Raw genomic sequence first — 144179 nt, forward strand, 5'->3', positions numbered from 1 at the left:
GACCAAAGTGGAACATATTTACCGTGAAGCCAATGAAGCAGCTGATTTCCTAGCTTCGTATAGTTTTTCTTTTCCGTTAGGATTACATTGTTTTCCATCTATTCCTCCAAATATGCTTAGCATATTGATAAATGATGTTCATGGGGTTGCACAATCCCGTTTAGTGTTGCCTTAGCTCTCTTAAGAGCCCTTTAATCATAAAAAAAAATATATATATTTATTTTATCATGTCAATGCCACTTGGAGCCTTGTGCATACAAACTTTGGGAAAGTATAACATGATTTACAGTACGGACGACTAAAAATATTGCCATGTATGCATAAAAAGAGGAAATTAATTGAAAAAAAAAAGAAAAAGAAAAAGAAAAAGAAAAAAGAGCAAAAACGTGAAGCAGTGCGTTTTAGCTGGGTTGCTTGCGGCTTGACATTATTTCCCAGAAGGGAGAAAACGAATAGCGGAGTTTCTAGAGGGACGACAGCGAAAGTGAAAGAGAGAGATGAGCGGAGCGATATCAACAGCGGCGTACGTAGCAAGGAGAGCGGCACAGAAGGAGAGGGTTCAGATCCTCTATCGCCGTGCTCTCAAAGACACCCTCAACTGGGCCGTCCATCGCCACCTCTTCTACAAAGATGTATGTAGGCCCCACCACCACTTACATTTCCGATCTCCGATTATACTAATTGTAAAAACATCATCAAAATTCTAACCATTTGATTCTCTGAATTTTCCTGCTCCTAGGCCGATGACCTCCGCCTCAGATTCGAAGCCAACAAACACGTGGTACATTCCCATTCGCTCTTCTTAAAAAATTCATTTTTAATTTCGGATTTTTTTTTTAATGTTGAAATATCTTGCTTGCTAGCGTTTTATTTCTGAATTATAACAGTTTAGTGGAATTTCCATGTGGACTAGAATGCATTTTATTAAATTTATGGGTGCGTGTGAAGGAAATTAATTATGGTAAAAACTAATTACGAGAAAAGTAGTAATAGTTAAAGTGTCTGATTGGTATAGCTGATCTAATGGGCATAAGTGCTTATTTAATTTTATTTAAATTTTTGTTGTTTTTTTAGTAGAGTTTTTGAAGATTAAATTATTTTATTTCTACTAGGAAAAGTTCAAATTTAGACTTTGGGAGTAGAGGTTGAATTTTTTTTTTAAATGTTAAAATGTCTAAAATATCTTGTACTTATTTGATAATGCTATCTAATTATTTTTATACCATAACTTTAAAAAACTTGTCTATTAATGTAATTTTGTAGTCTTTAGTAAAAGCGCTTCTTGACAATCAAATAACTAGAATTATTTTGGTAAAAACTTTACTTATAAAAGCTCTACTAGCAAAAGCTCTACTTAAATAAATTTTATTTGAAGAAAACGGAGCCAAAGTATTATGAAGTGCTGTCTTGCTACCATGAGGTTTTGCAAATTATTTATGGGTGGTATCATTAGTTACTATTAAGTGGAATGCAGTCTTCCTCCTGTTTAGTTATCATCTCAGATGTAGTAAATCTGGCTAAAGTCTCTTTGTGTAAGCTTGCTGAAGTTCGGGCATTGAACTTTCCGAACTATGTTGTAAATTGGTTCTTGTGGTTGTGCTTGCATTACTTGTGAGTGACGGCTCAGTTTTTGTGCTAATATTTTTCTTTCTATTAATAGGGTATCTGGTGATGTTTTGTTTGGTTGATATGCAGACGGACCTTGATGCAATTGATAGAATGATAGATGAGGCTGAAGCAACCTATAACAAGTGGCGGCACCCTGATCCTTACATTGGTAAGTGCTTTTGTACAGGCTCAAAGCATAGAATTCTTTTATGAGAATAAAGGCTTTATGTTTGGGAAGTTTTGCCAGATTACCTCTGTGGTAAATCTATGAAATATTTTTGCGTATAAAGGAGTATAGTTTTTGAAAATGAGACTCTTCTTATAAAAAACTGCTTGAGAAATTTATAATCTTACATGGGCTCTTTGTTTCCTTTATTTTCTTTTTGAACTTGTGAAGTTTGTGGGAGTGAGAGCTTAAGTGTAAAAATTATTCCCATATGGAGACAATCTCCTCCCCCCACAACAACAACCCTCCCCCCCCCACCCGGGGCAGGCGACTTGATGGTTTGGTCTATGAGCTTAAAGTTGTTCATTTTCTTCAACTTTTTCTTTTAAGTAAATTTATGTACATCATTCAGCTTTTACCTTCAAAGGGGATTTAAGATTGTTTAGGAATTAGATAGTTCTGTTGTAGGTTGTTGCCCTAGGAAGATGAATGTTGGAAGGTAAGTAAAGCAAAGCGTTTCCTTAATCCTTATCATTAAAGTTAGTGATGGTTTCTGGATATTGTTTGACAGTGCCCTGAGCTTCAAAATCCATCCTTTTGCATACTCTAGTCCATTTTCTGAAATTTTATGATGCCCAAAGGTTTGGATCAAGTACTAAAAGAGTGGGGTGGGTCAAAAGTATACCAATACAAAAAGAGAAAGTCTTGTGTAATGACAGTGTCATTGATTGATGCCACTTGTCTGGATGTCTTGTATTTCAAATTTCTCTGCAGTTCAAATCTGAAACTTTCCTACACTGTTAGGAACTATAGTTTGCTGTCAAGCTGTCCCACCATTGTGCTGTTCACTTTCTCCTGTAATTCATAAACAAATTAGGGTTCCTATGTTGTTTTTTTTTTCCGTCAAAACGAATTAGAGTTCATGTTGGTTTATAAAATTAATTTTTGTAGATGTGATGTTTCATAGATTGTGCTTGTACTTGACCATGTTGGATTTTATTAATGTCTATGGACTTAATTTATTTATGTGATTGTAATAACGTGCAATGCTTTCTGTCGTGGTGCTTCCCCGAGCTCTGGATCTCCTCTGTGGTTTTGAAGCTTAAGTATGTTTTCTTTGTGCAGTTCCTTGGGCTCCTGGTGGTTCCAAGTTTTGCAGAAACCCAACTCCACCTGAAGGGGTAAATTTGTCGTGATTCTCTGCCTTTTGTTCCACATGTTCATTTAGTCATTCTAATGGGCGTGGGTTGTAATATTCTGCTGTCTATCACATTTTATGCTCTTTCACTCATTGCATTCACACAAACTTCTTTCGAAATTGAAATAGATTATGTATGCTTCAGTTCTATTGCAGTTAAACTTCTCTCAAACATAAACTAAGGACAGGGTTAATCCTCTACTTATGCCACAGTTCTGCCAATTGCTTCGTACCTCATTCAGATTTTGTTCTTTGCAGATTGAGATAGCATATGACTTTGGTAAAGAAGATAATGACTAAATTCTGCATCTTTACCTTGACAAAAAATAAAAGGTGAGTACTGATTAGACAAATTGCAGTGATGGGCATTCTTAGTCAAATTAGTCATAGCTTCTTTTGTCCCTCATTGGCTGCCTGTTTGCAACCAAAAGAATGTATGTTTGCAAGGTTTTTGGTCATTTTTGTTGCGGGTTTTTGGTCATTTTTGTTGCGAGTTTTTGACCTAGTAGTAGTACCAATGTGTGCCTTTGAACTGTCATGATCACGACCTGTCGGTACTATGCCTCTTGAGCATATTTGGCTCATATATGATGAGGTGCTCTCAGTGCGCTTGCGTGTTTGCTGTTACCTTACATATTAAATTCCTAACTTTCTTACCATCGCAGGTTGACATGATCCACGACTTTGATGCTGAAGATGATCACGACCATCATCCTTTTCCCGTTATTCAAGTGAATGCAATTGCTGTAGTTTTAGTAACTTCCTAAGATGTTCAGTTGCTCCTTTCCCTGTGTATCTGGTCTTTGAAGATGAACATTTTTTCTTAGAATTACCAATGTTTGGTTTTGTGGCACAAAATCGTGAATCCTTTGAGAGGAAAACTGTATTTTTCCTGAAAATAAGTTGCATCTTTGCATAATTGCATGCTTGTCTTCTGTCTTGCTACAATTAATGAAGGATTATTGATTAGGAACTAATGGGATTGTACTGACATCTCACAGAGACCCGAAAAACCTGTCTCGAGCCACACTGAGTGTGCTTATGCTGAAGCCAGGTTGCAAAAGAAATCTCTTTGGAAAATTACTGAACAAAACAATTAGAAGATGGCTTGCTAAATCACTTGTAAGTTGTAAGAAGCGGATTTTTTTTTTCTCTTTTCATTGCAGTAATAGCTGGTATGGCGGGTGGTTTTGATTCTTTAAAGAAGGTTTAAATTATATGATTCATTCAAAAGCAGAGAAAAAAATTGGTTTAGACGTAATTAATTTATTCTTCTGGTTAATATTATTCGATATATTTATCAGTAGTACAAAATACGAATAATTTTACACACTTTTTAGTTTTTACGTCTAGTCACTTGCACTAATGTTGACCTGCAAATTTTTTCGCAAATAATTTTTACAAGAATTAATTTAGAGATGCACTATTAAACTTTAATTTTGTGTTATTAACTTAAACTTTAATACGGGTCATCCTCCACTAAAGAAATTTAATTGGAATTTATTTCCTCTAGTGGCCAATGACCGTAGAAAAGTTAAGTTACATCTTATTAATGAAGTAATAATGGCGTTAATCGGGCAGGAAGAGAGTTTATCCAGCACTATAAAATGTAGGAAAGTACTGAGAATGTTCTTATTAAACGATGTCGGACAAAAAGCAAAGCTTCAAATTTCAGTACTTAATGCTAAGTATTTGATCGCTAAAATTCAATCTTGGCAATCAAGTTAATCGCAAGCCAAAATTTTACAATTTATTACATACTCATCAGGAATAAGAACTGTTTCAACCATTTAAGCCATGATTGATAGCAAAAACGACTTTGAATTGGACATACATTTGCTGAAGGATCATTGCCCGAGAAAAGGTCCCCATCTTCACTCATAATCACACATTGAGCTCCTCCATCAAATTCAAGCAAGACTTCTTTTGAATATTAGTACTGTTTTCTCAAATTTACTTGCTACCAATTTGGCTAATATGGATAATGATTCAGCAAAAGCAATGGCTAGGGAGATGAACCACAGAAAGGCTTCATCCACACTTGCGATGTCATTGTTACTGGTTATTGTATTAGTCTTCTTATGCACTGGCAACAGAACCCAGAAATTTTGCTGCATTTGCTGCCTGGAATTTTCAGATTGGAGCTTGCTTGGCTTTCCATTTCAGACCTGTATTGATGCATTTTGGTTTCTTGGCTTTTGATTCTGGGGTTTCCCATAGTCGCACACTTCTGCTTAAACTTGCTAGACCAGGTGCAAGAGGAAACCCGCGCAACTAAAGGTAAAAAGCATGGATGTATCACAGTGCTCTTTTGGGTATTCCTTCAGAGCATTGTTTTGAACTGTTACTTGGCTTAGTTTTTGCATCTCTACTTCTATTTTTCTTTTTCAGAATTACTATCTAAATTCCGCATCAAATTGGAAGATGAAGCAGCAAAGGCAAATGCAACTATGTTCAAAGTTGTTGCTCGAGTTGCTACTTCACAACATTCATGATCTTAAAGCCAATTCACACAGTACACAGACTGGCAACTGAACCTAGAAGAGATGGCAAGTATTACTTCCAGACAAACTCATCAGTCTTCTCAGTATCATCTTTGGTTTAACTTATTTCATCAATGGACTACCCATAATTTTGGAGCTAGCGTTGGAATTGTAGCAAAGATAGCAGCAAAATGAGAAAAAGGGCACTGTCAGTCATCTATACTCTTCACCAACATGCGCTAACACTGTAGATTCTAAGAACAACGCTAGTTCTCAATTTCTCATCTCATGTATGATTCTTTAGCTGAAATGTGAACTGGCAAACTTATAAGACACTCGTATCAGGGTCCTCAGCAGCCCATATAATAAAAAGCATCAATCAAAATAACTAACTTGAACTTCATCATTCTTCAAATGATTCCCATTCGATGCTAACACAAAACCCGAATAAGTAATCATGACAAAACTGAAATCAACTCTAAAACAATTATCAAAAGTTCGTATGATGCAAACTCAATTTCCCCAAAAAAAAAAAAAAATACAACACGTACAAAAATTAATCATAATTGCCACATATTACTTCAATCAATCCATGAGCATTTAAAAAAAAAAATTAAAACCCTAGCTGCACTAATAACTTAAAAAGCTATTACTACATATAGAGAGAAAGAAACCAACTGAAAGTTTTTTTTTTTTTTTTTTTGGTTTAACTTAAAAAGTAAAAAGAAGAAAATTCTTAAATGAGCTTGAAAGGGAGAGGCCAGGGAGTGGACCTGGGGACCTCGACTTTGTCCTTGATACGCTCTATCATCTTCTCTTTCTTAGGCCTTACCTTTCCGTACGACCCTTTGAATCTCTTCCCTTTCTTCGTCTTCTTGTCGCCTCGCCCGCACACGATCGGCGCCGCAGATGGCAGAGCTTCCGCTGCTGCTGCTGGTCGCGGTGACGCCAGCACCCGCCTTGCTACTGCGCCGCACCACTGCATCGTCACCATTTTCTGCTCTTTTTCTCTTCTCTTTCGCTGAAGTGATGATGAGCGAGCGAACGTGGCTATACTAACCAAGCCCATGAGTTTTGCGTTTTGGGCTCGTTCTACGGGCCGCCCTACTTATAGGCCCAATGTACTAATTACCATTTTAAAATTCATTAAAGAAGTTGAAAAATATAGGTATAATAAATAAAGTAATGATCCAGCCACAAACTCTTGTATAAACTTATTTTGTACAAACTGACGTGTCATTAATTTATTGGTTGAATGAAAATATAAATTAATAAAAACAAATCATGTGGGTCAAGTGATATTTAATTCAACCAATCTTATCATGCCACATCAGTTTGTACAAAATAAATTTGTACAAAAATTTATACCTGTATCATTACTCTAATAAATATAGGTATAATAAATCATTAGATGAAAGTTTGAAAAATAATATATAATTTGTTATAAATAATACCAAGCTTAGTACCCGTCGCACGTTTACAAAAGCCCATATAACCTAGCTAATTATCCATGTAGTAAAGCCAAAATAGACGCAAGTTGTATGTATTGGGCTAGAAGAGCCCACACGAGTTTAAAGCGAGGAGGGATTATTGTTGATGCCTCCAAGACTTGACGGATTGGTTTCAAACAATTTCTTTAGTCACCTGAGATCGAATGTTAGGAAATTAAAGAGATAAAAATTATTTTGGACGTGTAATTATAATATTATTGTAGAAATAATACAATTAACAATGTTTTTTTTTTGTAAAATAACTCAAATAGTCATGTGATCTTGATTCTGATACAAATTTTGCATTCTAATGAGATATATTGACTTAATTTTACACAAGATAAATATAATATTATTTTTTTGGTTGATATCCAAGCTAGTGCAATCTAATTTAATTCAATCTACTAAAATGGCCGTAGTAGTAAATGTTGACATAAATTATTCCTTATTGATTTTGATGATAACAAACATGATTAAGATTGATTAATTGTTTTAAAAGCTCAACATAATTTTCATCTATTTTGACAAGTTTCATAAAGTATTTTTATAAAGATTTGGAGACAAAACAGTCATCTTGCAAAATAGTTCACTGCAGCAGTTTTTGTGGAAAACGGCGATCCGACATTTGTAGTAAACGGCTCGCCGATTTCAAGCAGAAATGGAGATTAGCCTCTGGACGAAAACGGCACACCGACATTTGTGATAAACGGCTCGCCGATATCAACCAGTAGCCTCTGGACCTAAACGGCGATCCGATATGTTGATAAAACGGCTCGCCGATATCAACCAGAACTGAAGGGTAGTCTCTGGACATTAACGGCGAACCGACATGTGTGATAAACGGCTCACCGATATCAACCAGTAGCCTCTGGACCTAAACGGCGATCCGACAATTTGAAAAATCAGCCCAACGGTCATATTGACCAGTCAAACGGCGATCCGACATCTAGCTAACGGTGATCCGACAGTGTGCAGAAAGTCAATAACGGCTAGTTTTCAGCTGCATCTATAAATAAGCTCATTCAAATTCAAACGAAGATTGAACACAACACGACCATTGAGCAAATATTTGAGAATACAATCTTCATAGAGCTTAAAACACATTCTCTCTTCATCTATTCACAAATTGGGCATTGATTTGTAATCTTAAATATTGTGTGAGAGAAAAACAATTTGTAATCTTTTACTTTGAGTAATTGTAAGTGTTGGGATACACTTGGGTTAAGAGATTGGAGATAATCTCTTGTTGTAAAGGTCCATTGACACCTTGGAAGTCAAGTGTAAGCATTTGAAGCCTTGGAGGCTTGCTTAGTGGAATCCTCAAGCCCGGAAAGCTTGGAGGCGTGGACGTAGGCGAGGTTGGCCGAACCACGTAAAAATCTCGGTGTTCGAATCCCTCTTCCCTTATCTTTTTAAATTGTGATCATCTTAATTGTTATTGCTTTGAATTTGATTTATAATTGCATTAAGATTTTCTTTAATAAATTGAATAATTTTTTAGAATCTCAATTCACCCCCCCCTCTTGGGTTGCATACTTGTATTTCAGTAAACTATTCAATTGTTGAATAGTGGGCTCTTCTCTTAATCTTAAGTGGGGTGATAATAACCCGAGTCAGTTGGGGTACGACAATACTCATATTTGGGCCCGAACACATTTTTTGAATACTTGGATTGAATCAAGTTACTTTTACTTGAATTATAAAAGATATTTTGTGTTTTGTAATTATATATATATAAATTTATTTTATAATTTTATGATTTTATGTAAATGAAATCGAGCATGAAATATAAACTTTAAATATTTAAAAATTTAAATATATGTAATGAGTGAGTTAGATAGATAGATATAATTACTTAAAATAATATATATTTTTATTTTTATTTTTTTATTAAATCTAAATTCTATGCCGGACTCCAAGCATATCAAGTGAAGCTGACTTCTGTACACAGTATTCTCAAATTGGATAATATCTGACTAGCATCATTTGAGTCCCGTCCGGGCCGACCGAGTATGTTTAACATTCCTAAATTTTTCTCATTTTTCAAGCTAACATTCTAAGTTAGACTTAAATATTTCTGATCTGGACTTTTGTACCAGTTTCTGATGCAGGTATCACTCCAATATTTAAAAATATGAACTGACTATGTTGTCGTACAGACCCCTAGTTTTTAGTAGTTGTTGATTTGGTTCAAAGACAGTTGAAGCCTTGAAGGATTGGAGTGGAATCATTCATCACAATTCAAACGGTCATATTTTAAAGCACCTTCAGATCCAACGGATGATATTATATCATACAAAATACTGCTGACCTTGTACGTACCAATGGGTGATGGATAATTGGATATGGCAAGTTGGTTGGTGTGGCTCTGATTCAGACACACAACAAAATGAGTATAAAATCTTCAACACAATCGACATGCACTACTTCATAATCTTTGCTTCATTATCTTCATCACCGTCATTACCAAACGCACAGAGACAACAGAGAGAGTGAACACGCCACTTGAAAGCAGAATAATGGATGTGTTGTTGTGCCGAGCTAGTACATTGACATGGTCACAGTCCATATCTCCTTGTCTTCACAGTTCTGCTAAACCCTTTTCAGTCAGTACCAACTTGTTAATTTTACTGCAACTCAATTTCTCGCTAATGTTTTGAGCTTTATTGTTCTTAAGTTGTCTTCGTTTGCGTATTTTCATGCTAATGTGCGTTTGTTCTTCTTGTTTATGCAGAGGTGTGAAGCTAAGAAATTCAGAGTTTTTTGTACTTCTGATCATACCCAGAAGGTAAAATATTGTTGCTTTTGGAGCTAACAGTTTGTAATTGTTAATTACTCTAATTTAAAAGTTTGTAACTGTTAAATGTAGTCTCTACTTTTCTTCTTTTATTATCAATGCCATTCTCTTGTAATGTGTTGGCTGTGATGCCCACTAATCAAGATCATTATTATTGGGCAAGTCAAGTATGAGCATTAAATCTCATAAAAGTTTCTGTATTCTTCTTTGGGTCCTGTTTCGATTAATTGGAATATTTAATGAGGTAAATTGGCAATAAATATGAGTATGCATGCGATATAGCGTTGACGGTGAGGGATTTTATTTTCTTTCGCCAAGAAGGTTCCTGTTATTATTATCTCATACTTGAAGTCGAAAGTAGGATGGATCTTGCTGCCTCGGAGATTTTGTTGACATTTTGCAGGTTGTTGCAGGCGAGTCAGATGACTGTATCAGTAACTGGAGCTACAGGTTTCATAGGTAGAAGATTGGTGCAAAGATTGCAAGCAGGTTACGTGCTCTCCATCGACCTATAATTATAGAGAAATAAGTTTTATATGTTATGTCGTTGATCGCCCACCTGATGAAGCAAGTATAAACTGGATGCACTAACGTAGATTTTCTTAATCCAATCTGGATTACAGATAATCATCAAGTTCGTGTCCTGACACGCTCAAGATCTAAAGCCGAGTTAATATTTCCCGGTAAGAAGGTAATGAATTCCCTCAATTTTCTTCAACAATCAATAAAACTGCTAATTATGAACGCTAATCTTTTAGAACCTTCTTCTTCTTCTTCTTCATTTTTTTTCCCCTTATGTTCAGGAAAATAGAGTTCATCGGCTTGCATCTTTTAATAAAAGGTTGAGTTAACTTGATTTGGGCGAAATACCGACTTTTTCTAATTGTATTTTCTGCAGAACTCATAAATGGTTGGATTTCTGAAGTCATTTTCAACATGTTATCCATTAGTAATAGGATTTTAAACTTCTATTTTTTCTGGTGACTCTGGAACCAGTTTTCTGTATTCGTTTTGTTAGAATTTTTGCTTACCTTGTTCTGTGCACTGATATTCATAGACAAGGTTTTTTCCTGGAGTTATGATTGCGGAGGAGCCACAGTGGAGAGACTGCATTCAAGGTTCAACTGCTGTTGTAAATTTGGCTGGAACGCCCATAGGTACAAGATGGTCCTCTGAGGTAAACATTGCAAACTGATTGAAGTTCATAGCTTCCACTGATCTATTCTTCATTTGTCAAATTTCAAAGTAGTTGTTGCTCTGAGAAAGAGGATGGCTTATATGCTCTCATCTGAGTTTAGCCACTACTGGTTTGTATGATCTTTTGTCCAGACATATCTTGCTTAAGAGTAATTCATAGAAATTTTAAACTACATTCATTTCCAACCAATAAATTTCTTTAGGATTTGTTCATTGTTGCCTGCATAAACCTTTTTTAGGTAAATTTGACCTTGATTTAGTTCTAGAACGCTGTTAGAAAAGTTAGAACCCAGTCACTTGACAAATCAGTGCCTATGCTTGACATTCCTTCATAGTTTATGTGGACTTCTATCGATTACGTATGATGTACAACATATTCCTATTTCTATCTAAGGTATGAAAATGTGATGATTGTTGCTGGCCTTTCCATTGAAGAATTGAGCCTCACAAGGCACAAGCCAATTGCTCTGCCTTTCATTTTTCATGGTTCTCTTCTGATCTTTTTGACCTAGAGAAAGAGGCACATACGTCACCATCTTCTCAAGTAGATTATATATTTGTATTTTATCTCTAAAGCTGCAGTTTGCTAATCTCCTACTGTAATGCAGATCAAGAAAGAGATCAAGGAAAGCAGGATCAGAGTCACCTCAAAGGTTAGAATTTTTTTCCTTGTTTGCCTATCTCTACATATGCAAGCATTTGAAATATTTTTGTTTTGGCAAAAAAATAATATCTCTAGATATGTTTAATGTTATCCCGTCTGTTCACTCAACATTTGACTGATTTTGAAGGTTGTAGATTTAATTAATGAGTCACCAGAAGGAGTTCGACCCTCTGTATTGGTCAGTGCAACAGCTCTTGGTTACTATGGTTTGTTTCTAACACAAAATTTTCAACTTTTGAACCTTGGATCTACTAAAACTGTATTATTGAAACTCAAATCAAATTTTAAACTGAGAGATAGAGGTCCACTATTTGTTTAAGTATCCCTACCCATATGCTGATTTGGTCAATCTGAGATATTCTTAGCAAATTATTAGTCAGTCTGCTGATTCTGAATTCAAGCTTCTTGATGAATATTTTTTTCACCTCATAATATGTTTAATTTTCTTTATCTTTAGTTTTCTTCAATTCTCAGGAACTAGTGAAACCGAAGTATTTGATGAGAGCAGCCCATCAGGAAATGATTACTTGGCTGAGGTAAGAGTCTGATTCCTGTAAAATTTCCGAGAGTAAACATCCCATATGTGTGCTCTAGATTTCCTATATTTACAATGGGGTTATATTATTGAGTAAATTGGTTTTAACATGCAGTGACTATTGTGCAAAAGTTTATTGTTTGGTCAGTTTCAACAGAGGGGTTTTGGTAACTTCTCAGTTTGATGTTTCTTTGTTGATTATCATTTGCTGACGAGGGAAAAATAATTCAATGACTGTTATAGTTTATGTCTGTTTTTAACAAATTTAAAAAACAACCAAATGCTGACAGCAGGCATTTGAACTGTAAGTTTGAAAATTAAAGTTACTAATGTCATAGGCTATCCTATATGCATTTTAAGGCGAAAGTCGTTCACATGCCATAAGGTGGTTAGCTGCTTACCTCATGACAATTAAAGTAAAGCTGATGGAACTCCTGCTTCCTTTCACTAATTTTTGTAGTTTTCACTTGTGTAACACCAAATACTGACAGTGCCCTTGCTTTCCTTGAACGTAATGTATACCTGGCCAGGTCTGTAGAGAATGGGAAGGAACAGCCCTCAAAGTGAATAAGGATGTAAGATTAGCACTTATTCGCATTGGCATTGTTCTTGGTAAAGATGGTGGTGCTTTAGGTATAATTCGTCTTTTGAGTCTTATCTCGTTAATTCTGTTTTTCAATTTCAATTGATGGGTTCTAATTCTAAATTAATATTGGAGTGATGACCAATCCAGAGAGGCTTATGTGACTATTAGAACAATTGGAAGATGATTTGCCGAAATGATCATTGACATTCAATTTTTTTCGTGTAATAAATATAATGAGGAAGCTGCTGCTTCAATTGCCAGAATTTTGATTTTATTTGGTTGACTGAAGTTAGCCTTAATCTCAAACAAATGGATTGATTTTCTGTTCTAAATGACAAAAGATACATATTTGCTTATACAGTTTTGATACTTCACTTTTCAAAAAGCTTACTCCTTGTGCTATATACGTATAATTCTGACCTCTGCAGCTAAGATGATCCCTCTCTTCATGATGTTTGCTGGTGGACCGCTGGGCTCTGGACAACAATGGTATTTACTCTTTATCCTCTGGACACCATTTAATTAAGCATTGTGGAGGATAATTTTCTCTGTCTGCTCCACATAGGTGTTCCTATCCAATCATAAAGTTCCTTATCCTATAATTTTTCGATTAAGATAAAAGAATGCACGGAACACATCAAAATGTGTGAGACTGTTTGATCAATGGTCCCTCCTACTTTCTTCTGCAGGACTTTAAATAATTGCTTGTTCTTGTAATTATGTAGGTTTTCATGGATTCACTTGGATGACATAGTGAACCTGATATATGAAGCTCTATCCAATCCATCTTATCGAGGTAATGCTCTGCTGATTAAGGCATAAAATCTGGAGTGAAACCAATTAACCTGGTTGATGGTATTTCATTCATTCCGTGCCTTCTGCTCTGTATATCATGTTTGGCTAGTACTCGTAAAAAGTAAAGAGATAACCTCCTTTTTTGGATTCTCCATGTTAGATTGCATTAAAAACTTAAGTTCATGATGTCCCTCCCAGCTTAGATGGTGTCTGGTTTCTATAAACCAGCTTGATCATGTAATCTTAGTTTTCCATGCATTTTTAAAATTCAGAGATGGGAAATGTATGAAGAGATTAGAGGTTTCTGCAGTCCTTCACCGAAGTTTCTTTCACTTTCACTCTAAACTGCACTGATATGTTCTCAAAAATAACTGCTAACATATTTTCTTGACTAGTAGAGCTATCAAATTCTGAATATCTGATTCATTTTGTTTCATCATAGTATCATTTTGTTCTCTTTGCCTTTGGAAAATCTCTTTGTTGGGCATTGCATTATTGTGCTGTATGGTATGGGATACTTGGTTTTAAGACTCAGCAACAATTAAACTCACTCTCAGTGTGCTGAATGTTAGGTGTCATCAATGGTACTGCACCAAACCCTGTTCGATTGGCTGAGATGTGTGACCATCTGGGCAATGTCTTAGGTCGACCATCATGGCTACCTGTACCGGAATTTGCCCTCAAAGCAGTTCTTGGAGAAGGTGCTTTTGTGGTAAGAATGTCATTGTTCTCATGTCATTCACTGGCTTGTTCCTGATTATTTCAGCTCCCAATAAACAACTTTCAAACCAATTGCAGGTTCTTGAAGGGCAAAGGGTGGTGCCTGCTAGAGCCAAAGAATTGGGTTTCCCATTCAAATACCGCTATGTGAAGGATGCACTTAAAGCCATTATGTCTTGAAGCATGGCACAAGCCAACAATAGCATGCATGCATATTGCTAGTTCTTTCAGCCTGAGGATGCAAGCTTCTCCTACTGTAACCTGAGTGATTCTTTTTTGTAGTTTTTGTTGAATGATTCTTTTACAAACACTTGCTGATGCAAAAATCTGTTGTAGGATACTTCTATTTGGATTTCAAATACGGCACGTATTCATAGCCTTTTACTGCAAATATTGTAGTATTGGACTCAGAATGGTTCCGCGACCATCACTGGTCCTTTCAACCAACCAAATTCTTGTATACCATTTGCCACCAGAAGAATCACTTTCATTTCTCAACTTGGACGAAGTGTGTTCCGGAAGATTTACCACTATAAGAATCTCTTTTACCCGATTTCTCAATTTGGAAAAGAAGCGCTTTTGGAAGATTGGAAGTCGTTAACAGCTGTAAATGCTCAGTCTCATAGCCAGCATGCTCATTCCGCCCCTCCCCTTCTCCCCCCCCCCCCCCCCCCCCCACCAACCCAACCCCAAAAAAAAAAAATGACCTATCTATAATTTTCCCACTCGCCGAGTTTACTGAATATTGCTTACTGTCCCAACAGATTATCCCATTTATCTGTGATAAAAAAAAATAAACAAACTAAAAGCCGACTCCGTTACTTTCTTCTCTTCCCTGCACTCACTTACGCAGAAACTTGTGCTTACTGAAAAAGATGGGTAGCATTTCCCCTCGGTCTTTCCACAATACCAGAACAATACCTCAGTAGTTTGGTTGCACCACGGTCATGAAAGTTCAGCTACAAGACCATAAAAATGCGGCAATAATAGAGTTGAAGCATTTTCTTCTTTCCTTTCTTTCAACAGATATTTTAAGGATTCATATTCAAACAAAATAGTTTCTTTTTGCCTCCATTTTGACATAATATACTAAAGTTGCATTTTTCCATAATACAACACTCAGATAATTGCAGTTATGTAGTTTCTTTGATCCATAAAGGACAAGTAAAGGGCGCTGATGACCTAAAGGCAATAAATACTGGCTGTCCAATAAATTAATCAACCCTTCAATGAGTACTTCTTCCCCGTAAAAGGCCGGAACTTTGGCTCCTCTTTCTTTTCAGGCAGCTCCTGTTTTATCTCTTTTTCAGCTACCGGCTGCACGGAACAAGGAACATATTACTTAGCAGTTTGTAAAAGCTTTGTTTATAAAACTGAGTGATGATGCTAAGCAAACTGATTCAGAAAAATGAAGGTAGGTAAAATAGTAGTACCTTTTGTGTTTCCTTAGGATGGAGGCTTGCATTTGATCCAAACACGAGCTTTCCCTGAGACTGTCTTGCAGCATTTTGTGAAGTAGACCCTGCAGATGGCTGCCCAGTACCATTAGACGTGGCAGGTTGCTTGTCTTTGGACCCTAAGGAAGGAACAGGAGGAGGTTGATATGTCAAAGGTTTCCCATCCAACCGTCTAGCTACTCCAGTAAAAGGGCTGAATTTTGGTTCGGTCTCAACAGAAGCCTCTTCAGCTACATAAAAAATGAGATTGATCACTTGTAAGGAATGAATAACATACCTTATTGCAATTACAAATTAAATTTAAAATAAATTCCACATACTTCCAACAATTCTCATCAGATGATAACTCTTGAAATTTTTATAAAAAGTTTAATTAAGTTCCAGAACAGATCCAATGTGGTGCACCTAAAATACAAAATTTTGTAGTAACAACCCTACAGTGAACAAAAACAACCCTATTGGCATGGGCTTAGACACAGAACAAAAACCACTTGCTCAAAAGGGAAAAAATATAGGTTGAACTGTATCAATGCTCAATCTATAATTAAAGAGAATGGAGGAAACCATTTATTTTTTTCTTTTCTTGTTTTCCTCCAAAACAAAATGAGTGGAAGAAACAAAAAGGATGAAATAACAGAAACAGTAAGGGAAGACACCTAAAACAATTTCTCACCTTTTGCTGTTGCCCTACTTGAAGCAGATGCAATTGGTTTTTCAGGTTCCTTATAATCCAGAGGAGGTGCAAAATCTACCTCACAGTCAGTCTCAATGATGCTTATTGCATTAGAAGGCTTCGTCTCTATAATGTCAATGTAATATTTCTTATTGTTATATGCCACCATAATACTGTCCCCAGTGGTCAAGCAGGAATAATTCCTTAACGTCGTCTCCAAGCTGCATGAGAAAGATGTCAAAATGATAAGCAGGACAGCTATCATATCACTTGAATTATAAAATACAAAGGAACAGGCAGATGCAGAAACATCAAAATTAAAAAAATTCAGCAAGATACACACAGAAATAATAGATTAAAAGAAACAGAAAGCAGACTTGATAAGAAGACAGAGCAGAATCAGAACCACCAAAAAAAATAAATAAATAAATAAGGCTTTCACTTCAGAAGTCTCTTCCATCCCAAAATTATCAAAGGTTAACAAATCAGAGAATCATATATGTCTCACCATAAACAAATAATTAATGATAAAATGCAGGAACTCACATGGCTTTGGGATTAGAAATATCGAGAAAGTCCTTTGTGTGAGGTTGAAGTTTGACATATGTTCCCTTTGGAAGTGTCACATTTTTCACTCGCACAATATCTCCCTCTTGTAAAAGCAGGTTCTCCATCATCTAAATAATAATAATTTTAACCAAGACAACATAAATCAATTGACTCAAAGATGTCTTTGTCAGTTAAAATGCCTTACAGCAATATTACTCCAAATTTTCTAAGCAAAAACACAAAACACTTTTCAACACCACCTACCCAGTATGGCATATAGATCATGCCTTCCTCTGCAATAAACTCAAGAACTCCACAGTGGGAAACCCGCTCAGCCGCATTATTACGTAGCTCAAACAACATTGGATAATCAATATGCAAAGATGCTGCCGAATTTATAGAAACATTAGCATTATATATTTGAAGTCACAACTTGGGGTAACGATAGATCATAAAATAAGATAGATCATAAGATAGATCATAATAGCATTATATATTATGACTAACCAAGGCGATCAAGGGCTGAAGGAGGCATTATAACTGGGGAAACAAAAAAAAAAAGGGGGAAGAGATCAGAAAAGTGAATTATGAGGGAAAAAAATCTTATAAATAAAAGCACCAAAGTTGAAAGGCTCACTTTTGTCACCACTTTCTATTTGTGGCTGCACAATAGTTAAAACAAAAAAAAAAAGGAAATGAGAATCACAGAAATCAATTACAAGTCCAAAAGAATCAATTAGAAACAAATACACAATTCGATCGATGATCCTTAGCATAATACACAAACATGAATGATTAATGAAACAACAAAATAGAAAAGAGACATCTCTGATCCAGAATAAGACCTCTGATGACATAGGAACAATTCCAAGAGTCAGTAAATTCAACAGCCATAAGATGAAAAGGGAATTTCTACCTTTTCAATAAATGATGCAGGGTAACATCGGTAACTCTGCTCAAATGATGTCCCATGATATCCATATCCATCAAAAAACTGCAACATCGCCACCAATGGAATGAACAATCAATGATGCATAGGACATGCTAGTGAAAAGCAAAACATACTCAACTATATTCAAAGATATTACTCCTTAAACTATCCACACAACAACCTTGACATTTTGCAAACATGAATTCTAAGTGGAATACAGCTGCAAAGGCAGCACAATTAAGCAGTATTTCATTTCATCGGTTTAAAATCTCCACATTGTATTCTATGCAAAAACAAGCCTGATCATCAGATCATAATGAATCACTCCCACCAACTCGTAACAATTACAATAAATTGGCAAATGCAAGCAAGGGTGAAGAATTGTGTCCTCTTAGATTGGGTTTTGGCGGAAAAAGATATTTTTATATATAGTTACCAATTTTATGAGTAAGATTTACTTTTAAATCCCTAATACTCAATAAATGTTTAAAACATAGAACTTTTCATTAATTCATAATCCAATTTCTTAATTGTTACCTTCTAAAAAGACACAAAATAATTTTGATTCATTTGTGCTATTTTCTTACACATCTTTAAATGAAATGTTTGTCCTCACTCCTCAGCATTCCCTACGAAATATAATGCGGATACTAATCAAACTTCTAATTCTCAATCCCAAAATATACTATTTCTCTAGATTCTATGTGGATCCATATACACTGCATAGTTGTCTAATTTGAAAAGAAAAAAGATAAAGTTATCAATTAATATCGAATGATTTTAATTGCACTATAAGAGAAAAACTAATTAATGTTTTCACATTTTTATTTTCTACTTAGTTAAATTCTTGTTCTTAATACTCTTTGTTCTCATGAATAATAAACAATCATGATCATATTAGATGTAACTTCCATTCTTAATCAGACACCTGAGGTGCTAAGTTTCACCTGCCAATGTAGAATAAAAATAGAAATATATAGTCATCACATCTAATAAATGGTAACCTTAAACTCCAGAAAAAAAAAATGAAAACACTAATCGACCCCATATCATGAATCAGTTGAACAATAAATTTGAACCCCATATATAAAAAATAAAAATAAATAATCACCATTTTTACTGTGAATGAGTATTCAAACCAAGATAGTCAACCTTTCAGCTCCCTACACAAAGAAGAAACCACAAGGCTCGTTCAACAAAAGCAAATTTCTATCTAAAATAATTAAACGAATAACAAAAATTTTCCTTTTTTCAGCCAAAAATTTTGTTATTATCATTTTAAATGAATGCAACGAACTAATTACAAAGAAAATCAGAAAATAAAAACCCAAATTTCGCATTCGTTTATTTACTTATTATTGTTAATATTATTAGCTCTGCGATATTCATCGGTATAAAAATAAGCTGGATTAGAACAAAAAGCCAGTGGATAATTTAAATAAGAAAATTAGTAAATGCGTAAGTGTACAAATCCAGATAATAACAAAGAAATAAACAGTAATTTAACGAAATTTCAGGGGGCCGAAATGTGATTTTACCGCACCGAAGAGAGACGGAGAGAAACTGTGATGATGGTTTAGATAAGAGTTTGATCTGAGATGAGATGAGAAGAGAAGAGACGAGAGAAGGCCTCTGAAGAAGTGATTGCTTGTTGAGAAAGTTGGGCTAAGATGCGCTCACGTGCGTAATGTACACGCCACGTAGCTGTTCGACACGTGTGATTGTGATTCTTTGGGCCGCTAGTTGGCATTGAGCCTTGGACCCTTCTTAAACCCAATGTTATGCGAAAGAAAGTTCACAGCAGCCAAAATTCCTCATAAAATCCTTTTTTTTTTTAATTTATTTATTGAAATTACTTAAATAACTTAATGTATTTCTTATTTTGAATAGAATTTAAATTCAACACTTAAATAAATTATGATCTTAACAAAATTTTACACCCACTCATTACATTATTTGTATTTATATTTTAAATTTAATCGAAAAATATTTTTTTTAAAAGAAAATTATGAGAGCTTAAATTTATTGAGATAGAAATTATATAATAAAAAGAAAATAATTGAAGATTTTAATATTTTTACATATTTTATAAATAAAACATTAAAATAAATATCTTTCTAGGGTGGAATTTTGTAAGAAGATAATTAATTTTAATATATAGATTTATATTTTAAAAAATTACACTGAGGTCTTTTAAAAAATAAAATTAAAAAAAGTGTTATAAGTATTTTAGAGGGTACTAAAAGCTGCACTTATTCTCAAAACTAGGAAATTATCGGATTTGGAATTATATTATAATTTGAAATCGTGAATCCGACTGAAATCTTATTAAAGTTTCATGTTTGGATAAAAGATACTACCCTTCACATCACCAAGCAAAATTGTTTAAACCAAAAAAAAAAAAATCCAAATCTATGCAAAATAATGAATTTAACTCGTAATTCATAGTTTGTATTAACATATAGTCTTTTTAGGACTTAGTGGATTGTGTTCTATTGCTGATAAGACAAATAGAAGGGTGAAAAAAATAATTCTTCTCCCAAAAAGACTCTTCAAATAGAATCAAGTTTATATAAATTTAATCAAATTCTTAATTACCCTCTATTTTTTCAAAAATGTAATTATAGTACTTCTCATAATGATAATATAAAAAATAATATAATATTATTTGAAGAGGAATAAGTGTCTCAATAGAATAAAAAGTCAAAAAAACCCTCAAGCTGAAAATAAACTCCTCTCCTAAAAAATGAGAAAAATGTTGAAAATATGAGTCAATATTACTTTTTTGAATTTCAAAAATAACTAGAATAGCAACTCTAATAAGCAAATATAAAGGTGATGACCAATGGCTTGAGAATAGTGAAATATATATTTAACCTAGTAGTTGCACCCAGAAATGTAGAACTAACTGTGAGTTGCAACCCATAACACTAATGCTGCATTTACTAAACGAAAATCGGAATGGGTTGGAATCGAAATGAGTTAAAATCTGAGTGAGGAATAAGAATCAGAACAAATTATTTACTTTAACTGTACGAATTAGAATCAGAATAAGTTGTATTGCTATTGATGTATTTACATTATCTTAGCATTGAAATTGAAATGAGTTTCATTGCTGAAAATTACTAAAAATCTTTAATTAACTATTATCATAATTATTATTTTATTTTTAAATTATTGTGATTACTATTATTCAAAATTAATTATTATTATTATTGTTCATAATTATGTGTTTATTTGATCTCGAATTGATATTGGAACTTGGTGTTGGATGATTTCCAGGATAAACTGTGCAATATGTCCTGCCAATGTAGATGGATAGCACAAAATGGTATATAAATTAAAAAAAAGCCAAGTTAGTGGACTAGATTAAATCAGATCATAATGGTATGCTCTTGTGCTTGAAGATAGAAAGTAAATCTTTTAGTTTTTTAGATATGCCCCAGATTCAGAGACAAATACACAATCTGTCACCCGGTAGCGGGAACACCACTGATTGTTAAAGGACAGCTAATCCCCAGAGATCAATACTTTGTCTACTTACACCAATTCTTCACTGTCGTGTGTACGCTTACTTTAGCAGGTTCTAAAACCACAAGACAGCAAGCTCAAGTTGTCAATGCAAGTAGAACTATGGCTGGAAATTAAAGCGAATTAATCATATAATTCCAAAGGCTCTACACGCATCTCAAATACATGCTTCGAAGAATTGTCTTCTAGAATAATCAGAAATGCTGTTTCACAACAGAACCAACTGCAAAACGTAGATACTCTTGAGTAATGTTGTGTGAGTGATAACAAAAAGGACCTTTAGACCACTTGCTTCGTAGACATTTGCAATTTTTTCAAATTTCCTCGAATTTGAAAGATCTGATTCCTGAGAGTGAACTCACTGCTGTAATAGCCAAGAGGCCTTGAGGCTTATGGCCAAGACTTTATATGGGGTTGTAAAGAAAAGAGGAGACTCATTATGATCAAGATGTTAGCATAAGAATATGAAACAAGAATGGAAGGTGGAGAAAAGTCTCAGTTTCAACAAACTTTGTCTTGCCAATACATAGTATACAACTACCAAAACACACAATCATGATTCATGAGTCACCATTCAATTGAATGCTATGTCACAAGGAATGAAGAACTTTGGACAATTAGTTAGATGTTTTGTATCACTGAAACCAAAAACAATCCAGCATGTCCAAAGCCAAAAATGTTAACAGAAATAAAAGATGAAGACGCTTAAAAACCTGATGCATAATTAATTTGGCATCAATTCCCATTACAGTCGGCAATCTCATATACTCGAAGTACAAATTAGTACAACTAGAAGTTCTAGATATCAAAGACAATCAATTTAACTAACAGAAAGTTTATGTTCAGTAGCTTCACAAATGAAAAACGAAATGCCATTTTATCTATTTAGAGAAGAAAAAGTGGTCGTACAGTAAGCGCATAAAAACTTTGCACTTCCAGCTAATGAAAAAGATGCATTATAGAAGGAAAACATATGACCCGAATAATAAAAAGTAATTTTACAACAAAAAGTTGCCAGACTTTGAAACTTATCTGATGAGTCATCCATGTCTGCAAACAGAATCCATGAACAGAACCTGGGGACATGCCATCACTACGCAACACTACTTCACGAGTTGTAATAAGAATGGGATTCTCCAAATCCAGATTTTTGGCAGAAAAAAAACAAACAAGTAAATCAGCATTCAGCTCATTGACTTACTTGTGTCTATTGAAATGTGGAATCGAGTTTAAACTAATTTCATTCTTAACAAGCAAGTCCACAACAATTGAAAGTATAGATGCGTCTGGCATTACATTTCTCTTATCCATTCTGTGAAGGAGTTCAATAACTTTTGATGTCTCATTATTGCGGATGAAACCCAGCATAAATGTATTAAATGTGACAAAATCGGGTTCCAAAGCCTTTGCTTCCATATCGAGAAATAAATCATGTGCCTTGTCCATTTCCCCATCATTACAAAGCCCATGGATCATGATGTTATATGTTACAACATTTGGCATTAGGCCTACACGAGGCAAACTTTGAAACAGTTCCCAAGCAGTTTCCAGATTGCCTATTTTACACAATCCATCAATGAGGCAGTTGTAGGATACAATATTGAGTTCATACTTGCTATCTCTTATAGCACGGAATAATTCCAGTGCCTCTAGAACAAAACCACTCTTGCAGAGCCCGTCAATAAAGTTATTGTATGTATATGTATCAGCTGCCACATGATTACGCCGCATCTCATCAAACAGTTTTAAAGCACGCTCAACCTGGTGTATTTCAAAAAGACCAAGAAACAAGGTGTTATATGTAACAACAGTTGGCTTTATTCCTTTAGAGAGCATTTCACTATAAAGGCTTAACGCTTCCTCTACATCTTTATTCTTGCAGTACCAATTTATTAATGTGTTGTAACTAACAACATCATGCATGCACCCGTTACTCTCCATAGAAACAAATAATTTCCTTGCATGATCTATTTTATCAGTTAAGCAATAACCATCAATTAATGTGTTATAAGTATATGTGTTGGGATTCACTCCTCTCCAAATCATCAATTCTAACAGCTTACTTGCTTTGTCCATCTTCCCATTCTTGCAGAGCTCATCCATGATCACACTGAAAGTCACAACACTAGGCTGTACCCCTTGATCCATCATCTCAATAAACAAACGCTTCGCCTCGTTCCAATCGTTAGCATAACAAAAACCACGAATCACAGAGGTATAAGTAACCACATCTGGGTTAATATTCTCATCCTTCATCTTCAGAAGCAGTTCCTTGGCCTTGTCTACAAAACCTTCCTTACAAAGACCATCTATAATAGTATTGTATGTAATAGCGTCTGGCTTGCAAACTGCACCAAATTTCCCATTTCCATTAGCCATCTCTTCAAATAAATTTAGAGCAACAATTGTATGGCCGGTTCGACACAATCCATTAACCAAAGTATTGTATGTAAAAACATCAGGCTCACAACCAAACACTCTAAGTTTTGTAAACAATACGGCGGCCTCCATGATTCTACTCTCCGCACACAAACCTTTAATCAAAGAAGTAAAGGTCACAGCATCTGGAGTAAAACAAGATCTGAGGATCCTCCCAAGAACAACAAAACCATGAGAAACTTGACCCATTTTGCAAAAGCAGTTAATCAAAATACTGTAAGTATGAAGATTTGGAAACAACCCAGTTGAATTAAGTCTCTTGAAGAGTGAAAGGACAGTATCATAATGTTTAGTCTTAGCAAGACAACCAAACAAAATATTGAAGGAAGTGACGGGAGGCCTAGAAGGGCGCATATTGAGCATGTAATCAAACACACACAAGGCTTCATTAGGAGTAATAGAAGTAATATCACCTTCACCGGATGATTTGCACCTTTCTCTGAGGAATTTTTCGAGTGAGGCTCGGTCTTTGACCGTCAGTCGTAGCGACTCCTTCAGTTTAGCTGTTGTATTCGGATATGAGGGTTCATTTTCCAAAATTGAAGATGTGGGTTTTCCGGTATGAGGGAACGAAGATGAGAAATTACATCTAAGAGCTGATACTGAAATTGAAGTAAAATGAAATGGACGAGTTGTGGCTACGAAAGCCATTGGAGAGCTTTTGATTATTTGGGGTTGAAAAAGAAGAAGAATAGAATTACCAAAATAGAAGGGAAACATTTGCCCTTTTCCTTCCAATACCGAATATTAACAAATACCTTGATAATCTGTCCGCAAACCGCAATCTGCCGTTTATTTTACAAGTAGAATGCTTTTGGGACCGCAACGAATGATGGCTCACGATTCAATTAGTTCAAATAATAGTTAATTATTAAATTTTATCGTTTTCTAATTTAAATTGTAAAATTTCTTCAGTTGAATAAAAGTATCAAATTTTCTTACCTTATCCTCCTACTCAAACATAAGTCTACTCCAAAATTTCATATTTACATAGATTAAATTGTCATGAGTACTAAAATGATTAGATCCATCACTTAGTATAAAAATAGTTTATAATATTTAAAATAATTTAATGTGTAATTTGGTGCCAAAAGGATTGAATTATCCTTATAAAATAACTGCTATTGTCATTTGTACTTTTTTCTATTTTGTCATTTTATGAAGTAATTCTATTTTTTTAGTGAGTGACTGATACAAATTATAAATTGAGGTAAAAAAATTAAGCAAGCTAAAGTTTTTGTAGTATTTTTGGACACAGAGTAACCTTGGGGTAAATGGCTAATAATTTCTTATATTATAAAAATCCCATTCACTATAAAATTAATAATTGATATAATTTTAGATTACATTTCTAATTTTTTGTAATGTGAAAAGAAGATCTAGTGACTAGTATACTATTTTTCGTATCACAAATTCATATGACATGCTCTGGAGGCTTTTTGTAAAATTCGTTCCTGATATTGCTTATTTATTCTTGAATTCAAACTTTTTGTAATTTGGAAAAAAAATCTAGTGTGATATTCTCATATTAGTACAAAAAATTATGATATCACTATTGCTTTTAAGTACTTTTTTTTTGTGAGATGACCGCCATTTAACACCTATTTTTAAGTCATAAATATTTATTTTTATTTATATTAACAACAAATTAATATATATGATGTTTCTACTTAAGAGAGAACTTAAAGTCATAAAATTGTTAAGAGAGAACTAGAAACAAGGTTTTTTTTTTTTTATCACCAAAAGGGTGAAAGATTTTCACAATACCATTCGGAATGTTATTTGGAAGCTTGCCCTCCTCCTAATTATGGCTTATGCTTCAAGGAAGAAAACTGACAAACGGAAACAATGGTGCCCTCCTTTTAATTATGGCTAGTTGAAAGCCAATGCGGATGCTGCTTCTAATGCTGAGAAGCAGCCAGTTGCAGGTTTGGAAGCTATTGTTAGAGATGACACATATGTTCAAAGTGATAGTTAGTTCTACTAGGAAGGACTATTAGTTTCACAATAGAATTCAACTTACAAGGATGAGGATTCTGGCAAAATTTAGTTTATTCTAATGAAGAAAAAAACAATTTATTTTTTGGTATATTTGTAATACAAAAATATGATGTTCAAAGTATTTTTTAAGAATGCAACGTATTCGGCCTTATAGTAAATTAAAAATAATTTAACAAGAGAATTCAAAATCTGAACTCCATTGCGTGCTCTTTCTTTTGCAACTGGCTAAATCAGATCATCTTCTTCCTCTCATCTCTAATCAACATATATGTTTTTAAGAAATTTTATGCATTTTGGTTTTCAGGTTTGGCTTAGTTATGGTTTGCTTTGGGTAATTTCTTGGATTTCAACTTTAATTATTTTGTTATTATTGATCTGCTTATATTTTTAAAATTTATTAGTTAATAAAGTGAGATTAAAATATAGATATTATAGTTACTTTCAAGAGTCAACATCAGTCAACGGGTAACTGGGGGGTTGGGTTGATACTTCTAATAAATCTGAGGGTGCATGTAAGCCTGTAAAACTAACACAACATTATTCATACTAAAACTAAGTTTCTATTTGGTATTGTTTCTGAATTAGTATTTTCTGAAAACAAAAATAAGAATGAAAATACTGTTTTGCCTATTTTAAAACCACTCGATCATACCTCTAGAGGCAACTTTGTGAGTAATTTAATAAGATACTTGGTAAATCTAGAATTTGTGAATAATTTGATAAGATGTAAGTAATTTAACACACCTCTAAAATCCTTATAATTTAACACCCCTCTAAAATCCTTATAACACCTATTTTGAATTTTTTTCTTAAAATTCTCACAGTTTATCTCAATATATATGTGGACATGCTATTAAACCACGTAGTTTAATAGAGTTAGTGTTCAATTCACTATAAAACAATGTGGTCTATATATTGTGTCTGCACTGACTTTATTAAACCATATGGTTTAATAACGAATCTTTATAAACAAAATGAGGGCTCCCACATGAGAGGACTCCATAAAATTTTTTGCCCTAAAAAAATGTATATTTTAAAAGTTTTTTTTATAAAATATATATAAATACTACAATATTAAATTATTTTCTTATATTTTTATATTTTAATAAAATATAAATATAAGTTATAAAATGTGGTGGGTGTAAAACGTTTGTTAAAAGAATGATTTATTTATGTGTTTAACTAAATTTTCATTCAAAAAATAAGAAACAAATTTAAATTGTATTTAATTACTTAGGTAATTTCAATTAAAAATAAGTCTTATTGGAAGGGTGTCGAAAGGCCTAGTCACTTTTGAATGAGCCAATTTCAATTTCTAGCTCCTTTTAGGTTTTCAATTGAAAAAAAAAAAATTAGAGGCTTAGCTTATTTATGCCACATTGAAGTCTTCTAGGCTTTTTAAAATTTGTCCCAATATTCATAATTTATTATATGGGAGGAGGTATTAATCTTGACTAATGATATTTGACCCTTTCGTTTATCTTATTAACCCCCATTTCTTAAATTAATTCATTTTTTCAAAATTACCCTTAGTTAGAAAATAAAATATAATTAAAAAATAAGATTTTTTTTCCTCTCTCACATGCTTTCTCTGTTGTTCTCTAGCATCATCTTCACTCAACATCTATGTTCATCACTACTATTTCCATCACCATCATCACTACTATCACAACACATCTTGATCGACATTAATCAAAGACTAACTACAACACATGAATCTTATTATTATTTTTTTTTGTAAAAGCAACCACAAGATTATCCAATGAAAGAAATAAATTCATTATTCAACAGTTTAAATAAACAACATGTCTACTTGCCAAATATGTTACATCCCATCAAAATCAAAACAAGCAGCCTCAAAATCAAGCAATCAAAATTATCTCAACCTACTAAAAGTATTCAGCCCTAATTATACTTAGTTTTGGAAAAATTAGCCTTTGCTTTTTACCTAAGCCATTGCGGTAGGCGGTTTTGAAGTAGTTGACACTCAAAATATACCAGGATAGTTTTCAATTTATTCAAGCTCATATAGATCAAATGAATGCAAAGATAAATGGTTGTAGTAACACTAGAGTTGGCAGTTCCAATTTTCCTAATTCTTGATGTGGTTGCAGTGTTAAGATGGAGATAGAGATGGATCGTCGATCCTTACCAGAGTTACTCAAGAATTAGTGACAAAAACCTTAAAGCTAGTTGTAAATCTGACAAAAAGATCAACACACTTCCTCTGCTAGCTTCTACATAGAATCCATCCCAAGTAGATTATGAAGCCACTTTAAAACTCACCATAAGAAGATCTTCAAGATTGCCCCTTTAAAATTAGAAAGGGTAGTATCTCAACCATTAAAAAAAAAAAAGATGGGCCAAAGTCTCCTGCAAATGGTATGGTATATCTGTATGAAGAGAAAGAAACAACAAAGGTACCTATTGTTATAAAACCAACAATAGCAAGAAAATTTGTTTTGAGGAGGAATACCCTTAGGGTACGTTTGACACACTGTATTGTATTATGCTGTATTGCATTATTTTAATACTGGTGTATTGTATTATGCTGTATTGCATTAGCACTGTATTATAACAATGCTATACAATATTTTGTGTTACACTGTACTGTATTAGATTTTAATTATATTATATTTAGTGTTGCGCTGTAAAGTACTAATTTTTGTGATTAATTTAAATTACATATTTAGAAAATAATATTTATTAGTACTTAAAAAAATACTAAATTTTAGTGTAAATGTTTAAAAATATCATAATTCTTCATAAAGATTGAAACTTACAACTTTAAATTTTCGGAAGCATAGCATTTATTTTTCAATATCTTCTAAATATATAATTTGTGAAATAAAGATGGAAGCAAATAATTTAATCAAATAATCTTTAAATAATATAATAACATAAATAAATAGTTAAAACCTACAAGATTAGTTAAAAATTTATCTTAAGATGATAGAATAAAAGTATATACATACCTCAACATAATCACAAAATATTAAAGTGATACAATTGTTGTAACATAAACACTACCAAAATAAATTGTACTAAATAATCTAAGTAAGAGTTTTGTAGTATATGTAATAATACTATTTATATTATTATTATTATTATTAATTCTAAATTAATATTATTCAATTTTATTCATATTTAAATATGCATTATTAGTTTATTAAATTATTTAAAAATAATTGATTTATATATATTAATTATTGTAACTTAATTAAATAATGTAATGCTATATTATATTTTTATATACTATTTAAGTATTTATTATTAATTATATTCAATTATAAATTTATTAATAAATTATAATGTAAAATAAAAATAAATATTGTATAATATTATATTAAATTAAAGTTTTATTTATTTATTACTATTATTATAAAGTTAAAAAAAGGGGAAGCTACTGACTTTTAAAACACAAGAGTCAGTAATACAACCTAATCACGAGGGGGGCGCGGGTTTTGATAATGCGGCAAAAGCTGCATTTTAATGCTGCTCAATGCAATCCATTTGATCACCAAACACATGTATATTTTAACTAATGTTGGGCCCACAAGATAATACAATGCAATACCACATGCTAAACATACCCTTAGAGCTATGAAAACAAGAAAGAAAACAAAGAGTGCATAGATGAGCATATTTTCTTTAATGATTGAGAGCTCCCTGGCATAGTCAATTAGTATTGCACATGATTTGAAAACTTTTGGTGTCTATTAGGAGAATAGATTGGACAAACATATTTGTAATGAAGTTATAAAATTTACAAAGGTCTCAAACTCTATTATTGATATACAGATCAAAGAAGAAAAAAACTTGATTTATGTTTTTATTATGTTTTCTGATTTTAAAGTTGTGTTAATTTATCTGTTATCCAAATATATGTGATACAAGTTTCTTTTTTATTTTCTTCCTCATAGACACTTGTATGAAGAGATGGATAATGGTGATGATGTCCTTCCAATTCAATTTGGATTTATAGCTAAGTTACATTTAGATCAAGCAAGCTATCCAAGTAGATGTTCATATATTTAAGATCTTTTAGACAAGATACAAAAAGCCCAAATCATTGTATTCCCTTATAACTCGGGGATAATTTATTTATTTTCTATCCATATTCCTTATTTACATGAATGATTTAAATTTATCTTGTAATCTATTTGTTATTTTTCTAATTTATCTTGTAGCAATTGATATGGTGAGGCGCCAAATATATTATCTTGATCCATTTGGTGATAATCCTTATGATGAGTTGAGGCAGATGATGAATGAGTAAGTCTGATTAGCTTACTTATTTTTCTTTGTTTTTACGCGATGGATTAATTTGTTGACATTCATTATTTATTTCTTATAGTGGGATAACAATGCATCGAGTAAAGTCTAATAGAAGGAAGACTATGCAATGTTTTATGTGAAGGTATTAATGAAACAAATTTATAACATTCATTGTTTCTTTCATCAATTTATTTGGAACTAATTTTTATTTTTGTAGTGATCGAAGCAACCTAACACCATCGAATGTGGTTGTTATGTGATGAAGTATATTCAAGATGTTGTTCAAGTTTTGTACATTCTTGAAAACAATGTAAGTTACTCTCTCTCTCTCTATCTCTCTCCCTCTCTCTCTCTCTCTCTCTCTCTCTCTCTCTCTCTCTCTCTCTCTCTCTCTCTCTCTCTCTATATATATATATATATATATATATATATATTTGCATTGGGGGATGAATTTTCTTAACAATGGTGTTTAATTGATCTTATGCCACTGTTTATGAAAAACTACCTGTCAATTATGTGATTGATTGATGAATTGTTTGTTGATTAATGCTTGAAATTTGCAATATCTGTATATACAGTTGCTAGGGATGAGAGGAAGTACTTCGCATGTTTATAATAACGACATGCACTTCATTTGGCATATTTATTAGGTAAAAGCTACAACACATATCCAAATTTTATCCTACTGCAGTTTTAAGTGTAGTGGACAGATCCATTAGTTGAACATATATTATTATCATAGAGATATCTTTTTTTTTATTGATTTTTTCTAGGATGAATTTTCTTAAGAACTATGTTTAATCGATCAATATTTTGTTGAATGTGTTTAAGATGTTGTTTGGCAAAACTGACGCTAATTTTTAGTGTGTCATGCTATCCTTCTAAAGTAATATTAAGTGAATCAAAATGATTATTACAAATTATCAACTTGTTGAGCAGCTTTGGTAACTATTGTTACTATGGTGATACAATTTATTTGCAAGTTTTTTGTTTTTTTATTTTAATTGGAACAAATTTAAAATATATGTATATATTTTGTTGTTTTATTTTAGAACAAATTTAAAATATATGTATTTTTCTTCATTGTTTTATTATTGAAGTTCAATGGTTGTGATAAGTATACTATGGATGATTTTTCACAACTTCGCAATAAGAGGGCCACATATGTTGTAAAGTTAACTATAACTTAAAATAATCAGGTAAATTATAAGTATATTTTTGCTTGCAAATATCCAAGACATGTTTGTGTAGCATACTAGCTAATGTTTCTATGTACCACACTTGTAGGTGGGAATTATCAAGGTGTAGATGTATTAAAGAGATTTAATTAATTTGTGCAAACTGTCAAAATAAATATGTAATTAAGTTTCTTTCAAACTATATTTGAGATGTATGTTTTATTTGATAATTATTTAATTTTTATTATTTATATTAATTTTAATATTTTCTTTGAATAACATCATTTGATGGCAAAAGTAAAAAAGCAATGAAAACAATAGGCCAATAATAGAAATGCCAAAACCCAAATTTAACCAAAATAGTCATGCACACTAACAAATACATCAGCAGGCACTAACTCCATTGTATCATAATATTATTGATAAGATATAATACTAATTATTGACACTAAAGGATTAGTAGCTATCGATTTTGTCATATCATATTCGTTGTGTATATAACAAACAATTAACACGTAAAAGTGTTTGAAAATAATATCACTAGAATCATAATATTCGTCATACTATAGTGAAATGAACCATTGACTTTTAATAATTATTTAATTGTTAACACCATAGTGTCATATTATTTGTGATACTATAGTGAAACGAACCATTGACACATAATAATTATAGGTAACTACTATAGTGCCATAAAAGTTGTAATATTTTAGTAATAGTAATCACTAACATCATATTTGTAACATCACAAATGAGTGTCATTGTGTCTTAACTATTAGATTACGGACACATTTAACAAGTGTCACTGAAAGTCATTACTCACATTATTTTATTGTCAGTAAAGACCATTTTTCTAATAGTGGGGAGTGCATTATATTGTAACTAATAGTCATTTACATGGTAATTTACCACCGTAAAACAAGTTTGGCAAAGCTTTTCATAATAGATTATTTTGGAATTAGATTCTTAAACTATTTTTGTACTACATTCTCAAAATTAGTTTATTTAAGAATAAACTCCACATGATAAATTGTAATTTTTCTAAATCTCATTTTAAGGAATATCTTACCTCTACTTAGTAATAATAATTATTATTTATAACTAACTCAAATTATATATTCTTATTATAACCACAAAGAATAGCTTTCAGATGTTTATTCTTTCATACTTTTAGATAAGATTGAATAAAAAAATTAATAAGTTTCTAATTTTCTATTCTATACCAATATTTGCGTGGTTTCATTTGAACCGTATGAGGTGAAATTCTCCTATATGGTTCTCAAAGGGGAGTTTTTTTTAGTTTACATATCTTTCATCCTTGGACAAAAAACAAGCGAGAGGTGAAATACCATAAAGAGAAAGAGTACCTACTAAAAAAGTGGAAGAGTACCTAATAAAAAAGTGATTTTTGTAATCCGCATATGTTTTCTTAATCCACCCATAAAAACCATATTCTAGCTTTTATTTGGAAAATAGCTAACAATAGCTTCTATTGACTGAATAATTGATCCGGATCCTAAAAACAACAAGGCTTTGGAAGTCTGGTTGGTTCTTCATGCGTAGTTTTGGTGTAGTGGCAATATTTCGATTCATCCCTTTTTTTTCCAAGGGTTTTGTAATTGGACATTAAATCCCTTTCATATAATAGAGTTGTCGGTGTATTTCATGTTGTTTTGCTATGTGCTATTCATGGTGCTATTGTAGAAAAAAATTTAGTTGAAGATGGTGATGATTTTTTTACAACTATACATAGATTATTTCTATATTCAACATCACTATAGAGATGTTTTGCTATAATTTAGAATATATGGTTTTTCTATAAGCTCTTTGTTGCTCCTTGAGAATTTAATTTTCTACTAAAATTATTTTAATAATTTTATAATTATATGATCTTCCTTACTTAAATAAAACATTCATTGCATCAAATTAGTGAATTCCACTGCTGAGACAGCAAAATAGTAGATGGAATGGGCAGCAAAAGAGAAGAAAGCATCCATCATTTCTAATGATAATATGCTGAGAAACAAGCCTTCAAGGAGATTACAAGTCGCAAAAGTCCAGCAAAAGTGTAATGGATTTTTTCAATCAGTAAGCAAAACAATGCAGCACAACAGAGCAGATTAATGCATAATTTTAGAAGCAGAGATCAAGCAATAAGTGCTTCATTCCTAATTGATTTTCTCAGGATATTATGACTAGCTAACAGTCCAGCTTAGTACATCGCTTGTAGATATGCTGTTTTATATTCTATGATTATAAAGGTCTAACTTCTCTTGAACCTTAAGTCATGCGATCATATGGGGACATAAAATTAACCAAAACAAGCATAGTTCCATATTGTGGTCAAGTGAGGAATTAGGCTTATAAAATCTACATTTCATTACCATTATTATTGCTGCCAACTTTCAAGCAAATCATATGCTGCCAATTATTATGATTCCTAGAACAGAGTGTTAGAACATCTTGAAGATTGAAGAGTAGGTATATATGCACTTCTCTATATCTAACTTTTGTGTGCATATGCTTGAAATAAATCAATTATTGGATGACTTTTGTGCTTTTTGACTGAGCTCCTACACTTGATCATAACTTGCTCCTGAATCATTTTTTTCTTCTTTTTTTGACTTGTTTAACAAGAGTTGGGCCAATTTGCAAACTGGTGTTATCATTTAGTACCAGAATTTCCAATTTGTTGACAACTATTTCACAACTATCACGTTGTAATAAATATCTGCTTAATAGATTCCTCGGATTGAATTTCTAGGTTTTGCCACGAGTTTGGCCTTTGAGCAGGTCAAGGGATATGCCACAGCTGTCAAATACAACTGATAATCAACTAGAAAGCAAAACAAAAGTGTAAAGGCATCACTTTTCTTGAGACGAGAGAATTTACCAATATGGGACATTAGAAACCGAAGGAAAAATTATTCTTCTTATATTCTACATATCATTTCAATCTACCGGAAATAAGATAGATCATTCATCTTGGTCAGTCATCAGTGGTGATTATGCTCTGGCTACGATTCTAAAAGCATTTACTTTTCTTGAGACAACTAATTATTAAGGGCATATTAGGTACATGATAATGTGAAAGAGAAGTGAAGGGTTGTAATCTTTTGTTTAGTTGAGGAAGGCTTATTCTTCGTTTCACTACGATTATGCAAAATTCAAATCAATCAAATTATTCCACAGCATAAGGTCAGATTTTTATTGCCAGCAAAAATAATGGCTACGATGTCAGCTAGAGGCGCCTGCCCATGTGCACCAGCTGACTGAGTGACTTGCTAGTTCCACCTCTTAACTCCAAGAAAATTGTGTACTGAACAGCCTGGATTCTTTTCTGATCTAAGCTTTTATCTTACCACGTACAGGACTGCAATCGAATGTCAATGAATGAAAGTATTTCAACATAGTAAATCTTTAAGACATGCCAAAATATGTATGTATATCCAGGGGCGGACCCAGAACTCTGCAGTACCCTGGGCTAAATTAAAAAAATAAAAATTTGTACCAAGTGAACATGAAATTTTATATATATATATATATGACAAAATACACTTAATAACAAGAGACATTAAGAGCCTTACGCGTAAAATCCATATTGTAAATAAAAATAAGTTTAAAAAAGTAGTATAAAAAATACAATCCCAATACAAATTTTCTACCGAAGTTGTACTTTTCGGGGTTTCAAATTATAAAAATCATCAATTACAGAATCTGAATCAACAGTATCAGTAATTTCTCTTTCAACATAGATAACCATACAATCTGAAAAAAAAAACTCGTTTCCATCTTACTACGAAGTGATGTCTTGATAAGTTTCATGACTGAAAATGCACGCTCTGTTGTGGTCGTGGAAACAGGAAGAGTCAAGACTAGACGAATTAATCTATCAATCAACATAGTGCTGTGACTTCATTGTTTCAACAAATCGTCGACATAGCTCAGAAAGGGAAGCCAGATTTTGAAACCGTGGATGAGAAAGCACATCAATTTGATAATGTTCTAATTCTCTTCTCAAAGCAAGCACCTCATTTGGAGTGAAATCATGAGGATAAAATTTCTCAACAAGAGAACAAATATTGTTTATATCAAATGATTTGAACCCATCAACTGGATCCAATACCGAGCTCAAAGTGAGGAGTTCCACAGTTTGCTCAGAGAATCTATTATTTAACTCCATCAATTGAAAATCTATTACAGCATTAAATACATCAAAGTGATAATAATGTTCAACTGTAACATAATCTTTTTGCTGACAAGAACGCCCTATACCTTCCATATAACAATCACTCATATCAAGCATAGTAATATCATATTTTTCACAGAAAGATACTACACTTCTAATAAAATCATCACATCAATTATCTCGAAACTCTTGCAAAAGTCTTTTTGTACTTGAGACATAGTTCAAAGCATTCAAGATGTCCAGTGAGTTTGTCTGTAATGCTCAACAAAGAATATCAGAAATTCTGAGAACTTTATTTAATAAAAACAAAATAAACACAAACTCAAAGGATTTCATCTCCCTATATGCACCTTTAGCTTCCCCACGCATATCTCGACTAGATCCATCATTAATCATTTTCCTTAAAACTTCAAGAGTTGCACCAAACATCTCAATAAACCTACTAACTGAAGTAAAATTTGAGCTCCAACGTGTATCTCCAGCCCTTTGTAAAGTTCTAACTTGATTAACCCTTGTACCAGTCTCAAGCTCTTCTAAAGCTATCAAATCTATAATTTCTTTTTCTCTAGCAGATTTTAACTCAGAATAACGCTTGAAAGAAGCACTAGCAAAGTTAATAATAGAACTCAACTTCGAAAAAAATAGCCATACCTCATGCACTTCTTTAGATACCGTAGCTAATATGAGTTGTAGTCGATGAGCAAAACAATGTACATAATAAGCATACAGACAACCATTGAGAAATAAAGATTGTAATCCATTCCATTCACCCGCCATATTACTAGCACCATCATACCCTTGGCCTCTTAAATTTTCAACTAAAAGATTGTACTGAGCAAGCACATTGCATATCTCACTCTTTAAAGTCAATGCCTATGTTTCATCGACATTCACAATTTCAAAGAAACGTTATCGAATAAAACCATCACAATCAACATATCTCAAAATAATAGCCATTTGTTCTTTGTGAGATTCATCTAGTGCCTCATCAATTATGATACAAAATTTAGCATCACCCACTTCCTCTCGAATCTTGTGTCGTACTTTATTAGCAATAATATTCAATAACTCCTTTTGAATCTTAGGTGTTATGTATTGGGCATTTTTAGGAGCATTTTCTAACACAACTTTATTAATATTCTCATTCATTGTTGCTAACAACTTAATTAATTTAATAAAATTTCCATGATTAAGAGAATTAACGGACTCATCATGACCTCTAAAAGCACATGCTTGTTTTGCTAACCACTTAGTAGCTACTATTGAGGTTTTAAGTCGCAATCTATTCTTCAAAATTTGTTGCGAAGATTGTGCATTCAATCTCTTATCAATATGTTTAGATGGATCCTTTAAATTGCTTCATTTTAACATAGCATCATTGTGAAAAGAACCATGACCTCCTTCATATTGAGCAAAAGGACATGTTTTTTCACAACCAACATACTTCCAATTTTGAACCCCATCAACAACAAATGCTTCATTCTTAGATGACTTATCATGAAAAATATAGCATGGAAAACAAAATGCTTTGTCTTTTGATATAGAATATTCAAGCCAAGGAAATTTCGAGAACCAAGAAAATTGAAATCGAGGGTTTTGCGTACCATATTTAGTCGATAGATACTTTTATAATTTAGGTTGAAATGGTTCCATATTTATATATGCCACCGCACATCTTCACGCTTGTCAATGAGAAAAGTACTTATTGAAAAACGCAATCCGGGATCACGTTCTAAATAAGGCGTGTCAATAGTAGCTGGAGTATCATCTTTCTCAAATTCGACTCTTTGAGACTTAGGTGGAGAACTTGAGGCATCAATGTTGCACATAGAACTTGTCCCATTTGATGATTGACCATCATTTACTTTAGTAAAGAATGAAAGTAGAGTTTTCCTCGGTTTGGATTTGTTGTTTGACATTATAACCTATAACAACATGTAATTGTGTAAGAATCAAGAAATCATTAAAAGTGTTATAAGCTATACATTATACTAATTTTAAATATATTTAAAGTCGCAAAATAAAAAAAAATTAACATTAAAGGCTCATACAAGTCAATATATGGTTAATACAAATACCCATGCCTATCAAATTTTTGAGAAAAAAAGAATTGTAAAATATTAGAATAATAAGAAAAAAAATTAATAGATAAACAATGAGATTTGAGTTAATTTAATCAAATGAGGAAGTTCAATAAACAAATTTATTTATTTATTAGACAATTTATTATCTACTCATTCTAATATAGAGATGCCAACCATCAATTAGAATTATATGATAACTAACAAATCAATAATCACTAAAACATTATTACCCAAATCTTAATTGTTGATATTTGTTTAATTGTTTATACTTTATACCTAATTATTGCAAGAAAGAGAATCATAAAAAAGATGTTTTGATTTCACTCATGCTTGTAAACGAAAGAGAGAGGGAGAGAGAGAGAGATAGAGAGAGATAGTTGTAATAAATTAAGCCATACATGTAAATAAGAGAGGGAACTGTCATAAATTAAAATATGAGTGATTTTTACCTATTAAAAATTGAATGGAAAGTGCGTGAGTCGAAAAGAAGTGAAGCAAGAGACCACCACAGCCGCAGGAGTGAGGAATTTTATCATTGCTGCTGGATGGATGCAAAAGGGAGAAACAAGGAAAGGTAAAGAGGAAAAAGTAAAAGTAAATATTATTTTATGTATTTAATGGCAATTCTATAATTTTCGAAAACTTTTTAAATTTTTTTTTGGGCTACAGCCCAGGCACAGGTCCGCCTCTGTGTATATCATAGTAATATTCAAAGACCAGGTGAGTTCATGTAAAGAAATAATCTTAATTTGTACTGAACGTGCTCCATATACTATAAAACGCGTAAAACTAGCGTCGATTAAGTGTTAAGACATGAAGAGAAGGTTTATTCTTAGTTCTATCCTCCAAAGTGTGAAAACATAACAGAATATGTGGATTGATTTTCCAGCACTTTTCGATTTTTCCCAGGTATATATACCCTTGATTGTCCCCTATATCTAACTTTGTGGATAGCTGCTTTTAACATTTTGAGTGAGAATATGAAGTTGCAGGTGGCCGACACAAAGCTAGAGATAATGAAAAATAATTCAGCATTATCACATGTCAATATGCTGATGACAAGAATGGAACATCGCACGGTAAAAACATCAACATAAGCTTTATTTGGAATTGAGCACCACATAAGTTCTATTTGGAATTGAAATGTTGTAACTTAAAAGCTACAGCTATCCTGAAAAAAAAAATTGTAACCGTGAAATAAAAGTCAATATTATGTAGTAAATATAATTTTTAAACAATAATTTTGATAAAATTAGTAAAGATATTATTGAAACCAAATCAATCTCCAAGATCAACTTAGAACCCCCAAGACCCACTCTATGAAACTTGACCTTGATTTGGAATTAACACTAAACTAAGCTTTGACAACAATTACGTATAAGCAATTGAAACCAACCACACAATCAAAGAAAATCAGATCACACACTTGTACCAAGGGTTATAGTGGTTCGGCCAATTTCTTGCTTACATCCACTGTGAAAAGAGAAACAAGCTTTTACTGATTTCTAGAGAACAAGTTACACGTAAGAAGAGTGAATGCAACTTAATAGAATGCCTTTAGTAACAGAGCCTAGGACCTTTTATACTCCTATCAGAACCCGATGAAAGAGCCCCCAGAAGTCAGCTCACGCTCCTGGGTTTCTAGCCAAGATGATGATCAGCTGCCTCCCACGTTATCTAACCGAAATAACTAATTCTTGAATATGCTTTGGGACACTTGTCAAAAGCTCATGCAATCTGCTAGCTAAAACGCAGATGAGGCTGCTGTTTGAATTAGTGAATCATGTGATGCATCACGTGCATTACTAACGCATCCAGCCGACATAATGTTTATTCCATTCAGCTTCTCTGAACTCTAATGCTTGACAAGTCGTTATGCTTCATTAGAAACAGATGACATGTCATACAAATCCTCAAGTTCAGATTTGAGCTTCACAACTCCAATATTCTCCACCTTGAACTCAAATCAGTTACTCCTAAGCTTCTGCCTTCCACTTCATCCCTGCAGTTTTTATAGCCTGCAGATTCCAGCTGAGTTCATACAGAACTCCAGCTTGGCTGCTGGTACAGCCTTTGTCAACATATCAACAAGGTTATCATCAGTGTGTATCTTTAATAGCTTCACCACACCTTTAGACACCTCCAGCCTGACAAAGTGTAGTTTACTGTCAATGTTCTTTGTCTTTTCGTGATGCACCTGGTTCTTGCTTAGGCAAATTGCACTTTGACTGTCACAATGAATAGCCACATGTTTTTGTTCATATCCCAATTTTGTGACCATTCCTCTGAGCCATATTGCCTCTTTAAAGGCTTCTGCAACTGCAGTGTACTCAGCTTCTGCTGTTGACAGAGCAACAATACTTTGTAGTGAAGCTTTCCAATTTATAGTGCAGTTACTGAGTGTGAACAGATAGCTTGTCAGAGACCTTCTTTTATCTAGATCCCCTGCATAGTCAGCATCCACATACCCTTCAACATTAACTTCTGTACCTCTTTTGGTTCCATAGATGAGGTCATAATCAGCAGTTCCACTGAGATATCTGAAAATCCATCTCACAGCCCTCCAGTGCTCCTTTTCAGGATTAGCCATATACCTGGAAACTACACTTACTGCATGAGAGATATTAGGCCTTGTTAGGACCATGGCATACATTAAGCACCCCACAACACTTGAGTATGGAGTTGTGCTCATCTAAGCTTTTTCATCTTCAGTCCTTGGACACTGGTTACAAGACAACCTGAAATGAGCTGACAGTGGAGTTTGAACTGGTTTTGAGTCCACCATTTCAAATCTCTCAAGTACTTTCTTTATATAGCAATGTTGTGACAGCTTTAGTATTCCATTCTTACTATCTCTTAGCAACTCTACTCCAAGGATCTTCTTGGTTGCTCCAAGATCCTTCATCTCAAATGCATTCTTTAATTGCTTCTTTAGCTCATCTATCTGATCCATATGTTTACATGTTATAAGCATGTCATCAATATATACCAACGGATAGATCTTACCTCCATCTCTCAAATCTTTGTGGTATACACAATAGTCATAAGAGCACCTTTGAAAGTTGTTCTCAGCCATGAATTTATCAAATCTCAAGTACCATTGTCTCGAGGATTGCTTTAATCCATATAGAGACTTTTTCAATAGACACACATAATCAGCCTTATCTTGATTCTCATAACCTCTTGGTTGTGCCATTACAATCATTTCTTCTAATTCACCATGAAGGAATGCAGTCTTGACATCCATCTGTTCCAGATGCATGTCGTTTACTACAACAAGTGCTAATAAGATCCTCAAGGAATAGTGTCTCACCACTAGGGAAAAAACCTCATTAAAATCAATCCCCTCTTTTTGTGTGAAGCCTTTGGCAACCAGCCTGGCTTTGAATCTAAGTGGTTCAATTTCTGGTATGCCCTCTTTGATCATATAAATCCACTTGCAGCCAACTACTTTCTTCTTTGCTGGTTTTGGAATCGGATCCTAGGTGTAGTTCTTGATCAGTGATCTCATTTCTTCATCCATAGCTGCTGATAACTCTAGGAAATGAGAGTTATTACATTTGTTCTAAACTTAAATAAAGGCCATTTAGAAAGCAAATAATGTGTTTTGATTACATGTTGGTGAACTTTTGCATAAACATTCATTTTAGTTGAGTCTTAACAAGTTTTGCGTGAATCATAGTAATTTGTGCTAAAAACAGGTTTTAATTTGTAGGTTTTAAATTCATGAAAGGATGCGGAGCATTAAACGAGAAAGAGGAAAAAAGAAGGTGGTCACAGAAGAAGGAAAGCACAATCGGAAATAATACAAGTGCTGTTGCGGATGTTAGAGCAACTAATGCTGCAGCAATCTGGGAGAAACGCGGGAGAAAATATAGGCACGGGTCAGCAATTAAATTACAATCTACATGTTTTCTAATTTAAACACAGGCACGCGCATGGGCATTGGTTCGGAAAACCTAATTTGCAAATATATAAAGGAGGCATGCACCACATAGAAGCGGCAGAGGTATGATCATCCAAAAACAATTACAAAGGCAAAGAGAAAAAGAAGATCAAGATTAAGGAGTGCTGTTCGGCATCATTGAAAAACCGAGGAGGATCCTTAGACTTTCATCGTGCTCAACTCATATTATCTTTCTTCCTTTGGTTGATTGGATGTATTCTGCAATCAGTATATTTATGTTTACTTTTCTCATTCAGAATATGAACTGAATTTACTTGTAGTTGAATGACAAATAATCCAATGAGTTCTTGACTGTTTTTATAAGATGTTATGATAATGCTGTAGCATTATACTCTAATAGTTTTTATGACATAATTGTTATTTCGGTTGACCACCCATTTAATAGTTTCAGTTAAGATAAAGCAGCAAAAGGGCATGTCTTAGCGGACATTATTAGAGTATTACTTGTTCTTAAGTTGAATTTCCTGGATTAGGTTATCTTAAATCCCATAAGGGCAATGCTTGAAATTAAGATTTGTGATATCCTAGACATAGGTGTTCACCTTATAGGGTAGAGAGATTAAAGATCATAAAGCAATACATTAAATTTATGAGCAACTGGTATTGTCAGTAGATTCAAATGTATGAGATTTCCAACATGCGATAGTTGCGGATGCAGATTTGTTCTACCCAGTGCTACAGCACTTATTATAACAATTGGTGCTAATTCGGTAATCAACAATCACCCCATTAGGAGAGTTTGATCATTCAACTACTATATTCTCACTTGAACCTTGGACACATTTAATTAAGTTTATTTTATTACGATATTGTTTTATTCCCATCTCTCACAATTATTAGTTACGATAGAATTATTTGGCAATTCTTTGTTTCGGTCTTTAGTTGACCTGCATTATTGTGATTGCTTTAACATTTTGAGTAACATCAATCCCTGTGGAGACGATCTTGAACATTCATCACTTTATTACTTGTTGTGTATACTTGCACATTGGCATTGATAATAATTGATTATATAAATCAACCAACAGCTGCAATCCACTTCTTTGAGTCCTTACTACTAACAGCTTCAGTGTAAGTCTTTGGTTCATCTTCTTCTGTTCCCTGTGCTGCTGATAGTGCAAATGCAATCAAGTCTGCATATGCATACCTCTTAGGTGGCTTTGATTCTCTTTTCTTTCTATCTCTTACCAGCTGATAATCTCTGAGGTCATCATCACCTTCTAATTCATCTTCTTGTTTAGACAAATCTCTTCCAGGTGCATTATCAGGCCTTGCCTTTTTATCAGCTTCTGTGCTGGAGCTTGGAAGCTCCGCCTTAAGAAAACTCTTCTTGTCACAACTTGACTCTCTTTTAATGGTTTGCTTCACAGTAGCTGAGTTTTAAAACATTTCATGTTCATTAAACACTACATCCCTGCTGATCATTGTGTTAACATATATGTTAACATAATATTGATTTTGATGATAACAAACAAGATTAAAAATGATTAATTTTTTAAGCTCAAATTATTTAATATTCTTTTTAAATAAATCATTATTTTCATATTATAAATGTTTCATATTTAATGGAAAAATGATTTTATGAAATTGGTTGTTTTTCAAAGTTTATGGTTTAATTGAAAGAATTTTGAAAATTTTGTAATAAATAAGTAGTTTTCTAAATTTCGGACTTGGACCTATTTGAAACTATTTAAATATTTTTGGGCCATTCTATAATTTCACAAAGTTTGGGCAAAGTCATAATTTCAGAAAGTTATGGGATTGACAAAGCATTATTTTAAAGTTCTGAAATTGGACCTTTTTGTAAACTTTCATAACGTTTTGGGCCAAATTATAGTTTTATAAAGTTTTGGGGTCAAACTATAAATTTGAGAAAATATTCACTGTAGCATTTACTGTAGCAAGCGGAAATCCGGTTTCTGATAAACGGAAGTCCGGATTCGAGGCAGAATCTATCCGAATTAAAAGCGAAATTCCGGATCTTGACAAACGGAAATCCGGTTGTTGGGCAGTAAGCTACTGAGCGTAAGCGGAAATCCGGATGTGACAAAGCGGAAATCCGGATGTTCAGAAATTCAAATTTGTGGCTGTAACGGTAACATTAAGCGGAATTCCGGATGTCCATAACCGGTAATCCGGTTACGACCAAAATGTGAGTAACGGATAGTTTTCGAGCTCAAACTATAAAAACTCAAATCTAACTCATTTTGAAGCTCTCCAACAATCTCCAACAAGAAAGAACAAGTGCACACAACATATATTGAGCTTCAACTTCGTGAATCATCATTCTTTAAATCATCTTTGTTCTTCAATTTGTATATCCACTCTTAAAGAGAGATTCATTGTTGTATAGCCTACGTCCACGCCTCCAAGCTCACCTGCTTGAGGATTTCACTATCCAAGCCTTTCCAAGGCTTCAACGATTACAATTGACTTCGAGGTGTCAATAAACCTTTACAACAAGAGATTATATCTCCAATCTCTTTACCCCAAGTGTTTCCCACACTTGTGCTCTCACAATTTGATGAGAAATGATAAATACAACAATGAATCTCTCTTTAAGAGTGGATATACAAATTGAAGAACAAAGATGATTTAAAGAATGATGATTCACGAAGTTGAAGCTCAATATATGTTGTGTGCACTTGTTCTTTCTTGTTGGAGATTGTTGGAGAGCTTCAAAATGAGTTGGATTTGAGTTTTTATAGTTTGAGCTCGAAAACTATCCGTTACTCACATTTTGGTCGTAACCGGATTACCGGTTATGGACATCCGGAATTCCGCTTAATGTTACCGTTACAGCCACAAATTTGAATTTCTGAACATCCGGATTTCCGCTTTGTCACATCCGGATTTCCGCTTACGCTCAGTAGCTTACTGCCCAACAACCGGATTTCCGTTTGTCAAGATCCGGAATTTCGCTTTTAATTCGGATAGATTCTGCCTCGAATCCGGACTTCCGTTTATCAGAAACCGGATTTCCGCTTGCTACAGTAAATGCTACAGTGAATATTTTCTCAAATTTATAGTTTGACCCCAAAACTTTATAAAACTATAATTTGGCCCAAAACGTTATGAAAGTTTACAAAAAGGTCCAATTTCAGAACTTTAAAATAATGCTTTGTCAATCCCATAACTTTCTGAAATTATGACTTTGCCCAAACTTTGTGAAATTATAGAATGGCCCAAAAATATTTAAATAGTTTCAAATAGGTCCAAGTCCGAAATTTAGAAAACTACTTATTTATTACAAAATTTTCAAAATTCTTTCAATTAAACCATAAACTTTGAAAAACAACCAATTTCATAAAATCATTTTTCCATTAAATATGAAACATTTATAATATGAAAATAATGATTTATTTAAAAAGAATATTAAATAATTTGAGCTTAAAAAATTAATCATTTTTAATCTTGTTTGTTATCATCAAAATCAATATTATGTTAACATATATGTTAACAATCTCCCCCTTTTTGATGATGACAAACATTTCATGTATTTAAACAATCATTTTTCATAAAATCATTTTTCCATTAAATATAAAACATTTATAATGTGAAAATAATGATTTATTTAAAATATATAAAAAATAATTTGATCTTAAAAAATTAATCATTCTTAATCTTGTTTGTTATCATCAAAATCAATATTATGAAAACATATATGTTAACACATTGCCCTTGGTGGCTTCATATCTATACACCACAGCTTGTAACCCTTCACACCAGCAGGATATCCTAAGAACACACATTTAAAGGCCCTGAGCTTTAACTTCCCTTGTTTGACATGAGCATAGGCTGGGCAGCCAAATATTCTCAAATGAGAATAATCTGCTGGTTTACCAGACCAGAGCTCATATGGAGTTCTGAAATTGATTCCAGAAGAAGGGCTCCTGTTTACTATGTAGCATGCAGTATCTAGAGCTTCAGCCCACAGACTCATGGGTAGCTTAGAGTGGATCAGCATACACCTAACTTTATCTATTAGGGTCCTGTTCATTCTTTGAGCTAACCCATTTTGCTGTGGTGTGTGTCTTACAGTTTTGTGTCTAACCATGCCATGTTTTGTATAGAAATCATCAAAGTCCTTATTGCAGAACTCTAACCCATTATCTGTCCTCAGTCTTCTCACCTTCCTATTTGTCTGTGTTTCAATTAATGTTTTCCAGTTCTTAAACTGATCAAACACTTTATCTTTGCTCTTCAAACTAAACACCCAAATCATTCTTGAGAAATCATCAAATAGAGATAAGAAGTACCTAGCCCCACCTAGAGAAGTTGTCTTTGCAAGCCCCCACAGATCAGCTTGAATGTAGTCTAGAGTCCCCTTTGAGTTATGGATACCAGTACTAAATTTCACTCTTGAAGATTTTCTTAGGACACAATCTTCACAGAACTTCAAAGGACTCTATCTTATCTACTCCTAAGTCCCATGTTTTGATAGTTTTATTAATCTTCTTTCACTCATGTGGCCTAACCTCATATGCCACAGCATGGTTTTATTTAGTTTCTAGTTTGACATAGCAACATCCCTTATGACAGTAGATCCCTGTAACACATACAGATCATTGCTATGTTCCCTTTCATCACAACCATTGACCCTTTCAAGACCTTTAAAATGCCTTACTCAAGTTTAACTAGGCATCTTATTTTATCCAGCATTCCTAGAGAGATAAGATTTCTTTTGAGATCAGGCACATGTCTGACATCTCTTAGTTTCCTAATCATACCATCAAACATTTTTAACCTAATTGAACCTCTGCCAACCACTCTACAGCTTGAATCATTACCCATTACTACTATTCCACCATCACAAGTTTCATAGTTTGTGAATAGATTTTTATTAAGGCACATGTGGAAGGAACAACCAGAATCTAAAACCCAATTACCTTTTGTTTGAGCATCAGTTGCTATTAGAACTCCAGCTGAGTCATAGCCATAAGATTCTTCAAATTTTGATGCAACAGCAGCATCTCCACTCTTCTCCTTTGTATTGTTTTTCTTGTTTTTCAACTTAGGGCAATCTTTCTTGAAATGGCCCTCCTTATGACAGTGGAAACATTTCAAGTTCTTTGGCCTGGATTTTGATCCCTTATTTCTGTTCTTACTTGTGTCTTTCTTTTCAGTTCTTCTACTTGCTGTAAGACCTTCTCCATCCCTGATTTCTTTCTTAATTGCAGCCTTGGAACTCAGAGCTTCCTTTACATCTCCCATAGCGAAAGTCTGTCTCCCATACATCAATGTATCCACTAGATTCTCATAGGAACTCGACAGAGAGCATAGCAGGATCATGGCTTTGTCTTCATCATCAATCTTCACATTGATGTCTTCAAGATCCAAGATGATCTTGTTAAAAGCATCAATGTGATCAGTAATTAATGATCCTTCTTCCATCTGCAAGGTATAAAGCTTCTTCTTGGTGGCTAGTCTTTTAGTCATTGACTTCTTTGTGTATAAGTCTTTAAGTTTCTTCTGTAGTCATGCTGCTGTTTTTTCTCCACCTACCTCTCTGAGTACACCATCCCCAAGACTCAGAATTGTTGCACTGTGCGCCCTATCAAGCACTTCAGATAATTCTTCTTCTGTTACTTTCATTGGCTTCTTGGATGATGACTCGTCATCAAGTGCAACATCCAACCTTTGATGCACCAGTAAGGCTCTCATCTTGAGCCTTCATAGGTGGAAATCATTTTCGCCTGTAAACTTCTCCACTTCAAGTTTAGTTGATGCCATTACAAAGACCAAGAAACCAGAGATAGGCTCTGATACCACTTGTTAGGGGGACTTAGCATAAGATTTCTAGGTATCCAACTCAAAATACTAGTCTATTAAGTGAAGTGACCTACCACCTTATAAACCCAAATATCTACCCTTTACTAACCAATGTGGGACACAATTCAACAATCTCCCCTCGGACGAAACCCTCGCCGGACTCCGTTCAACAAATCAATCTCCAAGATCAACTTGGAACCCCCAAGACCCACTCTATGAAACTTGACCTTGATCTGGAATTAACACTAAACTAAGCTTTGACAAGAATTACGTATAAGCACTTGAAACCAACCACACAATAAAAAAAATCAGATCACACACTTGCACCAAGGGTTATAGTGGTTCGGGCAATTTCTTGCCTACATCCACTGTGAAAGAGAAACAAGATTTTACTGATTTTCAGAGAACAAGTTACATGTATGAAGAGTGAATAAAACTTAATAGAATGCCTTTAGTAACAGAGCCTAGGACCTTTTATACTCTTATCAGAACCCGATGAAAGAGCCCATAGAAGTCAGCTCACGCTCCTGGGTTTCCAGCCAAGATGATGATCAGCTGCCTCCCGCGTGATCTAACTGAAATAACCAATTCTTGAATATGCTCTAGGACACTTGTCAAAAGCTCATGCAATCTGCTAGCTAAAACGCAGATGAGGCTGCCGTTTGAATTAGTGAATCATGTGATGCATCACGTGCATTACTAATGCATCCAGCCGACATAACGTTTATTCCATTCAGTTTCTCTGAACTCTAATGCTTGAGAAGTCGTTATACTTCATTAGAAATAGATGACATGTCATACAAATCCCCAAGTTCAGATTTGAGCTTCACAACTCCAACATTCTCCACCTTGAACTCAAATCAGTTACTCCTAAGCTTATGCCTTCCACTTCATCCCTGCAATTTTTATAACCTGCAGATTCCAGCTGAGTTCATGCAGTACACCAACTTGGCTGTTGGTATAGCCTTTGTCAACATATCAGCAAGGTTATCATCAGTGTGTATCTTTAATAGCTTCACCACACCTTCAAAATATAAGTGTGCAACCCAAGAGGGGGGGTGAATTGGAATTTGAAAAAATATCCTAGCAAATCCACACAACAAGCAATCTAATGTTTTAATAAAAATTAAAAGTAATAAGTTCAATAAAAGCACAATAACTAATGCGTAAGGGAGAAGAAAAATAAACACATAAATTTTTATGTGGTTCGGTAAACCCCGCCTACGTCCACGCCTCCAAGCGATCCAAGCTTGAGGATTTCACTATCCAAGCTTTTTCAAGGCTTCAATCGTTTACAATTGACTTCAAGGTGTCAATGAACCTTTACAACAAAGAGATTATCTCTCAATCTCTTCACTCAAATGTCTCACACACTCAAACTCTTACAATTGAGATGAAGAAATGAAAGTTACAATAAAACTCACTCAATGAGTAGATATTCAAAAATGAAGAACAAGAAATAATTCAATGTTTTGTGTTTTGCAAGTTGAAGGCTCAAGATATCTCGTGTGCTTTTTGTTTTTGCTTGTTGGAGAGCTTGAAAATGAGTTGGATTTGAGTTCTTATAGTTTGAGCTCAAAAATCAGCCGTTATGCACATTCTGGTCATAATCGGCTTGCCGTTTATAGACATCTGGTTAGTCGCTTAATGTTACCGTTACAGCCATAATTTTGAATTTCTGAACATTCGGTATGTCGCTTGTGAAATCCGGATAGCCGTTTATGCTCCAGAAGCTTACTGCCCAACAACCGGATTACCGTTTGTTAGGATCCGGTTAGCCACTTTCAATTCGGATAGATTCTGCCCAAAATCTGGCTTTTTCGATTTTTCACATCCGATTAGCCGCTTGCTACAGTGAACTATTTTCTAAAATTATAGTTTGACCCTAAAATTTTATAAAACTATATTATGGCCCAAAACATTATGAAAGTTTACAAATAGGTCCAATTTTAGAATTTTAAATAATGCTTTGTCAATCTCAAAATTTTTTTAAATTATGATTTCGCCCAAACTATGAGAAATTATAGAATGACCCAAAAATATTTAGGGTAATTTTTAAAAACCTCCCCTGAGGTTTGGGCTTGTTGCAAGTAGATGGCGAGAATTTATTTATTTGTAAAAAACCTCATACCGTCAGTTAACTTTAACATTGACCGTTAGTTGACTATGCAAAGACAATATTACCCTTAGCAATAATTTATAGACGGAAATAACTAAAAAAAAAAAAATTGTTGGCTATTTTACCCTCTTTAAATTATTGATATTTTCTTAAAGTTCCTACAAGAAAGATAAAATTAAAAATTTTAAAAATTCTCTTTAAATTATTGATATTTTCTTAAAGTTTCTACAAAAAAGATAAAATTAAAAACTTGAAAATGAAATAGTTATAATCTTTACCTATGTTATTGTAAATCTTTGGAATTGACAAGGATAAAATTGTCAAAAAAAAGGGTTTGTGTTTTTCGCGCCAACAATTTTAATTTTTTTTTAGTTATTTCCATCTACAAATTGTTGTTAAGGGTAATATTGTCTTTGCACAGTCAACTAACGGTCAATGTTAAAGTTAACTGACGGTAGGGGGTTTTTTACAAATAAATAAATTCTCGCCATCTACTTGCAACAAGCCCAAACCTCAGGAGAGGTTTTTAAAAATTACCCAAATATTTAAATAGTTTCAAATAGGTCCAAATCTAAAATTTTAAAATACTATCAAAGATTTTAAAATACTTTCATTTTAGTCCACATCATTTTCTTATTATAAAAGCACAATTCATAAATCTTTGTTTAAGCAATACATGTGGTTTGTTATCATCAAAATCAATATTTATAGTTATATAGGCTAAGAACCTTTAGACACCTCCAGCCTGACAAAGTGTAGTTTAATGTCTATGTGCTTTGTCTTTTTGTGATGCACCTGGTTCTTACTTAGGCAAATTGCACTTTGACTGTCACAATGAACAACCACCTGTTTTTGTTCATATCCCAATTCTGTAACCATTCCTCTTAGCCATATTGCCTCCTTAAAGGCTTCTGCAGCTGCAGTGTATTCAGCTTCTGTTGTTGATAGAGCAACAACACTTTGCAGTGAAGCTTTCCAGTTTATTGTGCAGCTACTGAGTGTGAACAGATAGCCTGTCAGAGACCTTCTTTTATCTAGATCCCCTGCATAGTCAGCATCTACATACCCTTCAACAATCAATTATGCATAAGACATGCTAATGAAAAGCAAAACATACTCAACTATATTCAAAGATATTACTCCTTAAACTATCCACAAAACAACCTTGACATTTTGCAAACATGAATTCTAAGTGGAATACAGCTGCAAAGGCAGCACAATTAAGCAGTAATTCGTTTCATCGGTTTAAAATCTCCACATTGTATTCTATGCAAAAAAAAGCCTGATCATCAGATCATAATGAATCTCTCCCACCAACTCGTAACAATTACAATAAATTGGCAAATGCAAGCAGGGGTGAAGAATTGTGTCCTCTTAGATTGGGGTTTGGCGGAAAAAGATATTTTTATATGTATTTAGTAATTTTATGAGTAAGATTTACTTTTAAATCCCTAATACTCAATAAATGTTTAAAACATAGAATTTTTCATTAATTCATAATCTGATTTCTTAATTGTTACCTTCTAAAAAGACCAAAATAATTTTGATTCATTTGTGCCATTTTCTTACACATCTTTAAATGAAATGTTTGTCCTCAGCATTCCCTACGAAATATAATGCGGATACTAATCAAACTTCTAATTCTCAATCCCAAAATATACTATTTCTCTAGATTCTATGTGGATCCTTATATACCGCATAGTTGTCTAATTTGAAAAGAAAAAAAAGATAAAGTTATCGATTAATATCGAATGATTTTAATTGCACTATAAGAGAAAACCTAACTAATGTTTTCACATTTTTATTTTCTACTGAGTTAAATTCTTGTTCTTAATACTCTTTGTTCTCATGCATAATGTACAATCATGATCATATTAGATGTAACTTCCATTCTTAATCAGACCCCTGAGGTGCTAAGTTTCACCTGCCAATGTAGAATAAAAATAGAAATATATATTCATCACATCTAATAAATGGTAACCTTAAACTCCAGAAAAAAAATAATGAAAACGCTAATCGACCCCGTATCATGAATCAGTTGAACAAATAAATTTGAACCCTATATATATATATAAATAAATAAATAATTACCATTTTTACTGTGAATGAGTATTCAAACCAAGATAGTCAACCTTTCAGCTCCCTATACAAAGAAGAAACCACAAGGCTCATTCAACGAAAGAAAATTTCTATCTAAAATAATTAAACGAATAACAAAAATTTTCCTTTTTTTCTGCCAAAAATTTTGTTATTATCATTTTAAATGAATGCAACGACCTAATTACAAAGAAAATGAGAAAATAAAAACCCAAATTTCGCATTCGTTTATTTACTTATTATTGTTATTATTATTATTAGTTTTGCGATATTCATCGGTATAAAAATAAGCTGGATTAGAACAAAAAGCCAGTGGATAATTTAAATAAGAAAATTAGTAAATGCGTAAGTGTACAAATCCAGATAATAACAAAGAAATAAACAGCAATTTAACGAAATTTCAGGGGGCCCAAAGAGACAAGAGAAGGCCTCTGAAGAAGTGATTACTCGTTGAGAAAGTTGGGCTAAGATGCGCTCACGTGCGTAATGTACACGCCACGTAGCTGTTCGACACGTGTGATTGTGATTCCTTGGGCCGCTAGTTGGTATTGAGCCTTGGACCCTTCTTAAACCCAATGTTATGCGGAAGAAAGTTCAAAGCAGCCAAAATTCCTCATAAAATCCTTTTTTTTTAAATTTATTTATTGAAATTACTTAAATAACTTAAGATAAATTAATGTATTTCTTATAAATATAATTTCAATTCAACGCTTAAATAAACTATGATCTTAACAAACTTTTACACCCACTCATTACATAATTTGTATTTATATTTTAAATTTAATCGAAAAATATATTTTTAAAAGAAAATTATGAGAGCTTAAATTTATGGAGATAGAAATTATATAATAAAAGTGTTATAAGCATTTTAGAGGGTACTAAAAGCTGCACTTATTCTCAAAACTAGGAAATTATCAGATTTGGGATTATATTATAATTCGAAATCGTGAATCCGACTCAAATCTTATTAAAGTTTCATGTTTGGATAAAAGATACTACCCTTCACATCACCAAGCAAAATTGTTTAAACAAAAAAAAAAATCCAAATCTATGCAAAATAATGAATTTAACTCGTAACTCATAGTTTGTATTAACATATAGTCTTTTTAGGACTTAGTGGATTGTGTTCTATTGCTGATAAGACAAATAGAAGGGTGAAAAAAATAATTCTTCTCCCAAAAAGACTCTTTAAATAGAATCAGGTTTATATAAATTTAATCAAATTCTTAATTACCCTCTATTTTTTAAAAAATGCAGTTATAGTACTTCTCATAATGATAATATAAAAAATAATATAATATTATTTGAAGAGGAATAAGTGTCTCCTCAATAGAATAAAAAGTCAAAAAAAACCCTCAAGCTGAAAATAAACTCCTCTCCTAAAAAATGAGAAAAATGTTGAAAATATGAGTCAATATTACTTTTTTGAATTTAAAAAATAACTAGAACAGTAACTCTAATAAGCAAATATAAAGGTGATAACCAATGGCTTGAGAATAGTGTAATAGATATTTAACCTAGTAGTTCCACCCAGCAATGTAGAACTAACTGTGAGTTGCAACCCATAACACTGATGCTGCATTTACTAAACGGAAATCGGAATGGGTTGGAATCGGAATGAGTTGGAATATGAGTGAGGAATGAGAATAAGAACAAATTGTTTACTTTAACGGTAGGAATTAGAATCAGAATAAGTTGTATTGCTATTGATGTATTTACATTATCTTGGCATTGAAATTGAAATGAGTTACATTACTGTAAATTACTAAAAATCTTTAATTAACTATTATCATAATTATTATTTTGTTTTTAAATTATTGTGATTACTATAATTCAAAATTATTATTATTATTATTATTATTGTTCATAATTATGTGTTTATTTGATCTCAAATTGATATTGGAACTTGGTGTTGGATCATTTCCAGGATAAACTGTGCAATATGTCTTGTCAATGTAGATGGATAGCACAAAATGGTATACATAATGATGCATGCTTATTTTTATTTTTTATATATAATCCTAACATGAACTTGTATTCCTATTTTATCCATTTCTTGAATGACATGAAGGGGCATCGGTAATGTTATCATTTGGTTTTGATTGATTCATGTGATCTTCTTTCTTTCATGTTCTTGCTATTCAAACTACCCAAATATTGCACTACACTACACAAAATGGTATATAAATTAAAAAAATGCCAAGTTAGTGGACTAGATTAAATCAGATCATAATGGTATGCTCTTGTGCTTGAAGATAGAAAGTAAATCTTTTAGCTTTTTAGATATGCCCCAGATTCAGAGACAAATACACAATCTGTCACCCGGTAGTGGGAACACCACTGATTGTTAAAGGCTAGCTAATCCCAAGAGATCAATACTTTGTCTACTTACACATAGCTAATCCCCAGAGATCAATTCTTCACTGTCGTGTGTACGCTTACTTTAGCAGGTTCTAAAACCACAAGACAGCAAGCTCAAGTTGTCAATGCAAGTAGAACTATGGCTGGAAATTAAAGCGAATTAATCATATAATTCCAAAGGCTCTACACGCACCTCAAATACATGCTTCGAAGAATTGTCTACTATAATAATCAGAAATGCTGATTCACAACAGAACCAACTGTAAAACGTAGATACTCTTGAGTAATGTTGTGTAAGTGATAACAAAAAGGACCTTTAGACCATTTGCTTTGTAGACATTAGCAATTTTTTCAAATTTCCTCGAATTTGAAAGATCTGATTCCCACTGCTGTAATAGCCAATAGGCCTTGAGGCTTATGGCCAAGACTTTATATATGGGTTGTAAAGAAAAGAGGAGACTCATCATGATCAAGATGTTAGCATAAGAATATGAAACAAGAATGGAAGGCGGAGAAAAGTCTGAGTTTCAACAAACTTTGTCTTTCCAATACATAGTATACAAATACCAAAACACACAATCATGATTCATGAGTCACCATTCAATTTTATGCCATGTCACAAGGAATGAAGAACTTTGGACAATTAGTTAGATGTTTTGTATCACTGAAACCAAAAACAATCCAGCATGTCCAAAGCCAAAAATGTTAACAGAAATAAAAGACGAACATGCTGAAAAACCTGATGCATAATTAATTTGGCATCAATTCCCATTACAGTCGGCAATCCCATACACTCGAAGTACAAATTAGTACAACTAGAAGTTCTAGATATCAAAGACAATCAATTTAACTAACAGAAAGTTTATGTTCAGTAGCCTCACAAATTAAAAAAGAAACGCCATTTTATCTATTTAGAGAAGAAAAAGTGGTCGTACAGTAAGAGCATAAAAACTTTGCACTTCCAGCTAATGAAAAAGATGCATTATAGAAGGAAAACATATGACGCGAATAATAAAAATTAATTTTACAACAAAAAGTTGCCAGACTTTGAAACTTATCTGATGAGTCATCCATGTCTGCAAACAGAATCCATGAACGGAACCTGGGGACATGCCATCACTACGCAACACTACTTCACGAGTTGTAAAAAGAATGGGATTCTCCAAATCCAGATTTTTGGCAGAAAAAAACAAGCAAGTAAATCAGCATTCAGCTCATTGACTTACTTGTGTCTCTTGAAATGTGGAATCGAGTTTAAACTAATTTCATTCTTAACAAGCAAGTCCACAACAATTGAAAGTATAGATACGTCTGGCATTACATTTCTCTTATCCATTCTGTGAAGGAGTTCAATAACTTTTGATGTCTCATTATTGCGGATGAAACCCAGCATAAATGTATTAAATGTGACAAAATCGGGTTCCAAACCCTTTGCTTCCATATCAAGAAATAAATCATGTGCCTTGTCCATTTCCCCATCATTACAAAGCCCATGGATCATGATGTTATATGTTACAACATTTGGCATTAGGCCTACACGAGGCAAACTTTGAAACAGTTCCCAAGCAGTTTCCAGTTTGCGTATTTTACACAATCCATCAATGAGGCAGCTGTAGGATACGATATTGAGTTCATACTTGCTATCTCTTATCGCCTGGAATAATTCCAGTGCCTCTAGAACAAAACCATTCTTGCAGAGCCCGTCAATAAAGTTAGTGTATGTATATGTATCAGCTGCCACATGATTACGCCGCATCTCATCAAACAGTTTTAAAGCACGCTCAACCTGGTGTATTTCAAAAAGACCAAGAAACAAGGTGTTATATGTAACAACAGTTGGCTTTATTCCTTTAGAGAGCATTTCACTATAAAGGCTTAACGCTTCCTCTACATCCTTATTCTTGCAGTACCAATTTATTAATGTGTTGTAACTAACAACATCATGCATGCACCCGTTATTCTCCATAGAAACAAATAATTTCCTTGCACGATCTATTTTATCAGTTAAGCAATAACCATCAATTAATGTGTTATAAGTAGATGTGTTGGGATTCACTCCTCTCAAAATCATCAATTCTAACAGCCTACTTGCTTTGTCCATCTTCCCATTCTTGCAGAGCTCATCCATGATCACACTGAAAGTCACAACATCAGGCTGTACCCCTTGATCCATCATCTCAATAAACAAACGCTTCGCCTCATTCCAATCGTTAGCATAACAAAAACCACGAATCACAGAGGTATAAGTAACCACATCTGGGTTAATATTCTCATCCTTCATCTTCAGAAACAGCTCCTTGGCCTTGTCCACAAAACCTTCCTTACAAAGACCATCTATAATCGTATTGTATGTAACAGTGTTTGGCTTACAAACAACACCAAATTCCCCATTTCCATTAGCCATCTCTTCAAATAAATTTAGAGCAACAATTGTATGGCCAGTTCGACACAATCCATTAATCAAAGTATTGTATGTAAAAACATCAGGCTCACAAGCAAACACTCTATGTTTCGTAAACAATGCGGCGGCCTCCATGATTCTACTCTCCGCACACAAACCTTTAATCAAAGAAGTAAAGGTCACAGCATTTGGAGTAAAACAGGACCTGAGGATTCTCCCAAGAACAACAAAACCATGAGAAACTCTACCCATTTTGCAAAAGCAGTTAATCAAAATACTGTGAGTATAAATATCTGGAAACAACCCAGCTGAATTGAGTCTCTTGAAGAGTGAAAGGACAGTATCATAATGTTTATTCTTAGCAAGACAACCAAACAAAATATTGAAGGAAGAGACAGGAGGCGGAGAAGGGTGCATACGGAGCATGTAATCAAAGATACACAAGGCTTCATTAGGAGTAATAAGATTAATATCACCTTGACCTGATGATTTGCACCTTTCTTTGAGGAATTTTTTGAGTGAGGCTCGGTCTTTGACTGTCAGTCGTAGCGACTCCTTCAGTTTAGATGTTGTAGTCGGATATGAGGGTTCATTTTCCGAAATTGAAGATGTGGGTTTTCTGGTATGAGGGAACGAAGATGAGAAATTACATCTAAGAGCTGATATTGAAATTGAAGTAAAATGAAATGAACGAGTTGAGGATACGAAAGCCATTGGAGAGCTTTCGATTATTTGGGGTTGAAGAAGAAGAATAGAATTACCAAAATAGGTGAGAATTATGCGCTCTTTAACAAATGATGGCTCACGATTCTAATTTAAATTGTAAAATTTCTTCAGTTAAATAAACGTCTCAAATTTTCTTACATTATCCTCCTACTCCAACATAAGTCTACTCAAAATTTCATATTTGGATAGATTAAATTGTCATGAGTATTAAAATGATTAGGTCCATCACTTAGTATAAAAATAATTTATAATATTTCAAATAATTTAATATGTAATTTGGTGCCAAAAGGATTGAATTATCCTTATAAAATAATCGCTATTGTCATTTGTACTTTTTATATTTTGTCATTTTATGAAGTAATTCTATTTTTTTAGTGAGTGACCGATACAAATTATAGACTGAGGTAAAAAAATTAAGTAAGCTAAAGTTTTTGTAGTATTTTTTGGACACAGAGTAACCTTAGGGTAAATGGTTAATAATTTCTTATATTATAAAAAACCCATTCACTATAAAATTAATAATTGATATCATTTTAGATTGCATTTCTAATTTTTCGTAATGTGGAAAAAAGATCTAGTGACTAGGATACTATTTTTCGTATCACAAATTCATATGACATGTTTTGGAGGCTTTTTGTAAAATTTGTTCCTGAGATTGCTTATTTATTCTTGAATTCAAACTTTTTGTAATGCGGAAAAAAATCTAGTGTGATATTCTCATATTAGTACAAAAAATTATGACATCACCATTGCTTTTAAGTACTCTTTTTTTTGTGAGACGACTGCCATTCAACACCTATCTTTAAGTCATAAATATTTAGTTTTATTTATATTAACAACAAATTAATATATATGATGTTTCTACTTAAGAGAGAACTTAAAGTGATAAAATTATTAAGAGAGAACTAGAAACAAGGTTCTTTTTTATCGCCAAAAGGATGAAAGATTTTCACAATACTATTCGAAATGTTATTTGGAAGCTTGCCCTCCACTTAATTATGGCTTATGCTTTAAGGAAGAAAACTGACAAACGGAAACAATGGTGCCCTCCTCTTAATTACGGCTGGTTGAAAGCCAATGCAGATGCTGCTTCTAATGCTGAGAAGCAGCTAGCTGCAGGTTTGGAAGCTGTTGTTAGAGATGACACATATGTTCAAAGTGATAGTTTGTTCTACTAGGAAGGACTATTAATTTCACAATAGAATTCAACTTACAAGGATGAGGATTCAGGCAAAATTTAGTTTATACTAATAAAGAAAAAAACTAATTTAATTTTTGGTATATCTGTAATACAAAAATATGATGTTCAAAGTATTGTTTAAGAATGCAACGTATTCAGCCATGTAGTAAATTAAAAATAATTTAACAAGAGAATTCAAAATCTGAACTCCACTGCGTGCTCTTTTTTCTGCAACTGGCTAAATCAGATCATCTTCTTCCACTCATCTCTAATCAACATATATGTTTTCAAGAGACTAATATTAAAACCATTGAGGCCCAAAACAATCTAGCAGCTGTCATCAGTTTATGAGCCTTTCACCGCAAGAAAATTTTGACCGCAATCCCATGCTTTTTCTTGCAACTAGAGTCTTTGAAGGCTTTGACCATGGATGATCAATGTTGTTTCTACAATCTAGTGTGCATAAATAACATGGAATAGAAACTTTAAAGCGTTGTTGTTGGTTGTGGTTCCTCTTAAAGAATAAATATTCTGGTCGGCCCTTTGCTGATTGAGATCCATGCCCCCCCAGGCCCCAACGGACCCACCCCACATATGCATCTACAAAATGATGATAATAATAGCACTTAATTAATTACGACCATTCAAAAATTTACAAGAAAGAAAAAGTAAACAAATGCATCCATTGATTGAAATGAGGAGTTATGCAATATGAAGCTATAAAAGGTATGCGTACATGATTTTTTTTTTTTTTTATGGATTAAGGGCATCTTTAAGGAGAGGAAGTTTTCTGATAATCCAAAAATAACGCAATTATAAAATTTTAAAATCTCAAGAGTTTTTTTTTATTTTTTATAATCACATGATAGGTACAATTATAAAGAAAAAGAATCCAAGTTACGCTACAACTGAAATACAAGTGTGCAACCCAAGAGGGGGGGTGAATTGGATTTTTAAAAATTATCCTAGTCAAACCACACAACAATTCAATCTAATGCCTTAATCAATTCGAAAACAATAAATTCAATGAAACACAATATTAAAAGAGTAAGGGAAGAGAAAACGAACACAAGGATTTTTACGTGGTTCGGCTATCCCCGCCTACGTCCACGCCTCCAAGCTCACCTGCTTGAGGATTTCACTATCCAAGCCTTTCCAAGGCTTCAACGATTACAATTGACTTCGAGGTGTCAATAAACCTTTACAACAAGAGATTATATCTCCAATCTCTTTACCCCAAGTGTTTCCCACACTTGTGCTCTCACAATTTGATGAGAAATGATAAATACAACAATGAATCTCTCTTTAAGAGTGGATATACAAATTGAAGAACAAAGATGATTTAAAGAATGATGATTCACGAAGTTGAAGCTCAATATATGTTGTGTGCACTTGTTCTTTCTTGTTGGAGATTGTTGGAGAGCTTCAAAATGAGTTGGATTTGAGTTTTTATAGTTTGAGCTCGAAAACTATCCGTTACTCACATTTTGGTCGTAACCGGATTACCGGTTATGGACATCCGGAATTCCGCTTAATGTTACCGTTACAGCCACAAATTTGAATTTCTGAACATCCGGATTTCCGCTTTGTCACATCCGGATTTCCGCTTACGCTCAGTAGCTTACTGCCCAACAACCGGATTTCCGTTTGTCAAGATCCGGAATTCCGCTTTTAATTCGGATAGATTCTGCCTCGAATCCGGACTTCCGTTTATCAGAAACCGGATTTCCGCTTGCTACAGTAAATGCTACAGTGAATATTTTCTCAAATTTATAGTTTGACCCCAAAACTTTATAAAACTATAATTTGGCCCAAAACGTTATGAAAGTTTGCAGAAAGGTCCAATTTCAGAACTTTAAAATAATGCTTTGTCAATCCCATAACTTTCTGAAATTATGACTTTGCCCAAACTTTGTGAAATTATAGAATGGCCCAAAAATATTTAAATAGTTTCAAATAGGTCCAAGTCCGAAATTTAGAAAACTACTTATTTATTACAAAGTTTTCAAAATTCTTTCAATTAAACCATAAACTTTGAAAAACAACCAATTTCATAAAATCATTTTTCCATTAAATATGAAACATTTATAATATGAAAATAATGATTTATTTAAAAAGAATATTAAATAATTTGAGCTTAAAAAATTAATCATTTTTAATCTTGTTTGTTATCATCAAAATCAATATTATGTTAACATATATGTTAACAATCTCCCCCTTTTTGATGATGACAAACATTTCATGTATTTAAACAATCATTTTTCATAAAATCATTTTTTCATTAAATATAAAACATTTATAATGTGAAAATAATGATTTATTTAAAATATATAAAAAATAATTTGATCTTAAAAAATTAATCATTCTTAATCTTGTTTGTTATCATCAAAATCAATATTATGAAAACATTTATGTTAACAATCTCCCCCTTTTTTATGATGACAAACATTTCATGTATTTAAAGAATGATTCCACAAATATAGTCTTCTTTTACAATTTGCCAATTAGCTAAATTAATGATTTAAATACATAGATTTTTCTCCCCCTCATCATCAAAAAGAAAAACTCAATTGGCAAAAAAAAATAGCAAATTTTTTTTTTTTATAAATTTGAAAACATGTATTCTTCTCCCCCTTCATCATAAAAGAGAAAATGTAAAGGAAAAGAATAAGAGTAGGAAATTTGTTACCCATGTTGTTTGAATAGAAATTTCGACAAAATCTCCCGCTAACAACAAGCATCACCTCAATTACAAGATTAGTAATATCAAATCCAAATTATTATAGATCATGATAAAAGCCAACTCCATACACAAATTATCACACTAAAATATCATGAACCATTATTCCATTAATTACCAAATCAACAACTCAAAATATGAAATTATCATATAAAACACCCATGTAATCAAATCGTCATATCTCAAAATTATCAAAATCATCATCACAATCAAATATCAATTATCAAAACAATTACTCAAAATGCATATTATTCAAAACATATTATATGCTCCCCCTAAATATATGGCCAATTTTAAAAATTTAACCAAAATGATTTTATCCAAAAACAAATCATATTTATCTCCCCTTAAAAATGAACAAATCCTCAAATACATAACATGATTAAAAAGATATAACCTTCAACAATTATAACAAACCAATAACTCCATCAATTCATTAAGCAATGCACATATAATCATTAATCATCAAAATCAATATGAATTCCTCAAACATTTGTAACAATTAAATCCGAGGATTCCATAATCATATATCAACCATTAAAAGAATGCTCAAAATGCATATTATTTCTCCCAATTTACATCATTAAAATGATTTATTACTTTGTCTCCCCCTTTGAACAATAAAAATGTTCAAAAAGCATATTATCCAAAATAGAACAAGTAATAAGCTAAGCAAGGGAATGCAAAAGTCATAAGAGCATAATGTCAACAATTCAAAAGTCATATAATTACTAATCACATTTTAGAAATCAAGACAATTAAACTTATCAAAGATCTAATGTGACATTTTAATATAACTTACACTCTCATATGCGCCAAGATCTCAATGATCATGTATTTCTCCCCCTTTTGATATCATTTAAAGCAAGTAATGCATATTCGACAATACATCAATAAATAACAAAAAATGCATCCATTCATCAATCATAGATCCCATAAGATCAAATTTCATCAAATACAATGGAATCATCAAAGCACATTCTTTGTCATCAAAGCATAAGTATATAATAGCAATATATAGATAATCAAAATCAACATATGCCATTATAGATCATCAAAATTAACATAGCTAAAAAGCCATCATTATGAGCTAAAGAACAAGTGATCAAATCCATTATTACAAATGCTCACATATATATTTTAAGTGATGATCTAGTAGTTACACCTTGTGATGGATCTTCAAAATTAAATTCTTAAGGTGAGAAGAAATATACCTCCATTCTTTAGGGAGTGTTTGAGAAGTACCTTCATCTTACTCCGCATTTGTTTCTTCATGTTGCTCCTTTTGATTTTCAAGTGGTGCATTCTTTTGGCTATCATTTGATAATCTTCTTGTAGCTTTTCATCTACATTATCATCAACAACAACTTTCTCCATAGAGGAAGAATTAGACTCATCAAATATAACATGTATAAATTCTTCCACAATCAAAGTTCTTTTGATATACACTCCATAAGTTTTGCTTGTGTTTGAATACCCAAGAGAAATACCAACATCAAATTTTGGATCAAATTTACCAAGATTATCTTTTGTGCTCAAAATAAAACATTTGCATCCAAATATCAAATAATAATCATCATCAATCCACAATGAAAGCAACAATGCATATAAAAATGAAGGTGCATAATATAATAGAAAACTATGGTAAAATCCATAAGGAGAGCACACTATGGAAGTGGTAATTTGAAATATTCAAAATGTACAAATTCGAATTTTTCAAGCTATTGAGTAAAATGAGTAAGTTTGAATCAATTAAAATGATTTTAGACACAAGAATGATTTTAGACACAAGAATGGATGGGGAATAATTTATATGAATCAATTTGGATTGAAAACGAATGAGAATGATGGATTTTGGAATGAAATCAAGTGAGGAGTAATCGGCTTCTAGTGAGAGAGAGAGAAACAGAAAGCCGAAAGAGAGGGAGAAGATGAATAGTTGAAATAGCATCCGAAACCGGATTGTCGAATGAGATTAACCGGAAATCCGGTTGGTTCCAGCAAATGTTTCACGCAAATCCGGTTTTCCGGATAACACGAACCGGCTTGCCGGTTGGATCCAGAAGATAGCAAGAGAGAATCGGCTTGCCGGTTTGCCACAATGCAGCTCGAATTCGGAATTCCGAATTGACAGAACCGGAAATCCGGTTTGGTCCAGCAAGCGTTCCTTGCGAATCCGGCTTTCCGGTTTTGCTAACCGGTAGTCCGATTTGAGGCAGAAAGTAACGTACAAGCTATATACCATTGGAAAGATAATTAAGTTAGCTTTCCAATAAATTTTACAGAGCTTGATTTAGAGTTCTCTAGAAGAAGTTATGACCAATTCATTACAACATGTGCAGACTTGATTTGGAGTGCTTATAAGCATTCAAAAATAAAATGCAGAAAGGTCAAATTCGGAATAAAAACTGTATTGATTGAGCCAGAATTAATGTACAAGATATATACCGTTGGAAAGATAATTAAGTTAGCTTTCCAATAAATTTTACAGAGCTGGATTTGGAGTTCTCTAGAAGGAGTTATGACCAATTTATTACAACTTGTGCAGACTAGAGATTTTCACAATAATTAAACATATAAACATTCAAAAGTGAATAAATTAAATGCACCACTTAACTATCATGCTTAAACACTTCATAAACATTAACATCAAATAAATCCATCATGATAAATCGCTCAATATTACACACAATGATAATTCCATCATGTAAACATACAAGCATACTTTCGCAATTTCATTTATCATGATTCATTCAACAAAATTAATATGGCAAGAATTGTAACCAAAACAATTAAATTATCTTGCCTCATTTTTTTCTCCTAGATCATGCTCAAATAATTATCCTCACAAGCTTTCATCAAGGAACTTCTCCACAATTCCTTGATTGTGGTACCTACAAAACAAATTCAAGTTGTACCCTTTGGTACCCAAATACTCTTGGGTCCTTGAATGTTAGATTTAGTTTCTTTTGGAACCCAAATACATTTGACGCCATAATACACATTTCTTTTAATTGGACATCTATTCTTCATGTGACCATCTTGATTACAATAATGACATACAATTTGATTGTTAATGGATGTATTCTTCACAAAATAACTCTTGTAAAATTTTTGTTTCAAATTTGGTTTGTAACCAATGCCACTTTTGTCAAATACGCATTTTTGTGAATTTAGCAAATTGTCCAACATCTTTTGCCCATTTGTAAATTTTAACACAATTTGATTTAACTCATCACTCTTCTTTCTAAGCACTTCATTTTCTTTTATTAATTCATCACCATATGATTTCTCATGCTCATATGAAGTACTTTGTTTACATGTGAATGATGCAATTCTATCGTGTAACATTTCATTATCTAATTCCAATTTTTTTATCTTTTCATTTAATGAAACATTGGATTTTTGCAAGGCATCTTTTTCATTTTTCAAGTCATTTGCATGTGATTCTAGATGCTTGTGTGAAGTGCTAGATTTCTCATTTAATAATGCAACTCTATCATGCAATGTTTTATTTTCTAATTCTAGGCATGTGATCTTTGCACTAAATGATTCATTTTCATTCTTAAGCTCTATCATCTTCTTTTTAAGACATATATTCTTTTTACCAATCTTCATTAACTCATCATGCAAATCCTTAAAAGCATAATGTAATTCATCATATGTAGGAAGATCATTTACCTCTTCAAGTTCATCATCCGAGTCATCTCCAATTGCCATAAATGCCAAATTCGACACTTCATGAAATTCCTCCTCGCTCGTAGTCTCCTCATACACAATTTCAAGTTTTCTCCAAATTTCATAAGCATTAGAACAATTTGAAACTCTATGAAATTCATTTTTATCTAAGGCACAAAATAAAGCATTCATAGCCTTGGAATTTAAAGACATATTTTTCTTATCCAGTTCACTTAAAACATTCTTCCTAGGAATGAATGAACCATCACAAACTATTTCCCATAGTTCATAATCTAAGGCTTGTAAAAACACTCTCATCCTAATTTTCCAATAAGGATAATCATTACCATCAAAGAATGGAGGTCTAGTGGTGGATTGGCCTTCCATGAAAGTTGAACTAATTTGGGTTGCTATTGATCTTTAACTCTAGACGGTTAAGTCTACACAAGAGCACCTTGCTCTGATACCAAATGAAATACAAGTGTGCAACCCAAGAGGGGGGGTGAATTGGATTTTTAAAAATTATCCTAGTCAAACCACACAACAATTCAATCTAATGCCTTAATCAATTCGAAAACAATAAATTCAATGAAACACAATATTAAAAGAGTAAGGGAAGAGAAAACGAACACAAGGATTTTTACGTGGTTCGGCTATCCCCGCCTACGTCCACGCCTCCAAGCTCACCTGCTTGAGGATTTCACTATCCAAGCCTTTCCAAGGCTTCAACGATTACAATTGACTTCGAGGTGTCAATAAACCTTTACAACAAGAGATTATATCTCCAATCTCTTTACCCCAAGTGTTTCCCACACTTGTGCTCTCACAATTTGATGAGAAATGATAAATACAACAATGAATCTCTCTTTAAGAGTGGATATACAAATTGAAGAACAAAGATGATTTAAAGAATGATGATTCACGAAGTTGAAGCTCAATATATGTTGTGTGCACTTGTTCTTTCTTGTTGGAGATTGTTGGAGAGCTTCAAAATGAGTTGGATTTGAGTTTTTATAGTTTGAGCTCGAAAACTATCCGTTACTCACATTTTGGTCGTAACCGGATTACCGGTTATGGACATCCGGAATTCCGCTTAATGTTACCGTTACAGCCACAAATTTGAATTTCTGAACATCCGGATTTCCGCTTTGTCACATCCGGATTTCCGCTTACGCTCAGTAGCTTACTGCCCAACAACCGGATTTCCGTTTGTCAAGATCCGGAATTCCGCTTTTAATTCGGATAGATTCTGCCTCGAATCCGGACTTCCGTTTATCAGAAACCGGATTTCCGCTTGCTACAGTAAATGCTACAGTGAATATTTTCTCAAATTTATAGTTTGACCCCAAAACTTTATAAAACTATAATTTGGCCCAAAACGTTATGAAAGTTTGCAGAAAGGTCCAATTTCAGAACTTTAAAATAATGCTTTGTCAATCCCATAACTTTCTGAAATTATGACTTTGCCCAAACTTTGTGAAATTATAGAATGGCCCAAAAATATTTAAATAGTTTCAAATAGGTCCAAGTCCGAAATTTAGAAAACTACTTATTTATTACAAAGTTTTCAAAATTCTTTCAATTAAACCATAAACTTTGAAAAACAACCAATTTCATAAAATCATTTTTCCATTAAATATGAAACATTTATAATATGAAAATAATGATTTATTTAAAAAGAATATTAAATAATTTGAGCTTAAAAAATTAATCATTTTTAATCTTGTTTGTTATCATCAAAATCAATATTATGTTAACATATATGTTAACAACAACATCTGTATTTTATACAAGTTTTTTTTCGTTTCTTTATTATTGACACGACATTGTCTTGTCGGTTCATGCTTCAAATGTATAATACCACATTTTGTACAAATTCACAAATTGTACCTATAAATTTTTTTTACCAATAACAAAAAGTGTGGCTGATATTACTTACATGAACCATGGCCCCTACATATAAAGAAATCATGCAAAGTCCGGAGAGTCATTTTAAAACCCCAAAAATTTAATTATTTATGGTATTAAGGATTTATTTGGCAAACCAAATTATAGTGTTAAGTTAATTGATAGTATGCAAACATTTATAACTCTATTATTATTGTTATCTTAATATCTACCATAAGTTGAAGCAACGGTTAATAAAAAGTAAAGTAATACTACGAGCATAAATTCTTATGAAAATTAATATTACTAATTTTTTATACGCAATCACCTTATGGTTTACTTAATTAAGAATTTTATTTGATGTTTTAGATAGTGTTTATATTTTAGATTGAAGTGGAAATCCTGAGAAGTGAAAATCCCGGAATTGAGAGTGTGGAGTGGGAGCAAGTTGTTTCCTCTCACTGGAATGAGAATATGGAATCAGAATCAAATCCAATTTATGTGTTTATTTTTTCTTGGATTCGGAGTAAATGATTTCAAATTACGATTTTACCCATATTTAAAGAATTATAGCTTTTAATTACAAAATTAATAAAATATATATTTGAAATAAAATGAGAGATGAAATATTATTTGAAGAAGTTTTTAAAGACGCTCTCACTCATACACAACATAACATTTTTTTTATACTTTATCCACAAAAAAATTTCTAGAACCATATAAACTACATTCCACATTACCCTCTTCAATTTTTTTGTACCATTTTTTCTTAAATTTGATATCCTTTTGTTTAAGTGTAATAGAATAAAAATTCAGAAAAATCCTCAAGTTGAAAATAAACTCCTCTCCTAAAAAATGAGAAAAATGTTGAAAATATGAGTCAATGTTACTTTTTTTGAATTCCAAAAACAACTAGAATAGCAACTCTAATAAGCAAACATAAAGGTGATGACCAATGGCTTGAGAATAGTGAAATAGATTTTTAACCTAGTAGTTGCACCCAACAATGTAGAACTAACTGTGAGTTGCAACCGATAACATTGATGCTGCATTTAGTAAACGGAAATTGGAATGGGTTGGAATTAGAATAAGTTGGAAACTGAGTGAGGAATGAGAATCAGAACAAATTGTTTACTTTAGTTGTAGGAATCGAAATCAGAATAAATTGTATTGCTATTAATGTATTTACATTGTCTTGGCATTGGAATTGGAATGAGTTACATTGCTGCAAATTACTAAAAATCTTTAATTAACTATTGTCATAATTATTATTTTGTTTTTAAATTATTGATATTACTATTATTCAAAATGAATAATAATAATAATTATTATTATTGTTAATAATTATGTGTTTATTTGATCTCAAATTGATATTGGAACTTGGTGTTGGATGATTTCCAGGATAAACTGTGCAATATGTCTAGTCAATTTAGATGGATATCACAAAATGGTATACATAATGATGCATGCTTATTTTTATTTTTTAAATATAATCCTAACATGAACTTGTATTCCTCTTTTATCCATTTCTTGATTGACATGAAGGGGCATCAGTAATTTTATCATTTGGTTTTGATTGATTCATGTGATCTTCTTTCTTTCATGTTCTTGCTGCACGTCGATGTTGGCTTGTATTGTTTCTTTATCGGACTCATGTAGTCAATGAATTATTGACTTCTGCCATTGTCCGGTAGAGTCAGTCACCTTTCTGGGCCATCTGAAATTCCTTAATTCTTCAATTAAATGTGTGAATGTGACATTCCAGATAGATTATTGGGCCTGCAGTAGTTTTATGCGTCAACGTGAAGAAATGATTAACATTTCAGTTCAAGAAAACATTCATGAGAAGAAAAGATTAACATTTTATTACTGCAAAGCATAAACCAAAAAAGATTACCAAAAGTAGTAAAAAGGAAAAATGCAGGCCAATCGCCAATGTCATGGCAATGTGACATGGAAACATTCTACATTCAAATTAAGTAAACGCTAAACAAACAGTATTGATTAAATAAATGGTGCAAGTTTACAGATCAGTTTTATCTTGTGCTTTTTCGCTGATACAGCGATACTATTGGAATAAATAATGGAATAATTAATTCCTTGGCTTTCCGGTTGCCAGCGGATCACATTCCGGAAATATTATTAGCCCCTCTGTTCGATGCGAAAGTTTATGTTGAAAATGATTTTGTTTTAATTAATATTCTTCCACTCACCAGATTAAAGCCATATCAAGTTAGAATTCAATTATTGGGATTTATAGCCTTACTCATTAAAAAAAAAAAATTAAAAATTATAGTATTACCTCATGTCAGAGTAGTTGGAGCACATTCTTGAAGCTCGTATTTCGGTACATATATCATTTTTCTTTTGGTTTAGATGAGGGTGTACAAGTTCAATTCATCTTTTGCAGGAAAAGTTTTGCAAACGTCGAGGCTGCAACAATGCCAGAACCAAGATGGACGATCTTTAAGGACCTTCAAAATCAGTCAATTTTTTTTCACAAGGCAGATCAATAACATTGCCGCATAAAACGCATGGATTTCAAAAAAAAAAAAAAAAAAGACTAGTAAACCCTTTGCCATCTTCAATTCTTCACTGTCCTGTGTACGCTTACTTTAGCAGGTTCTAAAACCACAAGACAGCAAGCTCAAGTTGTCAACGCAAGTAGAACTATGGCTGGAGCGAATTAATCATATAATTCCAAAGGCTCTACAAGCATCTCAAATACATGCTTCGAAGAATTGTCTTCTATAATAATCAGAAATCCTGTTTCACAACAGAACCAACTGCAAAACGTAGATACTCTGAGCAATGTTGTGTCGAGTGATAACAAAAAGGACCTATAGACCATTTACTTTCTAGACATTTGCAATTTTTTCAAATTTCCTCGAATTTGAAAGATCTGATTCCCACTGCTGTAATAGCCAATAGGCCTTGAGGCTTATGGCCAAGACTTTATATATGGGTTGTAAAGAAAAGAGGAGACTCATCATGATCAAGATGTTAGCATAAGAATATGAAACAAGAATGGAAGGCGGAGAAAAGTCTCAGTTTCAACAAACTTTGTCTTGCCAATACATAGTATACAAATACCAAAACACACAATCATGATTCATGAGTCACCATTCAATTTTATGCCACGTCACAAGGAATGAAGAACTTTGGACAATTAGTTAGATGTTTTGTATCACTGAAACCAAAAACAATCCAGCATGTCCAAAGCCAGAAATGTTAACAGAAATAAAAGATGAACACGCTGAAAAACCTGATGCATAATTAATTTGGCATCAATTCCCATTACAGTCGGCAATCTCATACACTCGAAGTACAAATTAGTACAACTAGAAGTTCTAGATATCAAAGACAATCAATTTAACTAACAGAAAGTTTATGTTCAGTAGCCTCACAAATGAAAAACGAAATGCCATTTTATCTAGTTAGAGAAGAAAAAGTGGTCGTACAGAAAGAGCATAAAAACTTTGCACTTCCAGCTAATGAAAAAGATGCATTATAGAAGGAAAACATATGACCTGAATAATAAAAAGTAATTTTACAACAAAAAGTTGCCAGACTTTGAAACTTATCTGATGGGTTTTGAAACTTATCTGATGAGTCATCCATGTCTGCAAACAGAACCATGAACAGAACCTGGGGACATGCCATCACTACGCAACACTACTTCACGAGTTGTAATAAGAATGGGATTCTCCCAATCCAGATTTTAGGCAGAAAAAAACACGCAAGTAAATCAGCATTCAGCTCATTGACTTACTTGTGTCTCTTGAAATGTGGAATCGAGTTTAAACTAATTTCATTCTTAACAAGCAAGTCCACAACAATTGAAAGTATAGATGCGTCTGGCATTACATTTCTCTTATCTATTCTGTGAAGGAGTTCAATAACTTTTGATGTCTCATTATTGCGGATGAAACCCAGCATAAGCATATTAAATATGAGGAAATTGGGTTCCACGCCCTTTGCTTCCACATCAAGAAATAAATCATGTGCCTTGTCCATTTGCCCATCATTACAAAGCCCATGGATCATGATGTTATATGTTAAAACATTTGGCATTAGGCCTACACGAGGCAAACTTTGAAACAGTTCCCAAGCAGTTTCCAGTTTGCGTATTTTACACAATCCATCAATGAGGCAGCTGTAGGATACGATATCAAGTTCATACTTGAGAATTCTCAGTGTACGGAATAGTTCAACTGCCTCTACAATATAACCATTCTTGCAGAGCCCGTCAATAAAGGTAGTGTATACATATGTATTACCTGCCACATGATTACGCCGCATCTCATCAAACAGTTTTAAAGCATGCTCAACCTGGTGTATTTGAAAAAGGCCAAGAAACAAGGTGCTATATGTAACAACTGTTGGTTTATTCCTTTAGAGAGCATTTCGCTATAAAGGCTTAACGCTTCCTCTACATCCTTAGTCTTGCAGTACCCATTTATTAACATGTTGTAAGTAAAGACATCATGCATGCACCCGTTACTATCCATAGAAACAAATAATTCCCTTGCACGATCTATTTTACCCGTTAAGCAATAACCATCAATTAATGTGTTATAAGTAGATGTGTTGGGTTTCACTCCTCTCAAAATCATCAATTCTAACAGCCTACTTGCTTCGTCCATCTTCCCATTCTTGCAGAGCTCAGCCATGATCACATTGAAAGACACAACATTAGGCTGTACTCCTTGGTCCATCATATCAATAAACAAACACTTGGCCTCTTTCCAATCATTAGCATAACAAAAACCACGAATCACAGAGGTATAGGTAACCACATCTGGGTTAATATTCTTATCCTTCATCTGCAGAAACAATTCCTTGGCCTTGTCCGCAAATAAAAAGGAACCAGAGTCCCATTGTTGGTATTTCTAGCTCGCAAACTTTAGTTGCATTTTAATTTTAATTTTCAGTTTATCCCACATGTTAGAATGTCACTAATTACTCCGCTAATAGTTAGTTTAATTTCAAATACATTGCATCGGTTGCTTAATAGTTTGCTTCTGTTTCAAACTAATTTACCTTGTTACAATATCTCAAGTATCTCAAGTCTCAAGTGCGTCCTTAATAATAACATCATATTAAGGATTTTTCTAAGTTATATTTATTGTAATTTATATCTATATTTTTTTATTGTAAATACAAGTAATAAAGCAGTGGAATCAGGTGGGCTAGTGGATAAATTTTATTTGACTGTAGATTACATTAAATATAATTGAGGGAGACCCTTGCATTAATATTACAGTCATTCTGACTGAGTTTGTGACTTGTGCTCTCGTGGTATTTCAACTCTCTTACTAATGCTCGATTGGTGCTAGGTTGCATTGAAATAGCAAGCATGCCTTGTGTTGTGACTCTCATGGCCAGAGATTCGAATTAAAAAAAAAAATTAAGTGTATGGAATTGCTTTAGCTTCTCAAATGAATTATTTTAACGTAGATTTTAAAATATCAGTTTTATGATTTTTTTTTTTAAAAAAAGCTTTGTCTAGCTTTTCAAAAGGTATAGGGTGAGAAAAGCTCAAACTAATTATTTAGTGGCTGCTTCCTCCAGTATTCAAATTTGATTGACTAGTTGACGAAACGGAAACGTTGTTGGGTTTGCTCATAGAAGAAATTAGGTTTCTGAATAATGATAAATCTTATTAAAAGTCTGAATGAATAATATTAGGATTTTGAGCTCATTTTATAACAAGTTTAAATATCACTAATTTATCAAAATAGACAAATCCAAAATATAATATGATAATTAAATTCTCCTAATCAAAATAAGAAAAGAAAAACAAACGGCACTCAAATATGAGTTCTAGAAAAAAAAAGAAGATAAAAATCTTAGAAGAATTAGGAAAATAGGGAAAATCTTAATATTAGAAAATGACTACGAAAGAAGCGGAACTTTCGACTCAATCATGGGCCAGAACGACCTAAGTGTTCTAGTTATTTTTTTTTTATCTCGTCATAAGCTTCAAAATGGTATATTATATGTTGAAAACTGACACCGGAAGATACACTGCTCGCGACACACAACACCTTACATCACTATTAAAAAAAAAGTTCTTCAAAATCATTGTTTAGTTTAAAAAAAAATCACTACTTTAAAACCACTCGATCATACCTCTAGAGGCAACTTTGCGAGTAATTTAATAAGATACTTGGTAAATCTAGAATTTGTGAATAATTTGATAAGATGTAAGTAATTTAACGCCCCTCTAAAATCCTTATAACACCTATTTTGAATTTTTTTCTTGAAATTCTCACAGTTTATCTCAATATATATATATATATATATATATATATATATATATATATATATATATATATATATATTAAACCACGTGGTTTAACAGAGTTAGTGTTCAATTCACTATAAAACAATGTGATCTCTATAGTGTGTCTGCACTGACTTTATTAAACCACATGATTTAATAACGAATCTTCATGAACAAAATGGGGGCTCCCACATGAGAGGACTCCATAAATTTTTTGCCCTAAAAATGTATATTTTTAAAGTTTTTTTTATAAAATATATATAAATAATACAATATTAAATTATTTTCTTATATTTTATATTTTACTAAAATATAAATATAAGTTAATATAAGTTATAAAATGAGGTGGGTGTAAAACGTTTGTTAAAAGAATGATTTATTTATGTGTTTAACTAAATTTTCATTCAAAAATAAGAAACAAATTTAAATTGTATTTAATTATTTAGGTAATTTCAATTAAAAAGAAGTCTTATTGGAAGGGTGTGGGAAGGCCTAGTCACTTTTGAATGGGCCAATTTCAATTTCTAGCTCCTTTTAGGTTTTCAATTGAAAAAAAAAATAGATGCATAGCTTATTTATGCCACATTGAAGTCTTCTAGGCTTTTTAAAATCTGTCCCAATATTCATAATTTATTAGATGGGAGAAGGTATTAATCTTGACTAATGATATTTGACCCTCTTGTTTATCTTATTAACTCCCATTTCTTAAATTAATTCACTTTTTCAAATTTACCCTTAGTTAGAAAATAAAATATAGTTAAAAAATAAGTTTTTTTTTCCTTTCTCACATGCTTTCTCTGTTGTTCTCTAGCATCATCTTCACTCAACATATATGTTCATCACTACTATATCCATCACCATCATCACTACTATCACAACACATCTTGATCAACATTAATCAAAGACTAACTACAACACATGAATCTTATTTTTTATTTTTTTTATAAAAACAACCACAAGATTATCGAATGAAAGAAATAAATTCATTATTCAACAATTCAAGTAAACAACATGTCTAATTGCCAAATATGTTACATCCCATCAAAATCAAAACATGCGGCCTCAAAATCAAGCAATCAAAATTATCTCAACCTACTAAAAGTATTCAGCCCTAATTATACTTAGTTTTGCAAAAATTAGCCTTTGCTTTTTATCTAAGCCATTGCGGTAGGCGGTTTTGAAGTAGTTGGCACTCAAAATATACCATGATAGTTTTCAATTTATTCAAGCTCAGATAGATCAAATGAATGCAAAGATAAATGGCTGTAGTAACACTAGAGTTGGCAATTCCAATTTTCCTAATTCTAAATGTGGTTGTAGTGTTAAGATGGAGATAAAGATGGATCGTCGATCCTTACCAGAGTTACTCAAGAATTAGTGACCAAAAACCTTAAAGCTAGTTGTAAATCTGACAAAAAGATCAACACATTTCCTCTGCCGCTTCTGCATAGAATCCATCCCAAGTAGATTATGAAGCCGCTTCAAAACTCATCATAAGAAGATCTTCAAGATTGCCCCTTTAAAATTAGAAAGGGTAGTATCTCAACCATTAAAAAAACAAATGATGGCCCAAAGTATCTTGCAAATGGTATGGTATATCTGTATGAAGAGAAAGAAACAACAAAGGTACCCATTGTTATAAAACCAACAATAGCAAGGAAATTTGTTTTGAGGAAGAATACCCTTAGAGCTATGAAAGCAAGAAAACAAGAGTGCATAGATGAGCATCTTTTCTTTGACGATTGAGAGCTCCATGGCACAGTCAATTAGTATTGCACATCATTTGAAAAATTTTGGTATATATTAGGAGAATAGATTGGACAAACATATTTGCAATGAAGTTATCAAGTTTACAAAGGTCTCAAACTTTATTATTGATATACAGATCAAGGAAGAAAAAAACTTGATTTATGTTTTTATTATGTTTTTTTGATTTTAAAGTTGTGTTAATTTATCTGTTATCCAAATATATGTGATACAAGTTTCTTTTTTATTTTCCTCCTTATAGACACTTGTATGAAGAGATGGATAATGGTGGTGATGTCCTTCCAATTCAATTTAGATTTATGGCTAAGTTACATTTAGATCAAGCAAGCTATCGAAGTAGATGTTCCTGTATTTAAGATCATTTGGACAAGATACAGAAAGCTCAATCATTGTATTCCCTTATAACTCGGAGATGGTTTATTTATTTTCTATCCATATTCTTTATTTTATCTTGTAATCTATTTGTTATTTTTCAAATTATTTATTTAATGGCCACTAGGTGTTAGTAGCAATTGATATGGTGAGGCGCAAAATCTTGATCCATTTGGTGATAATCCTTACGATGAGTTGAGGCAGATGATGAATGAGTAAGTTTGATTAGCTTACTTATTTTTCTTATTTTTTTGCGCGATGGATTAATTTGTTGACATTCATTATTTATTTCTTATAGTTGGATAACAATGCATCAAGTAAAGTCTAATAGAAAGAAGACTATGCAATGTTTTATGTGAAGGTATTAATGAAACAAACTTATAACATTCATTGTTTCCTTCATCAATTTATTTGGAACTAATTTTTATTTTTGTAGTGTTCGAAGCAACCTAGCACCATCGAATGTGGCTTTTATGTGATGAAGTACATTCAAGATGTTGTTCAAGTTTTGTACATTCTTGAAAACAATGTAACTTACTCTCTCTCTCTCTCTCTCTCTCTCTCTCTCTCTCTCTCTCTCTCTCTCTCTCTCTCTCTCTCTCTCTCTCTCTCTCTCTCTCTATATATATATATATATATATATATATATATATATAGATAGATATATTTGCGTTGGGGGATGAATTTTCTTAACAATGATGTTTAATTGATCTTATGCCACTGTTTATGAAAATTGTTTGTTGATTAATGCTTGGAATTTGCATTATATGTATATATAGTCGCTAGGGATGAGAGGAAGTACTTCGCATGTTTATAATAACGACATACATTTCATTTGGCATATTTATTAGGTAAAAGCTACAACACATATCCAAATTTTATCCTACCGCAGTTTTAAATGCAGTGGACAGATCCATTAGCTGAGCATATATGATTATCATAGAGATATCTTTTTTTTTTATTGATTTTGTCTAGGATGAATTTTCTTAAGAACTATGTTTAATCAATCAATATTTTGTTGAATGTGTTTACGATGTTGTTTGGCAAAACTTATGCTAATTTTTAGTGTGTCCTGCTATCCTTCTAAAGTAATATTAAGTGAATCAAAATGATTATTACAAATTATCAACTTGTTGAGCAGCTTTGGTAACTATTGTTTACCATGGTGATACAATTTATTTGCATGTTTTTTATTTTTATTTTAATTGGAACAAATTTAAAATATATGTATATATTTTATTGTTTTATTTTAGAACAGGTTTAAAATAAATGTATTTTTCTTCATTGTTTTATTATTGAAGTTCAAGGGTTGTGATAAATATACTATGGACGATTTTTTGCAACTTCACAATAAGTGGGCCACATATGTTGTAAAGTTAACTATAACTTACAATAATCATGTAAATTATAAGTATATTTTTGCTTGCAAATATCCAAGACTTGTTTGTGTAGCATACTAGCTAATGTTTCTATGTACCACACTTGTAGGTGGGAATTATCAAGGAGTAGATGTATTGAGGAGATTTAATTAATTTGTGCAAACTGTCAAAATAAATATGTAATTAAGTTTCTTTCAAACTATCTTTGAGATGTATGTTTTATTTGATAATTATTTAAATTTTATTATTTAGATTAATTTTAATATTTTCTTTGAATAACATCATTTGATGGCAAAAGTAAAAAAGCAATGAAAACAATAGGCCAACAATAGAAATGCCAAAACACAAATTTAACCAAAATAGTCATGCACGATAAAAAATACATCAGCAGGCACTAACTCCATTGTATCATAAGATTAGTGATAATATATAATACTAAATATTGACACTAAAGGATTAATAGCTATCTATTTTTTCATATTGTTGGGTATATAACAAACAATTAACAAGTATAAGTGTTTGAAAATAATATCACTAGAGAGTCATAATATTCGTCATACTATAGTGAAATGAACCATTGACTTTTAATAATTATTTAATTGTTAACGCCATAGTATCATATTATTTGTGATACTATAGTGAAACGAACCGTTGACACATAATAATTATAGGTAACTACTATAGTGCCATAAAAGTTGTAATATTGTAGTAATAGTAATCACTAACATCATATTTGTAACATCACAAATGAGTGTTATTGTGTCCTAACTATTAGATTACGGACACATTTAACAAGTGTCACTGAAAGTCATTACTCACACTATTTTATTGTCAGTAAAGACTATTTTTTCTAATAGTGGGGAGTGCATTAGATTGTAACTAATGGTCATTTACATGGTAATTTACCATTGTAAAACAAGTTTGGCAAAGCTTTTCATAATAGATTATTTTGGAATTAGATTCTTAAATTGTTTTTGTACTACCTTATGGAAATTAGTTTATTTAAGAATAAACTCCACATGATAAATTGTAATTTTTCTAGATCTCATTTTAAGGAATATCTTACCTCTACTTAGTAATAATAATAATTATTTATAACTAACTCAAATTATATATTCTTATTATAACACAAAGAATAGCTTTTTGATTTTTATTCTTTCATACTTTTAGATAAGATTGAGTAAAAAAATTAATAAGTTTCCAATTTTCTATTCTATACCAATATTTGGGTGGCTTCGTTTGAACCGTATGAGGTGAAATTCTCCTATATGGTTCTCAAAGGGGAGTTTTCTTAGTTTACCTATCTTTCATCCTTGGATAAAAAACAAGTGAGAGGTGAAATACCACAAAGAGAAAGAAAATACTACAAAGAGAAAGAGTACCTAATAAAAAAGTGGAAGAGTACCTAATAAAAAAATGATTTTTGTAATCCGCACATGCTTTCTTAATCCACCCATAAAAATCATATTCTAGCTTTTATTTGAAAATATCTAACAATAGCTTCTATTGACTGAATAATTGATCCGGATCCTAAAAACAACAAGGCTTTGGAAGTCTGGTTGGTTCTTCGTGCCTAGTTTTGGTGTAGTGGCGATATTTCCATTCATCTCTTTTTTTCCAAGGGTTTTATAATTGGACATTAAACCTCTTTCATATGATGGAGTCGTTGGTGTATTTCGTGCTATTTTGCTATGTGCTATTCATGGTGCTATTGTAGAAAAAAAATTAGTTGATGATGGTGATGATTTTTTTACAACTATATAGAGATTATTTCTATATACAACATCACTATAGAGATGTATTGCTATAATTTGGAATATATTGTTTTTCTATAAGCTCTTTGTTGCTCCTTGAGAATTTAATTTTCTACTAAAATTATTTTAATAAAATTATAATTATATGATTTTCCTTACTTTCTCTGATCAACGGTGGAAATTAAATACAAAAAAATGAATTAAAAGAAATCAACTTATTTTATAATTCAATTACAATAAACTTTTAATGGATACACTAAAAATGCACACTCGTTAGGATAAACCCAAATTCCAAGTCAATCTTTTAGGAATGAACAATTACTGGTTGACCTTTTGTTACCTTTTGTGGTTTCGGCACCTGTGGGTGCAAAATCACAATCAGCGTTCTCTTGTGTAGTTTGAGCCTTCTTAGGTGGATTTGATCAATTTTTACAGAATCACAATCACCATCTCTTGGAATCAATACAGCTTGCTATCATTCAATATTAGTATTTGCATGTGTTGGGACATCGTTTGTCTACTTAGGTGTAGAATCACAATCAACTTCCTCGTGTGGAATTTGAACAACTTTGTTGCCCCAGCTCTTGTGGAATCACAATCACTTTTTCTCCTGAAGTCAATAACAACTTGTCATCCAACATTATTGATTGTTGGTAAGTCATTTGTCTAGTCAGATGCCTTTTAGGGTGCTGGAGCAATCGTTGCCATGGTAACCCCACAACAAAGAGGCGTGACCATCATGCAGAAAATCACAGAAAATCACTGCATTCTTTATGACAGCCGTGGTTCAAAAATAAATTCATTCACTCCATTCTTTTCAAATCTATCTTCTTCTTGTCAATTCCACTAGTTGGATTCTTGGACTTGGGCAAGTTTATATGCTATCAAAAACGAATTAAAAGAAATCTCAAAAAATTTATTTTTTGCGTGTTTAGTGGAAGAATTTTATAGAAAAACTTGTATAGAAAAATAAAGCTTACATGAAAAAATAAAATAAAGCATTCATTGCATCAAATTAGTGAATTTCGCTGCTAAGACAGCAAAATAGCAAATGGAATGCGCAGCAAAAGAGAAGAATGCATCCTTCATTTCTAATGATAATATGCTGAGAAACAAGCCTTCGATGAGATTACAAGTAGCAGAAGTCCAGCAAAAGTGTAATGGATTTTTTCAATCAGTAAGCAAAACAATGCAGCACAACAGAGCAGATTAATGCATAATTTTAGAAGCAGAGATCAAGCAATAAGTGCTTCATTCCTAAGTGATTTTCTTAGGATATTATGACTAGCTAACAGTCCAGCTTAGTACATCGCTTGTAGATATGCTATTTTATATTCTATGATTATAAAGGTTTTACTTTTCTTGAAACCAAAGTTATGTGATCATATAGGGACATGAAAATTAGCCAAACCAAGATCAGTTCCAAATTGTGGTCAAGCGAGGAAATTAGGCTTATAAATTCTGCATTTCATTACCATTATTATTGCTGCCAACTTTCAAGCAAATCATATGCTGCCAATTATTATGATTCCTAGAACAGAGTATTAAAACATCTTGAAGATTGAAGAGTAGGTATATACGCACTTCTCTATATCTAACTTTTGTGTGCATATGCTTGAAATAAATCAGTTATTGGATGACTTTTGTGCTCCTTGACTGAGCTCCTACACTTGATCATAACTTGCTCATGAATCATTTTTTTTTTCTTTTTTTGACTTGTTTCACAAGAGTTGGGCCAATTTGCAAACTGGTGTTATCATTTAGTACCAGAATTTCCAATTTGTTGACAACCATTTCACAGCTATCATGTCGTAATAAATATCTGCTTAATAGATTCCTCGGATTGAATTTCCAGGTTACACCGCGACTTTGGCCTTTGAGCAGGTCAAGGGATATGCCACAGCTGTCAAGTACAACTGATTATTTCAGGATATGACAATCAACTAGAAAGCAAAGCAAAAGTGTAAAGGCATCACTTTTCTTGGGACGAGAGAATTTACCAGTATAGGACATTAGAAACCGAAGGAAAAATTATTCTTCTTATATTCTACATATCATTTCAATCTGCCGGAAATAAGATAGATTATTCATCTTGGTCAGTCATCAGTTGTGATTATGCTCTGGCTACGATTCTAAAAGCATTTATTTTCTTGAGACAAAAGTAATTATTAAGAGCATATTAGGTACATGACAATGTGAAAGAGAAGTGAAGGGTTGTAATCTTTTGTTCAATTGAGGAAGGCTTATTCTTCGTTTCACTACGATTACGCAAAATTTAGATCAATCAAATTATTCCACAGCATAATGTCATGGGATGAGTGTTTTGCGCAACAAACCTGTGCGACACTTAGACAACTTTGTCGAATGTTTCTAAGTAAGCTTTGAGCTTTTCAAACTAGCTAAGCTTAAAGGTTTTCGAAGAGCTAGAGAGAAGAGAGCAATGGAGCCAAATGAAAGAAATTGTATTGCTTACAAGAATGCTTACAAATGTTTGAGTTGCTTGCTCTAAGCTTGTTGTTCAAATGCCAAATACCATCCCATATTTATAGGGGAGGCTTGCCAAGCTCTAGAGATTCTAGAGAAATCTACCAACTATCTAGAATTTACATGTGCTGGAATTGTATAGAAAATTCTAGAGTATTTACAAGCTTAATGTGCTAGAGTTGCCTAGAACTTTCCGAAATCGGACCAAGCTAGCACTCTTGGCCTTGTCTTGGACTCTTGGTGGGAAAATTGGGCTAGCAACTTGGGTGGTCCACAACATCCTCCCCCACCCTAGCTCGCTGCGTCCTCATCGCGTTCTCATGCTTGAAATTTTGGATGTGCTCAGCTAATTGCCACAAAACTTCTTCACGTTCCCAAGTGGCTTCGCTCTCGAGGAGGGTTTTCCACTTCACCAAGTACTCGCTATGTGCTGGCACACCTCTTCTTGAAACCACGCGATCCGCAAGGATGTAGTCCACATCTTTGTCGAATGCGGTGACAACGGCAGTTGGCACACGCCTCGATTCTCCGCGACTTGGGTCTTTTGTATCTCCATGATAAGGCTTGAGAAGGCTCACGTGAAAGACCGGATGAATCTTGAATCTTGGCAGAAGTTGGAGTTGATACGAGACGTTGCCCATATGTCGTACAATTCGAAAGGGTCCCTCGTAGCGTCTCACTAACCCTTGTGCACTTTTCGCAAAGCTTGAATTGTTGGGGTAGGACCTTGATCATGACTTGATCACCTTCCTTGTACTCAACATGCCGTCTCCTTGTATCCACCCACTTTTTCATCTTCCTTGCGGCTTTTTCAAGATAGGCTCGCATGATATCCGCTTCCTCGTACCATTCGCGAGGGAGCTTGTGTTTGTGTGCCGCGGGGCTCTTTCCTCCATAAGTTGAGGCTATGGCGTTGGGGGTCATGGGCTGAAATCCCATGATGATCTCGAACGGACTCTTGCCCGTAGCCTTACTTCGCTACAAGTTATAAGAAAATTAGGCGATATCAAGTAGTTTCGCCCAATCTCGCTGATGAGCGCTTACGTAGTGTCTCAAGTACATCTCGAGGAGGCCATTGATGCGCTCGGTCTACCCATCCGTTTGTGGGTGGAAGCTCATCGAGAACTTGAGATCGGTTCCCAACATCTTGAAGAGTTCCGTCCAAAAATACCTAGTGAATCAAGGATCTCGATCGCTCACAATACTCTTTGGAACTCCCCAAAGCTTCACAATGTGCTTGACGAATAGGCGGGTTGCCTTGTCCGCTTTGCAATCGACTAGTGCGGTAATGAGTGTGGCGTACTTGCTGTAACGGTCGACAACAACCATGATACTGTCGCACCCTTCGGACTTGGGCAGCTACATGATGAAGTCCATGGAGACACTTTCCCATGGCCTTGTTGCGAGTGGTAGTGGTTCCAATAATCCCGCTGGAAGTTGATGATCCACCTTGTCTGGTTGACACACAAGACATGTTCGCACATATGCTTCGATGTCGTCTCTTATGTGCGACCAAAAATATGAGGCTTACTAGAGCAGTGGTGCACTCGATTATTGGGTGACCAACCCACTTAGAGTCGTGGCACTCCTTGATAACTTCATTCAGCCAATTTTCCCACCTTGGCACCAACAGCCGATCTCCCTTGGTGAGGAGGATGTTTTCCTTTTGCTAAAATCACCTTGTCTTTCCCTCGAGCACCTTCTCCAGTAAATTCTTTGCTAGTGGATCTTATTGGAGGCCTTTCTTGATGCGTGAGACAAGGTCGGACTTCGATTGACTCATGTTAAGTGTTTTCAATTCGGCCTTACGGTTAAAAGCGTCCGCAATGACATTGTCTTTGCTCGGTTTGTACTCGAGTAGATAGTCGAATTCCGCAAGAAATTCTTGCCACCGCGCTTGCTTTAGACTCAATTTCTTTTGAGTTTCAAAGTAGCTTGTCGCTACGTTGTCCGTCATTATCGTGAAGTGTGAGCCAAGTAAGTAATGTCGCCACACTCTTAGACAATGGATGACGGCTGTCATCTCATTTTCTTGCACCGTGTAGTGGCATTCCATATTGTTTAGCTTTCGACTCTCGAACGTTATGGGGTGGCCTTCTTACATAAGGACTCCACCAATGGCGAAATATGAGGCATCCGTTTGGACTTCGAAGGGCTTTGTGTGGTCCGGAAGGGCGAGGACGGGCTCCTCCAAAATTACTTTTTCAACTCCTCGAATGCACGTTGGCACTCTTCGGACCAATGCCACGTTCTATTTTTCTTGAGCAAATCCGTCAAGGGTGCCGCCTTGGCTGAGTAGCCCTTGATGAAGTGTCGGTAGTAGTTCACTAGCCCAAGGAATGAGCGAAGCTCGGGCACTTTTGTGGGAGGCTCCCATTCGAGGATGGCCTTCACCTTGGCATTCTCCATCATAAGCTTCTCACTCACAATCTTATGGCCAAAGAACTCCATTTCTTGTTGGGCGAAAGAGCACTTCTCCATCTTGATGAAGAGCTCGTTATCTCCAAGTACTTAGAGGACTTGTCGCAAATGTTGGGCATGCTCCTTGAGTGTGGTGCTATATACCACGATGTCGTCCAAGTACACGACCAAAGAGCGGCTGAGGAATGGTTGGAGCACCTTGTTTATGAGTGTGCAAAATGTGGCGGGTGCATTAGTAAGGCCAAAAGGCATTACAAGGAATTCGAAAGACTCGTACCTTGTTATGCACGCTGTCTTTGGTTCATCTCCCTTGGCAATGCGCACTTGATAGTACCCGGAGCACAAGTCGAGTTTGGTGAAGTACGGCGCTTTGCCAAGCTGGTCGAACAAGTCCGCAATCAAGGGAATCAAATACTTGTTCTTGATGGTGATCTTGTTGAACGCTCTGTAGTCGATGCATATTCGCAGCGAGCCATCTTTTTTCTTTTGGAAGAGCACGGGTGCACCGAATGGGGCCTTTGAGGGCAAATGTAGCATGCGTCCAACAAGTCTTTCAGTTGTCTCCGCAACTCCTTAAGTTTGGATGGCGCCATGCGGTAGGACGCTAGGGCTGGTGGCTTCGCCTTGTTCCAGCTCGATCACATGATCTATCTCTCGTTGAGGTTGGAGCTTCTTCGGAAGTTCTGGAGGCATCATGTCTTTGAACTCGTTGAGGACGGCTTGTATTCGCGGAGGGACTTATCTTGGCAATTTTTCGCTATCTCCTTCCTTATTTAGTTCCCTGATGGAGACTAATAAGTTTGGGTTCTTCTTGAAAGCCCTTTTGAATTGCATGGGGGAGAATGTCTTCTCCTCGGACTTGCCTCGTTCCGTAGGAACCATGCATGCCTTGCTCTCGTCAAGGATACTTAGGGGGTTTCTAGTGGGCAGCGGGAAAGCATGGACTTGGTCGAAGAATTCCATGCTGAGAACCATCTTGAAGTCATCCATGGGCACAATGGAGAAGTCAAGCTTTCCGCTCCACATACCAAGTGTGATGTGCATGCCTTGTGCGATACCCGCAATTAGCTTGGCGGGTGAATTTACCGCTTTCATTGTGCCTCCTTCCTTGGTGGCCTTGAGGTCTAAGCGCTTGGCTTCATCTACGGACACAAAGTTGTGCGTCGCTCCCGTGTCTAGTAACGCGTGAATGGACTGGCTGTTTACCTTTACGCTTACATACATGAGCCCTTTCTTGACAAGCGTGGGTTGTTGGCGATTGAGTGCGCCGAGGCGTTGGAGAGAACCCATGCTGAGTTGGGGTTCTTCCATGGATATTGTGGGGTTACTCTTGAGTTGGGCAGCAAGAGCGTTGAGCGACTTCTTCTCTAGACAGTCGCATACCCAATGAGGACCGTTGCATATGAAGCATGGGCTACGTGGCTTCGGTGTCTCCTTCTTGCCCTCCGATTTGCCTTGCTCGCTCTTGTTGCTAGGTGGCTTTTTCTGTCCCCAATCTTTGCGGTTGTTACTGCCCTTATCCTTGCGACTCTCTCCCCTACCTTTGCCTTGGTTGGCCTTTTTGTCATTGGATTGGGTAGAGTACTCGGTGAACAATTCCTCAATGGCAATGGTGTCGTCTAGTGTTTGAACGCCACGCCTATCAAGCTCAGTCTTGGCTCAATCCTTGAGGCCATCTTGGAAGTAGAAGAGCGAATCCTTGTCGGACATGTCACTTATCTCTAACATAAGAGTAATGAACTTATTGATGTAGTCCCGAATGCTACCCGATTGCTTGAGGCGACGTAAGAGCGCTCACGCTTCGTTCTCCGCATTGCTTGGGGTGAATTGCTTTCGGAGTTCTTGCTTGAAGTCGGCCTAAATGTCGATGGTGCAAATGCCCTTGCCCATCTCACCATGCTTGCGACGCCACCATAGTTGTGCAGCGCCTCGAAGATATGTGGGTGCAGTGCTCACTTTCGATGTTTCTCCTCGGACACCCATGGCATCGAAGTATTGATCAAGCCCAAATAAGAAATTGTCCACGATTGTGGCATTGTGTGTGCCATCGTAAGTGTTGGGCTTTAGCACGTCGATGCGGCGTGCATCACTCGTACTTGCGGAAGTTGGACTTGCGGAGAGTGTGCGCTTGTGCCATGCCCAATCTGAGCGGACTTCATCCACTTCCGCACGGACAGCTTGTAGTTCATCCTGAACAAAGCTACGAAGTTTTAGCAACTCACATGGAAGGAGGGCTTTTGTTGCCACCGTAAACTCGGCGTATTCTCCCTCGAGACCATCCACTCTTTCCTCAAATCCCTCGAGTTTGTCTTGAGCGGCGGACAATGCGACTTCGAGAGTGGCTACACGAGGCTCCAACGCATCCACGGATGGGGCCTTGGACTTGCCGCGAGTCTTGCCTTGGGCACGCTCTCCCTCACGGCCACGGCTTGATTCCGGTGGAACATTCACACCAACAACACCCTCTTGTGCTGGATTCGAAGGGTTGGTCATTGCTCGTGAGCTAACTTGCGTGGGTGCAAACCTTAGCTCTGATACCACTTGTCATGGGATGAGTGTTTTGCGCAGCAAACCCGTGCGGTACTTAGACAACTTTGTCGATGGTTGCTAAATAAGCCTTAAGCTTCTCGAACTAGTTAAACCTACAAGTTTTCAAAGAGTTAGAGAGAAGAGAGCAATGGAGCCAAATGAGAGAAATTGTATTGTTTACAAGAATGCTTACAATTGTTTGAGTTGCTTGCTCTAAGTTTATTGTTCAAATGCCAAATGCCATCCCATATTCATAGGGGAGGCTTGCCAAGCCCTAGAGATTCTAGAGAAATCTACCAACTATCTAGAATTTACATGTGCTGGAATTGTATATAAAATTCTAGAGTATTTACAAGGTTAATGTGCTAGAGTTGCCTAGAACTTTTCAGAATTGGGCCAAGCTAGCACTCTTGGCCTTGTCTTGAGCTCTTGGTGGGCAAATTGGGCTAGCAACTTCGGCGGTCCGCAACAATAAGGTCAGATTTTATTACCAAAAAAAATAATGGCTACGATGTAAGCTAGAGGCGGCTACCCATATGCACCAGCTGATTGAGTGACTTGCTAGTTCCACCTCTTAAATCCAAGAAAATTGTGTACTGAACAGCTTGGATTCTTTTCTGATTTGAGCTTTTATCTTACCACATACAGGATTGTAATCGGATGTCAATGAATAAAAGTATTTCAATGCAGTAAATCTTTAAAACATATGAAAATATGCATGTATATCATAGTAACATTCAAAGACCAAGTGAGTTCATGTGAAGAAATAATCTTAATTCGTACTGAACGTGCTCCATATACTCTAAAACGCGTAAAACCAGAGTTGATTAAGTGTTAAGACATGAAGAGAATGTTTATTCTTAGTTCTATCCTCCAAAGTGTGAAAACAGAACATAATATGTGGATTGATTTTCCAAAACTTTTCGATTTTTCCCAGGTATGTATACCCTTGATTGTCCCCTTTATCTAACTTTGTGGACAAATGCTTTTAACATTTTGAGTGAGAATATGAAGTTGCAGGTGGCAGACACAAAGCTAGAGATAATGAAAAATAATTCAGCATTATCACATGTCAATATGCTGATGACAAGAATGGAACATCGCACGGTAAAAACATCAACATAAGCTCTATTTGGAATTGAGCACCACATAAGTTCTATTTGGAATTGAAGTGCTATAACTTAAAAGCTACAACTGTCCTTAAAAAAAATGGTAACTGTAAAATAAAAGTCAATATTATGTAGTAAATATAATTTTTAAATAATAATTTTGATAAAATTAGTAAAGATATAATAGATTTTTCATCACTCGAGCATAAAATCTAATCAATTTAGTTTCCAAACTACAATAATTAGTGTTTATCAAATACTTTACCCTGTAACTTTTAAGAAACGGCTGCCCAACCTCAATTCCAAACAAGTCTATAATCTTGAAACTCTTTAAAGGCACTTAAGTTACTGGGCAATTGAAGATGCCACCGGAGTGTGGGATACATTGCATACGGTTAATCACTATCGACTTATCCTAAGACTGTTTCATTTAAATGAATGGCACATGATTTGTTTCTAATTCTGCTTAGCACCCACTTCTCAAAAAACATGCCATGTTCCTAAGGTGAATTATTCACCGGCTGCTTCATGAATTATTGGATTAAATGTTAGTGACATAAGCGGCACCTTTACGGAGGTGCAGTTTTGATGTCGTTGTTTCTTTTAACTTAAACACAAGAGTATGAGTGTCAAAACGGCTATGATGCCGTTTATGTCACCCATCTGTAGCCCGTTTATAAATCATATCAACTCCTTCACAAGGGTCATTGAGATGCTAAAATTTGACTTGGCTTTCTGGGCGCAGCTGCAGTGTCCTTGCAAACTCCAACACCCATTTTCACCTTATCATCTATTAATCTAGGGCACTAGAGAATATGTTTCGAAACTTGAAAAGAGTCGTGCGTGTGTATCCGTGCGCCACAACTCACAAGCAGCAGGCTTCAAATATTTTTCGATCATTCTTACTAGCTTCACAACTTTTTTAAGTGCATTCTCAATCTTGACCACAAAGAGGTCTTGTGGCTCTAGACAGTACACTAGAGACAAGAAAGCCCATATAATTGTGGTCAACAAAAGTGGATACCATTTGAAAAGAACTGTATCGAAGCATCAGAAGCCAATTCACAATTCACACGCCGCAAGAACAATTCTCTCTCATCTGAAATCTAACCAGCAATCAGATAATTATGTATCACTGTTTTCTGATTGCCGCATTACTGACATATTTAACAAGTGTCACTAAAAGTTATTATTGACACTATTTTAATGTCAGTAAAAATCATTTTTCCAGTGGTGGGAATGTATTAGGTTGTAATTAGTACTCATCTACGTGATAATCTACCACTGTAAAATAAGTTTGGTAAAGCCTTCAAAATAGATTTTTTTGGAATTAGATTCTTAAATTGCTTTTGTATTAGCTTCTGGAAATCAGATTATTTAAGAATAAAATCCACATGATAAATTATAATTTTTTTAGATCTCATCTTATAGAATATCTAATCTTTACATAATAATAATTACTATTATTTGTAACTATCTCAAATTGGACATTCTAATTATAACCACAAAGAATAGTTTTCTGATTTTTATTCTTTTGTATTTTTAGATAAGATTGAATATAATAATTAAGGAGTTTCTAGTTTTTTATTCCATACCAGTTTTGGGGTGGTTTTGTTTGAGCTGTATGAGATGAAGTTCTCATGTACGGTTCTCAAAGGGAAATTCTCTTGATTTGCTTATCTTTCATCGTTGGACCTAAAACAAGCGAGAGATGAAATACTACAAAAAGAAAGAATACCTAATAAAAAGGTGGTTTTTTAATTAACCCACCCATAAGAACCATATTATGGCTTTTATTTGGAAAACAAGCGAGAGGTGAAATACCACAAAAAGAAAGAATACCTAATGAAAAGATGGTTTTTATAATCGACATGTGCTTTTTGAATTAATCCACCCATAAGAACCATATTATGGCTTTTATTTGGAAAACAAGCGAGAGGTGAAATACCACAAAAAGAAAGAATAACTAATAAAAAAGCGGTTTTTTATAATCGACAGAAGCTTTTTTAATTAACCCACCCATAAGAACCATATTATGGCTTTTATTTGGAAAATATCCAACAATAGCTTCTATTTAATGAATAATTTATCTAAATCCTAAAAACAACAAGGGTTGGAAGTCTTGTGATAAGAGCATTCGCAAGTCCAAACGAGAAGCAAAACCCAACAGCAAATATAACGAATATGCATGGGCACATGCAAGCAACCATGCAAGCCAATAACGAAAATGAATGGGCACATGCAAGTAACCATGCAAGCCATGCATGACGTGGGCATCACGTTCCTTCAAGGACTCTTCAAAAAATCAACGGAAAGCTTACTATGTCAAGCCGTATTGATGAAAAATTCAGATTTAATCATGTTTCCTTTAAGATTATTATTTACTTCGAAATTATAGCTAAGTGGTTTAATTGATTTTAACTACTTTATTTCATTAATTTGTTCTATAAATAGACTCGAATATTTCAATAAAAAGGTATCAGATTTTTATCTAATTCGATTAGCAATTGCGGTAGTTCTCACCCTAAGAAGAACAAATTATTTACTTGTTGTTTCTGCTAATTCTGACTGGGACCTATCATCTTGTTGATTCTTTGAGCCTCGTTTTGGTGTAGTGACGATATTTCTGTTCATCCTTTTTTTCCAAGGGTCTTATAAGTAGACATTAAATCCCTTTCATATGATGGGAGTTGCTGGTGTATTAGGTGCTGTTCAGCTATGTGCTATTCATGGCACTACTATAGAAAATACTTTATTTGAAGATGGTGATGACTTTTTTACAAACATATGGAGGTAATTTCTATATAAAGCATCACCATAAATATGTTTTACTGTATTTTAGAATATATATATAGTTTTTCTATGAGCTCTTTGTTGCTCCTTAAGAATTTAATTTTCTACTGAAATTATTTTAATAAAATTATAATTATATGATTTTCCTTACTTTCTTTGATCGACGGTGCAAATTAAATATGAACAAAAAAATAAATTAAAAGAAATCAAGTTATTATGTAATTCAATTGCAATAAACTTTTAATTGATACACTAAAAATTTATGCTCATTAAGGCGAGGATACACCCAAATTCCAAGTCAATTTTTTAAGAATGAACAATTACTAGTTGACATTTTGTCACCTTTGTGGTTCTGGCACCAGTGGGTGCAAAATCACAATCAGCTTCCTCTTGCATAGTTTGAGTCTTTTTAGGTGGAGTTCGAACAATTTTTACAACTCCGGCACTTGTCGGTGCAGAATCATAATCACCATCTCCTGGGATCAATACGGCTTATTGTCATTCAAAATTATTGATTGCATTTGCATGTGCTGGGACATCATTTGTCCCCTTAGGTGCAAAATCAAAATCACCTTCCTCACGCGGAATTTGAACAACTTTTGTTGCCCTAGCTCTGGCGGGTGTAGAATCACAATCATTTTCTTATGGAATCAACACAACTTGTCGTTCAACATTATTGATCGTTGGTAAGTCATATGTCTCCTCAGATGCCTCTTGGGTTGTTGAAGCAATCGTTGTCATGCTAGAGCAATTGCTGCCATGGTGACCCCCACAACAAATAGGCATGACCATCACGGAGAAAATCACTGCATTCTTTGCGATAGCCATGGTTCAAATTAATGTGGGAATTACGAGATAATGTTGTATATGAGGTGAGTTTATAAAATGCAAGCCTACACATATTTATACTGTGTTTGATAACTAAATTCTTGGCTGATCGTTAATGTTGAAAGTAAATTCTATTTTAGAAGTTGTGGAGCCTGACGAAGCTTCAACAAATACAAGTATACTTTGTGAGACATTGATGATTTGTCGAGAATGATGCACATGTATTCTAGGAGCACAAGTTTAATTAGTCGAAAATGTTTGATATTGGAACTCAATTTTCTTGACGAGGCGTACGGGTTCTAATTCTTTAGAACTTTTTATTACTTTTTATGTGTTTACTAAACGGAAATCAAACTGGGTTAGAATCAGAAATGTCTAAAATCGGAATAAGGTGAAATCAGAATAAGTTAGTTAATTATAAGAATCGAAATCGGAATGAACTGTATTTTCATTGATATATTTACTTTATTTTGAAATTGAAAAAGACTGTTACAAGTTACTAAAATGCCATTTGTTAGTTGTCCATATTATTATTATTATTATTATTATTAAAATAATAATAAAATTAAAAATAATGATAATGATAATAATTAAAATTGTAAAATTAATCATAACTACAACAATAATAATAACAATGATGATGATGATTACATTAATGACAATAATAACAATAATTAAAATAATAATAAAATTTAATAATGATAATATAATATAATGTAATAATAATGACATTAATAATAATAATAATGATTAATATTAATAATAATGAAGACGATATCATCATCATTATCATCATCATCATCATCATTGTTGTTGTTGTTGTTGTTGTTGTTGTCATTACTACTAATAATAATAAATAATATAAAGGACCTATTTGCAAATAATTCTGCATATTTTTATAAATTCAACATGGACCAAAATGTAAAAATGACATGACTTGATTGAGGACAATTTGGGGATTATAAAAATTCAATGGGGGTAAAATAGGTAGTTCTAGGGATCGGAGTTTGATTCCCAATCTCCTAATCCTGAGAATGAAATCAATGGGAATGATTCCCAAATTTGTAGGGCTAGCACGATTCTGATTTTGATTATCACTTTTATTTTGGGAAGTATATGTTGTTAATGATTTTAATTCCAGATTTCAATTCCCAAATTTGGGAAGTAAACACACCCTTTATGTTTTGTGTTAAATTCATGCAAGTTTTTGTCAAAGCTTGATGTGGTTCCATCATATCCAAATTATTTAATTTTTTTAATTATTTTCCTCCACATTTCTATTTAAAAAAATATGGTTGGGGAAAGTTTAAATCAATTTTTTTAGTATCTATCTACCTATTAGGATAATCTGCTAAGAAAGTTATTTGATAATTGCTCGATCATTACTATCGTAATTTTTTTATTATCAATTATTATGAGATAATAGAATATGAGAAACAAAATTAATTAATTAATTATTAATACTATTGTTTTAGTTATCAATAAGTATATACACACAATCAAAAATATTATATACACTTGTTTATGTATGTTTAAGTAAATTACTATGATTGTTGTGTTTATTTTAAAACTATGATTTATTAAACACATGTAACTTCTTATAATACTCATAGCACTTCATAATTGATTTATTTTAAGTACACAACTTATAACAATTATTTTAAATTTTACAATATTACCAGATTAACCCTTAAAATCATGCACAAGACGTAAAGGTAGATTTATATATAGCTTGTTCATTCAACATCGTTTTTTAATTATAATAGCCTATGGGATTTCTTCAATTAGACAAATGAAATTAATCTTATTCATACATCCTCCATTTAAAAATAATCATTTAATGCTTATATTATAAATTTAAATACATATAGCACATGATGATGCAGAGAGTCAAGAGAGTGATGACTTGATGCACGATGGCTGTTTAAACTTCATAATTATCTCTCTTTGAATTTGGACTTCTGGGAACATTAAATAAAATTTCACTCTTTTTTTTTTCATTTTATTCAAAAGGAAAAACTTACATTAAAAAAACACACACACAGAGAATTATCAAGAAAAAAAATCATAATTGATCAGATGAGAAATCTTCCAAGTTCCAACCACGAAATCTATGCATTCTAAAAGCAAGTTTAGCCATAACATGAACTGCTTGATTTAAGTTCCTGGAAACATGACAAACTTTAAAAGCATCATCAAGAATTAGACACTGTTGAATATCTTGAATTACTCTAAAAATCTCATTTCTGTTATGCACTTATATATTACGAATTAGGCCTAACACATTCCTCAAAATTGATTCAATAATAAGAACGGCGAAGTTTACAGCTTCTTACTTGAGTTGGACAAATCGCTCCCTATCTTATTTTTTAGGTTGATGACATAAATTCTCTAATGTAATATTAACAAAATATTAATCACAATTTAATATTTTTTTAGGGTGATTTTATCATCTTAACAGGGTTATAGTAGTAGCCTACATTGTACATTAGCTAGCTAAAAAGTAAGGATATTTCAATCCCACAATTTTTCTAAATTCATCCCATCACAGAAAAATTAATTACAGATTATTCACATTGTTTTTAATTAATCAAAATAGAGAAAAAAAAATTAGAAAATTAATCAATCAAAATCCTTAAGGGAAAAAAAAAGACCAAAGGTAAAAGACAAAATTGTCCAAAGAAAAATTCGTAGAAACAGACTTGTTAGTGCCGAATTTGGCATCTTTATTCATCCAAAAAGCGCTTCCTAAAAATTTGTTCAGCAATGTTATTTTTATTGTGGATGGCAAGGGGGCAGTTTATAAAGAACTTTGTATGCAATATGATTTATGACCCCATTTATCTCTATGCCCATACACCACCCATATGTTTGGGCTTACCAACTAAAACAAGGGAGATTATTGTTTTTCCCTATTCAAATTAATATAATTACTCATCCCTTGTTGTCTATCTCTCAGATATCTAAAAAAAAAAAAAGGAGCGGTAAATGAGTCATTTATTTAATATTTGATATTCAGAATATAAAATATACATTTATTATAAGAAAAATATTTAAAAATAAAAAGTAGAAGAAAAATATATGGTTAGTATTTTTTTTATTCACGTCGAAACTTATATTTCTTATTTTTAGTATTTAATTTTTATTTCAATTTATATGATTTATTTAAATATAAAAAAATTATTTGAAAAGTAACAATAATACTGTAAAAATATTATAATAACAATAGCAAGTAAATCATATATATTAATTTCAATCAGGTGAAACTGATAGTCGCTTTCTAAGTCAATGCTTCGTTTGATATAACTCTTCAAATAGAGCTTATTTATATAAAGCTTTTGTTAGTGGAACTTTTGCAAGTAGAACTTTTACCTAAAAATTTTAGGTGTGTGGTTGTCAGTGAAAACTTTTATTTAAAATTATAAAATTACTTCAATAGACAAGTTCTTTAAAGTTATTCTGAAAAGAATGAAATAAAATTATTAAATAAGTTGATGATATTTTTAAAATTTTAACATTTAAAAAAATTCAACATCTATTTCCAAAAACTCAAAATTTGAGTTTTTATTAGTAGATGCAAAATAGTTTATTTAATTTTTAGAAACTTTACCAAAAAAAACAACACCAAAAATTTTAATAAGAGCTTATAGGACTAAGTAAGCACTTATAACCAATAAATAAGTCATACCAATCAAACACTAAAACAATAATAATATTTTGACTTTAGCTTATCAGTAATATTAAATTACATACGATTTTAAGAGATACTGCATTGTGGAACACAACCTTAGTTCAATTAACACATGTAGCTTCCTCTTTATGTGTTCTCTGCTCCTTGAGACTATAATTTTCATCTGAAATTTTTTTTAAAAAAAACTATTATTGTGTGATTTTTCTTTTCTTTTTTGTTTTTAATAGAGAGTTCAAATAGGAAACAAGAAAAAATGAATCAAAAGAAATCAAGTTGTCATCAATTCAATTGCAATACTTTTAGTGGATACATTAAAAATGTATGCTCACTAAGATGAGGATACACCCAACTTCTAAGTTAATTTTTAGAACGAACAATTACAGGTTGACCTTTTGTCACCTATGGAGTTTAAGACCATCTCCTGAAATCAATATGACTTACTGGCGTTCAGCATTATTAATTGTATGTGTTGGGACATCATCTGTCTACTCAAGTTCAAAATCACAATCAGGTTCTTCCTATGAAATTTTATTAACTTTTGTGGGTATAGAACTACAATCACTTTCTCCTAGAATTAATACGGCCTGCTAACCTGTCGTTCAACATTATTAATTTTATGTGTTGGGATGTGTAGAATCACAGTTAGCTTCATCCTATAGAATTTGAACAACTTTTTTTGGCTCCAACACTAGCAGGTATCAATGGTTGTGCTTTGATTCATTCGATTCTTGCTTTGATTCGATTCATTCTTGATAATGATCTTTGTAAGCTAGTAACTTGATTTGTGTGTATTTATTTTGAAAAATTATCATGCAAGTAGTGGTTATGTTAAATCCAAATGCACATATCACACATATATTAGTTAATTGTATTATATTTGATATATCATAAAATTTCTTCTTTTTTTAGCCACTACTCAGTAGAGTTAATTAGAACTCGATCGGCCAATAAAAAAAAAAACTATTTATTTATTTATTTAGTGTAACACCAACTCAATCCCTCCAACCCACTCATAGTTTTAAATATATAGCACAGGCTGGTGCAAAGAGAGATAAGAGTCATATAAACAGACTTGTATATATGATGGCTATTGAAACTTCATTATTCTGTCTCATGGATCTTGGATTTATCATTTATGGAACATGAAATTTTCTGTTTTTCTACCTTTCTTTTCCTAAAAAGAAATTTGTATTGAAAAAAGCATTACAAGAAATCTCCTGACTCAATTAGGAAATTTTCCAGCCAAAACTGAGTGATTTGAGGAAGTTTGGCTAAAACATGAACAGCTTGATTTAAATTCCTAGAAACAGGACGAACTTTAAAAACATTACCAGAAAATTTGACATATTTGAATAACCTAAATTACCCAAAAGCTCTCCTTTTCGCTGCCGCACTTGTTGCAAATAGGCCTATTACATTCGTCAAATTAGATTCAGTAATAAGAGGATCAAACATACAACTCTAGTTGAGTTGTCAAGTGCTTCCTTTTTTTCTTTTTTTAAGTTCAGGGCTTTAGTTTATCGTTGAGTGTGAAAGCTTATTCATTTATTCTTTTTATTTGATTTCAAATTTTTGAGCTAAACTTCAACTTTAAGACTGCTTGAGGCAAGTACCATCAAACATAAAGAGGTGATTAAAAGTTACTTTATGCAATAAAATGTTATGTTATGTTATGTTATCATCCTTTTCAAACCTATCTTCTTCTTGTCAATTCCACTAGTTGGATTCTTGGACTCGGGCAAAGTTTATATGCTATCAAAAATGAATTTAAAAAAAAAAAAAAGTCTCAAAAAAATTGTTTTTGCAAGTTTAGGAGAAGAATTTTATAGAAAAACTTGTATATAAAAATAAAGCTTATACGAAAAAAATAAAATAAAGCATTCATTGCATCAAATTAGTGAATTCCATTGCTGAGACAGCAAAATAGCAGGTGTAAATGGAATGCACAGCAAAAGAGAAGAATGCATCCTACATTTTCTAATGATAATATGCTGAGAAACAAGCCTTCAATGAGATTACAAGTAGCAAAAGTCCAGCAAAAGTTTAATTGATTTTTTTCAATCAAGAAGCAAACAGTGTAGCACAATACAGCAGATCAGTGCATAACTTAAGAAGCTGAGATCAAGCAATAAGTGCTTCATTCCTAATTGATTTTCTCAGGATATCACCATCTACTAGGAAGCTAAGGGTAACATTATGAGTAGCTAAAAATCCAGCTAAGTAAATCACTTGTAGATAATCTGCTCTTCATTCTATGATTATAAAGGTCTTACTTTTCTTGAAACAAAAGTTATGTGATCATATAGGGACATGAAAGTTAACCAAACCAGGATCAGTTCCAAACTGTGGTCAAGCGTGGAAATTAAGCTTATAAATTCTGCATTTCATTACCATTGTTATTGCCGCCAACTTTCAATCAAATCATATGCTGCCAGTCATTATGATTCATAGAACAAAGAGTCAAAACATCATGAAGATTGAAGAGTAGGTATATCTGCACTTCTCTATATCTAACTTTTGTGTGCATATGCTTGAAATAAATCAGTTGTTGAATGACTTTTGTGCTCTTTGACTGGACTCTTATACTTGATGATAACTTGCTCTTGGATCATTTTTTTTTTTCGTTTTTTGACTTGTATCATAAGAGTTAGGCCAATTTACATACTGTTGTTATCATTTAATACCAGAATTTCCAATTTGTTGACAACTATTTCACAGCTATCATATTGCAATAAATATCTGATTAATACACTCCCCTGATTGAATTTCCAGGTTTCACCGCGAGTTTGGCCTTTTAGCAGGTCAAGGGATATGCCACGGTTGTCAAATACAACTGATTATTCCAGGATATGACAATCAACTAGAAAGCAAAGCAAACTGTAACATCAAGATTAAAGCAAATTCCAGCTAAGTATCACTCAGATAGCAGATATATTATGCTCTTTCTATGACTAAAAAGGAATCACTTATCTCGAGACGAGAGAATTTAACAATATGGGGACAATAGAAACCAAAGGAAAATTTATTCTTCTTATATTCTACATATCATTTCAATTTGCCGGAAATAAAATAGATCATTCATCTTGGTCAGTCATTATGCTCTGGCTACGTTTCTAAAAGCATTTACTTTTCTCGGGACAAAAGTAATTATAGAGCATATAGGTACATGACAATGTGAAAGAGCGGTGAAGGGTTGTAATCTTTTGTTCAATTTTTTCTTATATTCGACAAAGATAAGCAAGATCAATTACGAATTCTGAAAGAATAAGGAAGTCTTATTCTTTGTTTGATTACGATTATGAAAAACTCAGATCAATCAAATCATTCCACAGCATAAGGTCAGATTTGTATTGCCAGCAAAAATTATGGCTAGGATGTAAGTTAGAGTTATGCCCCAGCTGACTAAGTGACCAGCTAGTTCCACCTCTAACTCCAAGAAAATTGTGTACTGAACAGATTGGATTCTTATTTGATCTGAGCTTTTATCTGAGCACGAACATATCTGTAATAGGATGTCAATGAATGAAAGTATTTCAAAGCAATAAATCTTTAAAACATACGAAAATATGCATGTATATCATAGTAACATTCAAAGACCAGGTGAGTTCATGTGAAGAAATAATCTTAATTCGTACTGAACGTGCTCCATATACTGTAAAACGCGTAAAACCAGCGTCGACTAAGTGTCAAGACATGGAGAGAAGGTTTATTCTTAGTTCTATCCTCCAATGTGTGAAAACAGAACAGAATCTGTGGATTGATTTTCCAGCACTTTTCGATTTTTCCCAGGTATATATACCCTTGATTGTCCCCTATATCTAACTTTGTGAACAGATGCTTTTAACATTTTGAGAGAGAATATGAAGTTGCAGGTGGCAGACACAAAGCTAGAGATAATGAAAAATAATTCAACATTGTCGTATGTATATATGCTGATGACAAGAACGGAACATCACAAGGCAAAAATGTCAACATAATCTTGAAACTCTTTAAGGACGCTTAAGTTACTGGGCAATTGAAGATGCCACCCGAGTGTGGGATACATTGCATATGGTTAATCATTGTCGACTTATCCTAAGACTGTTTCATTAAAGTTAATGGCACATGATTTGTCTCTAATTCTGCTTAGCACCCACTTCTCAAAAAACATGTCATGTTCCTGAGGTGAATTATTCACCAGCTGCTTCACGATTGTATTTGATTAAATGTTAGTGACATAAACGGCACCTTTACGGAGGTGCAGTTTTGATGCCGTTTATGTCACCCATGTGTAGCCCGTTTATAAATCATATCAACTCCTTCACGAGGGTCATTGAGATGCTAAAATTTGGCCTGGCTTTCTGGGAGCAGCTGCAGTGCCCTTACAAACTCCAATCACCAACACCCATTTTCACCTTATTATATATTAATCTAGGGCACTAGAGAATACGTTTCGAAAGCCACAACTCACAAGCACCAGGCTTCACATTTTTTTATATTCTTACAAGCATCACAACTTTTTTCAGTGCATTCCCAATCTTGACCACAAAGAGGTCTTTGAGGCTCTAGACAGTACACACTAGACACAAGAAAGCCCACAAAATTGTGGTCAACAAAAGTGGGTACCATTTGAAAAGAACTGTATCGAGGCATCAGAAGCCAATTCACATGCTGCAAGAACAAATCTTTCTTATCTGAAAATACCGACCAGCAATCAGATAGGAGAAAAATAACATCAAAGCACAATTGCCAATATCAGCAAAGCTCAATTTAGACCCATTTGGCAAGCCCAGCTGTTAACCCAAGACAGAGTATAAGACAAAACAGACCCCACAAGTTACGATTTCGTAACCCAATTTCCTAACCTTTTTTCAAAAGTCCGCAAATGACAAAAAGGCCCTACACGGGATCTAAATTGAATAAAGAGCATGCACCAGATTCAAAAAGTAATCTATTTTTCAATTAACATACAGTAGCTCAAAAGAATCAAATCAACAAAACCAAAAAGAGAATTGAGTTTAAATCTAAAAGCTCTGATTGAAGTCTACTAATGTTGACATAAAAAGAGGCCATGAGATCCCGAATTTACAAAAGGGTGGATTCAGTACCCATCACTCCTCTTCATCACTAAAATTGCAAAAGACAATGTTCAACTGCTTCCATCTTTTGCAATGAAAATCTAAAAATTAAAATAGACAATGAAATTAAAATTACGGAATAAAAACTTGCAACAAGACAAGCTCAAGGATTAGATGAAGCATTTCGATAGGGTGACAGGTGATACTAAGAATACACATCTAAGCATAGCAGTATGACCACTGCTCATCCTCATTTGGAGAAGAATCAACAACAGGATCGCAATCCTCCCCGTTGCAATAGTATAACCCACCACCATTATTGATAGCAGTCAAAGAACAAGAGGATGGCACCACAAGATATGGCATGCTGTGAAAGTACTGAGCAAGGCTGCTAGCTAAAGCAGAATTATTAGCCATGCCGTGATCGTAATCATCAGTATCACCATCCCCACCATTACTACCATGCTCCTGTCCACAATATTCCTCAGCACGGTGTTTGAGGGTCTCAAACATGAGCTCGGGCTCGTGCTGCATCACCCGGAGGACATCCCCACAAGACGGCCCAGGCATGGCCCGAGTCACAGCAAAGCTGTGCGGACCATCACTCTGCAAGACGCGTACCACGCTTGGACCACCAAACAAGTTGTGGACTCCACCGAGGGCCTCCTCATAAGCCCCACCCAAGAACATCCCCAAATAATAAGGCCCACGCTCACCACAACCACCACCAACCATTTCATGTAACGGCAAGCTCGTACCACCACCAATGAACTTATCAATCTTACCATCACTATCACAAGTCAAATCCGATAAAACCCCCCTCACTCCAGGCCTCTCATCCAAATGATGAATTGGAACAATAGGAAACAACTGACCAATGGCCCAATAATCCGGAATTGAAGTGAAAATAGATAGATTCACATGATAAGTACGAACAGGATCAGATGCACCTATTTCCTTAGCTACAAAATCACACAACCCATCAACAGTAGCTAACTGTTCAATACCTAAAGTCCCATCCTTAAATTGCTCAATGCATCTTTGTTTCAATTGATCAGCATAGAACAAACAGGTCTCAAACTCACCTCTCAGAGCAGCAGTAGTCATCTTTGTATAATCTGAACGAGCATCCTCAGTCAACCCTTCTACCAAAAACTGCAAACCGAGAGGACTCATAGCAGCCGGGGCGGCACGGGAGACACTAGCTGAAACAGCTTCAAATATCAAAATGGAATGATGAGACACAATAGCACGACCGCTCTCGCTGCAAAGAACAGGATGCTTAACATTCTTCCGGTCACAAACATAGCGAATTGCTTGAACAACGGCAGAGGCATATTCTTCGAGGGTATAAGCGACTGAGAGATCCGAATCAGCCGATTTGGATCCGTCATAATCGATACCCAACCCGCCCCCGATGTCAATGACTTGCATATTAGCACCAAGACGGACTAATTCACAATAAATCTGAGCAGCTTCACCAACACCATCGGTAAGCAAAGCCGTTGATGGGATCTGGGATCCGATATGAAAATGCAACAGCTGGAAGCAATCAAGCATTTCAGCCACCTCAAGTTTCTTCACAACCCGCAGAATCTGGGTGGTTGTTAACCCAAATTTGCCTTTCTCCCCGGAGGTCGACCCGAAATGACCCGAATGTTTGGTTCTCAACTTGGCCCGAGCGCCAATCACGGGTCGGACATTCAGCTTCTTGCTTATCTCAATAACCAAATCGACCTCCTCTTCTTGCTCAAGAACAATCACTACGTTCAAATCTAGCTTCCTCGCCAGCAAAGCGAGAGTGATGTATCCAGCATCTTTGAATCCATTACAAACGAGCAAAGCTTCAGGGCTTCCTTTGCACAAGCAACTCATTGCCAACAACAGCTCCGGTTTCGACCCGGCTTCCAACCCGAACCGGAACTGCGACCCGAATTTCACAATATCCTCCACAACGAACCGGTCCTGGTTACATTTCACGGGGAACACCCCCTGATAACGGGCCTCGTAGCCTTGCGTCTGGATAGCGAATTCAAAGGCTGAGTGAAGGGACTCAAGCCGGTCCCTGAGCACGTCCGGCAGCCGGACGATAAGAGGGAGCTGCAACCCGAGCCCACCGACTGATTTCGGATCCGAAACCTTCTTAACAATCTTGAGCAGGTCAATCTCCTGGTGGGCCAGCGTGGCGTGGCCGTACGGACGGACGGAGACGTTGCCGGATGGGTTGACGGCGAAGTAGGGCGCACCCCAGGAGTCGATTTTGTACAACGATGCCGAGTGAGACGGCGACCAATGTGAAGAGTCCACGTCGGCGGCAACAGAACCAGCCGAGGCGGAGGTAGGGGACATAGGTGTGGGTGGTGGTGCACCGGAGATAAAAGAAAGCGGCAGCGGCGGCGGCACGGGGAGGGAGCCGAGTGGGGAGTTGGCGTAGGCAGGAGGCGCTACGGCAGCGTCTACGCAACATCCAAGGGCCGGCATCCTCTTTCCGCGGAGACGAGTAAAAGTGCGGCCTTTTTTTTAAAGAATTAAAGAAGAAAAAAAAGAAAAAGAAAAAACGAGGAGGGGGGGTTAGTTTAGAAGATGAATTTTTTTCTCAAGGTCTGTAAAGGTGGGGGCTTTAGAACCCGCCGAGGCCGAGGCCCCGGCTACCCCCTCAAAAGGAGACAGTAGAAGATCTATTACAATTGAAAGACAGCCCCGCCTCGTTAACTACTTTTGTAAGCAACCCACATCCAACCCTCAGAAGAAAAATAAAAGACAACGAAGATTTTTACGAATCTGAAAATTCAAAAGGCCCTGCACAGATCTGAGAAACGGAAATGAGACCAAACGAATAAAAGATAAGAGAAGAGAGGAGGAGAAGCGTGCGAGGGAAATGAGCGGAGAGTGAGAAAAGGGATCTTGGGGGGTGGAAATGAAAAGAGTGTCGGGGGAGGGAGTTCAGGAGATTTTCCCGGAAAGTGAGGGAAAATAGCAAAGGGAAATGGAAAGAGAGATGCCAAGAGTTTCTGTTAGCTAATAGAAGCTAGGGTTTTGGGTGGTTTTTATCTTCAAGCAAGAAGATGTCTTACGAAGGTGGAACTGGGCGAGATTTGCATGAAAGACGGAGCTCCTTTATATAGGAGATCGAGGAGGGAAGATGCCTCGATGACGGGCCCCCTGGGCCCCCCTATATCGTTTTGGACCGACGCAGATATCTTGTGAAATTTCTCAATTAGTCGCATAATTATACATTTGTGTTAAATAAGCCCCCGGCCCAGCCCCTACATAAATTCGGCTTCACTTTTGCAAGGCATTTCAGTAATTTAATAATTTTAGCATGATTTGGGACCTATTTGATATGAATTAACAAACTATGTCTTTCTATAAGAAATCATAGAAAAACGAGATCCCGTGCAATTTTAATTAGTTTATTCACCAAATATTTAGCTTTCATAGGGATCTAACGTATTAGTCCAGTTTCAACGCTGTGTATTAAATTCTATAACTTGTAAGTTGGGAGTCAAATAAAAATTTGAATACGGTACTCTTAATATTATTTTTATAAAAATAAAATTAATGTAAAAAACAATTTAATGAGTACTAATATTTATAATATGATGAATATTTAAATACGTAGTAAAATTTTGTGGCTTGTAATATATAATATTAAAATTATAAATTAGCCAAATAATTTACATAATAATATCATCGCAACAAACATCTTAATATTAATATTAAGGGAGCTGCTACCTTATGTTAAACGTAAAGTACAATTTTTTTTACAGTAATAGGTCTTATTACGACTATTTCTTAGTTTTGTAAGAGAATTATACCTTACGTCAAACGTAAGGTATGCAAACCTTAATATTAATATTACCTTACTAGGCATCACTCTTAACATGGAATTGTTTGATTTAAAAGACAAATATGATCACGATTGGTTTGTTTTTGTGGGTTCAAAATTTTTTATTCGTTTTAGGTTATAAAGATTCTTCGCTACGAGTGATCAGCGTCGAGTTGCCGCGTGGCTTACGAGTGTGGGACCCTGGTTTTCTTGCGCGTTTTTAAAAATTTCTCTCTCGAGGCTTCTCAGTCCAAACTCGGAAACCGATAAATTAGGAGATGGATCGCGAATAATTAACTGATATTTTGGCTGAGGAAAGTGGCAGGAAGTTTCTTCGCCTCAATGGAGGATTTGCGTTGACGCAGTTGATGACGCCACGTAATCGTGAGTTAGTTGCCGCCGTTGGGTTGCTGCTCAGATTCCGTTACAGGTGGGAAAATCCAATTGGGTTGTTTCTTATTCTCTTTTAAATAAAAAAATACACGTGTTAATCACGTGGACAGTCCATTCATGTGTTCCATGAGGGCTCATCGGTCATGGCATGATTGGAATTATGAACGTGACGAACGAGGTCGAAAATTCACTTTTACCTGAGGAGGTTTTAATTTACTTTTCCGTTTGTGGAAGGCCTTTAGGCCCACCAACCCTTTACAACTTTGAAAGCAAATACAAAAAAATGAACACAACTTTGATATTAAATGAGAAGGGATATTATCATTTTAATACTAAAGTTTTACTGACATATCATGTCAGTACCAAGGTTTGCCGAAAAGTACATTTTACTACCAAAGTTTTGCGCCATTATCAATTTACTACCGTTCCGTTAACAACGTTAAAAGTTTGCTGATGTCATAAGGATATCTAAGACATTTCCAGCTGTAAGAGTAAAATTGTTTGTTAATTTGATAGATAAATTATCATTTTACTACCAAGTTTTTAGGGGAATTATCATTTTACTACCAAATTTTTAGGAGAATTATCATTTTACTACCAAACTCTTAAGGGTAAAATTGACTTTTAACTCAATTTCCGTTAAACATTAACTTTTTCTTAACGGAATGGTAGTGAATTGATAACGGCGCAAAACTTTGGTAGTAAAATGCACTTTTCGGCAAACCTTGGTACTGACATGATATGTCAGTAAAACTTTGGTAGTAAAATGATAATTTCCCAAATGAGAATGACGTAACCATTATCTTGTCCATTCGACTCCCATGGTATATCTAATCTTCATTCCAATTCCGACTTTGGCAGGTTCCTTTAATTATTAGTATTTTAATCATTTTTAAACTATTTTTCTCCATATTTTTTAGTTCATTACTATTTTTAAGTATAGAGTTATGAAACACATAAAATATTTAAAATATAATTTTTGTGGCATTTGACAAGTACTTAATGATAATGATGTAATTATCACATTAATGATAGGGGTGAATTTTTTTTTAAAGGATGGGGATAACTAATTTTAACTCTCATTTTATATATAATAAATATTTATTAATGATATTATAACTATAATATTATGTTCTTTCTCTTTGGCCCTAGGCGTAGTTTAAATGAGCTCTGTGCTAGTAGTCACCTGAGTTCGATTAAGAATACGAGAAAGATTAACGTTTAGGGGGTGCTTAAATCAAACAAGTCAAACTACATAATTTAGTTTGAGCTTTGAGATCAATTTAAATTGAAAAATTTCCTCCACTCTCCACAAAGTTCTATAATAAAAATTTAAATTGATAGATACATTTTGTACTATAAAAAAAAAAAAGAATATTAATAATATCTTTGATGGATATTCTCTTAATATTAAGTATTTTGATTATTTGATCTGATATAGAAAACGGGGGATAAGCGAGAGAGAGAAATTAGAGGTGGATGGAATAGGATTTAAATGCTATTTTGCCGGTTTATTCGGTGCAACAAAAATAAAATCAAAGAAATGAATAGCCCGTCGCGAGACATTGGGAGTTTATCGCGAGAAAATGGTGGTCACCGAAAGAGAAATTGAAACGGTGACACCTCCCTTAGGTGAATCCTAAACCCCGAGAGAATCTACAACTTTGACGCTTCAAACTTTCTGAAAACGATGTCGTTGAAAGTGCTGACTCACTTGGCCCTTACTTTGACGCGCGTCATACACGCAAATAATTACACATTTCAGAAAAAAGGGAACCGAGAACAGCAAGTAATGAAATATTAAAATAAAAAGGATATAAAAAAGAAAATTAGGGTGGGGGCTGATAATGAGTTAATAACTGGTCCAGGTTACATTTAGTCGCTAACGGCTAACCTACGCTAAGACGGCCCCGTTTAGGAACTTCCTTCCACGACGACGCCAGAGATTGCGCACTTGGCATGCATGAAATTACGATTTTAGCCTTCATCCTTTTGGAGTTTTCCCAGCCTGCTTTGGATTCTCAAGGATCGTGGGGGGCTCTACATAGCAAAATATTATCTTCAGAATGATGATGCATGCGCTGATAAAAGCAACCTCATCCAAAGTAGCTTTTTACTTTTCTGCCCTTTTACTATGTAACACTTTTTTTTTTCTTTTTTCTGGTGCATTTCAAGATAAGGGATGTTTACACATATAATGCTGTTATTTTACTTGTTTAATTTTAAAGTATTATTTGATTTAATAATTTGCTCAAGTAATTTAACCTAATATAAATTAAATCTCCAAAGCTCAAAGATGTCAAAGAAGATTAGGTTAGAGTGGGCTATGTTTTCCTTGGTTCTAATGTTTATTGAGAGGGAGAGAAAGGGATGTGCTTATGATGGTGGCTTTTTATTATACTTATTTAGTGCTACTTTTTTTAATTATTCTCGGATTTTGTTGGCTCCTAGGTTGGACTAGGTTTTTAGCATATTTAAGAGGGAAAAGTATTTACTTGCGGCTGAAGCTACCTTCATTTTGGACTCAACGAAGCTCTCTCAATCAACAAAATCTGCGATTACAAATTTATCTAAACCCACAATTACAAATTTACCATAGTTTGAATATTTAAACTTATAAAAACTCGAATCTATTTTAAAATATTTATTTGGGGTCACTAGCAAAACCACTAAGGGACTTGTGAGAGCAGCTGTCCTCGCGTGTTCCAAAATTCCTAGAAAATATGTTTAATTATGTTAAGTTGAAATTACAACTTACCCTTATTTGATTAATTATTTCGTTAATCTAAGTTTAAATTTGCTTCATCTATTTATAATTTTTTTGCTTAAGTGCAAACTTTGAAATTGGATAAAATAAATGCCCAATCAAATGGAATTCATAAACTCATTACTAAAAAAAAAAAATCTAAAATCGTATTTGGGCATTTTGCTGTCTTTCTTTTAAAGGCTAAAGCCTTGATTTCTAACTAAAATTCGTATATATATAGTATACAAGCGTCATTATCTCTTTGTAATTGCCACTACTTGGGGCCTTTCGTTTTAGCAACTAGCAATTTTCAGGCGGTACAAAGTGGGTAGTTTCCTTTTGTTGAACCACACGCATCTAAATTTGCCTATTTTTGACCGCAACATTTGTTTACTTTTCTAAAGGGCAATCAAAGAATCTAAGCCATTGAGAGTTGGAATTGGCTAGAGGAATCGAATTAAATTTTGAATCATACAACTAATTAAAAGTTGGTTCCATGGTGACTAATAGTTTGGTTGAGTTTTTTTTTTTTTTTCCTTTTTCCTCTCTTTCATCTTAAATGGCCCTCTCTAACATGATTGCATTTGACATCTATTTGATTTACCTGGACAAGTAATTTTTCATGGGGTGAGGCCCATGCATGATAATGGCGTACATTTTATGGTGATAAATTTGTCTTTTAAGGAAATTTTGACATAAAATACAAACACCAAATGGACCAATGCAACATGTGCAAAGACTAATGTTCGTTGAGCTTATTATTGACCAAACAAACTTATTAGCTTTTACCCGCAACTTAGTTTGATTACCTATAGACCATAATGAGATTTAGTCTATTGTTTTTATTTTTATTTTTTTCTGTCAACAAAATTGTTGATTTATTATAAAAATATTGGGAGAATGTCAGTTTCTTCTTACTGAAATCAATATACTTTCTATTGTTTTCATAATATCTAAAAATCCATTGGCACATAAAATTTAGGGGGGAAAGCGGATAAATGTGTCATTTGCTTGACATTTTATTTTGAAAATATAGAATAATAGTTAATTATAAAAAATATTTAAAAAATAACAAAAAATTACAAGACAAATGGCTTGTTATTAATTTTTTTATTCACACCTAAAACTTATTTTTTAATTTTTGGTATTTAAATCTTTTTTTAATTTCTATATATATGATTTATTAAATTTATAATCAATATAAATAAAAATATATTTAAAAATATAGGTAACATTGTGAAATTATGGTGTCAGGGATGTTATTGAATGTTATGAAAATAATATATATTAATTTCCGTAGGAGAAAACTAGGAATTCCCCTAAAAATATTTATTGAATTTAGCCAATGAAGCTAATTGAAACTCAGGCTTTGGACTGCTACGTTTGTAACTTTTCTAGTCTTTGGTCCGCTTTGATGTGTAAGACTTCCCAGTCAATACGGAGCAGCAAAACTCAATAAAGACTTTGTTTAATAGAGAATGCACGTTTCATTCATGACAATTGCTATATTTATCACCCAATTCCCTATTAGATTTTTAATTACCTATTTCATCTCTCATGTTAAGAGATAACATATGAATAACATTTTTTTATTCACTTGCTATTCTATCCCTCCTTAGAGGATTTTATGATATTTCTAATTAAGTAGCTTAGCGTCAAAATTAAAGAGAAGATGAAAAGGATTAGTCCTATGTAATTTCTAAAAGGAGCACTTGCATTGTTTTTTTTTCTTTTTTTTTGGTCTAATTCCAAAGACTAATTGTCTCATATTTTAATTTTAAAATATCGCACCTTAAATGACTGTTTTACCTTTATTTCACAATTAATTCTATTATCTTTTAACGGGACAAATGAAATATGCAATTAAAAATCTAATAGAGATGTAACTTGTGAACAACATCTATCAGAGATAAAATATGCATTTTCTCTTATTTAATTAAGGCTGAATACGAGCAAATCTTAGTGAAATTTGGAAGCCTAAAATAAATAAATTTGGAAAAATAAATAATCGCAAAATTATTATTCTTATGTGCTATGGTACGCGTATTCGGTTAAAAAATCTTATTCAACGATGCTACGTGTGACAGCAAGAATATAATAAAGAATTAGATCTCGACCATGTATGAGTAAAAAAATATTTTTGCGTAATGTCAAAAAAATAAAAAATAATTTAAAAGTTAGATAAGCTTCGAAACTGATTTTAATTTCCTCCCCTGAAAAAGAATATGGTAAAGGGGATGCAAAACTTGAGTGGGATTTTGTCATTTTCTTTTTTAGTCATAGCATATAATTGTACGAAAACAACCAATAGCATATTTTGCAAGTCAAGTTGACCTTGCCATATTATGTACATGTAATTTCAAATTTTCAAGTCTATAATTTCATTTAATTTCTATATATATATATATATATATATATATATATACCTCTTTCCATTTTTTTTTAACGATATCTAGCATTTAACGTACTAAAACAAGCATTACTAGCATGTTTATTAAGTAAAGTTGGCCTTGCCAAATTTACAGTTATCAATTTTCCATGTCATCATATATATATATATATATATCGGCATTCATGCATTTAATTTCTACCTTCATTTATAATACGTTAGAGAGAGTAGCTTTCACGGGAGCATTTTGCATGAGCCAGTTATTACATAATTTTTCATTTTAATATGTTTCAATATTTATTAAATAATTTTTTAATAAATAAACAATAACATCATCATAATCGCAAATATGCAAGCTAATGAAATTTTAAAAAATATAGCCAAAATCTAAAGTCATTTATGATTTTAGCAAACTTTCTTTTTTTTTCTCTCCCATTTTTTCAAACACACTATTTTATTTTATTTGTACAAATTATAAAGCGTATGAAAAAATTTCCAACTCGAACGCGTTAAATAAACCTCTCAAAAATATAAGATAATCGGTCCAATATTATCCGTCACATTTTATTAAAATGAAGTTAGACAACTCCCAAAATGCAATTTTCACCATTTCTATAACGTCGTCGAACTTGAACTTGTCAATTAACACATTTTATTAACAGTATTTAGTTCAAAGATGCCTTTTTTTTTATTTCTTTCTTTTTTCCTTTTTTGGGCCAATGGAAAAAAAAAAAGAAAAGAAAAGAAAAGGGTATCATAGATATTTTCGGCCAGTCAAAAGTCAAAACGGAGCTTTCATAGGTACTATAATACAATAGACCCTCCAACAAGCGATTACTTGTTTGTGATTGATTTGATTAGGGACTGCGGGTAGGGAAGGGCGGTTAACTTTCGGACGTGGAAGCATCTAAGAGGATCAAATTTTCAGGAATCAAAACGAAAGACAAGCGGTTAATCCGGAGCTTCTAATTGAAACACTGGGGTCGTTTCTGATCTAAATGGGCCCCACCTTCAGCCCATAGCCGTGACAGGGGATCTTGGCTTTATTTGATAAAATCCACTGTATGCGTCCAGGGCACGTGGGCTCTTTTTCTACGTTCTTGACCACTTCAAGGTGCCCCTTCAAGTTAAGGGCCTCCCGGGCAGATGCCCCTCCATAGGTCATATCACATGTGGACCGTCCTTATCTAACCGGCACTGCTATTGTCCCCTTGTTTGTTCTGTTTGCTTCCGTCACAGACACACCCGCTACGTGGGAGTGTGTCTGTCTGTATGTGCCGGTGCCCTCCAAATGAGTGGTTCGTTGAACAAACCATAGATCGTAATTAAGCAAATTAATTATATGATTGCATAAATATTACAAAGCGAAATGAATATTATTGAATCCGAAAATTTATACATTAATATGGTTGACTTTTTTTTTAATTTTAATAATCTCGAATGTTTTACTTTTACATAAATTTAGCTTTTTTTTTTCTTTTTTAATATGTATGAAGACCGTACATATCCCACATGATTTAAAAAATGTTGCACTACTCCAACTATTAAAAACACCTCCATTTAAACTTCGTTATTTCCACATTTCTATTTATGCACCATCCCAATACAATTTTCTTTGTATTTTTTATTTCTTTTTCATTAAGGGAAAAAAATTATGTTATATCACTCAACTAATTGTTTAACCAACGGTGGTAGTGAAAAAAAAAAAAACAGGTAAGGTTATATTTTCAATTTGTGCAAACATTTATAACCATAACATTACTCAAAATATAATAGTCAAGTATTACACTCATTACGTTTTTCAATAACAATAATAATAATAATATACTTATTTAATTGAAATACTTAGTTTATATTCCAACTGATGTAATAAATAATGTACCACTATTTGATTGACTTAAGTAATAGTTTATAATTAACTATTATTATTTCTAATTTAAATGATAAATGACACATCAATTAAGATGCAAAGTTTGCATTCCAACTAAATAAACATAGCATTATCTACATGGTCATAATTCTAAAAAAAAATAATAATTAATTATTATCTCTCTTAATTTTTTTACGATGCTTTATTTATTTTTTTAATAGACAAAAATAATGTTAAGTCAGACCCAATCTATCCTATTCACAATTAAATGAGTAGACCCAATCTATCCTATTCACAATTAAATGAGTAGGTCAGATAGAATGTAACATTATTTTTGTAAGCATTTTCTCTAATTTCTTTTTCGCAATAGTATTTTTTCAAGTAAAATTAAAAAAAAAAATCAAATGTGGACCATTTCTCAATCGAACTTAAACCAACAAAACGTGAAAAAAAAGAAAGAAAAGAAAATTGTTTTTACGTTCTTATCATTCTATCCACGTTAGCATTAACTTTTTATTCTTTTTAATATACCAATAAATATTTTTGCATGATTCGATTTCCAAAATTGGCATATCAAATCAAGCAGAGGGCTCAAAAGAAAACAACGACCATATCAATTATTTGCTCTAATTCGATGATATTTTCACGTGTTGTTACTATTATTATTATTATTACTTATTTTTTTGCATGAAGATAAAGCTTATCTTCTGAACACGTGTCACCAGATGCGGCATTCGATCAAAACTTTTTTTTTTCAATTACAAAATGATATCATTTTAAATTGGAAATTGCAATCAAATTGATGTGGGTTTGGGCTCGTCGTATTTTAAAATAGTTTATGAAATAATTATTTTAAAAAAAAATCATATGGTGAAGGTAAATTTTGACATCTATTTAGAGATGGTAAAATTCTCCACGGGTTTGGTATAAATGGAGTCACACCCCAAATAGAGAAAATTTTTAATAATTTTTGGGAAATTGGGTGGGGAGTATGGGAAAAATAATCCCCAAATGATTAACGAGGTGGGATTTGGTATTGCACTCCCCACCCCACCTCCAACTCAATCTCCATTATATATAAATATGTTTTTAATTCTTATTTAATAATTTTTAGTTTATCAACTATAATGTCAATTAATATTTTTTTTATTTTTTATGTAATATAAACATGATATGAGTAAAAGAAAACTCTACAATATTTTTTAACTTTAAAATATTATTATATTTTCTTTTATCTTTTAAGGTGCTGTTCTCTTTAAATATTTTTCACTTTTAATATCATTTTAAAATATTGTTTCAAACTTTTAGAGATTTTTTTAAAAATTTAAACACTTTATAATATGGTGATGATTTTATTTTAAGCCTCTAATTTTTAATTTACTGAAATCAAATTTTTATATCTATTATAAAATAAGTAAATAGGGAATGGAGTGGGAATTAAGGAATCATTTCTCACGTGGGGATTTCCCATCCCCAACCCACTAAATTTATTAAGAAATAAGGTAGGAAATGGAGATAAAATTTTTTGATAGAGTGATAAATGGGATAGGCATCACCACCCCTAACCCGCCCCATTGCCATCCCTACATCTATTTAACGTTTATAAAGTTACAAATCATCACTTTGAATTTAATAATTTAGCCTTTGAAGACAATAAATTAGCCTTTGCTGCGGCTTTTGGCTTCGGGGGCACACCATGATTCGTGAGAGATCGAAAGCTGCTGAGAAAAATCTTAATTTAATCAGTATGGGAATCTTTATCATGAAAAAAAAAAAGTAAGAATTAATAAAGCTATCAAAATTTTCTATAAAGTATAGAAGACAAAAAAAAAAAAGAAAAACATATTTAAAAAGGGTAATTTAGTTAAGCAATTTTCTAATGAAAGTATTAGTTTATTGGCTTTCGGAAAAAGATAAAAAGTATTTGTTTATTGACAATGAATCTCGCAACGTTCTATGAATATTCTCGACTTTTTTGGGTCTCGAAAGGTTATAGAATTTATTAAAGAGTAATGATACAGCCACAAACTCTTGTACAAACTTATTTTGTACAAACTGATGTGGCATGATAAGATTGGTTGAATTAAATATCACTTGGCCCACATGATTTGTTTTTATTAATTTATATTTTCATTCAACCAATAAATTAATGCCACGTCAGTTTGTACAAAATAAGTTTGTACAAGAGTTTGTGGCTGTATCATTACTCTTTATTAAATCACATTGTAAGATTAATTATTTTATTTGTAAAATTTCGGCTGTGTTTGATATTGTGAATGGGCGATTGTAATTTACAAACTACAATATTGTAGTGGTTGATTGGTGCTGTATTTTAAAAGTTAAGTTAATTTTATTTTATACTTACATAATAAAAAGTTATTGATATCTAAATTATTTTTATTAAAATTATAATTTAAACGTTATATATATCACACACTGTTAATTTTTATTTCACTATTTTTTTTCTTGACAGTTGAGGGCATAAAAGAAATAACACCTAAAAACCAAAAATGACACTAAATTAATTAATTAATTCCGTACAAAATATAATAATTGAAATTATGAGCAGCTATGCCTATTGGTTAACCAAATGAAATTCGAATAAATGTAAATTAACCACACAAACAACTATAACTGTTGAACTACATTTTTTTAAGAGATAGTTGATGGGCAAAATTGTAAAAGAAAAAATTAAGGAAAATTATCATTGCACCATTTTTCTTTTGACTTATGTTCATCCAACCACCACAAAATTTTAACATGTTCTCTGCACCTCATTTCTTTTGAAATTTGTATCAATTAGCCACTTTTGTACTAACATCGTTAAATAATTTAAGCGAAATGACAATTTTACCCCTAAATAAATTACAAGATCATTTTATCTTGTAAAAGCTTTGAAAATAAAAAAATTACAAAAATACCCCTACATTTAATAAAGAAATAAATCGAAGATTTAGAATTTTTATTTTTAATAAAAAATATAATTATAAAAATAATTACAAATTTTTGGGATTTAATAAAAATCTCCTAAATTATTAAAATTTTGGGATTTATTTTTAATAAATAAATTCAGTTATTTTAATTAAAATTTTACAAAATTATAAATTTTTAATAAATAAATTCAGTTATTTTTATTAAAATTTTACAAAATTATAAATTTTTAATAAAAATAGTTATTAAAATTTACAAAATCTTAATTTAATAAAAATCAATTGAGCACCTCTATTTTGGATTTATTTTTTTAAATTTATGGGTATTTTTATAATTATAATTTTTTTTCAAAGGTTTTATAAGATATAATGGTCTTTTAATTTATTTAGGAGTAAAATTATCATTTTGCTTAAATTATGTAACGGTGTTAGTGCAAAAGTGGCTGATTGATACAAATTTCAAAAGAAATGTGGTGCAGAGAACATGCTAGAATTTTATAGTGGTTGGATGAACATAAGGCAAAAGAAAGGTGGTGCAATAATAATTTCCCAAAAATTAATTTTTTAGATTCATACATTTCTTAAAATTTGAACTCAGGTGATTAGTTAAAGAAAATTGTTTGAAAACCACTTAATTAGTCAAGTGTCTAAGGAATTATGTTAAATTACTATGTATGTTAAAAACTTTAATGTCTTACATAATTTTAATATCTTTAAGACTCTATTAAGAATTGATATTTATAAACATTTGATAAACATTACAACGGCAAATGAAAGTTAAAGTAATTTTATCTCACGTTTATTATATAAAAAATATATTTATAACTCAGCAACTTCCATTATTTTATTAAAATTATTAACTTTGAAAGTCATTTTTATCCCAAAAATTTATCAATTTTATTTTTTTTCACAATTAAAACTTTCATTTCACAACAATCGTGAGGCTTTTAAACCGCAACACTATAATACTAACTAGGGCCTAACATATTCATTTCCTATAAATGTTTTACGTACCATATACCCAAAATATAAATATTTGTTGATTGCATTTACTAATCTTTAGATTAGACCTATCAAATTAAAGTCAATTTAATTTAGCGTGCACATGAATAATTCTATTTTTTTACATAACTATACAATTTTTTTTAATCTAACCTGTTCAAGTACATACACATGCATATTACTTGTTTCGGTTTCATAAGAATTGAATTTAACGGAACCCATAATTTAAATTTAGTCTTCTTCTTCTTCTTCTTCTTTCGAAAATTCAGTTTCCTTTGTATTTTTTCTCCAGTTTAGTTTTTAGTTTATAAAAAAAAAACAGAAATAAAATCGAAGTAAGTCCATTTGCCCTTTGACCATTTTTATATCGAATAAAATATTTTATAAAAGACCAACATAACCAAACATAAAATTTTGGCTTAATTCAATCAGCTAAAACCGAACTGAATGCCCACTCTGTTTTTTAAGTTCAAATTTTGGAAAAGTGACTAGCTTATAGAAGGGGAAAAAGAAAAATGAACTTCAATGGAGAGTTGAGCTCTTCGATTATACATCGATGAAAATCAGATTGTTTGAAATAACGTGGTAAAATCACATCTTCTTTTGTCCGGTGATCAATAGCAATCACTAAACGTCGGGCTTTTCACGAACAAAATGCATGTTCACCTCTATTGATCCACTGCTTTTTTTCTTTTTTTTCCTTGAACCCTAATTGAGATTAATGCTTTTTTATTATAAAACGAAACTCCTATCCCTTTCTTTTATCACTAGTTGTTGGCAATTAACTAAGGTCCTATTTGAAATTAAGGTTGAGTAGTGATAATTTAAAAGTTACAGTATTAAAGTATTTTATACTAAGTTAATTTGATTTTATACTAACTGTTGCAGCTTCGAATTTAAGTTGATTTGATTTTATACTTGTATGATAAAAAATTTATTATGTTTTTACTAATTTTATCAAAAATTATTTTTAAAAAATTATATTTATTATATATTATCAATTTTTATTTCTTAGTTATAATTTTTTTTTCTGCAATCGTTATGACTTTTAAAATATAACACCTCAATATCAAACAGAGTATAACTCAAATTCATATTTACACTCATGGAGTATATCTTTAAACACGTATGTACGTCTACTTGCATATTTCGAAACACCCTATAAAACCATTAGTATATAGCACTCAATCTCTCATTTTTTTATATAATTCAAGTAATTTTTGTATCATGATGGAAGTTTCCAAATGATGCAAGGCATGATCACATGAATTCATAATTGTCAGTGTCATTGTTACTTAATCGAGCTTCCCTCTTTTGGTTGATAATTCACGACCCCGGGCAGTGTAAAATATTTCAAGTAGGAAAGAATGAGCCAAATTAGCTTGTGCAAATGACCTAATAAAATCGGTCATCACCTGAAGGCTAAAGCAAATATGTGGCAGTCATAAGTTAATCTCTACTCTTTATATAATAAAAAGTTCAAAAAGAAATGATAAAAAAAAAGAATGTTTAATGGGTTCCTACGCAACAAAAAAGAGCTGCATATTTAATTACCACCATTCATTAACTGTTTTCTGAGAACACAACTCGAATTGGGTTATCTGATCTCATTCATAATGCATGATGACCAAGTTTACCGAAAAACGAAACCCCCATGTGATAAGGGTCGACTCTTTTCCTAACTTATGATTTTGTTAAAGAAACAATTCAATCTGCATTCTATACGTAATCAAAAGTGCATGCTGTTTATGATAAAACTTGCTTTCCATGTCATTGGTTTGTTGCTGCGTGGTTCATAAAACAAGAACAAGATCTGGCATCTAAGCCCATTTCGTATTTGACAGACAAGACATAATGGAAATAAAGAATAAAAAGTGTTTTGAGAAGATGGAGGTAACGCTGGCTTATTAAAAAGCATACATAAGTTCGGTATTTAAGTGTCATTAAGCTAATTATAAGCTTATCTTATATGATTGGTCTAATAGTTAATGCCATTAGGGGAAGCCTCTTGGACATGTTTAGAGTTAGTTTAACAAGTGGTACGTATCGTCCTTCTTAAGCGTGGACGTTCGCATTTTATTAAATATTAATACTTGTCAATTATATGTATCATGAATTCCAATAAGTTATAAAGACAAATAATACATGAATTTGTGATTTTTTTTGTTTTATTACTTTTGTATCTAGTTATTAGTAATTAGTCTAAATAAAATTTTATAAAAATGTAGATGTTCGCACATGAAAATGACTTATCTTGTGTATATAGGAAAAATAAATTTAATTATTTATCAACTTATCACAAAGTGTGCATACCGAAAAATATGGCATTCATCATGCAGATGCTAACTAAAATCATGTAAAATCTCAGTAAACTTTGGGACGGCTATTATTATTGATAAAGAAAAACAAAATTATTGACATCTAAGAATAATTTTTTTTGAAACAATTAAAAAAAACTCATTACAGTACAAATAACAATTTAATAATATAGCACTAAATTAATTGAGTGGGACTATTTGCACTCTAAAATTACTTTAAACACTCATTTTTAAATTAAACATTGTCTTACTAAATTATCTTTTATGCAATTTACAATTATAAACTACTAGAATTAATATATATTTTTGTCTTATCGCTTTTGGTAGATAGAAAATCGATTCTTTAACCCTTTTTTTTTTCACTTTTTAGCTTCGACTTAACTGGTAAGTATTTACTCTAACAAACATGGTGGCTGTTAAGACAAAATAAATAAATAAATAAATAATTGGGTGGCTGTTACTCTCTAAAAAATTGAATATATTACAACAATTGGGACTCGACATCATTGTGCGGTAGAAGTTGGGACTGTTGGACCTTTGCGCTTTGAATAAACTTCAGATCATAACCCTGAAATCAATCAGAATTGTTCTGATGAGTGCTCTCGGAGTGTTGACTCTTGAAGAAAGAGAGCTCCAACAAAAGAATTAATTTTAGGGTAATTGTGGGATTTTGATGAGTGTATAGAGTAAAAATTTATTTTTTAAAGGGATATTATCATTTTACCACTAAAGTTATTCTGACATATCATGTCAGTACCACGGTTTGGCGAACATAGCATTTTAGCACCAAACGTTTGCGTTGTTATCAATTTACCACCCACCATTCCGTTAGAAAAACGTTAATGTTTAACAGAAAATGAGTTAAAAGTCTATTTTACCCCCAAGAGAATAAAAAATAATTTTACCCCTTGAAAATAAAGAAATAATGAACAAAAATAAGATTTAGAAAACAACTAAAAATTGTAATTAATAAAAAATAATGAATAATATGTAGAATTACGATAAACGGCAAAGAACAATTAATAAAAATTTATGTTTCAAAATTAATATTATAACCTATGAAATTCAGGTATTAATCACAACTAAAAATAATAACAATTTAATAACAATTTATAATAACAATAACAATTAATAAGATTTAGAAAACAATTGAAATTTCTAATTAATAAAAATAATGAAGAATATGCAAAATTATGAGAAATAACAAAAATAATAATAATAAATTTTGCTTCAAAATTAATATTATAATCTATGAAATTCAAGTATTAATCACAACTAAAAACAATAACAATTTAATTAAAGGAAAAAAATTAATGAGAGAGGGGCCAATTTTAGGGTTATTAATTTCTTAATTCTCTAACTATTTCCCTTGAATTTTTTTTACTTTGTTTTATTGTTTATTTTACACTTGCAATAGAGTTTTTTGGCTTCAATAGGAAATGTCTTTGATGCCCTTATGACATCAGCAAAACATCAGTAAATTTTTAACTTTTTTAACGGAATGGTGGTAAATTGATAACAGCGCAAACGTTTGGTGCTAAAATGCTATGTTCGACAAACCGTGGTACTGACATGATATGTCAAAATAACTTTAGTGGTAAAATGATAATATCCCTTTTTTAAATTTAATATATAAGTGTATAAATAAATAAGTATTTAAAATATTATCTAAAGCATAAATAACCTCATCGTCAGTTAGATCGAATTATAGTGATTTGATTTAGGTCGAATTATAGTGATTTGATTAGTTATAATAAATCATATAGGTCGACCAATAAAATTATACTAAAGTAAATGACCAAAACTTATACAATTGAGATATTAACAAAAGATATCTTCACATAAAATGCATGTAACGAATTTGAGCTCCATTCACCTATTGGATCTTTTTTTAAATACTCTCCACCATTATTAGAATTGGTCTTACCATTTGGTTTCTTCATTCACCTTGTTGAATTAAAATCTTAGTTCAGCCACTACGTCATATTGAAAGAGTTAATACCTATATAATCATTGAAAAAAATAATAAATGATTTATAAAAATGACATGTATATTTATACTTAATGGGGGAGGAAACCAAGAGCTTGTTTCTTTTATTACTAAACACTAAATGTGATATATCTATATATATAAACTAGTTCAAATTTCAGTCAACCACATATCCACTCCAATTTCAGATGAAAAAAAGAACACCACCAAAGATAAAAATACAAAAATGAAAAATATTTCCTCTACAATAGTCTACATAGGGAGAGGGGCTCTCTCACCAGTGCTTTGCCTAAATAGAGAAGCTCTTGTATGCTTTAAGAGGGGTAAAAGTCTATTTAGTCATTCTATTTTAAAATTGGTGTCCATTTAGTCTCTGTATTTTTAAAAATACCTCAAAACATCCATGTCGTTAAAGTATTGATACATTTACCGTTACTTTTCATTTCTTTTAGCTTACTTTTATAATATTACCCTTTTATAATAATTTTTTTAGACATTAATAAAAAGAAAATAATTAAATTACTAATTTAACCCTAAAAAATAAAAAAATTATATTAATTTTTTTGCAAGCACTGTTTGCACACTTGGTAGTTTGCATACAATTTTTGACAATTAAAAATTAATATAATTTTTTAGGGTTAAATTGGTAATTTAATTATTTTATTTTTATTAATGTCCAAACAAAAAATTATTAGTAAAGAGTAATATTGTAAAAGTAAGGCAAAATAAATAAAAAGTAACGGTAGAGGTATCAATACTTTAACGGTAAAGATGTTTTGAGTCATTTTTAAAAATATATGGAATAAACAGATACTAATATTAAAATATTAAGAGTAAATGAGCTTTTACCTCTTTAAGAGTATTGCTCCTTATCTATTTATTGCTTACCACACGTATATTCATATTATTAAGATTAGTTTAAATATACACATATAATAAAGAGTGAATGAAAAAGAACCAATACTCGTGTAGCGTCCAAGACTTTTCCTAGCTAATAACATAATTTTGAAATCAAATTGAAAATAAAATTACTCTTGATCATACAACACTGCTTTTCTTTCATTTGTTATTAACTCTTTCAATGTTAATATTCGGAGAATTTGAACTTTAGAAAATTTAAATAAAAAAAATTACTCCTGATTATGATGCAATCTTCAATTGTTGCTTAAACCAAGAAACAAAACTCATAATAAATATAAACAATTCTTAACTTTTTTTTTTCATTTTAAATGCGAATAAAAAAGTTAAGCCATGGCAAATTGACAATTATGGACCCTTGTTGTGTATCAGGACCTAACTTGAAACACACCATGACGAAAGATGCAAACGATTCTCCGCAATGGATGACAAGCCACGGCATTAAAGTTCGGCTTATCTTCAATTCATTAATGTAAATTATCTCTGAATTCTTTTTAAATTCATCAGACGTCCGAATTTCTTGCCCCAAGAATCTATTTCTTTGGCACTAAATTATTGCAAGCACAAAACATAACAAAGCAAGTTGATGATTGAAGAAAAAGGTTTGTGCTGGCAACGTTTGATAGGGTTGGCTGCTTGCCTCACTTTTATTACAAATTATATAAAATTAAGAGTTCTATAACACGTGTGATATTTTCTGTGGAGATGTAATTGAATTTCTTAATTCAAAATTAGGCATCACCATCATCAACCCATGATTCTTTCAATATGTACAAAACACGGAGCATTCTAAAACTTTGGCCTCTAAATTATCACACACCATAATATTGTGTGTCTTATGATAACAATCGTTTTAGTGATTTAGAATGACATTTTATTGAATAGAATATCAAAATTTATTTTTATTCGGTAACACAATTCCTTGACCCACATTTTTCTGCCACGCGACAATGGAATCTAAATAATTATAGGAGAAGGCATATTAAGTGGCTCACAACCACGTTTAATCGCATACTACCACATATACACAATGTCCTTTTTTAAAACATCAACATAAATTTAGTTTCACTAAATAGAAAACATCATAACATTAAATTCGCTAGAAACTTTGAGATTATATTATAATTAATTAGTTACAGCAAACAGCCGGAGATTACTATTAAGAACAAACCAAAGAATAGACATAAATAAACTAGTTCACCGAAATATCTTTTTATGATATCTCCATTAAATATGCACAAAATTAAATAGGGCTCTAATCGGAGTACTCTCAACTATTTTTTAACATCCTCCCAGCATCATGGCTGGCATCTCCAACTAATATAAATATTGAAAGAGTGGTGATATAAGTACAAAATTAGGTACGAACTTATTTTTATACAAATTGATTTAGTATTAATTCATTGGTTGAATGAAAATACCAAAAAAAAATAAAAATAATTCATGTGGACTAATAAATATTTAATTCAACCAATTTAATCATGCCATATCAATTTGTATAAAATGAATTTATATAAGAGTTTGTGGTTATATTATTACTCATATTGAAATCTTGCATCAGTTGATCCAAAGCCTATAGATTTTCAAATCTAAAGCATTGGAACTCTAAATTTGCAAAAAAAACACTAGCTACAATAACATTACATCACAAAAGACAATAACCACCACAAAGGTGGGTGGAAAAAAAAATACCATAAATTTATTTTTGGCTGGAGAAAATACATGTTTCCACCGGAAATGGAGTTCTACTGTTTTGTGACCAAGGAGGGTTGCAGAGAGAAACCAAGGAGCGAGAAAAAGCAATGTTTACACAATAATTATAAGAAAAAAAGTTTTAGATAATGTTAACACCATCGTGCATACCACGACATAAATGTGAATGTAATGATGTACCATTAGAGATGGTAATGTGACGTCGTAATGTCGACTCCACCTAATATTTCACCAAGTACTATATTCAAAACCATCATCAAAGTTTTGTGATTCCATTATAATATACACGATATCATGTTGCTGAATTTGTGCTGTGGTGACTAATTGGGTTTTGTATGTATAACGTCATGCAATTGAATTGTGCTGTGAACAATATTTGAAAGATCAAAAATTGTGTTTTAATTTTAAATAACCCCTCGTGAAATGATTATTCTAAACAAAATGATTATTTTTCAGAAAGATTATCTTCAAAATACTTGTAAAATAATTATTTTCATATTACTCTCTTATTTTTAAAAAAACCTTAGTTAACCACAAAAAACTTAGATTGCAAAAAATTTGCCGTCACAAATTCTTTCTTGATCCATTATGTTGACTGCTTCTGATGCAATAGCCATCTATCAATAGGGTTAAAAAGAAAATGAACTAAGAAAGAGAGCTTAATGTCACACGGACGACTCAACTTTTCCACCAAAAGAGCTAAATTGACGAGTCAAGGTATGTTTAGTAATGGTCTGCCCAATAACAAGTGTGCTCAGTAGCCAAGGTAGACTCAGTAATAGGCCGCCTAATACATTAACGAGCCGTAGTGCACTAAGCAGTGGATCACTCAAGATTTTAAGCCCAAGTGCAAGTCAAAATGAGCAAGTCCGGCTTGATTCTACAATTTTCTACAACACTCTATATTTGTACATATCTAGGAATTTTTTATATTAAACACATGATTTCTATGTAGAATTATCTAGGCTTTAAAATTCTCTAGAGCTAGGTAGAGATATTTTACGCAAGTAGCGCAAATTGCATAGAAGTCTCCAGACCAAGACAAGTCTCCATACAAATAATTCATAACACTTGCCATTTTAAACACACCACACACCAAGCCCAAGCAATTCAAGCATACTTGTAAATCTCTTTTGTATTCTCTCGTTCGAGTAATAAAACTCTCTTTGGCTACATTGCTCTCTTTTTTCTTTAGATTTTCCGCAATCATCTTTACTTAGCTAGTTTGAGAAGTTTGTTAGACTTACCTAATAGCTTTTGTGCTAAAAGTTGTCTAAGTGCTGCACAGGCTATTGCACAATGTAATCATCTCGTGAAACGTGGTATCATAGTCATGTTTGGAACCACGTAATTTAGCTCACAAGCAATGACCAACCCTTCGATTCCTAGCACATCACAAGGGGTTGTTGTAGATGTAGAGCCACTAGAGCTAACCCACGGCTACAAGGAGAAAGGCATATGCATCATTGATACATGGACAGATTTCAAGCAAGAACTATGAAAGCACTTAACCCCAAGCAATGCCGAGAAAGAGGCAAGAGCGAGCCTACATTGGCTTGAGCAAATGAGTAGGTATTTGTGATTACATTAACAACTTCAATACCCTTATGCCTGAGATTACTGACATATCTGACAAGGATTCTCTCTTCTACTTTCAAAATGGCCTCAAAGATTGGGTTAAGGCGGAACTTGATAGGCATCCAATCTCTCAATGATGCCATCGCAATTGTATAGTCACTTGCCGATTATTGCACCAACCCAAGTACAAAAGATCTAATCAAGGCAAAAGTGGGGTAAAAGGTCACAATCACAAGGACTAGATGGAAAAAGCCTCCTAGTGGCAAGAGCGGGCAAGGTAAATCGAATGGAAAGAAAGAGCCGCCATAGTCTCATAGCCCATGCTTTATATGAGATAGCTCACATTGGATATGCAACTGTCCTGAGAAAAAGTCATTCAATACCCTTGTTGAACAACTCAAGGGCCACTCCACACCATCAACAAATGAACCATAACCCACCATGGGTTCATTCTAATATCTTGGCATATTCAAGAACCACCTGCCTGCACCTACAAAGAAATGGCTTATGTTCATAAATGCAACCATCAACGGCCAAGCCACTTACACTTTGCTAGACACCAGGGCAACTCACAACTTCATATCGAAAGACGAGGTCAAATGCCTAGGCCTCAAAGCAACTAAGGAAAGAGGAACTATGAGGGCAGTAAATTCACCCGCCAAGTCAATAGTAGGCACTACATAGTATGCACTTGACGCTCGAGACGTGGAATGGAAAGCTCGATTTCTCCATCGTGCCATGGATGACTTCAAGATGACCCTTGGCATAGAATTCTTGGATCAAGTCCATGTCTTCTCACTGCCAATCACGAACTCCCAAAGCATTATCAACAGTAATAAAGCATGACTGGTTCCAGTTGCGCTAAGACTGCGAAGAGGACATTCTTGGCTATGTAATTCAAGAAGGCTTTCAAGAAGAACCCAAGCTTCTTGATCTCCTCTAAGTGAAGGGAAAGAATCCGAAAATGCTCCAAGTTAAGTCACTCCACTCATACAAGAAGTCCTCGATGAGTTTAAGGACATCATGACTCCTAAGCTTTAGAAGCAACTCCCATTAAGACGAGAGGTAGATCACATGATTGAGCTGGAGCAAGGCGTTAAACCTCCAACCTTGGTTCCTTACCACGTGGTGGCACTCAAGCTTGAGTTGTAGAAACAACTGAAGGATTTACTAGATGCTGGCTACATCCGCCTGTCCAGGCTATAGTCAGTGCACCCATGAAAGAAATGAATGATGAATCTCTCTACATGTGCATCAACTATAGAGCGTTCACACAAGATCACAATCACGAATAAGTATTTGATCCCCTTAATAGTTGATCTTTTCAAACAACTTGGCAAAACATAGTACGTCATCAAGCTTCACTTACGATCCAAGTACTGCCAAGTTCGGATCGCCAAAAGAGACGAACTGAAGACGACATGTGTCACAAGGTATGGATTTTTCAAATCCTTATTATTCTGTTTGGCCTCACCAATAACTGGCACATTTTCCACTCTCATGAACAAGGTTCTCTAATATTTTTGCACTCACGTACATGAGCTCTTTCTTCATGGGTGCAGGCAGGCGGCTCTTGAGTGCGCCAAGGCATTTGAGTGAACTCATGCTGGGTCAAGATTCCTCTACTGACGGTGTAGAGTGGCCCTTGAGTTGTGCGATGAGGGCATTAAGCGACTTTTTCTCTAGATAATCGTGTACCCAATGTGGGTCGTTGCATATGAAGCACGGGCTACGAGACTTGGTTGACTCTTTCTTTTCATCACTTTGCCTTGCCTACTCTTGCCACTAAGAAGTTTTTTATGCCCTTGGTCCTTGTGATTGTGCCATTTATCCTTACGATCCTCTCCCACACTTTTACCATGATCAAACCTCTTGTCCTTGTGTTAGGTGGAGTGATCGACAAGTGACTCTGTGTAGAAGAAAGAGTCATTGTCAAACATGTCAGTAACCTCAAGTATAAAGATAATGAAGTCATTGATGGAATCACATATGCTACCCATTTACTTAAATTGACATATGGGTGCTCTTGCCTCTTTCTCAACATTGCTTGAGGCAAAGTGCTTTTGAAGTTCTTACTTGAAATCCGTTCATGTATCGATGACACAAATACCTTTACCCATCTCACCATGCTTCCGTTGCCGCCATAATTGTACGGCACTTCAGAGAAATGTAAGTGTTGTACATATCTTTGATATCTCATCTGGCACACCAACAACATTGAAGTATTATTCTAACCCAAAGAAAAAGTCATCCACGACAGTAGTATTGTGCATTGTCATAAGTGTCAAGTTTCAGCACATCAAAACGGTGCACATTACTCGAACTAGTGGAAGCCAAGTTAGATGTGAGTGTAAGCTTACGTCCATCCCAATCCGAGTGAACTTCATTCACCTTCACACAGATCACCAATAGTTCTTGTTGCATGAAGCTACAAAGTTTAAGCAACTCGTCATAAAATGCTTGAAAATCTCCTCGAAGAGTGTTGGCTTGATTTTTAATGAAGGCCTTGATGGTTACCATAAAATCGATATACTCACCCTCAAGACCATCAACCCTTTCCTCCAAGCTTTCCAAGATGTCTTGAGCGACAGACATTGATGTTTCGAGCTTGGAATCGTGAGACTCCAAGGCATCAATGGCGACGACCTTAGACTTTCTGCGGGTCTTTACCTGTGAGCGACCTTCCCCATAACCGCGAATTGGCTCTCATGGCTCCACACCGACAACGCCCTCTTGTGATGTGCTAGGAATTAAAGGGTTGACCATTACTCGTGAGCTAAATTGTGTGCGTGCAAATTTGGCTCTAATGCTGCTCGTCACAGAATGATTATTTTGCGCAACAACCCACGCGACACAGAGACAATTTCTAACATAGAAGTTGCTAAGTAATTCTAACTAACTTTTCAAACTAGCTAAGTAAAGATACTTACGAAAAAGATAGAGAGGAGAGAGTAATGCAACCAAAGAAACTTTTATGCCTCGAACAAAAGAATACAAAAGCATTTTATAAGTATACTTGAGTTGCTTATACTTGGTGTGTGTTGTGTGCAAAATGACAAATGTCATACCCTATTTATAGGGAGACTTGCCTTGGTCTAGAGACTTCTATGCAGCTTGTGCTAAATATCTCTACAAAACTCTAGATAATTCTAAGGCCTAAAGAATTCTACATATAAATCATGTGCTTAATCTAAAAAATTTCTAGACATGTACAAATATAGTGTTTTAGAGAATTCTAGAATCGAGCTGACCTTACTCACTTTAGCTTGCACTTAACCTTAAAATCTTGAGCAACCCGTTGTGAAGCGCACTACAGCTCGCTAATTTTTTAGGCAACCTATTGTTGAGTGCACCTTAACTACTAAGTGCACTTTTTATTGGCCAGGCCATTATTAAGCAAACCCTAACTCGACAACTTAGCCTCCTTTGGTGAAAACATTGAGCAGCCTGTAATATTAAGGTAATATATTAATTTCTCAAATGACCAAAGGTAAGCGGATGAGGTCAGTGCGCCAAGCCCCAATAACAAATAACAATCATTTGATATCAAACAAGAAAAATAAATTCCAAATACCCATCAAAATAAACAAAGATAACACAGAAATTTGCAGACAAATGTTGATGGCAGCAACCATCATTAAACTTAGGGTACTATGTGGAGAAGACAAAAACGTTGAATAGATAATAAGATAATACATGCACTAGATTACCGAATAAAATTCCTTTCTGACAGTTTAAAGTTCTGCAAAAGTGCATGGACAGCTTTGCAAACTTTATTGTTTGAAGAAACTCAATCCTACTACCAGAAACATGGAGTAACATACAAATGACTCGCAGAACGGCAACTTCCACAAGAAATTTTGAGCAAGTGCTATCCACTTGAACCTGAGAATAATTTAAAAAAAATCTCGCTCCCCCAGAGTGACAAGTTATAAAAGAATACTTAGCAATACAAATTCCCTTCTTAATCTGCTCTGGACTGACCAGCACGTGAAGACAAGATGATACCAACAATAAGGCCATACAGTGCAAGGGCTTCAGCGAAAATGAGGATAAGGATCATCCCAACAAAGAGTTTTGGCTGCTGTGCATTGGCTCTGCAAACAAATTACATACGATTATACAATCGTCCTACATGAAAGCAATTTTTTCCACTAAAACCTAAAAATATGTCAGATTGATTTCTAATAGAAACAAAGTTAGAGAAAAAAAAAACGTAAAATAAAATAGAGCTAAAACCTCCAACCACATAATCCTTTAATATTTTCCATTTCTCCGAATTGAATGTCAATTTGCCACCAAACATCATATTATTGGCTAACCAATCTCTTTGAAACATCTTCCAAATGATTAATTAATTCTCCTCAGTGATGTTGTACAGTCAAAATTTCCCATCAAACATTTTCTTGTTATTCACTCCATTGAATGTGACATCACAATGCACAGAATTGAATCTCAACACACCCGATATCTCATAAGGAAACCATCCAAACCACATTTGTAACTGAACCCGAATGCAACTACGCTAAAAAATAGTTGAAATGAAATGACACGCCCCATGCAAACAGCATAAAACAATACAATCTGGAACACAATGTGTCACCTCAATTGCTTACAACTGAAAGGATATAGCAACACAAGCAAAGAATGATAGTGCAATACCAAGTGAATGAGGTCACCACAGTAGGAACATAAAATCAAATTCAGTGAAGCATGGCAAAAATTATGTTTGCGTGCATGAAATTAATGCTATTAGATCGGTTTCCATTGATGTGATACCAAGCATCCCAATTTTGAAGACGAAAGAATGGTGCCTTGATTACAATATGAAACAATAGTTAGATGCTAAAATTAACCAACCCTAATAAACAACAAGCATTGACAAATACATCTGTACATAGGCAAACATAAACGATGGTCATAATACCTGACACCAGCGTCACCAACGATTCCAATAGCCATTCCAGCAGAAAGCCCGGCAAGACCACAAGCCAAACCGGAGGAGAGATGAGCATAGCCATCAAAAAGGTAATATGACTTGGCCTTGGGGTTAATCCCAGTACTGATAATAACAGCAATAATCAAACCATATATACCCAAAACACCAGCCATAACAACTGGCACAATCGACTTCATCACCAGCTCAGGCCTCATAACACCCATTGACGCCACACCAACACCACTCTTGGCTGTTCCATATGCAGCTCCCATACCTGATGGACCAAATACATGCTATAATTTAAAACCCAAGTGAAAAAGACCATTACTTTCTAGCTAATACAAACCTACACACAAGTATTTCAGTTACCTCAGCATAATATTCAACCGACATCATATATACGAGTTTTCTTAGAGAGTAGTAATCATGTTTAATACTATAAATGCACAAACATAAGCATATTACCATCATCTGGCCTCAATATTAATAAGACTTTGACCTCATGTCTGTATCAGAACACAAACGCAATGGTTCATTCAATCTCCAATTCTAAATCTTAACAACAGCAAATATTGATTTCAGGATAAAATCTAATTAGAAAAATCTTAATAGATCTACATCGCACACACTTTGTGCTTTGTACTGATAACTGGGACAAAAATAGTCTTGTAACACTTAAAAATAAAAAATAAACTTAGCTAATATTTATAACCAAATGAATATATTTATTGGGATAAACAATTATCAGTTAATTGATATCAATTGCTACTAAGATAAATGATAATTTGCACAAATAAGATCCATATTAAGCAAACTAAATTCAAGTTAATTGCCAACAGATATTCCAATTAAAAATAACTTGTGGTTTAATTTTGTTCTTAAAAGAAGTAAATAGGGTTAGGGTTTGGTTACAGGAGAAGACAAGGGCGGCGGCAGCGCCGAGGAAGCCGAAGAACGGTGCCGTTTCATCGCCGCTGAATGTTGAAGGCATTGTGGATTGTAGATCTGAAACGGTGTCGCTTTAGATCGGCGTTGAACTGTTTCTTGGATCTGTGATCTTTTTTGGGACACAGAGTTTCGATCTCTCTGGTTTTGTTTTTGTTTTGTTTTGTTTTTTTTTTAATTATTGAAATAAAAGGAGTGGAAGAAAATCAGCCAGCACATTTTAAAATAGCGCTGTGGGGGATTTGGGTAACCCGGATGCGATTATTTTAATTGGGCAGTTTGACCTTTGGGTTCAACAATTTGGGCTGGGCTCAACATAAGATTGAGAGATCCTACGATATCTGTGCGTCAAAAATGATTAAGTGTCTGCCATCTGTCATATGGCAAATATTGGGCACATGATATAATTTAATATCGAAGATATGAATTAAACAAGCACTGCCATAAGATAGTATTGTCTTACCATAGGGTGACCACCATCACCGACTTAACTAATCCATATTCTATATAAATATATGAAGTTCAATAGTAATCATGTGTTCTTTCTTCTTCATTTCTTCTTTTTTTATGTTTGTTGTAAAAAGTAGAGGTGTTCAGAATCTAATCTGATCCGCTCAATCTGTCTGATCCGTAAAAATTCGATCTGTGGATTTGTGGATTGAATTAGATTGAAAATTTAATAATCCGCAATCGGTGGATTAGATATGGATTTACTTCTGTAAATCCTCAAAAATTCGCGATTCGCAAAAAAATAAAAAGTATTTATTTAATTAAAAAATAAAACTTGTAAATATGGCATTAATACTTACTAATAAATAAATAAATTGAAATATAGTTACATTAACACTATATTATATCTTATCTGATAATAATATAAAATAAAAAATACTTAAATAAACAAATATAGCTTCCTAAACAAATGAGATTTTTTTTTCATTTTGGTGTATTATATTTTGAAACTTTAAATATATTTTCGAGCTTTATTCAAACAATTAATTTATTTAAATCTTATTTAATTTGAAATTTGATTGATAGTAAAATTATTTTTATATTAAATTTTATTTATTTAGTTAGTTCGTGAATTAGACAGAATTTAAAAAAAATTCAATCTGCAAACCAATCTGCAAAATAGTGGATTGGATATGGATTGGGTCAAATCCGCATCTGATCCGCAAATGTATTGATTAAATTTCATCAATTTGTGGATTGAATTTGATTGAAAATTTATAATTCATAAAATCGTGGATCGGATATGAATTGATGTCTAATCCGTAAAATCCGATCTGCAAACACCACTAGTAAAAAGAGGAAAACAAAAATTTATCATTTTACCTGCAAGTTTTTGGCTAAATGATTTTCAAGCAATTTAATTTAGCTAACTGCCCAAGTTTAAATTTTAGGAAAAATAAGGGATTAAAAAATGATTTGCTTAGTCTATAATTTACAACAAAAATTTAAAATAATTTTTTTTAGTTATCATTTGAGAAGAAGAATTAGATATAATCGAAGTAAAACTTTACCAAAAAAGTTAAAAATTAGTTAACACAAATAATTAGGGGTGGGCAAACCCAATCCAACCTGACAGACCCAACCCAATCCAATCCAACTCAATTTAATTTTAATGGGTTGAATGAGTTATTACTAATTAATTGGGTCAATTTTTTCAAACCCAATTAACAATTAGGTTAGGTTGGGTTGGGTTAATTATGATAAACTCATCTAACCCAATCCAACCCATATAAATAATAATAATAATAAGATAATTCTCAATTGTAAAATCCTAAATGTCGAAATAGCTAATCTATTTTTTATCCTTTCTTATTTTTTTTATAAAAGAGACTATTTTATTCTTGTATCTACTACTCTAGAGTCTAACTCTAAAACTAAAATCACTATCTTAAATCTCAATTCTCAATTAACTTAGGTACTTTTCTGATTTATTCATTCTATATTCTTTTAATTTTCTTGATCGAATACTAAACAATAAATATAATTTTCATAATATAAAATATTTATATTTCATTTCAATAAATTTTATTTCAACTTTCATATCATTTTTATTTAATATTTAATTTTAATTTGACTTCAAGTGTTCAACCCAACGTAACCCAACTCGATAATTTAAGGGTTAGGTTGGATTGAGTTGAACATGTTTATTTAATTGGGTTAATCAACCCATGTTTATTTAATTGGGTTTGAGTGATTTTATCGCAACCCATTTAATAAAAAGTTGGGTTAGGTTTTCACAAACCCTATCCAACCCAACCCATGCCCACCCCTACAATTAATTATTTCTTTTTTCTCCAATTTTCTTTTTATCACTAAGGTACATTGACGATCTTTGACTAGTAAATTTGTCTTCACATAAAATTAATTTGAATATTCTATTGTTATCATTTAAAAAGACCTAGTTTCCCCAAAATCACGTACTATTATGCTGTTATATTTATGTTATCGACGATAATTAACCCTCCGATTTTTTTTAATCACTTAGGTCCATTGACAATCTTTGACTAGTGAATTTAACTTTATATAAAATTAATGAATATTCTATTATTGTTATATGAAAAGACCAAATTTCCGTTGTCTTTTTAGTTTATGAAAAATATAATGAAATGTTTTATTACACTGGCAAACATTTGTATTCACTTTAATTAAAAATGAATAATCAGGTATATAAAAAAATTACTACTAACACATTTTGTTTACGTTGGACAGTTTTAATTGTCATAAAATGTATTGTGAGGTAAGTGTAACAAGTACAAAGAAAAATAAACAAAGTGGGGATGGCAAATTAAGGGTATGAGCTTAACAGCAGCCCCAAATCCTCCAAAAGTTTATTTATATTTAGACGAGTCAGGCTTGGGCTGAGCCTCGGCTTAGATAAATTTTTAATAGAGTTTAAAATAGGAAAAAAAATAAAAGAACAATTAATTTAAATATGATTAATTGATTATATATAGGGATGGGAATGGGGAGGGGAGGGGAGGGGACCAATCTCCTCATATCAATCTCTGATATTTTGTGTATGTCTCCGTCTCCTCCCCGTTCCCGTCAGAATTACTTGAGAGAATCCTCATCCCCTCCCCGAATAATAACAGGGGATCCCGAGGGTCCCCGATCTCCGAATAACTAATACATTTTTTTTGTTTTCGATTTTGAGTTAATCATATTAAAATAAAAAATTCAAATAAAAGTAAAGTTTGAAAAATATCTTACATTAATATCCATTACAAAAATCACATACATTAAATTAGTAAGTAACACAGCATGCAAGGGATACAAACTTCTTTTACAAACTATCATGAACAAATTAATAGTTTAATACAAATTGTTACAAATAAAATCGAATTTAGATTCAAAATTAACTTTTTCAATGGTGGCATGGACACTTTATAAATGTTGACTATTCCCTTCACAACACAATAGTTAAATCAGAGCAAATCAAGAGTAAATATTAGATTAGATTAGATATTAAAATTGTAATTCACTGTGGGCAATTATAACATATAAAAATAAATAAATAATTGATTTAAGTTTGAAATATTTAAGAATATTAAAAAAAAAGGCTAATAGAATTTACTCGGTCTTTTTAATGTCCTAAATAAAAATTTAGGAACTTTAATTAGTTAATTAGGCCTAAAAGTTTAATAATATAAATATTTTGATATTTTTTATTTTTACCAATATTTATAATTTTATAATTTAAATTTTATAATTTATTTACTAGTAATTTTAAAAAATTAAAATTAAATTAAAAATTAAAATGGGGAAATGGGTAGGGCCGTAGGGGATGGGGATTCCACCTCATCCCCGTCCCCTCCCCAAATAAAAAATTGGGTAAAAAAATTTCCACATCCTTTCCCCGAATAAGAAATTGGGTATGAAATTATCCTCATACCCTCCCCAAATAGGAAAAATCCCTGAGGATACTCGTCCCTGTGGGGATTTTTGTCATCCCTAATTATATAATATATAATAGACTAATAATCAAATACACAAAATATAAAATATAAAACCTATAATATATAAAATAAAAATTTTATTTATAAAATATAAGTCAGGCTAAGTCAGGGCTTTTTCCATGAGCCCATATTTAGGCTCATCTACTATGAATTTTTAAAATTTCAACCCAAAATTAGGTCCATTCGCTGCGGGCTGAGCCTAAAGTCCGCGGGTCTAAACGGACCCTTTACAGGCCAGAAGGCATGAGATTTTTTGCCATCTCTAAAATAAAGACAATTTGAAATCAGTATTCATACCGGGATATAAAGAACACCAATGTAATTACCAAGACAAAAATATGAATTTTGAATTGAACCTTACAGATTTGTTCAAATTAAGATATATAAAACTAGTAATCAATTTAATTTAATTATTTTTTTGTTGCAAAGTTAATATAGACAAATTAGTCTTTGTAAGGATATTACGTGTCACCAACGCAAACCCCTGAAGTAGATTCAGAAAATTGAGTACACATCCTTTCTAAAAGAATGTTGTGATAGAAAATGATTGCGTTGCAACTTCTCTCAGTTTTAGCGAAGAATGTCTGTATACAGATAAAATAAAAGGCATTAAACTAAAACGTGCAAAAAGACTTCAAAAAGAAAATCAAGTAAGTTAAAGGACATACATCCTTTCATATAAAAGAAAAATGATATTTTACAACAAAATTTTTAATAATTAAAGATAATAAATTTGTTTTTTTTTTTTATATTTTTTATGATACAAAATAAATTATCACGCGTTATTATTAATAAATTATCATATGTCATGCAAGATCTGAGCTTATACGACAATCTGATACTAGTATGTTTTCTTTAATTTATGATCGATATTTAATTTTCTTTTAATTATGTTTCATTTAAAAATTACCAATAACATGAGTATATTTACTCAAAATTAAAAGTTCAGATCAGAACGAAATTCTCATCCTAAATTAAAACTTATACAAAAACATTTGGTGTGGGAGCTATGTGACCTCTGAGAGTGTAACTAAAATTGTAGTCGTTTGCATCCCCTTCCAGCTGCTTATTCTCTGCCTTTGCTAAGTGAATTTATTTATCAAAATATTAACACCAAAATAAACCTCTAAATCTCAATATTTAAAAAAAAAGGAGAAAATCCTTAACTCTCAAAATGTTAATGTAATTATTATTTATTAAAAAATAATTATTATTTTTCAATATGGTAAATCAACTTGAGCTAGTATACTAAATAAATAATTTTTTTAAACACATAAAATAACAATTTTTTTTAATTCTTTAGGGTCCAATGAAAATATAAAGTAATAATTGATCAAATACAAAATTAATAATGAATAAAATATAAAATTCATGACATTAAGGTGCTTTTTTTCTTACAACCTCAATTATCTGAATTTAACTTTTTACAAAATATGCATTTGAAGTTTTTTTTTTTATTGCAAAATTGAACTTACCCTCGTCCTTAATTTTTGCAAAGTATGTACTATGTTTGCTCTATTTTTTTAACTCAATGTAGATTTTTTTATTCCTTTCAAATGAGAACCATGAAGGAGAATGATATGAAAATTCTAATGATTTGAGATTAAAAATTACAAAATAATTGAATGAAACTTGAGAATACTTTTGTGTTCGTATTTTTTAATATTGAATGTTTTATACAATAGTAATACATATGTACATGATTACGCTAATTGAATTTTTTTTAAAAAAAGATATTGTATAATTACAAGTTTCCTAACTAAGGTATACTATTATAGCTTATTAAAAAAAAAAGGTATACTATTATAGATACTAGCATTGGAAGAGATATTGTTGACTTGAGGAGATACTTTTTTTTTTTTTGTATTTCTTAATATCAAAGGTTACACAATAGATATAAATGCACATGATTATACAAATTGAATAAAAAAAAAAGATATTTCACAATTATAAGTTTTTTAACTAAGCTATAATCTTATGGATAGTCGTTATGAAGGAGATAGTGTTGACTTGATAAAGTAGGATTTTTGCTCTTTTATAAGTATGACACGTTTATATTTGAGCCATGCTAGATACCTCAAAATTTAAATCTCAATTTGAATCCCAACTATTATTAAATTTATCTATTTAATTGTGATTAAATAATTTTACAAATTACAAAACTTATTACCCTATAAATGAGTCACACATAATATTAAGACTCAATTTAGAACTCATAAATTAAAATCTCTAAAATTATTGTTTCCATACATACGTTGGTCGGTTAGCTTCATTTCATTATTGAGGTATAAATTAATCTTGCTTGAATTTAAATTTTTTTTTATGTCTCCAGCTTTTGTCTACACACCTACTCTTATCTTCATCATTCATTTTGTACTTGCCCCACCTGAAAGTAATAACTTTGTCGGTCAGAATAATTCATGCGTCGTTTACAACATTGTTTGGGACAAATCTAATTGATTGGTTGATTCTCACCTCTCCTCTTTTGGATAATGGTTGAGATCTTACTCACTTGTATTGGGGAAACAAAAAAAAAGGGTGATTGGGGGAGGGGGAGGGAGAGGAGGAGGGGGTAAAATATGAGTAATGATACAGTCATAAATTCTTATACAAACTTATTTTGTACAAACTGATGTGGCATGATAAGATTGGTTGAATTAAATATCACTTGACCCGCATGATTTGTTTTTATTAATTTATATTTTCATTCAACCAATGAATTAATGCCACATCAGTTTGTACAAAATAAATTTGTACAAGAATTTGTGGCTGTATTATTACTCGTAAAATATCACAATGTCTTCACTCAATATACATACAATATACTTAAAATTCATAGGAACTCATTTAGATCAATGCTATTACAACAAAGCGGCTAAAATTCAACTATCAACTCTACCCATAAACTATAGTAGGAGAAAACTCAATTACCATCCAAATACGTATACCTGGAAGGAGAAGAAGAGACCCAACGCAAGACCCGAACTCGAGATTTGGGAGCTTGGATCAACAGGCTAGGAGCCCATTGGATACTACACGGATAGTTTGATTTCAGAAGCTGAAATTTTTTTTTAAAAAAAAAGTTGAACTTTTAGTTAAGACTTCAAAAGTTGGGAAAAAATAAAAAGAGTTGAATTTTTAGTTAACAGATTCTTAAAATTTTGAAGTAGTATTCCTATTTTGTTACTTCGCTCAACCGCATCAATATTGATGACTGATGCTAACGAAAAAGAACTGCCCTCAAAGTAGATAAATTTCCTCCATATACTTATGCGAAATTTCATAAAAATTTGATTTGCTAAAAGAATAAAAACTAATCGATTGTTTAGTCCATACTTCTAACTTAAGCTTCAAACAAAATCTGCCCCTAAAAAAAGGTATTGTTATGAATTGGAGTGAATGTATGTTATAATTTAAAGGAATTGGATATAAGCAATTACTTAAAAATAATTTCTGAATAAATGATGTTTAAATCACAAAGAGATAAAGATTGAAGAAATAAGAACAAAATGCTTTCAGGGAAAAAATGATTTGTGTATTGTCATTAGCAAAGAAAGAGTAATTTATATGCATTAGTGGGTGGTGGTCATTCACATTTCTTAATTATAAAAACATTAATGGAGAGAGCAATAAGGAAGATAATGGGGAGAGCACTTGGAATCCACATTTGCATTCCACGATTTACAACAGGTATTTCTCTTGTACGATAAATCCATAATTATTCTTCATTTATAAAATTTGTATATATCAACTTATGTGGTATGTATATTCGTAACATTTGTATACTTTATCGTTTGGTAGTGAGATGATAAAATAAATGTTTCTTCAAATATTATTGGGATATAATACAGTTGACCAACATATTAACCAGTTGGTTACAATGAGTGGCCAAAAAGCTCTTGATTGATCAACGCAAGTAGTGAACCGTGCTAATATGAGAATAGAAATCTAGACTTCGGTCTCAATAGAAATTATATGTATTGGTCTTATATGTAGAGATATCATAAGACTGATAAAAGGAGAAAAAAAAAAAAGACAAATTCTATTAGCAGTAAAATTAGGCATAGGTTAATTATACGACTTAATTTGGTGCCACTAAGGGCTCAAAACTCAAAAGTTTCAACAAGCATTAACATCACTTATTGTTGGACGATCCGCATTTACTATAGCTTTTATTGCAGCATCCAATCAATACATTTAAAGAAAATTCGAATGGCAAGCAAATTGTGAAATGAATACGGTGTGTAACGGTGGTCCTTTACAGCCCCATACAGTTGGGAAAAAAAACAATGGCGGGGGTGGTCCACCACTGGTCCCAATCATTTTTAATTTTCTTATCTCCATTTATTTTAAGGTAATTTATTGACTTCAATAAGCAACGAGTGCTATAAATTGTCTCAATTGCATGCACAAATTTGAGAATTTGGTTTTCAATTTACGTTTTTCCGGTTGTTTTTTTCAAGTTAATGTGTGATAACTTACAAAGATTAAGTTCTTAGATGAAGCGGCCGCAGGGGTTTGGCAAAAGTAGTTTCAACCAGTTTTATTTAATTTGCCACATGAGTTTGTCACTCCTTTTATCTTTAAAAAAAAAGTTATAATAATATTAACAATAAATTATAAGATGAAATGACTTATTGGGAGTGAGAATACACTCCTCTAATTAAGATCTATAATATCCAAAAATAAATAAATGAATAATGTTATATATTCTGAAAATAGCACAAAATTTAGTATAAAAGACAAAAAAAAATTCTTATCCTTCTTTATTGTGTAGGGCAAAACTAGGTTGCAACATGGGTTTGGTACCCTTTCTTTTGTCTTTTTGAAGGTCAATTACAATGAAGTCCTGTTATTAGTTATGAAAACAAAAAAAACTTAAAACTTTTAAATTTTCACACATTACTCCTGCACCTAAAGATTTTCAATTGCATTAATGCTTCTGGAAGCCACGATTTGTTTAGAATTCAAGCACGTATTCTCTTTATACACACAAACACTAGTAAATTAAAAGATTTTTTTTTGAATTATTTTAATTAAAAGAAAACTACGGAAATATTTAAATTATTTTTTAATAGAGTAATTGTTTAGAATTTTTTTATCTTTCTCGTAGTTAAGTTAATGAAAGATCTCAACCATATGGACGTGTGCTAATAACTATTTAAATTGTTGGGGTGAAGTAACAAATATTAATTTATTTAAGTTTGCAATTAAATTTATTCTTTTTATTTAAGGACAAAAACTCAACCAAAAATACAAACTCATTGTTCAAACAAACAAAAATTATTTTACAAATTCATAAACTAACACTTTATTTTTATTAGTAAATTAACATATTTTTACTACATAATTAAATAATTGATAATATATTAAATAAATCTTATGTTACCAAAAAAAAATTAACTACATAGAATATCAAATTAAATTTATTTTCATATTTTGTACATTACATTTACTTGAGATAGTAAAATCTCTTGTGTTGGAATAAAAAAGATTATGGGGTTTGAACCTTGGTCACATGGGTAAGAGGAAACTGGTTGCCGTTATGTTAAATTAAAAAAAAATCATATTTATATTTATCATTAATTATGGTTCGTAAATAATATACATAGTTTAACTATAAAATAAACTAGTTAATTTGTTAATTAATAAGTAAATTTATTAATTTAAATAGATATTAATACATGTAAGAATAAGTCATTTAATTAGAAATCTAGTTCAATAGTGGAATATATATATATATATATATTTGGGTTTTACTAACAATCGAAGGTTACTTCTTATAAAGAGGAATGAGAGACTTACAAATACAAGACTGCACTCCAAGACTCGATACCTAGACTCAAACCAAGGATTCCCTTTTATCGGCACAAGGGAACTACTATTACACATTGTATACAATAATGATCATTATCTCTAAGGAATCTACTTTACAGCTCATCCCTTACTTTATGTCACACTCTAACTCTTATCCTTATCTCTAAGGAGCGTATACAATACATACGAATACAATACATATATTATTATCACCATTGCTTCCACTGTAGGGTCCACTAAGCTTTCGTTACAGTCCAGAGTTGCCACTTGTTGGCGTGCTTCTTCCTGACCTGTGGTTCCATCTTTCTTCAGATGCAGCATCCATGTCATCTCCCATATTGGGCCATATTGGATCGACTACATTGTCCGGTTGTGGGTTAAGATCTGGTTGGGGCCATTCTTGGAGGTCTAACCATTCAACCATTTCTTCAAGCTCGTTCCTCCACCTGTCAATATCTGGAGTGTCCAGATAACTGACTTCCTTTGGCCTGCCATGCCGGATGAGGTAGTCATTATACATTTGCTGCATATCTACCGCTTCGTCTTCTTCACCGCGAAGCTTGAAGTTTCTAATCTCCTCTCGGTAGTAGAGATCTGGAGTATTGCAGACTTGTGAGAATACTGGATTGTGGGTATTGTACATGGGAATAGTCCCGTATACTTCTGCCAATGTCTTTCTTGCATTTCAGTAGCCTGTCCATATGGAGTCAATCTCTTCGTGTGAGTGGTCATGTTGTACTACCTGGACCATGGGCTACTTGTATCTTCCCCAGATATCCGTTAGTTTCACAATCACTATCGTGGTGTGAGTGATGCGATATCCGTTGATTAGTTTCAGTGTTAGGATATCCTCGAAGATGAGGGCGAACATCCGATCAAACCACCTTCCATTGCCATATCTCCGGCGGGTGTGGATGAGGTTTGGCTCGAATAGTATTGCTATTGGGTAGATGTTTAGCCAGTATCAAGTTATGTAGTACGCCTAGGGGGTTATATCACAAAAAATATAGTGTCCCCAGTTGTAGTTCTCATCTATTACATAGTGGAATGTGCAGCCAACCTTGAAGACGGTCTCGTGCATTTGGTCAGGGTTTGGATGTGGATCAAAGGCTCGCTGACATTTCTTGTTGTGGGCAGGTCTATGTTCTTGCATGGCCATGAGTTGCTATACTCGCCATATTAGAGCCTGATCTTATGGATATCTTTTGTGACTGATGACTTTCTCAAAGGTGTCTTCATGGACTTCAGTATGAAGCCATGCGATGAAGGTATTGAGGTCTTTGAGAAAGTGTGCTCTAGTCTCGTGTGCACTAGAGCTGTCTTCTTCCCACCTTTTCGAAAGATTTCTTCTCCTGATCATGGTGATTGGTCTGGACAGGAAATCCGCTACGGTGTTGGATTCTCCTTTGATGTGCTTTACTTCGAACTTGAATCTCGAAAGAGACTCAGACCACTTTGCAAGCTTGAGATAAGGGATTTCTCCTTATTTTCTTCTTAGCAATCCCTGGAGATACTTATAATCTGTTTCAATCACAAAGGGAGTTAGTGAAAGAAAAAACTGAAACTTCTTAATCCCTTTGACGACTGCTAAGACCTCTTTCTTTGAGGAAGGGTAGTGGCTTTGAGTATCGTTGAACTGGCCAGATTTATAGCCACATACTTTCCTGTTTCCCTCGGATTCTTCTATCAACAGTGCTCCCCAATAATGGTCCTTAGCATCTGTCTGTAAGATGAGCTGTCCATTGTCAGGTATCTTTAATGGTGGAAGTGACTGGCTCTTTTGCTTTAAGTCTATCATAGCCTTTGTCGCTTCTTCCGACCATTGTGGGGCACCCTTCTTTAAGTGCTTGGATATCTGACTCGCCATCTTTGACAGGTTCTGCACATGGTTTGCTGCATAGTTGATTATCCTAAGGAATTACTGGATCTGCTTTCTGGTTGACAGCTGGTCTGGGAACTGAGATATTTTCTCAGCAATGTGTAGCTGAGGAATGATGTATCCATGTTTGATGTGCAGTCCCAAAAAGTCTACCTCATCAAGGCATATCTTCATTTTTGGTTCTGACAGAGCTAACCCATGCCTATAGGTTAGGGTTTTGAATTGAGATAGGTGTTTAGCATGTTCTTCCTCACTGTTGCTGAAGATAAGAGTATCGTCAATGTAGATAAGGCAGAATCCTGAGATGGATTTGTACACTTCATCCATTCTGTTCTGGAATTCTGACGGTGCATTCTTTAGGCCGAAAGGCATCACGTTTCACTCATAATGCCCATGAGGGACCACAAATGATGCTTTATGTCCGTCTTCTTCCTTGATTCCAATCTGCCAAAAGCCTGACTTCATGTCAAACTTTGAAAACACCTTTGCTCCAGCTATGCGTTTCAAAAAATGTGTCCTCCGTGGAATGTGTATCTTATGTCCTGTAAGCAATCATTCAGCTTCCTGTAGTCTATCATCAATCGCTTCTTTTCACGTATCTGTTCTGAATGCTTGTTGACATAGAATGCTGGGCTGGCCCAATGAGACTTAGAGGGCCTAATAAGCTTTAGATCCATAAGGGCTTGGATCTCTGTTTTGCACAGTTCTTTGTCATGAGGCATGCCTAGATGAGAGGCTGTCTGGTGAGGCATGGTCCATCCATCTTTATAAGGTAGAGACACAAAATGTTGTTCTCTAGCCCAGAATTGATTAGGAACTTCTGCACAGCATTCTAAGAGCTCCTTGATCTGGGGTTCGTATTTATGGATAGGGTAATTTTTAAGCTTTCCACTCTATCAAAAAATGGAATGTTTTTCAACCCAAGGAACTTGGAAAACATGACTCGTACCATGCATAGGATTATGAACGGTATAAGAGAATCCTTCCGGAAAGAATGCAAAAGGGGCAACCAGACTTAAGAAGTTTGTTCCCAATAAGATATCTTCTCCAGAATTATCAAAGGCAAAAAAGACATCCCTGATCATGAAGGGTTAGATCTCTATTGGTCGAGTAATCTTTTTACTGTATAAGTCACTGCCACTAGCTGATCCGAATGAAACTTTTGTAGGAATATAAAATTCTTTAGGAACACAAGCTTCTCGGATGAATGAGCACATTGCTCCAATATCAATGAGAGCAGTAAGTGCTACTTGGGTATCTTATGTTGGGTTGAGGATGATTTTAATGTGTGGTCTGAAGAGAGATGATGGTTGCATAGCCAGATCAACTTGTAGAGATTCTTTGACTACTAGTACAGTATCATCTTCCTCTGAATTGCTTTCGTTACTGGTAGTGGTTTCTTCGTCATCAGTATCTGAAAGCGGGTTTGTTTCCAATGAGTATACAGCTCCGAGTGGGCTAGCTGACCAGGTGTAGCTTCCGTCATCGAAATCGTCCTGCTGGATTAGTTGAAGGAGTTTAGCTGGAAGTTTTTTCTTGGATTTACACTGTTTAACATAGTGACCTTTCTTTCCACAGATGAAAAACCGTCCTGAGCCCTTCTTCTGTTTGCGCCTTTTGACAAAGCGGTATTTCTTTCCTTTGTAGGGATTCCAGGGCCGTTTTTCTTTTCTCTGTTTGCCAGTATTGCAGGAGCACAATTTATCAGCATGTTGGCACCTAAATTTATTTGGTTCCTCATTGTAGAATTTTTGCAAAGAGGATTTTTCGAGGTGCTTTATGTGCTTCTTTAAATCTTGTGATCTGCAATGACTCTGGATTAATTCAATCGCTATTTGATAGAGTTGGGCTATGCTGAGCAATGATAAATCAGTGATTGCATTAGCTTTGAATTTAGCCTCCATCATTTCTGCAACTGGTCCTGGCATGTTCAGCACAAACGTTCTGTGAATAGTATCTGATGATTGTCAAAGGTATAATATAACCTTTCTTGCTCCAAGTAGTATTCTTCTATTTTTTTAACATCACAACATTTGTTTTGGAGAAATTACTTTTCTGCAACTTCTTATTCTCTTGTGAACTGCCCTAGAAAATCTAATGATAGATTCTCTAGAAGGCTCCCACAAGGGTCATCCCTGCTGAGTATGTGCTGTCTTTGTTCTCTTGTGAGCTTCCTTCCCACCATCGTCTTAACGAACCGATGAATCCTGCTACAAGTCTCATAGCAGCTCATCTCCTGCTTAGCTGAAGGGCTCTTTGACATTCGCCTTCGTACCAAGCCACCATTTTTTTCAAAATAAGCCAATCTTTCTTTAGGCTTTATTTCGTCAATGTTCCAGAACATCTTCCCTGTTGTTGAGTGCCCAATTTGCACTCTGGTTTCCCATTCTTCTCCTTGAGACACTTCATCTATATGTGGTGCCTAGACACCTTTTTCTTTTGATAGCTTTCCCTTGTTCTTTCCATTTCATCATTATCTGCAGCTCCTGTCATAATTATCATGTTTACAGATCGGGCAGCATAATCATGTAGTTGTGAGAACTGCTGGGTAGTCATCTTATGAGTTTTCCTGGTCTTCTTTAGCTGTTTTCTTATGGCAGCTAAGTCAGCAAGAATCTGCTGTTGGGTGACCATGATGTCCCCTAGTGCCTGGTTTTGCTCCACAGCATTGATGTTTGACCAGTTGAGTGCCTTCTCGATCGGACCAAACTCAGTTGGGTTGCTTTTTTGTATTACCCATTTGGCCGCATATATACCACCAGGAACATCCCTGACAAATTCATTGTCGAGGTCTGGGGTAATGATCATGTTTACTGGACCCATGATTCTGCAAGAGGTTGTTCTTCATGGCATGTGTGTGCACAAGAAGGGATGCTTTCCTTCGAGCTGGCATTTCTCACATGGGTAGAGGGCTTTGGTCTCTGTAGGGAAAGAGACTGATACCCTACCTTCTTGCAACCTGCTAATCTTTGGGACCTCATGGATCTGCTGAGGCATGTTATTTTTTTCATACTCATTGATCCATTGTGGGGGAAAAATGAGTTGATTTTGCCTATAAGTCCTGGGCTGAAAGACTCTGCCATCATTAATAAGAAATCTGGTAATATGTTTTCCAGAGCTGCTCATAGAGAACATATGGGTTTGGACTTTATAGGTCATGGAGTGGTGGATTGCTAAGGCAGATTCATCAGGTTTCATAGTTAACACATTTACCTGAATTAATACCTTAATGGCATCTGTGAGGGATGGCTTGTGTATATCAAGGGTAAAATTTGGTTTAACTTGGAGAACAACATGGCCTTGGTTGAGTCATGCTTCGACAGCAGTGATCAAGACTTTTTCGAAAGTTTGCCATCTAGTGTCTAGAATAGCAATGAAGCATGTGATGTCTTTTCCAGCTAAGAATAAAGGTTGTATTCCTATCTGAATAGCTCCAAGGTGTAAACCCTTGTATCCTTGCAACTTGTACCTTGTAACCTCATTGGTAGAGATTATGGGAAGGTACGTTTCTTTCGAACCAGAGGAGATGGACTGCACAGTGATTTCAGAGGATTTATAGATGGGTTTTAGTTTAGGTTGTCTGATGGGGATTATGGCTCTAAGATGGTTTAGAGTGGGGCTAATATGGTAGTATCTGTAAGGATCTAACGGATCAAGTCTGAAGGACTGAACCGCTCTCTCACTGTTTTCATCCTCTTGGGTTTCATAATAAAAGTTTATGGAGGGTGAACTATCAGTTGGGACTCTGATAGCCGAGGTAGATGGTTGGTCAGAAATTGGTTGGTTTCCTGATCTATTACTATTTTGGTTTTCCATGGCTGAAAGAAATCAAAGGGTTTTCTTTGGGGTGATAAGTCCTAAACACACGGCAATCCAAGCATTTTCAAGAGGGCGCCACACCTTACAGAATTCACTCTGGAGTGTTTTAGAATGAAAAATTTGGACAGGTAAATCAGTATCCAACAACTTTCTGATGTGGAGGGTCCGAAGTACTTCGACAACCACAAA

General features: G+C 33.3%; 8 protein-coding genes across 12 annotated transcripts; 2 read left to right on the forward strand and 6 right to left on the reverse strand.

Moving 5' to 3' along the window:
- The first annotated feature begins 361 nt into the window (after positions 1 to 361).
- LOC102609688 (NADH dehydrogenase [ubiquinone] 1 beta subcomplex subunit 9) lies at positions 362 to 3891 on the forward strand. Its single transcript, XM_006487323.4, has 6 exons — positions 362 to 632; positions 740 to 781; positions 1696 to 1777; positions 2900 to 2955; positions 3231 to 3305; positions 3638 to 3891. Exons 1-5 carry the CDS (start codon positions 498 to 500, stop codon positions 3270 to 3272), a joined length of 357 nt encoding a protein of 118 aa, XP_006487386.1. The 5' UTR covers positions 362 to 497; the 3' UTR covers positions 3273 to 3305; positions 3638 to 3891.
- Positions 3892 to 5958: 2067 nt separating this feature from the next.
- LOC102610006 (30S ribosomal protein S31, mitochondrial) lies at positions 5959 to 6494 on the reverse strand. Its single transcript, XM_006487324.4, has one exon. It carries the CDS (start codon positions 6447 to 6449, stop codon positions 6192 to 6194), a length of 258 nt encoding a protein of 85 aa, XP_006487387.3. The 5' UTR covers positions 6450 to 6494; the 3' UTR covers positions 5959 to 6191.
- Positions 6495 to 9120: 2626 nt separating this feature from the next.
- On the forward strand, positions 9121 to 14737 carry LOC102610319 (epimerase family protein SDR39U1 homolog, chloroplastic). Of its 2 annotated transcripts, none has more exons than XM_006487325.4 (13): positions 9121 to 9551; positions 9680 to 9733; positions 10156 to 10231; positions 10366 to 10433; positions 10800 to 10919; positions 11548 to 11592; positions 11731 to 11809; positions 12078 to 12139; positions 12669 to 12771; positions 13153 to 13213; positions 13450 to 13520; positions 14092 to 14231; positions 14318 to 14737. In XM_006487325.4, the coding sequence occupies exons 1-13, from the start codon at positions 9465 to 9467 to the stop codon at positions 14417 to 14419; spliced, it is 1068 nt and encodes a 355-aa protein (XP_006487388.1). In that variant the 5' UTR covers positions 9121 to 9464; the 3' UTR covers positions 14420 to 14737. The 2 variants fall into 2 exon arrangements, with proteins under 2 accessions (XP_006487388.1, XP_052288961.1); XM_052433001.1 differs by having other exon boundaries at positions 9457 to 9551; positions 10146 to 10231.
- Positions 14738 to 15283: 546 nt separating this feature from the next.
- On the reverse strand, positions 15284 to 51642 carry LOC102610628 (uncharacterized). 3 transcript variants are annotated; one of them, XM_006487326.4, is made up of 10 exons: positions 19393 to 19511; positions 18961 to 19012; positions 17835 to 17912; positions 17556 to 17580; positions 17426 to 17458; positions 17183 to 17304; positions 16916 to 17046; positions 16370 to 16590; positions 15673 to 15926; positions 15284 to 15556 (listed from the first exon to the last, which is right to left on the reverse strand). In XM_006487326.4, exons 2-10 carry the CDS (start codon positions 18961 to 18963, stop codon positions 15458 to 15460), a joined length of 966 nt encoding a protein of 321 aa, XP_006487389.2. In that variant the 5' UTR covers positions 18964 to 19012; positions 19393 to 19511; the 3' UTR covers positions 15284 to 15457. The 3 variants fall into 3 exon arrangements, with proteins under 3 accessions (XP_006487389.2, XP_006487390.2, XP_052288963.1); XM_006487327.4 differs by having other exon boundaries at positions 19388 to 19506; XM_052433003.1 differs by lacking the exons at positions 18961 to 19012; positions 19393 to 19511 and adding an exon at positions 51499 to 51642.
- On the reverse strand, positions 22079 to 57075 carry LOC107175361 (putative pentatricopeptide repeat-containing protein At1g12700, mitochondrial). Of its 2 annotated transcripts, none has more exons than XR_008051316.1 (2): positions 54968 to 57075; positions 22079 to 22456 (listed from the first exon to the last, which is right to left on the reverse strand). XR_008051316.1 is itself a non-coding variant. In XM_052433002.1 (2 exons), the coding sequence occupies exons 1-2, from the start codon at positions 56978 to 56980 to the stop codon at positions 22578 to 22580; spliced, it is 1893 nt and encodes a 630-aa protein (XP_052288962.1). In that variant the 5' UTR covers positions 56981 to 57070; the 3' UTR covers positions 22079 to 22577. The 2 variants fall into 2 exon arrangements, 1 of the variants encoding a protein (XP_052288962.1); XM_052433002.1 differs by having other exon boundaries at positions 22079 to 23961; positions 56472 to 57070.
- A 13718-nt stretch (positions 57076 to 70793) lies between these two features.
- Positions 70794 to 71303, reverse strand: LOC127899254 (protein Rf1, mitochondrial-like). Its single transcript, XM_052432592.1, has one exon. It carries the CDS (start codon positions 71301 to 71303, stop codon positions 70794 to 70796), a length of 510 nt encoding a protein of 169 aa, XP_052288552.1.
- Positions 71304 to 98884: 27581 nt separating this feature from the next.
- Positions 98885 to 102083, reverse strand: LOC102608169 (arginine decarboxylase). The gene has a single exon (XM_006487236.4). The coding sequence runs from the start codon at positions 101429 to 101431 to the stop codon at positions 99170 to 99172; it is 2262 nt and encodes a 753-aa protein (XP_006487299.3). The 5' UTR covers positions 101432 to 102083; the 3' UTR covers positions 98885 to 99169.
- A 24199-nt stretch (positions 102084 to 126282) lies between these two features.
- Positions 126283 to 128698, reverse strand: LOC102619336 (V-type proton ATPase 16 kDa proteolipid subunit). The gene is made up of 3 exons (XM_006487200.4): positions 128478 to 128698; positions 127554 to 127839; positions 126283 to 126723 (listed from the first exon to the last, which is right to left on the reverse strand). The coding sequence occupies exons 1-3, from the start codon at positions 128554 to 128556 to the stop codon at positions 126591 to 126593; spliced, it is 498 nt and encodes a 165-aa protein (XP_006487263.2). The 5' UTR covers positions 128557 to 128698; the 3' UTR covers positions 126283 to 126590.
- Positions 128699 to 144179: the final 15481 nt, after the last annotated feature.

Source organism: Citrus sinensis, chromosome 8 (assembly GCF_022201045.2).
Source record: "Citrus sinensis cultivar Valencia sweet orange chromosome 8, DVS_A1.0, whole genome shotgun sequence".
Lineage (NCBI taxonomy): Eukaryota > Viridiplantae > Streptophyta > Magnoliopsida > Sapindales > Rutaceae > Citrus > Citrus sinensis.

Bases quoted from the DNA above. Each gene is read 5' to 3' on its own strand.
- LOC102609688 (XM_006487323.4), top strand. From the start codon at position 498: ATGAGCGGAGCGATATCAACAGCGGCGTACGTAGCAAGGAGAGCGGCA. The intron at 782-1,695 runs GTACATTCCCAT...GTTGATATGCAG, and splicing joins TCGAAGCCAACAAACACGTG to ACGGACCTTGATGCAATTGA. The intron at 1,778-2,899 runs GTAAGTGCTTTT...TTCTTTGTGCAG, and splicing joins GCACCCTGATCCTTACATTG to TTCCTTGGGCTCCTGGTGGT.
- LOC102610006 (XM_006487324.4), bottom strand. From the start codon at position 6,449: ATGGTGACGATGCAGTGGTGCGGCGCAGTAGCAAGGCGGGTGCTGGCG.
- LOC102610319 (XM_006487325.4), top strand. From the start codon at position 9,465: ATGGATGTGTTGTTGTGCCGAGCTAGTACATTGACATGGTCACAGTCC. The intron at 12,772-13,152 runs GTATAATTCGTC...TGACCTCTGCAG, and splicing joins TAAAGATGGTGGTGCTTTAG to CTAAGATGATCCCTCTCTTC. The intron at 13,521-14,091 runs GTAATGCTCTGC...GCTGAATGTTAG, and splicing joins ATCCAATCCATCTTATCGAG to GTGTCATCAATGGTACTGCA.
- LOC102610628 (XM_052433003.1), bottom strand. The intron at 17,459-17,555 runs GTGAGCCTTTCA...TTGTTTCCCCAG, and splicing joins AATAGAAAGTGGTGACAAAA to TTATAATGCCTCCTTCAGCC. The intron at 15,557-15,672 runs GTACTACTATTT...TGTTCCGTGCAG, and splicing joins ATCCTAAGGAAACACAAAAG to CCGGTAGCTGAAAAAGAGAT.
- LOC107175361 (XM_052433002.1), bottom strand. From the start codon at position 56,980: ATGGCTTTCGTATCCTCAACTCGTTCATTTCATTTTACTTCAATTTCA. The intron at 23,962-56,471 runs GTCCTGTTTTAC...GAGGATCCTCAG, and splicing joins GTTCTTGGGAGAATCCTCAG to ATCTTGTTTTACTCCAGATG.
- LOC127899254 (XM_052432592.1), bottom strand. From the start codon at position 71,303: ATGAAGGATAAGAATATTAACCCAGATGTGGTTACCTATACCTCTGTG.
- LOC102608169 (XM_006487236.4), bottom strand. From the start codon at position 101,431: ATGCCGGCCCTTGGATGTTGCGTAGACGCTGCCGTAGCGCCTCCTGCC.
- LOC102619336 (XM_006487200.4), bottom strand. From the start codon at position 128,556: ATGCCTTCAACATTCAGCGGCGATGAAACGGCACCGTTCTTCGGCTTC. The intron at 127,840-128,477 runs GTAACCAAACCC...TTGGTCCATCAG, and splicing joins CGCCGCCCTTGTCTTCTCCT to GTATGGGAGCTGCATATGGA. The intron at 126,724-127,553 runs GTATTATGACCA...ATTTGTTTGCAG, and splicing joins GTTGGTGACGCTGGTGTCAG to AGCCAATGCACAGCAGCCAA.